This window comes from Cetorhinus maximus, chromosome 10 (genome assembly GCF_964194155.1).
Source record: "Cetorhinus maximus chromosome 10, sCetMax3.hap1.1, whole genome shotgun sequence".
NCBI lineage: Eukaryota > Metazoa > Chordata > Chondrichthyes > Lamniformes > Cetorhinidae > Cetorhinus > Cetorhinus maximus.
This window is the reverse complement of record NC_135888.1, coordinates 1989768-2133946: the sequence shown is the minus strand read 5'-3', so window position 1 is coordinate 2133946 and position 144179 is coordinate 1989768. Positions and strand designations below refer to the sequence as shown.

Here is a 144179-nt window from a genome sequence, read left to right as displayed (position 1 = left end):
TCTGCACTTCAGGTTTTAATTCCATTCCAACTCCACAGCTGCCATCGTGGGATGAGTTAAGAGATGCAGAGCTCTGGTGACTGGACACTATGGAGAATCAAGGGATATGGTTATAGGGTGGAAAGGTTGAATTGAGATAAAAGATTAGTCACAAACTTGTTGAATGGTGGAGTGGGTAAAAGAGGCCGTGTGGCCTACACTTATGTCTATCTTTTTTGTTCTTATGGGCCAGCATCTTCCGGTCGGCGAGTGGGGGGCGGGGCCTGTTGAGGCCATTAACAAACCAATTCAGCTCATTAAAGCACCTGCCTTAAGGCTGGCGGGCAGGCCGGGAGCCCCAGCGGGCTTGTGAAGAAACATGAAACCTCATTCACTGGCGGGATGAGGCTTCATGGGGGTTTTTAAATTTTAATGAAAGGTTGCAATAAAAGTTATGGACGAGTCCCAAATCACATGACAGTGTCACATGAGGGGACATGGCAGGGGCAATTTTTTAACGCCTTTATTAAAAGTTTCAAAATGGAGCCGATCTCCCTAAGGCCGCTCTTAGACTCAGGGAGATCTGTGTGATCTTTCGCGCACATGCACAAAAGAGCACACTCCCAGCTGAGGGAATCCCCCCACTCCCAGGGAGCGCATAACACTTCCTGGCAGACGTCATGCTGGGCGGGAATTAAATGGACCACCCACGTAAAATGGCGGCACGCCCCCAAGCGGGGGCGCCAATCGGAAGCCCGCCCGCTCGCGCCTGCTCCTGCACTTCCCCCCTAACGGGGGGGGAAAATGTTGCCCATGAATGCTGTGTCTTAACTCACCTATCACCCTGTGCCCGCTCACCCTCACTGGCTTCCAGCTGAGCAATGTCTTCATTTTAAAATTCTTCGCCTTGTATTCAAATCCCTTCATTCTCACTCCTCTCTATCTCTGTAAACTCCTCCAGCCTCACAACCCTCCAAGATATCTGTAACCCTCTAATTCTGGCCTCTTGAGCATCCAGGATTTTACTCACTCCGTCACTGGTGGCTGTGCCTTCAGTTGCCTTGGCCCTAAGCTTTGGAATTCCCTACCCACCCCACCCCGCCCCACCCCAAACAAGCTTTAGGTCACCTGACCTAATACCTCCTCATGTGGCTTGGTGTTATTTTTTATATAATGCTCCTGCGAAGCTCCTTGGGACGTTTTATTCCATTAAAGGTGCTATATAAATATAAGTTGTTGCTGTTGACGGCAGCAGTGCTTACCTCAGCTTCAACTCGCCCCTCCTGCTGTCTCCACTAAGACACTCCCAGCTCTCCCTCCTCCCACCTCAATCCTTCATTAGCCTCGACTACCTCAAACTGAGCTGCACTGGATCCCTCACAGACATCATTATCTAGCAGCTTCAGCAGCTCCCTCAAGTGGTAATCTCATAATTCACACATTGGCTTTCAAATCGCTCCACACACCCTTGTCTCATCTCCCCCCATGATCTCCTCCTACCTGAAGAGCTCACACGGACCCTCCACTCTTTAGACACTGGATTCCTTCTCGCCCCTCACTTCCCTTCAGTGCACCACTGGCAGTCGATCATTCAGTTATTATGCTACTTCTCTTCTGAAATTTCCTACCCATTTCCCTCTATCTTACCCCCTTGCCATCAATCCCTGATTTAAGAAACCCTTTGACTGTACCTGTGATTACCCCTCCATTTCTTTACTCTTTCCCTATGCTTATGTTCCTGTTGTAAAGCGCCCTCAGAGGTCTCCCTGAACCTGGGGAATACTAAAGATGCAAGTTACCATTGAGATTGTCAATAATTTCACCATTCTTAACACACACAAGGGATTCCATAAATCGACGTGATTTTCTTTACCAGAATTATACTGCAATAAGTTTGAATGTTTATTCTTCCCTGGATAGCAGAAATGTAACTGAACTATCATATTAATGAAAAATGAACCTTGAGCAAAAGAGCAAATGGTATCTTTCTCCCTCCCATGGCCGTTCACAACATTACAACCTGAAAACTCGGGGAACGAACTTAGATCTTTTATTTTCAGCTTTTTACCTTTCTGCTATCTCCCAAGATAACCACATCTTATTTTGTTTGCACACAAAACAGTTAGCTCCCACCCCCTATAGGAGGACTAATTTACTTGGGTCCCATGCTCACATTATAAAGATTGACTCTGATATTTGCTTTGTTTCCAGGTTTGGCTCCTACAGATTTTAGAGAGGTCCTGGCGGCAGCTGCAGTAGACCAGGTATCAGGGCGCAAGAGTTGTGCTGAATGCAATGCGCACAAAACTGTAAATGGACAAAGTTGTCACACTTAAAGGCCAGAGAAATTCCTCCCCTAAAGGAAGGAGGGGCAAACAGGAACTAGGTCAGGCTATTTTTATGTATTCGCAGGATGTAGGCAACATTACCAAGGCCACACTTACCGCCTCATCCCTGGTGACCCTGAGGGCGGTGGTGGTGGGTACTCTTCTTGAACTATGGCATTGCTTGTGGCTCTCCCACGATGATCCTAGGCTGGATATTCCAGGATTTTGATCCGATGACGATGAAGAGGTGGTACAATATATCCAAGTCAGGGTGGTAACTCAGAGGGAGCTTGGAGATGATGATGCCCCCATGATATTGATGCTCTTGCCCTTGTCTGTGGTAGAGATCGCAGGGCTGGGAGTTGCTGTTGAAGTTACCTTGCTTAGATGCTGCACTGCATCCTGTAGGTAATACATTCTGGAGCTATAGTCTGCTCATGCTGGAGGGAGTGCATATTGAGGGGTGCTGATCAAACTGGTTTAGATGGCCTTCCCAAGGGCAACAAATCCTGCCCTTGCCAGCAATGCTCACATCCTATAAATGAATGTTTAAAAAAGCACTGTTTAAAATGGTGGAAAGCTTTAGGGGCCCAGTAGGTGAGCCACTCATCACAGGACATCCAGCCTTCGACCTGCTCGTCTAGCCTCAATATTGATGTGGCTGGTCCAGTTAAGTTTCTTTGTCAATGGTGACCTTCATCCATGGTGGAGGATTGAATGCTGTTGGTGCATTTGGAGGTCAGGGGAGATAGATACATCTTTTGTTCTTGGAGGTAGCACAGAAAAGCTACCTGCTATTCTTCAGCAGAGACCTGAATATTGCCCAGGTCCAGATGTAGACTGGCACGGGCTGCTTCATTATCAAAGGAGTAGTGGATGCAGCTAAGCTCTGGAGAATCATCTTGCAGCAGAACTCAGTGTTGCGAATGTCTGAGCACTGGTGAGGAGCACTTCTGGTTGGATTTCATTGTGGATACTGGCAAAAAAGTTCTCATCAGGGACCCATCTGGTGAACAGTGAGAGCTCTCTTGTTGATACATTGAGGTCGGGGGTTAATGTTGTCTACATGAGATTCTGGGATTCTTACCAGGTGTTTAGGAATTGATTCCAGTAAGCTTATAGCAAAAGATGTAAACAAAAGACCTTGGCTATAATGCACCTTTCCGTAGGACCATGGGAAACATTGGCCAATAAGGGAGTCTATAATAACGAGATGACTCTGATGGAGTGAGCTCGGGATTGATTTCCAATGGCACGGCACATTTTAAGAACGCATTGTTAAAATAACGTACATTTTAAATTATAACTTCCTGAAAGAGTCTGGTGATAATCTGCGAAAAACTGCAAAGAATGTTTACACCGTTCTGCTTTCCGAACACCATATTCCACAGAGGGTGAAGTAATCCCTGCGTTAGCACAAACTGTAATAGCTCACAAATTCTTAAGGTCCCTAGACAGGATAACAGGGCTGTCTGTTCTGCTTGCTTCTGTTAACTATTGTGGCAATTACCTGCTCTGCAGGTCTTTACCGATAAAGTGCTTGATTGCTTGGTGTGATAAGGTCGCTTTCTTCACTTCTTTGTCCATAACCACTTCCCGTTGTTCATTGACCCATTATCTACAATGGGATACACAGCATTGAAAACAAGAGGAAACACAGCAGGTGTCAAAGATATGTATTTAATTCGGAAGTCACAAAAACCCTTATAGTTGATACTAGAGCATGGAAACCATTGTAGCTACAAAGAAGCCTAGTTGCGATAACAATCATACTTAACCCTTTAATTCTCCAGTTCTGTAGCAATTGTAAATATACAACTATGATAACTCAGCTATTGTGACTGTATCTGATCACAGAAAGTTCACAGGACAAATATTTGGATGAAAGGATTCAGTCCAACCCAGTTCATCCACAGAGCAACACCTACCAACCCTCCATCGCACCATCTATCTGTTTCTTAAACAAGTCATTGCCTTTTGTCTCTTTGACCTATTAAAGTACTACCTGGAAGACCATTCCACATGCCGATGAGGAACTTCCTGACAACAGTCCTAAATTTGTCTTTCACTTAGTCAAATTTGCTTCTCCTTGCCCTGCTCCCACAGTTTAATTTGAAGTGACATAAATTGAAACATAGGGACAAGAGAAAGAGGAGGCCATTCGGCCCTCTAGCCTGCTCCTCCATTCAATTAGATCATAGCTGATCTTCTACCTCAATGCCATCTCTCTGCACTATCCCCATATCCCTCAATAACTTTAATATCTAGAAATCTACCGATCTCCGTCTTGAATATACTCAGTGACTGAGCCTCCACAGCGCTCTGGAGTAGAATTCCAAAGATTCACCACCTTCTGAGTGAAGAACTTCCTCCTCATCTCAGTCCTAAATGGCCTAGCTCTTATTCTGAGACTGTGTCCCCTGGTTCTAGACACTCCAGTCAGAGGAAACATCCTTCCTGCACCTACCCTGTTGAACCCTGTAAGAATTTTGTAAGCTTCAATAAGATCACTTCTCATTCTTCTAAACTCTAGAGAATATAGATCCAGACTCCAATCTCTCCTCAAAGGACAATCCCGCCATCCCAAAGATCAGTCTGGAGAACCTTGTTGCACTCCCTCTATGGCCAGTATATCCTTCCTTAGATAAGGAGACCAAAATTGTACATAATACTCCAGGTGTGGTCTCTCCAAGGCTCTATACAATTGCAGCAAGACTTCTTTACTCCTGTACTCAAATCTTCTTGCAATAAAGGCCAACATACCATTTGCCTTTCTAATTGCATGTTGCACCTGCATGATAGCTTTCAGTGACTCATGAACAAGGACACCCAGGATCCTTCCTGCATTTCTGTTTTTCCCACCAAAGTGGATAACTTCACATTTGTCCACATTATATTCCATCTATCATGTTCTTCCCCAATACCTTAGTCTGTCTAAATCCCCTTGAAGCCTCTTTGCATCCTCCTCACAACTCACATTCCCACCTAGTTTTGTGTCATTAGTAAACTTGGAAATACTACATCTGGTCCCCACATCCAAATCATTGATACAGATTGTGAATAACTGGGGCCCAAGCACTGATCCTTGCAGTGCCCCACTAGTCACAGCCTGCCAACCTGAGAATGAGCCATTTATTCCTACTTTCTGTTTTCTGTCCGTTAACCAATTCTCAATCCATAGCAGTATATTGCCCCCCATTCCCATGTGCTCTAATTTTGTTTACCAGCAGCCTGTGTAGGACCTTATCAAAGGCCTTCTGAAAATCCAAATACACCACATTCACTGGTTCTCCTTTATCTATGCTACAAGTAACATCCTCAAAAAACTCCAACAGGTTTGTTAAACATGATTTCCCTTTCATAAATCCATATTGACTCTGCCCAATCCCACCATTATCTTCTGAGTGTCCACTTATCACATTTTTGACAATAAATTCTAGCATTTTCCCTACTACTGATGTCAGGCTAACAGGTCTGTGGTTCCTCATTTTCTCTCTCCCTCCTTTTTTAAATAGTGGGGTTACATTTATTATCTAATCTGCAGAAACTGTCCCAGAATCTATAGAACTTTGGAAGATGACCACCAATGCATCCACGATCTCTACAGCCACCTCTTTCAACTCTCTGGGATATGGACCATCAGGTCCAAGGGATTTATCAACTTTCAGTCCCATTAATTCCGACAGTACTACTTTTTGCTAATACTAATCTCTTTTGGTTCCTCATTCTCTGGTATTCTCTCGTACTCCTGGGAGTTTTTTTTCTATCTTCTTCCATGAAGACAGACACAAAGTATTTGTCTCGCTTCTATGCCATTTCCTTATTCCCCATTATAATTGAAATGGAAGGTTACCCTTGGTGGGGGTTAAATCCCAGGATGTTGAAATAAGCAAGGGAGGAAATTGCAGAGGCTCTGACCATCATGTTTCAATCCTCCCTGGCTACAGGGATGGTGCTGGAGGGTTGGGGGACTGCCAATTTTATACAGTCGTTATGAAAGGAAGGGAGGGATAATCCAAATAATTATAGGCCAGTTAACTTTAATTGTGGGCAAATTATTGGAATCAATTTGATGGGGCAGTATAAACCTTCATTTCAAAAGGTATAATTTAATTAAGGGGAGTTAGCATGGATTTGTTATGGGAAGGTCATGCATAACTTACTTGACTGAATTTTTTGAGAAGGTAATAAGAAGGGTTGATGAAGGCAGTGCAGTGGATATGATCTACATGGATTCTAGCAAGGTTTTTGACAAGGTTCCACATGGCAGGGTGGTCACTGAAGCAAAAGCCCTTGGGATCCAAGGGAAAGTGGCAAATTGGATCCAAAAAGAGGATTGAGAGTTCTTGGAGTGGACCTCTTCATTCTTGTTGGAACTGCTTATCTTGTCACTGTTGACTACTATTCAGACTACTGGAGTTGGACAAGCTGACATCAATGACCACCAGTGAGATTGTAGAATGTCTGAAAGCACATTTCAGTCATTATGGAATTCCTGACATTGTGATGAGTGACAATGGCCCTCAGTTCACGAGTGAAGAATTCAGGCGCTTTGTAAGCGATTGGGAAGTTCAGCTTTACACATCATCTCCACACTGTCCCCAGTCAAATGGAAAGGCTGAGGCAAACTGCCAAAGGGATAATCAAACAATTGAGTAGATCCATCACAAATACAAGGAAATCCTAGAGTGGAGAAACACATCTACTGAGGGGGTGGAAAGTAATGTCATGCTGCACCCAAACTACTCTTCCAATAGCTAAAACACTACTGAAGCCAGAAGCAGTAACAGGAGCGAGTGACAAAATCACAGTGAAATGACAGACAGCCAAATTTCCCTTTGATAAAGCTGCCTAATCATTGGCAGAATTAGAATGGGAGAGCTGAGTGCAAATATCCAACACACTCAACAGAAGTCAGTCCATTTGGTAACTTGGAACCTGTGTAGAGAAGTTGTCATCTCGATCGTGCACGGTGAAAAATGAATGAGCAGATACATCGTTATAACCGCAGACAAATAGGTACAGGTAGAGAAACTGCTCCTTCACAGCAGACAACTGATGAGGAAGATGTGAGTTCACTGACCACACAAAGAGCTGAATGACCATCAGCCCTCGAGGTCAACTGTCGTGGTGGTGGCACTCTTATAACCATTCACACCTTGGTCTGTCCCCTCCCTCCCCAAGCAGCTCCCTCTCCTTTTGAGAATCTCACCTTATTCCTCCTTATGTAGGGTCAGATGATGTAGAATCTGTGTGGGTAAAGTTGAGGAACCGCAAAGGTGAAAAAAACCATAATGGGAGTTATGTACAGGCCTCCGAACAGTAGTCAGGATGTGGGGCACAAGGTACACCAGGAGATAGAAAAGGCGTGTAAGAAAGGCAAGGTTACAGTGATCATGAGGGGTTTCAATATGCAGGTAGACTGGGAAAATCAGGTTGGTAGTGGATCCCAAGAAAAGGAATTTGTGGAATGTCTACAAGATGGCTTTTTGGAGCAGCTTGTGGTGGAGCCCACTAGGGAACAGGCAATTCTAGATTTAGTGATGTGTAATGAGGCAGATTTGATAAGGGAGTTTAAGGTGAAGGAACCCTTAGGAGGAAGTGACCATAATATGATAGAATTTACCCTGCATTTTGAGAGGAGAAAGCTGGAATCAGATGTAACGATATTACAATTGAATAAAGGCAACTACAGAGGCATGAGGGAGGAGCTGGCCAGAATTGACTGGGAGATGAGCCTAGCAGGAAAGACAGTGGAACAGCAATGGCAGGAGTTTCTGGGAGTAATTTGGGAAACACAGCAAAAATTCATCCCTAGGAAGAAGAAGCATACTAAAGGGAGGACGAGGCAACCATGGCTGACAAGGGAAGTCAGGGACAGCATAAAAGCTAAAGAGAAAGCATACAATGCGGCGAAGAGCAGTGGGAAACCAGGGGATTGGGAAGCCTACAAAGACCAACAGAGGACAACTAAAAAAGAAATAAGGAGGGAGAAGATTAAATATGAGGGTAAACTAGCCAGTAATATAAAAGAAGATTGCAAGAGTTTTTTTTAGATATATAAAGGGTAAGAGAGAGGCAAAAGTGGACATTGGGCTGCTGGAAAATGACGCTGGAGAAGTAGTAGTGGGGAACAAAGAAATGGCGGAGGAACTGAATAGGTACTTTGTGCCAGTCTTCACAGTGGAAGACATGAGTGACATCCCCAAAGTTCAAGAGAGTCGGGGGGCAGAGGTGAGTATGATGGCCATTACCAAGGAGAAGGTGCTAGGAAAACTGAAAGATCTGAAGGTGGGTAAATCACCTGGACCAGAGGGATAACACCCTAGAGTTCTGAAGGAGATAGCTGAAGAGATAGTGGAGGCATTATTGGTGATCTTTCAGGAATTACTGGAGTCATGGAGGGTCCCAGAGGACTGGAAAATCGCTAATGTAACCCCCCTGTTTAAGAAGGGAGTGAGGCAAAAGATGGGAAATTACAGGCCGATTAGCCTGACGTCGGTCGTTGGTAAGATTTTAGAGTCCATTATTAAGGATGAGATTTCAGAATACTTGGAAGTGCATGGTAAAATCGGGCAAAGTCAACATGGTTTCATCAAGGGGAGGTCATGCCTGACAAATCTGTTAGAATTCTTTGAGGAGGTAATGAGTAGGTTAGACAAAGTAGAGCCAATGGATGTTATCTACTTGGACTTCCAGAAGGCCTTTGACTAGGTGCCGCACAGGAGGCTGCTCAGTAAGATAAGAGCCCATGCTGTTAGAGGCAAGGTACTAGCATGGATAGAAGATTGGCTGTCCGGCAGGAGGCAGAGAGTGGGGATAAGGGGGTCCTTCTCAGGTTGGCGGCCGGTGACTAGTGGAGTTCCACAGGGGTCAGTGTTGGGACCACAACTTTTCACTTTATACATTAATGATCTAGATGAAGGAACTGAGGGCATCCTGGCTAAGTTTGCAGATGTTACAAAGATAGGTGGAGGGATAGGTAGTATTGAGGAGGCGGGGAGGCTGCAGAAGGATTTGGTTAGGAGAATGGGCAAAGAAGTGGCAGATGGAATACAATGTGGGGAAGTGTGAGGTCATGCACTTTGGTAGGAAGAATAGAGGCATAGACTATTTTCAAAATAGGGAGAGAGTTTAGAAATCTGGAGTGCAAAGGGAATTGGGAGTCCTAGTTCAGGATTCTCTTAAGGTTAACTTGCAGGTTGACGCGGTAGTTAGGAAGGCAAATGCAATGTTGGCATTTATTTCAAGGGGACTAGAATATAAAAGCAGGGATGTGCTGCTGAGGCTTTATAAGGCTCTGGTCAGACCACATTTAGAATATTGTGAGCAATTTTGGGCCCCGTATCTCAGGAAGGATGTGCTGGCCCTGGAGAGGGTCCAGAGGAGGTTCACGAGAATGATCCCAGGAATGAAAGGCTTAACATATGAGGAACGTTTGAGGACTCTGGGTCTATACTCGATGGAGTTTATAAGGATGAGGGGGGATCTGATTGAAACTTACAGAATACCGAAAGGCCTGGATAGAGTGGACGTGGGGAAGATGTTTCCATTAGTAGGAGAGACTAGGACCCGAGGACACAGCCTCAGAGTAAAGGGAATACCTTTTAGGACAGAGATGAGGAGAAACTTCTTTAGACAGAGAGTGGTGAATCTATGGAATTCATTGCCACAGAAGGCTGTGGAGGCCAGGTCATTGAGTGTATTTAAGACCGAGATAGATAGGTTCTTGATTGGTAAGGGGATTAAAGGTTACGGAGAGAAGGCGGGAGAATGGGATTGAGAAACTTATCAGCCATAATTGAATGGCAGAGCAGACTCGATGGACCGAATGGCCTAATTTCTGCTCCTATGTCTTATGGTCTTATGGTCTTCACCTCACTTTCAAACACATCCGCCACAGCATTTATACAGCTGGTCCAGTTCAGTTTCTGGTGAATAGTAAGTGCCAGGATGTTGAAGAGGGCAGTATTTTATGGCTCATTCTACTGGCAGGATTCTCCGGTCCCACTGAAGCCAATGGACTTTTGAATAACTCGCTGCATTTTACAGCCCCGACCCTCCCATGGAGAAGCCTTAAAATTCCACCCAGAGACTCCGCATTGGGTGAGTGCAATTACCAACGAACCGACAAGGGATCTCAATTATGTCGATTATAAAGACCTTCCTTAGGCTTGGGGTGGGATTGAGAGTGAAGATATTGAGATACACATGCTATCACGATGGTATGGAACAAGCTTACCCTGATGACAGATCAGCTACGATCGTATTGAATGGCAGAGCAGGCTTGATGGGCTGAATGGCCTATTCGTGTTTCTTATGTTTACCAACATCATTGTTGTTATCTTTGCATGACTCCAATTAAATTAATATGCTGTAATCTTGCACAATGCGTTCCTTATGTAGCACCATTAACATTAGTGAACACAGGGCTAAATGCTGTATACACATTTAACCAATAGTTTTTGGCAATCGAGTAATAGTTCATTATAACAAATGCACAAGTTGAAGGTGACAAAAATCTCTATAAAAATATAAATCCTGTGTTATTTTTGCAACAATAACATTTTCCAAGTGCTTTAAATGTATCATTTTCAAAATCCGAGTATTTTCATTGAGAAGATTATATCAGAATTGTATTTTCACTGTCTTTGCTGCACTTCTGACCTCACCATCTTACACATTTATTAACTAGATTAAAAGAACTGGATTTTTAAAAGACGTATCTTATTGTAAAGGGCTCAGCAGGTGCCAGTAAGGAATACATGTTTCACAGCAGCTAACTTTGGGGAAGTTTCAATGAATTTCTCCAGAAATAAACCCGTTTCACCAATCTGACAGACTGTGGGAACAGCCCAGCTCCTACAGATTGCCACAAAAGTCTCTCCCACTTGAAATGAGCAAGAAACAGCATAACAGAAGGAGGGTGAGAATGGGAAGTCTGACAGGAGCCAGAGATGGCAAGAGAAAGAAACAAGGAGCCAGTGAAGAGTGTGATTTAGGAGCAGATGCTGTGTAAGGGAACACATTAGCGAATGCTGCAAGAGCTCTCATTACTTTATATTATATTTCCAATGGCTGCGGGGATACAATCTCTAATGGTCTAGTGGAGGGCCATAACTTCTGAGCTCCCCAGTGTCGTATTGGGGGAATACCCCAAAGATGTGCCGGGGAATCCCTTTGGAAGTTCCCAGGTAAGGATCGCATGGCAATGGCTCAGAACTGCAAACTTTCCCTGAGCAATTGCCCTGCAATGGGAACTTTTATGTCTTGAGTCTATGAGTTCACTAGTCAAGTAAACTCGAATTGCACACCTTCATATAGACTAGTTAGTTGATGCTATCAATAATGGAAAGAGATTGACATAAGAACAAATTGTAATTGTTTATTGCAACAGAGGACAGGGCACTAAATCCTTGCATGCTCCCACAACCACCTCCAGCTCGAGACTTACAGTTAACCAGTCGCCTGCGCTGTAGAGTTATTGGCCAGTACACACGGTTAGTCCACTTGCATTCTCCTAAAGCTACATGGTGATCCACTTTAGCACAGAAATCATCCGAAAATGCAAGTTAAATTGTAGACTTCAGATGGCCCTGACTGGGTTATACCAGTAGATACCCAGGAAAAGTTAGAAGGATTAAAACCGCTTCTAACTTCTGGGGAACTATTGTACAGACCCAGACTGAGGTCGAGGAAATTCAGGGTAATAGAGTGCGTGTTTCCCTGGTGTCGTAGAGAAGCTCAGAGAGTCAAAGGCAGGATGACTGCCTGTGATCCCCGTTGATGTAAAGGTGAATATGTTTTTTTTTGTAAAAATATACTTTATTCATAAAAAATCTTCAGTCACATTCAAAACCATTTCAAAAACAACTTTACAAGGGTACAATCCAGGTTAAACTTTTACAAAATGTATCACCAGGTGCATCAGTACAAACAATATTACAATCATTTACAGCCTTTCATTTTGATCTGTACAGCCCGAGGGGCTCTAAACAGTTCCCAGTCTCTCGGCGCGCTGTGGTAGAAAGGTCTTAGACAGCGACCCTTCCCCATTGCGCCTTTGCGGCAGCTGCCCCAAGCTTTAGTGCGTCCCTCAGCACGTAGTCCTGGACTTTGGATTGTGCCAGTCCGCAACAATCGGTCGGGGACAACTCTTTGTGCTGGAAGACCAACAAGTTTCGGGCAGACCAAAGCGCGTCTTTCACCGAGTTGATGATCCTCCAGCTGCAGTCGATGTTTGTCTCGGTGTGTGTCCCTGGGAACAGCCCGTAGAGCACAGAGTCCTGTGTCACAGAACTGCTCGGGATGAACCTCGACAGCAACCACTGCATCTCTCTCCAGACTTTCTTTGCAAAGGCACAATCCACAAGGAGGTGAACAACGGTCTCTTCCCCACCACAGCCACCTCGAGGGCATCGTGCAGAGGGGGTGAGACTCCTGGCGTGTAGGAAGGATCTGACGGGGAGGGCCTTTCTCACCACCAGCCAAGCTACGTCTTGGTGCTTGTTGGAAAGTTCTGGCGATGAGGCATTCTGCCAAATGACTTTGACAGTCTGCTCGGGGAACCATCCCACAGGGTCCACCCTCTCCTTATCCCTCAGGGCCTCTAGGACGTTACGTGCTGACCACTGCCTGATGGACTTGTGGTCAAAGGTGTTTTTCTGCATAAATTTTTCCACCAGGGACAGGTGGTACGGCACGGTCCAACTACTTGGAGCGTTCCGTAGCAGCATGGCCAGACCCATCCTTCGCAACACCGGGGACAGGTAGAACCTCAGCACGTAGTGACACTTGGTGTTTGCGTACTGAGGGTCTACGCACCGCTTGATGCAGCCACACACAAAGGTGGCCATCAGTATGAGGGCGATGTTGGGCACGTTTTTTCCCCCTTTATCTAGAGGCTTGTACATCGCGTCCCTGCAGACACGATCCATTTTCGACCTCCAGATAAAGCGGAAGATGGCTCGAGTGATCGCCATTGCGCAGGAGTGTGGAATGGGCCAGACCTGCGCCACGTACAGCAACAGCGAGAGTACCTCACACCTGATGACCAGGTTCTTACCCGCAATGGAGAGGGAGCGTCGCTCCCACATGCCCAGTTTCCTTTTCACCATAGCCACTCGCTCCTTCCAGTTTCTAACGCATGCCCCGGTCCCTCCGAACCATATCCCCAGCACCTTCAGGCCGTCAGCCCTGACAGTGAAGGGGACAAAGGATCGGTCAGCCCAGTTCCCAAAGAACATGGCCTCGCTCTTCCCACGATTTACCTTGGCTCCCGAGGCCAGTTCGAACTGGTCGCAGACGTGCATCAGTCTGCGCACCGACAGCGGATCCGAGCAGAAGACGGCGACGTCGTCCATGTACAGGGAGGCTTTTACCTGAGTGCCTCCACTGCCTGGGATCGTCACTCCTCCTATGCCCGGATCCTTCCTGATGGACTCGGCAAAGGGTTCTATGCAGCACACGAAAAGGACAGGCGAGAGAGGACAGCCCTGCCTGACTCCAGATTTAATCGGAAAGCTATCTGTTTCCCACCCATTGATTGAGACTGCGCTACTGATGTTAGTGTAGAGCAGTTGGATCCAATTTCGAATTCCCTCCCCAAAGCTCATTTTGGAGAGCACATCCACCATGTAGGTGTGCGATATTCTGTCAAAGGCCTTCTCCTGATCCAAGCTGATGAGGCAGGTATCCACACCCCTGTCCTGTACATAGGCAATCGTATCCCTGAGCAGCGCCAGGCTGTCAGAGATCTTCCTGCCTGGCACAGAGCAGGTCTGGTCAGGGTGAATCACCAATTCCAGAGCGGATTTGACCCGGTTGGCGATGACCTTGGACAGAATCTTATAGTCCACATTCAACAGTGAAATGGGTCGCCAATTTCTAATTTCCTCCCTTTCCCCCTTGTGCTTGTAGATGAGGGTGATGATGCCTTTCCTCATGGATTCTGACATGCTGCCGGCCAGGAGCATACTCTCGTACACTTCTAGCAGGTCTGGGCCGATCAAGTCCCACAGAGCCGAATACAACTCCGCCGGCAGGCCGTCGCTTCCGGGGGTTTTACTCTTCTCGAAGGACTCGAGGGCCTTAGTCAGTTCGTCAGGAGTTAGCGGTTTGTCTAGGCTCTCCCGCGTACTGTGGTCTAAGACCTCCGTGATAGAGGACAGGAAGGACTGGGAGGCCGTGCTGTCCGTGGGCTTCACGTCATACAGACCGGCATAAAAGGATTTGCTGATCCTCAGAATGTCGGACCGTGATGACTTTACTGAGCCGTCTTCTTCCTTCAGGCTGCTGATCACAGAGCGCTCTCTGTGTACCTTTTGGAAGAAGAAACGTGAGCACGTCTCATCCTGCTCCACGGAGCGGACTCTGGAACGGAAGATGATCTTGGAGGCCTCCGAGGCAAAGTGCGAGGCTTGCTGGCCCTTCACCTCTTGGAGCTCCTCCTTGACATCGACCCCCATCGACTGCAGCCGGAGCAGATTCTGCATCTTTTCCTGGAGTCGGGACATTTCCCTCTGTTCCTTTCTAGCTTTCTGGGTGCCTTTGCGGATGAAAAACCTCTTGATGCTTCCCTTGATCACTTCCCACCAGTGTGTCAGGGACTCAAAGAGGGGTTTCACGGTTCTCCAACCTTTGTAATCCCTCTTGAGCTCCTCAATGTTCTCTGGGGTCAGCAGTTGCACATTTAGCTTCCATGCCCCCCTGCCCACCCTCAGGTCTTCCTCCAAGTGGCAGTCCGCCAGTAGGAGGCAGTGGTCAGAGAAGAACACCGGCTTGACGTCGGTGGATCTGACTGTGAATGCACGGGACACAAACAGGAAGTCTATCCTGGAATGAATGGACCCGTCTGGCCGCGACCAGGTGTATCTACGCTGCGCTCCATCTGCAGGGTTGCTGAAGACGTCGTGCAGCTTGGCATCCTTAACTGTTTCCATCAGGGATCTGGACGTAGCGTCCAATCTGCTTCCGGCCCTGCCGGATCGTCCAGCCGCATCGATGATGCAGTTGAAGTCCCCGCCCAGAATGACCGGCCTGGAGGTCGCCAGCAGCAGTGGGAGCTGCTGAAAAACCTCCAGCCGCTCAGCCCCTTGTGCCGGGCCGTACACGTTAATTAACCGGAGTGGAGCGTTCTTGTACATTACGTCTGCTACGAGGAGTCGCCCGCCCACCACCTCCTTGACCTCGGAGACGGTGAAGTTGCCTCCCCGCAGCAGAATACCCAGGCCGGAGGAACGAGAGTCGTTTCCGCCCGACCAGATCGATGGCCCGTGGGACCACCATTGTGACCATTGCCTGTAGGAGCTGAGGTGCGGTATCGCACACTCCTGCAGAAACAACAGGTCAGCTTTGACCTTGGCTAGGTAGTCCAAGGTCGCAACACATCGCGTAGTAGATTTAATGCTACGCACATTTATGGATACAATCTTTAAACCCATATTAAAGCATTTATTCTCCTACCAAACCCACTGTCTCTGAGAGTCCCAGACCTTTAGTCTGCTCCTTCATACCCGTAGTGAGCTCAAATTCCTTCACTTTGGATGGGCTGAGGTAGATCTCCTTGGCCGTGTTCTGCTCCAGTGGCATCCGGAGGTTCACGCAGTGAGCGGGTTTTGAGATGACCTTTGCTGGAGAAGCTTCTCCAAAACTCACCCCCTCTGGGGGGTTGCTGTTCCCGGCTTCCTGGAGCTGGGGTGCGATGATTGCCTCACTGCTCCCAGATTCCAGGGGCTGTGGTGCACTGGCCTCCTCAGGTTGCAGGCAAAGTTGGGGTGCGCTGGGCTCCTTGTTGTCTCCAATTTTCTGGAGCTCGGGTGTCTCGTCCTCCAACGCCCTGGAGCTTTGCCGCCTCTTCTGTCGGTGCCGCTCTGGCACTTCATCATCCGAAGAGCTGCTGCCCTTGTCATCCGTGTCGGATGGGAGACGCCTCTTGCCGCTTCTCTGGGAAACGCCTTTGCTTCTTCTTCGCTCCCTCTTACTTTTCTTGTTCTTCACCGTCCGCCACTCCCCCTGCTGCTTTTCCACTGCTGCCTCCTCCTCCATTGATTCGCTGTCCTGAGGACTGGAAGGTTCAGGGGGTAGTGCTGTTGATTGGCTCTCTGTTGCCTCAATCTCTTTCTCCACCTTGTCTCTCTCTGTGTCCTCCTTTGTCCCGTTGAGCTCCCTGGGGGCCTTGGTGGTTGGAGTGACACGGAACCTTTCTTCTGCTTCCCCCTGGTCGGCTTTGGCTGCCTGTGCGTAAGTACGGCAGCGTTTGGGGCAGGTCCTGTAGAGGTGACTTGCCTCGCCACACAGGTTGCAGCACTTGGCCTGTTTGCAGTCTTTTGTCTGGTGCCCTTCCTGTTTGCAGATCTTGCAGAGGGAGGCGCTGCAGTTGGCCGCCACATGGCCAGCCTTGCCGCATGAGCGACAATGCTTGGGTTGCCCAGCGTAGACCAGGTAGCCCCGGTTTCCCCCGATTGCGAAACTGGAAGGAGGGTGGAAAATGGCTCCCTTACCATCGGTCTTTAGCGTGACCTTAAACAGGCGTTTGCCTGTCCAGATCCCCAAGTCGTCTCGAATCTCGGTGCCGCTCCCCACCTTATCGAAGTACCTGGTGAGGAAGGTGACCACGTCGGCGACAGGGACGAAGGGGTTGTACACATGCACCATCACCTCACGTTCCCGTTGCAACGGCAGAGAAAAGTGTGGCTCCGCCGTCAGGATCTTCATCTCCGGCAGGTCTCTCTTCTCCTCGAACACCCTCAGGAGCCGGACGCAGTCTGCCACTCGCTTGAAAGTCACGTCGAAATAACCACCTTTGCGGGAGTCGTGCAGGGTGAAGATCTCCGTAGCTTGGAAGCCGCACGCCTTCAACAGGATCCTCCTGGTGAAGAAGCCCCGATCCATAGGTGATCCTCCTTCGCTGTGGTTCACCGTGACTCGGACGGTGATAGGTAACCCACGGTATAGATTTGGATTGCGATTGGTTATCGCCCTTCCATCCCGACCTTGCCATGGCAGGACCATGGTGTCGCCCCTGCAACACTTGATCTTAGCCAAAAGGCCGAGAAAGCGATATATGTTATTATCCTGTCACATTAACATCATGATCACATTACTGTTTGTGGGAGCTTGCTGTGCGCAAATTGACTGCCACGTTTCCCACTTTACAAAAGTGGCGACACTTCAGAATTGTCAGCAAAGCTCTTTGGGACATCCTGAGAGTATGAAGGTGACAGGATAAACGTCCTCCCTGGTTTATATGTACCTGCATTGTGGGAGGCAAAATTTATAATCCAAGGAAGTTCATTGACTGCCACTATAGGATTCGATTGTCAGTCCCGCATTTTGGAAGCTGGGAACCTGATTCCTCTGCCCTCCACATACACCGGATCAGTAGATTGAACACCCTCATCAGTAGGTTAAACATCACAGTGATGTGCCAACATTTTAAAGGTACAGTTTGAACCAAGGATGCAGAAACCCTGCCCACAATTCAACAAATAATATGTTTCTATGGTAAATATCACCTTTGGAAACTTTCAGACCTTACTCTATTTAAGGGGAAAAACTAGATTTGCGCTATCAAGCATTTTATATCAGATTTTGACATCTGTAGAAATATACAGGCCTTATTTAATACTTTGCTTACATGAGGACAATTACGATATTCAATTCTTTTATTGGAGCGACTTGAGATTTTTTGATGTGATTAGCAAATAAATGGAAATATTATTTATTTTAAACTTCATATAATAAAGATAAATAATCCAAAGATTTCAGTGGTAGCAACTTACTTGAGATAAAACATTCAGACTTTACACTAGTGATGAAAATACGAAAGCATCATCTCTTATATCTTACAGTTGGATGCTTGGAAAAAGTCTCAGACAGTTTCACAAGAAGCCCTGTGTCTATTTCAGTAATTGCTTTTCCCTCTAAAGCTCATTTTCGTCCCAAGTCTCTGTTCTGCCCAGAGATCTGCTCAGTTTGCATTGGCCTCAAATACTAACTGGCCTTAGATTATTTAGCCATAAACCACAGAAGTGCCATTTTTGTTTCTTTTTGTTTTCATTGACCAAATCCTCGGGTCCAGTCAGTCCCTGTGACACGGCCCAGAACAATCAGTGTTTGTGCACAGGAAAAACAAATTGTGAAGCTCATTCCTAGCAGTTTGCTCTATCTCCTCATGATGGCGCCAAAGTGTTAGTTAAAAGGCAAAAGCGAAATACTGCGGATGTTTCTCAATCTGAGAAAACTGGAAATACTGTCAGCTGGTCAGGCAGCATCTGTGAAGAGAGAAACAGGACCTGTGACAGGCCTGAAACGTTCACCCTTCACAGATGCAGCCTGACCCGCTGAGCTTTTCCAGCATTTTCCAATAAAGTAGTTAAAATAAGACCATAAGACCATAAGACATAGGAGCAGAAATTAGGCCATTCGGCCCATTGAGTCTGCTCCGCCATTCAATCATGGCTGATAAGTTTCTCAACCCCATTCTCCCGCCTTCTCCCCGTAACCTTTGATCCCCTTACCAATCAAGAACCTATCTATCTCCGTCTTAAATACACTCAATAACCTGGCCTCCACAGCCTTCTGTGGCAATGAATTCCATAGATTCACCACTCTCTGGCTAAAGAAGTTTCTCCTCATCTCTGATCTAAAAGGTCTTCCCTTTACTCTGAGGCTGTGCCCTCGGGTCCTAGTCTCTCCTACTAATGGAAACATCTTCCCCACGTCCACTCTATCCAGGCCTTTCAGTATTCTGTAAGTTTCAATCAGATCCCCCCTCATCCTTCTAAACTCCATCGAGTATAGACCCAGAGTCCTCAAACGTTCCTCATATGTTAAGCCTTTCATTCCTGGGATCATTCTCGTGAACCTCCTCTGGACCCTCTCCAGGGCCAGCACATCCTTCCTGAGATACGGGGCCCAAAATTGCTCACAATATTCTAAATGTGGTCTGACCAGAGCCTTATAAAGCCTCAGCAGCACATCCCTGCTTTTATATTCTAGTCCTCTCGAAATAAATGCCAACATTGCACTTGCCTTCCTAACTACCGCGTCAACCTGCAAGTTAACCTTAAGAGAATCCTGGACTAGGACTCCCAAGTCCCTTTGCACTCCAGATTTCTGAATTCTCTCCCCATTTAGAAAATAGTCTATGCCTCTATTCTTCCTCCCAAAGTGCATGACCTCACACTTCCATTGGCCCGCCCGCGTAAAATGGCGGTGTGTCCCCAATCGGGGGCGCCAATCAGGTTGACGCCTGTCCCCGCCCACCCCTGCACAACACCCCCCCAACCCGACCAGGGGATATTTCTGGCCTGTATGTTAAAATTGGTCACGGGAGAGAACTCAGATCATGCATTAATTGTATTTTGCTTGAGAAGGGAGTTTTCAAGGACCAATTGAAAAATTTCTTCATAAAATCCTACGCTTAGACTTCTAACAGAAGAAGCATTGTAAGTAGTTATTCAGAGTAGGCACTAACAGCAGATTAAACAGTGGAAAGACATGTAAACTGGCATTATGACCAGTTTTGGGGCAGGTGGGAAGTGTACAAGCCAGATGACTTGTACCTAAACAGGGCCGAGACTAAGGGCCTCATGGAGAGATTAATTATTGGTGCCAAGAGGGAAGGTTTAAATTAATTTGGCTGGGGAAGGGGCATCAGGCATCATGGAGGGCAGACAAGTTATTGAAAACTAGGAGGATCAGAGAGCAACAGAACAAACAAAAGTGTAGAACGAGCCGGAATTAGAGAGAGGAATAAAGCAAAGCTGATCAGCATGGCATTGGAATGCATGTGTTTTAATGGAAGGAAAGGTTGATGAACTACAGATGCAAGATACCACACTGGATTATGATATAGTGGTGAGGACAGAGAGCTGCCTTAAACATGGGGAGGGATAAGAACAAAACATTGCTGGCTACAATGTATTCCGAGATATAGAGAAGACAAAAAGACAGGAGTGGCGTTGGCAGCATTGATCAAAGATAACATTACAGTTTTACAGTGGGATTATACACCAGAGGTTAGAGTTAAGGAATAGAAAAGGAAGTGATAAATTTCTAGACGTTTATTATAGTTGCCAAATGGTGAAAAGATAGAGCGTGGGAGTTTTTGAATGGATTCCAATTCGAATCAACACAATTCCCTGGCAAATTGTTTAAATTCTCACGTTTAGAACGAGACTTTAAACCCACAATCCTTCACATAATGAATTCAAAGAGGATTTATTTAAAGAAGAATTTAAACTAATACAGAGTTGCAATTGTTATGACCATGTGAGGAGGGGTAAAAATAGGTTCCCTTAATTTAAGCACTGCAGGTCTGACCATAACAGGCTTGTTTGTGAAGTGAGGTGGATGAAGGATTTATTTTTCAATGTTCATGTTTAACCATTTAGGTACTGCCTGCAAAGGAAAGGGCTTGACAGGCTTTCTTGAGGCTTTCTAAACAAAAGTGGTTAGTTTTTACTGAGTTAAAAACTCACCCAGGTAAAGATAGCAAAATATTTAAAAGAGGCAAATCTGTGCTTCTTGAGCCTTCAAGACCCACATTCACACATGCACAGGCATGCGAAATATACAGGTTATACTGTAGGTAATTATTTACTTAGCCAAATCGAAAGTTCAATACTGAAAAGGTAAAAAGAAAGTTCGCAGTTTATGAGTCTTTTGCTGTAGTAGTGATTTTTCCTGGCTCTTTTAAATCCCAGGGGTTGAGTTGAAGTCCATGTAACTGCAATTGCCAGGGACAATTTCCTTTTTAATCCGTAATCCAAATTTTCCAGAAATGGATGAGTTTTACTCCTGAGGTTCCTCGTGATAGGAATTCACTACCTCTGTGTTGGCTTCTTAAACTGTAAACAATGGGGTTTTAATTTGAGGAGTAAGTGAAAAGAACTCCTTTACTGCTCCATTAGCTGTTTCTCCAGACTACTCTTGCTTTTGAATTTAGTAGCTGTATAAAGAAATTTCAAAAATGGTTACTGGTCACATGACCTTCTTTCCCCACAACGATTTCAGAAAGGGTTTGCTTATCTGATGTTTGAATATGGCTTTTGTTCTATGGCTTATAATGTCCCAGTCATTAGCTTCTGAAGATGTCATTATCCATTTTGATGACCCCTTACAGGTAACTATTTTCCTCGTAGACTTTTGGTATCTGCTGGAGAGGTAGCCTTATAAAGATGCAAATGTGACGTCCCATTTCTTTCAATAGTTCCTTTTTGAAGTGGACCTTCCATGAGCAATATATCAGGGTATGTCTGCAGTGTAATTCATATAGAAACTTTGCAGAAAAATGGTCAACTTATAGTACCAGACATCAGATGATTTGTGGCAGCCATCTCTGGTCACTGTCTTTTCTTGTCTTTTAAAAGTCCTTGTTAAACAGTTCAATCCAGTTTGGTCAGAAGATGAAATTACAGGTTGATATTGCTCATATAGCAATCCTGTCATTGTGACATGATATAGAATTATGGAATTATAATACAGAATTAGTTAAATCAAAATATATAAGAATCATACACCCATACAAATGAACCTTCTCATAAGTTCATTATCTGTTTTCTTTGTCCACTAAACTATTTCAAGTGCATGATCCAAAAGAATATAAGCATACTTATCATATGCAAAAGACCTCTACCACTTTCAACGGGTGATCAGTTCCACGAAAGCGTGTATCTTCTTCCTTCTTTTGAATATGTATCTTCAGTCAGAATACAGCTAGCTAACAGTGTCTCTAGAGGTGGGATTTTTAACCGCTAGTGAAGGTTCAAGACCCTCCCTCTCCACAGACTAATGGGGTCTTGTCACTCATTGATTGGTTGACAGATTCTTCATTCATGTGGGCGTCAATGCCTAGACCAGCATTTATTGCCCATCCTTGTTCAGAGGGCGTTTAAGAGTCAATCACATTGCTGTGAATCTGGAGGCCAGACCAGGTAAGGACGGCAGATTTCCTTCCCTATGGGACATTAGTGATTCAGATGGGTTTTTACAACAATCAGCAATGGTTTCATGGCTATCATTAATTTTTATTGAATCCAAATTTCACCATCTGCCATGGTGGGATTCAAACCTGGGTCATGAGAGCATTACCCTGGGTTTCTGGATTACTAGCCCAGTGACAATCCCACTATGCCACCACCTCCCCATAATTTTCCTTCATTGATGTTGTCCTTTGTGAATAATTATAGCAATGGAACAATGAACTGTTCAATGGGTTCTTTTAATCTTATTTCAAACACACAACTTTATATTTTGTAGAAACGATGCTTCTTCCAATCTGGTTTAAAAACATTCTTTTGTAGCCATTTTGTGTCTGCATTTTAACTTGAGGTTTGTAAGAAAGCTTTATATTAATTTTTAACATAAAATCCATTTTGGATTATACCTAGTATTAACCTGTGTAAGTTTAAAGACCAATCCTGTGATAAAATTACTATTTAATTACTAGTTATTTAATTATAACATGCTCAATCTTAATTTCTGAGATGGGGGTCCAACTATTCATGTGAGTTGACGGATCAAGGTCTCAGCTACCAGAGGGTCCTCGTCTGTTGCCTCCGTAGCCATGCACATTCTAATAATGCAGATTTGTCTTCTTCGTTTTAAGCTACATGAGTAATTCTAGAGAGTTAATCTTAACTTAAATGTAAAAACTTAAAGAAGTAACATGATACAGCCAAGGTTATATACTTATGTAAGGTTAACTAATAATGCCAGTTCTCTTAATGGTCAAAGGTTAGATCTTTGTCATTTTGATGTTACTGGCACACATTTCAATGCATAATTATATATTGTATCACTGTAAAGTACTTGCAGTAACTATGTTGAACTTCACAGAAGTTTTTCAAAATTGCAGTGTCATGTCAATGCACTTCTTTTCAAAGGGGTATTGATCTAATCAAGCCTTTTAAAATAACTATTGATACATTTAATGTCCTCAATTAAAATTAATTGAAGTTTCACTACCTTAAAATCATCTGTTGCCAGCTTGCCTAATTCATTGCCAGTGTAACAATATATAAAGTGATAACAGTCAAGGAATCATGTGTTACTTCTGAGATGGCTTCTTTTTAGTTTATTCAGCAAGTTTAGTTTTGATTGATTTTTATTAAAAATCACCATCTAAGCTTACTTACAAGAGCATATCTGTTGGCAAATTTCAGAGAAATGTAAACATAATAGAGCAGTAATAGCAGAGGACTTCAATTACTCTAATATAGACTAGGTGGGGAACAGGCAGTGAGAACAGAGTAAAGGGCAAGGAGGGTGAAGAATTCCTCAAGTGTGTACAGGAGAACTTCCTTGACGTTTCTGGGCCAAAGGGGAAATAGGCAGTGCTGGATCTACTTCTGGGCAATGAAACAGGATAATTTGAGTGTGAAAACATCCAGGCAATAGTGATCATAATGTAATTAAGTTTAAAGAGGTTGCAGAAAGGGAAAATGAAAAATCAAAGATAAAAATCCCCAACTGGAAGAGAGCCATTGTTAGCAATTGAAGAAAAAACCTAGCACGGAGTGGACTGAAAACAAAGATTGGCCAAGAAAACAGTAACTGAGCAGTGACAGGCTTTAAAGGTGAAGATAGTTTGGGTACAAAGCAAGCATATTCCCATCAGGAGAAAAGATGGGGCATTCAGAGCTAGAGTTCCCTGGAAACAGATGTTCAAATAAAACAGAAAAATGCTTATGTCAAGTGCCAGGTACAGAATACAATAAAACCCAGGCAGGATACAGAGAGTGCAGGGGGAAATTGAAAAAAAAAGATATAAGAAGGGCAGGGAGAGATTTTGAGAAAGGATTGATGAGTAACATAAAAGTGAACCAGAGAACCCAAAAATCTTTTATCAACATGTAAAAAGTAAAAAAGTAAATAAAAAGTGGGGTAGATTAGCACCAAAGCAGGAAATTGTTTCCTGTGGAGGCAGAATACATGGCTGAGGTATTTTGTACTCGTCTTCACAAAAGGAGAAGACAAAATTAATGTTGCAGTACAGGAGGGAGGAGTAGAGATATTGGGCAGCATAACAATATTTAGAAAGGAGGTGCTACATAGGTAGACATCACTCAAAGTTAATAAGTCACCCAGTGCGGATGGGATGCATTCAAGGATGCTAAGGGAAGTTAAAATAGAGAAGCTCTGACCTCAATCTTTCAATCCTCCTTGGATATAGGGATAGTGCCAGAGGACTGGAGGATTGCACGTGTAACAGTCCTGTTCAAAAAAGGAGAAGCAGATAAACCTGGTAACTACAGGTTAGTCTGTCAGTGGTGAGAAAACTGTCAGGAACATTTACCACGGATAAAATCAATTCTCTCTTGGAGAAGCATGAGTTACTAAGGGGCAGCCAACATGGATTTATTAAAGGCAAACCATGTCTGACTAACCTGATTGAGTTCTTTGATAAAGTAGCAGAGAGAGTTGATGAAGGTAGTGACATGTCATTTATAGGGAGTTTCAAAAAGCATTTGATAAAGTACCAAATAACAGACTTATTCAGAAATTAAAAGCCCGTGGTTTTAAAGAGATAGTGATTGACTATTAGAGAGAAGGCAGAGGGTAGTGGTAAATGGATGTTTCTCTGATTGAAGAAAATATGCAGTGAGGCCAACCAGGCATTGGTACTGGGACCATTGCTTTTCTTGTTATATATAAATGACCTGGACTTCAGGGCACAATTTTGAAGTTTGTGGATGATACAACCTTGACAACTTTGTAAAATGTGAACAGGAAAATAACATACTTCAGGAGAACTTAGACAGAACAGTAAAAATGGTTGACATGCGGCAGATGCAATTTAATGCAGGTAAGTGTGAAGTGATGTGCTTTGGAAGAAACTACTTGGAGAGGCAGAATGATTTATATAGTTTAGTTTTAAATATTTTGATGGGGCATACAAAAGCAGAAGGATCTGGGGCATGTATACCTGTAAATCTTTAAAGGTGTCCAAGGCAAGTTGATAAGGCCATTAAGACAGCATATGGGATACTTGGCTTTGTAAATAAGACTTAGAATTTTCCTTCACCGCTTGTAGAAAGAGTCAGAATCAAAAGGATCAACAAAAGTTACATATTTAACCAGAGTGACAACGGGATAATACTATTCATCTCTTTGTCCATCTACTGCCTAGGCACACTGGTTGAACACAATCAATAGATTATGATGCAAACCATTTTTGTGACAGATTCAAGTTCTATTACATCCAGAATGTAGAACTTGACAGGCTGTTGGAATTCGATTCCATTGGAACCTTCAAAAGGCATTTGGACATTTTTTGAAGAGAGCTAATTTACATTGTTGTGGAGGAAAACATGGGGTGTGGGTCTAAATTGGACTGCTCTTTCAAAGCTCTAGTACAGGCATGATTGGCCAAATGGCCTCCTTCTATGCTATAAAAGTTTCTATGGTTGTGGGGAGTGAGGTCTGATGGTGTGGGGGAGTTTAACAGGAGGGTTGGCGGGGGGTGGGGGGAGATGGTGGCAGCAGGAGGAAGCACCATTGCTCCTCCTGGCCACAAGGAGGGGCCCTAACCTTCTCCCCAAAGCTGCCCTGGAGACCTGCTGGCCACTGGGAAGCCTGTTAAAGTAGTGGCTGCCGGCCTTCTGTCCATTAAATTCTGAAGTGGGGTGGGATGGGGTTGGGTTTGAGATTTTTTTAAACATTTTAACCTCTGGCCCGACCCCTCGCACAACCATTTTTACCTGTTTAAATCCAGCTCTAAGGTTCTATGCTCCACAATCATCTGACTCAGAGGAGAGAAAGCTATCAGCAAGCCACAGCTGACACACAGCTTGCACCTTGATGGATGGGACAATGGCCTGTTGGAGTTGAGCTGCTCTCAATATTCCCCTCACATGGGCTTTCACACATGAGGATACCTGCAAATGAATTTCTGTCTGACAAGAGCTGCGACCATTAAACATTTTAAACATGCTGTCTCACCAAAGAGCCACCTTCTGAGCTGATTCCAGATCAAAAGAACTTGCCCAATTCTCGGAGCCTCATTGCCTTGTATTTTCAATCTAATGAAGGGGGCAGCTTCTATTTTAAGAGCTGGTTACTTCAATTACACAGAACCTGAAGACAAATGGCCAAAGTCATAATGACGAAAGGATGCAAAATTCCTTTAGGCTTGTCCCAAAGTAAAAAGATTTTCTCTGGTTATGATGTGTGAGTAACAGCACATCCATAAAGGCAAGATTCTGTCTGTTCATTCTTGTTTTTAAATTTACTGGAAGCAGTGGGCAGGATTTTACCGTCGGTGAGCAGGGTGTGGGGCCCGCTCGCCAATGCGTAAAATGACACGGGATGAGGTCGGGCGGAACTCCCGATGTCACCGCGCCCCATTTACATTTTCAGGAAAGCGGGGGCACAGCAAAATCAGCTGTACGTCCGCCAACCTGTCAACGGCCAATTGAGGCCATTGACAGATCAATTAAAGTAATTAGTGGACCTGCCCGTCCAACCTTAATTGGCCCCGCCTACGTAAAATGGCGCCGCGCCTCCAATCAGGGGCGCCAATCGGAAGCACGCCTGTACGCGCCCGCCCAACAACACCCCCTCCCAACGGGGGGAAAATTGTGCCCAGCGACTTGATGGTATGTTAATTATTTTGGTTTATTATTTTTGCTTTTGCACAACAATTTGGAGAGATCTTCACCAATAATGATGAACTACAGGTTGACAATTTGCCAAGGCTCCGGCTGCTCATTAGCAGGAACCCTGTTTGTTCATATGTTTCATAGGAATTGGGGATTGTAGGGATTGTGCAAATTTATAAATATAAATTATCTCAAAGCATTTTTATCTAACCAGGCCGCAACCAGTTAAACAAAGGTTTAAATCGAAATCCTGCTATTTTTGTTTCTGTTTTAAATTGGCTTCTTTTGCTGACACTGTCTGAGTTTTGCTGTGTCAGCTTCATTTACATAATGTGGGCAATAAAGCCCCACATTAGTTAAATTAAACTGTGGGCTCAGCATGGATAGCTCAGCACTCAGGGAAATCGCAGGCAAGCAGCTTATAAGGGATGTCTGCAGGAAGTGATGGGGAAAACGGAAGGGCTGCAGTATTTATAAATAATTGGCCTTATCTGGAAAAATTGTTGATATTCTTTGTAAAGGTTCCTAATATTTTTAATACACCAGCCAATAACGTGGCATGTGGGGAGTCAAAACCATGTCTAACCAAAGACCTTGGACCTAATCTGACAAAGAAGGGAGTGATAAACACCGGCTCTAACATTAAAGAAAGAAAGAATTTACATTTCTATAGCGCCTTTCACACCTGAGGGATTTCCCAAAGCATTTTAGAGCCAATGAAGCACTTTGGAAGTATAATGTAGGAAATACGGCAGCCAATTTGCACACAGCAAGCTCCCACAAACAGCAATGAAATGAATGAAGATCTTCAGGTGAAATGGAGTTAATGAGCAGGAGATACATGGACAGTCATATTGTATTTCAACGTAAAACATTTATTTTAAATTCTTTGATTTTACATGATTATTTCTAATTAAGTGTAAAAAGATTATGCAGGGGTTTAGGAGCAGGGTAGTAGATTTGGTTGGAGTAGAGGGAGTTCCTCCACACTACAGGCTGAGGAGCTAGGAGATGCTACTGGTGAGAAATTTAGACAGGCAGTTTCCATTATAAATGTGGACATAGGAATTTATACCAGAGGAACTGATGCAGGGATGGTGTGCAAGCATTCGGTTTTTAATATATTATAGATTCTTCTCTGCAAATGTTGCTTGGTCACGAAAAGTGGCTCAGAAAAGGCTGAGTTTGTCACAATAAACATAGAACTGAGAAACCAGGTCTGTGGCCAAAGGACAACAAGGCTCAAAACTCAAAGTGACGTTTCATGTCTGACAAAACATAGGAGCAAAGGAAGATAGGAGCAGGAGTAGGCCATTCAGAGCCTCGAGCCTGCCCTGCCATTCAACTAGATCATGGTTAGTCTTCTATCTCAACGCCATCTTCCCACACTATCCCTGTATTCTTGATGTCATTGGTATCTAGAAATCTATTGACCTCTGCTTTGATCATTCTCAGTGATTGAGCCTCCACAGCTCTATGGGGTAGAGAATTTCAAAGATTCACCAGCCTTTGGCTGAAGAAATACCTCCTCATCTCAGTCCTAAATGGCCTTCCTCTTATTCTTAGGCTGAGGTGATGGCGTAGTGGTATAGTTGCTGGCCTAGTAATCCAGAGACCATGGGGAACTGGGTTCATAATCCCACCATTGGCAGATGGTGGAATTTGAGTTCAATAAAAATCTGGAATTAAAATATCTAACGATGATCATGAAACCATTGTCAATGGTTGTAAAAACCCATCTGGTTCACTGATGTCCTTCAGGCCTACATGTGACTCCAGACCCACAGCAGTCGACTCTGAAATGGCCTAGCAGGCCACTCAGTTGATTCAAGCTGCTATAAAGCCTCAAAAAGGAATGAAACCGGACAGACCACCTGACATTGACCTAGGCACTGACAACGGCAAACTCAGCCCTGTCGACCCTGCAAAGTCCTCCTTACTAACATCTGGGGGCTTGTGCCAAAATTGGGAGAGCTGTCTCACAGGCTAGTCAAGCAACAGGCTGACATAGTCATCCTCACGGAATCATACCTTATATGATAATATCCCAGACGCCACCATCACCATCCCTGGGTATGTCCTGTCCCACCGGAGATCATGACACAGCAGTTGGTAAAGGCTGAGTTATTTAAAATCCCAGAGGGAAACTTTAAACAACTGTCATGACCTATATTTTCAACTGGTATGTTTGAGATGCAACTCTGAATTCAGGAATGAAACCAACAGGCCTCGGCATGTTTTTTACATAAATTAAATTAAACATTTATTAATTTAACAAGGTATTAAACATATACATGTCTATAAATTACTACCATAATAACTATTAAACAAATCCCCAAATTAATCACTCCCAGGTAATCTTCACCAATAACCCATAAACTTTAAACAGACAACAGGCAAAGCACATTTTATCTTACAAATTCAAAATGAGGTTCCTTTCAGTTTGTTTCCTTTGCAGACAGTGGTAGTCTTACAGGCGGCTTAGATATCACATGCCTCTGACCCACACACACAAAACTCTTCTGTATATACCTAACCTTCTCTTTGAATACAAATTCTCATTGTATCACCAGGCCCTTTGAACTCCACCTCTTCTAACAATAAAACCCCTTTCATAGTATCAATTTTATTAGTAATATAAACATATTGCTTGGTGTCTCCTAGCTAGGTGCAAGATCTCACCCCCAGTCTCTGAATGGTTTATTCAAAAAAATGCAAATGTGCTCCTTACCTCACTGTTTAACATCTCAAAACTGCTATACATCAAAGCACCCAGACTAGCTGGCTTTAATCCAATTAACACACACACTTGCACCCACAGACACAGACACCACTCCAAGTCCAATTTAGAATAATTTCCAACAGCATTATATACATTAATATCTTCATGACAGGTATACAGTCGGGAGGGAATTACCCAGTGAGCCCTCAACATCAACTCCGGACCCATGAAGTCTCATGGCATCAGGTCAAACATGGGCAAGGAAACCTCCTGCTGATTACCACGTACAACTCTCCCTCAGCTGATGAATCCGTGCTTCCTCCATGTTGAACATCACTTGAAGGAAGCACTGAGGGTGGCAAGGGCACAGAATGTAGTCTGGGTGGGGGACTTCAATGTCCATCACCAAGGGTGACTTGATAGCACCACTACTGACCGAGCTGGTCAAGTCCTAAAATATTTGCTGCGAGGCTAGTTCTGCGGCAGGTGGTGAAGAAACCAACAAGAGGGAAAACATAATTGACTTCATCCTCACCGACTTGCCTGCTGCAGATGCATCTGACCATGACAACACTGGTAGGAGTGACCACCGCCCAGTGGTTATGGAAATGAAATCCCACCTTCACATTAAGGATACCCTCCATCATGTTGTGTGGCACTACCACCATGCTAAATAGGATAGATTTCAAACAGATCTGGCAACTTAAGATTGGGCATCCATGAGGCGCTGTGGGCCACCAGCAGCAGCAGAATTGTACTCGAACACAATCTGTAACCTCATAGCCCAGCATATCCCCCACTCTACCATTACCATCAAGCTAGGGGAATCAACCCTGTTTCAATGAAGAGTGCAGGAGGGCATGTCAGGAGCAGCACCAGGTATACCTAAAAATGAGGTTTCAGCCTGGTGAAGCTACAACACAGGACTACTTGGGTGCCAAACAGCATAAGCAGCAAGTGATAGACAGAGCTAAGGAATCCCACAAGCAACAGATCAGATCTATGCTCTGCAGTCCTGCCACATCCAGTCATGAATGGTGATGGACAATTAAACAACTCACTGGAGGAGGAGGATCCACAAATATCCCCATCCTCAATGATGGGGGAGCCCAGCACATCAGTACAAAAGATAAGGCTGAAGTATTTGCTATAAGCTTCAGTTAGAAATGCCGAGTGGATGATCCATCTCGGCCTCTTCCAGAGGACTCCAGCAACACAGGTGCCAGTCTTCAGCCAATTCGATTCACTGCACATGATAACAACAAATGGCTGAAGGCACTGGATACTGCAAAGGCTATGAGCCCTGACAATATTCCAGCAATAATATTGAAGACATGTACTCCAGAACTTGCCGTGCCCCTAGCCGAGCTGTTCCAGTACAGCTACAACACTGGCATTTAGCCGGCTATGTGGAAAATTGCCCAGGTATGTCCTGTGCACAAAAAGCAGGACAAATCCAACCTGGCCAATTACCACCCCATCAGTCTAATCTCCATCATCAGTAAAGTAATGGAAGGGGTCATCAACAGCGCTATCAAGCAACACTTGCTTAGCAGTAACCTGTTTACTGACACACAGTTTGGGTTCCGCCAGGGCTACTCAGCTCCTGACCTCATTACACCCTGGTTCAAAGATGGACAAAAGAGCTGAACTCCCGAGGTGAGGTGAGGTGAGAGTGACTGCCCTTGGCATCGAGGCTGTATTTGACCGAATATGACATCAAGGAGCCCTAGCAAAACTGGAGTCAATGGGAATCTAGTGAAAGCTCTCCACTGAGTGGAGACATACCTAGCACAAAGGAAGGTGCTTGTGGTTGTTGGAGGTCAGTCCTCTCAGCTCCAGGACATCACTGCAGGAGTTCCCCAGGGTAGTGTCCTCGGCCCAACCATCTTCAGCTGCTTCATCAATGACCTTCCTTCCATCATAAGGTCAGAAGTGGGGATGTTCGCTGATGATTACACAACATTCGGCACCATTCACGACTCCTCAGATACTGAAGCAGTCCATGTCCAAATGCAAAAAGACCTGGACAATATCCAGGCTTGGGCTGACAAGTGGCAAGTAACATTCATGCCACACAATTGCCAGGTAATGACCATCTCCAACAAGAGAGAATCAATCATCACCCCTGGACATTCAATGGCATTACCATCACTGAATCCCTACTGGGAGTTACCATTGACCAGAAACTGAACTGGACTAGCCATATAAATACCGTGGCTACAAGAGCAGGTCAGAGGCTAGGAATCCTGTGACAAGTAACTCACTTCCTGACTCCCCAAAGCCTATCCACCATCTACAAGGCACAAGTCTGGAATGTGATGGAATACTCCCCACTTGACTGGAAGAGTGCAGCTCCCACAACACTCAAGAAGCTTGACACCATCCAGGACAAAGCTGCCCACTTGATTGACACCACATCTACAAACATTCACTCCCTCCACTACCGACGCACAGTAGCAGCAGTGTGTACCATCTACAAGATGCACTGCAGGAATTCACTAAGGCTCCTTAAACAGCAGCTTCCAAACCCACGACCACTACCATCTAGGAGGACAAGGGCAACAGACACATGGGAACACCACCACCTGGATGATCCCCTCCAAGTCACTCGCCATCCTAACTTGGAAATATATCACCGTTCCTTCGTTGTCGCTGGGTCAAAATCCTGGAACTCCCTCCCTAACAGCACTGTGGGTGTACCTACACCACGTGAACTGCAGAGGTTCAAGAAGGCAGCTCATCACCACCTTCTCAACTAGGGATGGGCAATAAATGCTGGCCCAGCCAGCGAAGCCCACATCCCATGAATGAATAAAAAAAAACCAGGGCAAACATCCTTCATGCATCTACTCTGTTGAATATGAAATTTGTACACTTCAATGAGGTCACCTTTCATTTCTAAACTCTAGAATGTAGGCACAATTTTCTCAATGTCTCCTCATAGGACAGTACTACCATCCCAGCGACTAATCTGGTGAACACTCATTGCACTCCCCCAATGGCAGGTATATCCTTCCTTAGGTAAGGAGACCAAAACTGCACACAATACTCTGGGTGTGGTCTCACAAAGGCTTTATACAATTGCAGCAAGACATCTTTACTCCTGTACTCAAATCCCCTTGCAATAAAGGCTAACATACCATTTGCCTTTCTAATTTCTTGTTACACCTGCACGTTAGTTTTCAGTGACTTATGAAGAAGAGCTCCCAGGTCCCTTAGGACATCAACACTTCCCAATCTCTCCCTCTTTAAGAAACACTCTGCAATTCTATTTTTCTGTTTTTCCCACCAAGTAGACATGTTGCTGTGTGGAGTGATGGTGAGGAGGGTGGTTCCATCTGCCAATTCATACACTCACCTCAAAGGCAAAAAAAGCTGAAGACACAGTTGACAGTAGCATCATTAGCACTACTATTTCTATGGTGCATGCTCTAAGTGTATTGGATTTTGAGTGTGCTTTGAGGGATTATGCATTGCAAGAGTTCAATGATCCTAAAAATCTTCTTTCTGAAAGGAATACACTGCCTTGGATTTTCTGGTGACTCAACATTCTGGGTGAATCAGAGGTGGCACTGGTACCCCAAAAACACACTTATTATTGCTAGAAAAGAACAAGGTGAACTCTGTGCTGCCTAAGTTTCATCTCTTAACCTTCCTATTTGTAGCCATGTAGTAGCACAAAGCTTGATTATTGCCGAAAAAGACACATGTTGTCGAAGTTTTCCGACTTGCACTCATCAGGACAATTTGCAAGAATACCAAATGTAAAGGGAACAACAATGTAATTGTTGTTAAATTAATTGTTGCCCCCTGTACATTTGGCATTCTTGCAAATTGTCCTGATGAGTGCAAGATGAAAAACTTTGACAGCATGCGTCTTTTTTCAGCAATTTCCTATTTGTGTTGAGAAATGCGATACTTGTTGAAATATAATGGAAGATACAATGATTGGATCAATTCTTCCAAAGTTCCAGTGCTTGGGATATATCCTAGCGGGTTTGGGGCATTTTCAATGTAGTAGGATCAGAAGGGTTATAAGGAAGGACATAAATCCAGACAGGTGTAAATGTGTGTGCAAGTTTAAGAAATAAGGAATGGGACACATCTCCTGCCCAAAGGGCATTACTGGGTAATATAATTCTCACCCGTATTTGCTGCTCAAATACTGAGTGTATTAAGTCTCACTTATGCTTCAATAAACTCAGACCAAGGTGGAGTCAGCTTTGAACCATTGAACAGGCAGTTCAAAGGGACTTCAAACTATTTCTTACAATGCTAACTGCGTATGTCCTTAAAACAAGATGGCACAGATATGTCACTGCCTCCCTGATGTTTCAGAACATCTGCAGGTTGCACTCTTCTGACCATTCCAGACATGTGCGTCTCTGTCAGTAAGTGCTGGTGTGAGGAGGTTACCACATGGCTGCAGAATGCTTCTGGGGCAATTTAATTTGGCTGTTCCTTCTGCAGCTCCACCTCTTTCTCAAAAAGGGGATTTCCATCGGGTAGCTCATTGCGCCAATATTGTTTCACCTTCAAAACAAAAAAGAGAGGTGGCAAGGCATTCAGTACAAATACTCCTGAGAAGTTAAATGCTGACAGGTGAAAAGCAACACTTAAAATGAAAAAAAGACTGTGGAATGAAAGAAACTGGAAAAAGAGTCTAAAATTATAACAATTTGTGTTCTTAAAGGTCTTTTCAAATGCACACACATGTGTGTAATGATCCCAGCTGAGGTTACCACTGGACAAGCCTAATCCCAGGGTGGAACCCAGCTTGGTAGATCCTAACTTTTGTTTGTTTGTTTAGAAACGTGGCGAGGGGCTACTGAACCGAGTCACCAGAGACAGCTAATGAATGTTTAACAAAAGCATAAAACATTTATTAAACAACAAAAGACGAAGTATACTACTATACTTCTTCACCCACAACTATATCTTTACAGATATATGCAAATTCATAAGGATAACACAAGTTACAAAAGCTATCTTATACTCTAATGTTCACCGTAAGTACACAGTTCATGTAAACCAATTAGCGACCTGTGGTCAGGCACACCACACTCTGAAACCAAGTGACAAATGCCACCCCAACCAGATGCTATGAATCTCTCCTCAAGTGCCCCCAGACGCTTGTCACACTGTGAGCCAATCAGTCTCACTGGACTCTGTCTTTCACACGAGGGTTTCCAATCTCCACTCTCTAAGAACTTGTTTTGGAATCTTCTTCCAAACCGATGCTTTCTCTCAGACGCCTTCCGCAAGGGTTCACCTCCAGGGTTTTGAACTTTCCTTCCAATGTTCCACTTCCCTGGGTTACCACATGCATTCAAGCTGTCTTCCATGCACTCTTTCTCACTGACTCAGCCGTCAACAGTACCACATGCCCGTAGCAAGGAGTTAAAGACCTTCAGTTCCCTCTTTGGACCTTCTGACTTCTCACAAGCCTTTATATTGCTTTGACTCAGCTTCCGGCAGCTTCCATCTCTTTCAGCTTTAAGCTTGGAGCCTTTCACTGCCCCTTACTCTAAACTTCACTTAACAGGACCTTTTCCAGGTTCCTGTCCTCCCTTTGACAAGAAGGTCTGCTTGGGACTTTCTCCTGTTCCACTCCCATGGATTCTTGGGGACTTACTCCTGTTCCACTCTCCTAGATATGGGGACTTTCTTGCTTAGCTTGGGACTGCTACCTGTCCCCTTTTACAGTTTCTCCTGGCAGCTACTTTCAACCAACTTTAGCTTGGAACTGGCTATCTGCCCTTTTTAGGTTGGATCCGTTTAACAGCTGTCTTCAAAACCAACTGAGCTCAAACAGCTTCCAAATCAAACTGCTGTTTCTAGTTTTTCCTGTGTGTGTGTGTCTATGGGAGGGGCCTCCCTCTCTGGACCCCTGTTTCTAGGCAACAGCCCAGTTTCTCTACCCTTGTGTTTGCTTTACTTAGCTTAGAGTTGTAAAACTCTCATTAGAAATGCAAGTACCTTTTAAAGGGAGGCTAAAACTCAACTTGACCTTTCCTTAACACACAGATACAGAAATACAAACCAAACTTAACATTAAAGCTAAAACTAATTCCTAACACCCACAAATACCAATGTAACTTTCTTAAACTATCTCTATTTCCTAACATGTGCAACACAGCCCTGAGCTACCTTGGATGCCCATTTTATACCAGCAGGTTTACAATTCAGGCACATTCTTTCTCAGACTCTAAACATATGTATGTGCCATCATCAAGGCATCAGCTAAACATTGTAACTGGGAATGTGGCAGACTGTTTCATGTTCAGAGACTGCAGTGCTTTCTCAGTGAGTGTCTTTGTTGAACTGATCTAAAATGGCAGCTTACAGAGAGGCTGCCTCATGGCAGAGGTCATATGACTACAGCACACCAGCTAGGACATGTAGTACTGTTGCATTTCAAAACCCAACCATCCCCCTTTTCATAATGAATAAAAGACACAAACATCCCCTTTTCCTATTGGGCAAAAGACGTATTTGTATGCACGGTCATGTATTTGTGCTACTTGTCAGTCTCTGCATCTGCATTGCATGCATAGTCTTTAGATCATGCAGGTCTCTTACTGGTACACATGCGCATTATCATTGGATGTTCGTCTGGATATTGTTCCATCTACCCGGATTGTTGTTCCGTGGCATTTGTTGCCGTGGTAACTGTTGCTGTTCCATTTACGTTGTTGGGGACACGTGGATCTCTGGGATTGATGGTAGTTCTATACTAAATACAGCTGGTGAGGTCCCTCCTCCCTGATTAGCTGATTGCTGTGAAGGAACAGCTTCAGCTGTTGTGTGTACATGCCTGTGGTTGCACCGGTATATTTGATCATTCACTTCCAACGCGTACGATTGAGGTAACAACTTCTCTAAGCATGTCCCAAATTTCCACATGGGCTGACTCGTGTTGAGAGTGTTGAAGGTTTGTACCCTGACTGGCTCCTCGGTGCTCAGCTCTGGCAATGGTTTGGCAGTCTGGTCAAAATGAAATTTGGCTCTCTGCCATTTCACCTGAATTTTTTCACTCACACCTGTTACTACTCCTGGTTCCAGCAGCTTTTTAACAATTGGAAGTGTAGTTTGGGTGTGGCGTGACATTAGTCTTTGGACTGGACTATTTCCCATGCCTTCAGTTGGCATGTTTCTCCACTCGAGGATTGTCCTGTATACATTTGTGCTAGATTTGCTCAATTTCTTGATGATTCCTTTGGTGATTTTCACTGCTGGATCAGCCTTTCCATTCGACTGGGGATTGTGTGGAGATGATGTGTGGTGTTGGATTTCCCAATCCTTTGTGAAACAGCTGAATTTGTCACTCGTGAACTGAGGGCCATTGTCACCAATCAGAATGTCTGGAATGCCATAATGACTAAAGTGTGCTTTCAGGCGTTCTACTATTTCTCCTGTTGTAGTTGAAGTCAGCTGGTCTAACTCCCAGTAGTCAGAATAGTAGTCTATAGTGACAACGTATTTAGTTCCTGCTATAGTGAAGAGGTCTACGCCCAGCTTCATCCATGGTCTGTCTAGGATGTTATGTATCATCAATGGCTCGCTAGCCTGTTTAGATTGGTACTTGTTACAAGCACTGCACTGACCAATGTGGTCTTTAATTTCATTGCTCATGTTTGGTCAGTAGAGCAATTCTCTTGCCTTTCCCAATTTTGCAATTCCTTGATGGCTTGCATGGGTATGCTTCAGCATCACTCCTCTCATCTCCTTAGGGATGATGAGGCTATTTCCTTTGTACAAGATGCCACCACTGGCTGTCAGTTCATCTCTCTATGCCCAACATGCTCCTGTGGCCACAGGTGTGTCCTTGATGCTCTCAGGCCATCCTTTCAAAACCCAAACACAGACGTTCCAGGTGCTAATGGAAACTTTAACCAGAAAATGAAGTACATTGCCAAATGAATAGAGATCTGGTAAAACCAATCTCCTTCCAACTGCAAATCCAACTAGTTATATCCATTCTGTGCCTGCTTATGAGGGGTAATCAATTGGAAAGTCTACCTGAGATTCTTCCAGAGGTTACGTCTCAATTTTAAAACTCTCATTCTTGTTTTCAAATCCCTCTATGGCCTTGCCACTCTCTTTCTCTCTTTGTGGCCTTCTCAAGTACTACAACATGTGTAGATCACTGTGCTTCTCCAGTTCTGGCTTCTTGCCATACCCCTATTTTAATCAGTCCACCATTGGCGGTTGTACTTCAGCTGCCTCGACTCTGAGTTCTGGAATTCCCTTGGTAAACCAGCCCCACTCTCTTACCCTTTATGCTCCTTAAAACCTGCTTTTTTTTGAACAAGCTCTTGGTCATCTGTCCTTATATTTCTTTTTGTGGCTTGGTGTCAAATTTGGTTTGAAAACGCTCCTGTAGAGTGACTTGGAATGGTTTAGTATGTTACAGGTGCTATATAAATGTAAATAAATTGTGTATAAATGCTATATAAATTGTTGTTGCTGTTGTTAAAAAGCAATGAATCACAATTGTAATTAATAGTGGCTCTTTTATCTGGTATGCTTCGATATGAAAGTTACACTCTGATATTGATGGACAGGAGCTGAGATACACTCACACTGCTAATTCCCGAGGAACTTTAAGTAACCTCTTTTAATTAAGCTACAGAATTCTTGCTGATGCTGCTGTTGCCTTGGTAAGTCCAACATCAAAGTAAACTGGGTCGGCTGTAAAAGGAAAAGTTGATCCAATTGTCTTAGGTGGGTTAGGTTAAAATTGCCAGGGTTTATTGATCACTTACAGCATCAGCTTAATTGGAATTCAGCTGCAATAAAATAACACTTTATTTTGAGAAGCTGCTTTTATATTTTTCACTTTGAAACAAAAGGGCTTTACAATCAGAATACCAACCATTTTGGAGAAAACCTTCCGAGCTTGCAATTGTTTTTTTATCAATAGTTTCTTTCATGTATTAAAACCTCAAAGAGTCATCAGCACCCGGCATGCAGGAGTGATTGATCTTCCGGACATCAACGGCACCGGGGTCACATCTCCCTGAGAACTCTACTTCTTACATTGGGGTGGAATGTATATTTGGCACAACTAAGTGTGCAGCATGTCAGAACTTGATGACGAATCTTGCCATTAGATCTCAGTAGATAGAACTGTTCACGTTGTGGGCTGTTCAGGCTTCTTATCATTGCATTTTATTTATACCTCAATGCAAATATAGTTGGCTTCCATTGGCCAACGCACGCTTCCAATAAACCAAAATGTGATCAAGTGCCAAATTATATCAGACAGTATGTGGCAGAACAAGCAATGAATACTTCTATGGCCTGGTCAACGAGTCTCTTGAAATCTGCAGAAAGCATTATCCCGACAGATTATATTGTTCAGGGCAAAAATTATCATTTAATTTATAACAGGATGTAAAATATACAGAGCTAAGAGTAACTCAGCAGATAACACAAGATATACAGTATCAAGCTTAAATTTAAATCCTGTGGTTAAAAAACGTTCCCCTGCAGTTGCTTCACAGACAGATATAGGGTTAGAATTACCATATGTTATAATGGTGTCTGAGAAACCATCAAAGAAACAAAGTTTACATAATTAATATTATGTGCATGCCATTTTGTTCCAATGTATGTGCACATAATTGACTTGGAATCGACTAAATAGAGTTCTGCCACTATCTGCGCAGATAGTTTCATTGGCCTACTTAAACATAAATGTTACTATCAAGAACATGCATTAAAACCTCAAATAGTCATTTGCACCCAGCATGCAGGAGTGATCGATCTTCTGGACATCAACGGCACCGGGGTCACATCTCCCTGAGAACTCTACTTCACTGACTCTTCTTACATTGGGGTGGAATGTATATTTGGCACAATTTTCCACCCATTTTCAGCCCTACAAAATATTCTTCAGTTTGGAGATATTCTTTCTAATTCTTGTTTAATCTGGAATTGTGTGTGCTGGGTCTGGAGATATGAAGATCCCCAGGACAATGGATTCTTACAAGCACAAGGTCTGCTTGTTACAAAATATGTCCATGGAGTTAAATTATGGAGAGAAGTTCTTGAACTGTTTGCTATCAAACCCTTTACTCTCATAATTCACCTATTTTTCCCATGAATGCTGGAAAAAGGGACTGGATTATTTTCTCACAGTAAGTTTATGGTACATCTTACTCTTTTTTTTTGTTTTTAAATTACGCTCTTAAGCATTACCTCAAAGTTGAACAGCACAATGTAGACTACATTTTTCATTAGCTGGGCATCTGACAAGTGCCATTGCCATACAGCGAGTCTCCAACATAAATTGCTGAGAAATGCACATAACTAAAGCTTTAGTTTTATTTATGTGGTACGTTATGAACCCCACTAACACAGAAAACATAGACACAGTTTGGGAAAGATCAATGCCACAGGAAGTTGACACAGGGATTTTTTAATATTCATCCTTAGAATGTGAGCATAACTGGCCTATTTCTAACTGCCCTTGCTGAGTGGTTTGCTAGGCTATTCTTCAGGGCAGTTAAGAGTCAACCACGTTGCTGTGGGTCACATGTAGGCCAGGCCAGATAAGGACAGCAGATTTCTAGTGAACAAGATGGGATCTTTTTAGGACAATCCTGTGGCTTCAAGATCATTACATTTTATTCCAGATTTATTGGTTAATGCAATTTTAATTCCCCCAGCTGCCAGAACATTAGTCCAGGCTCCTGGATCACTAATCCACTAATATTAACAATATGCTACCATCCTCCAGTACAACTCTCTAAAATTATATAACTTACCACTACATCAGGCAGGTAAACCTCCCACTGCTTATCCATTTAAGAACATGAATGAGGATATTCACTTACAGCTGAGTAGAAACAATTCTAGATCCCTGTACAGCTCCAACTTCTCCACCTGCCATCAATAATGTACACTGACTGCTTGGATATCTCCAGAAGCTCATAGGGCGTACAAGAGGTGTTGCACACGCCTGTGTCACAATAAGGCAACGTTGGCTAATTCCCGCATGTTAATGTTGCTCCCAGTACTTTGCTTATAGAGTGACAGGAGGATGTTGAGTTTGCTAGAATGGGGTTTCTAGTACCAGCAGCATGTAAAGGGCTGCTGGGATACTCAAGTGCAGCAGACCCTCTTTTTGGAGGGGTGGTGGGGGTGTGGAGGATGGCAGCAACAGCTTTCTAAGGCAGAACCGTACAGATCCAGGTAAGATCACCTGCTCTATTAGCAGGTCGGGATCACCCTGAAAAACATGCTGAAATCACTATGAGGCCCTCACATGCAGCGTTGGTTGACAATATGCTTTGTGGCTGCCGAACCTCTTGGCTGCTCCAACTGCATTATAGGCAGAAGACTTCATTTGAAATGGAAACAGAACCTAAATCAGCCTCGTGAACACTTGCTCCGCAGGCTCTGTGCATTGACAATGGAGCTGGGCTCAGGCCAACTCCAAAATGCTGAAAAGTGCACTCGATAAAGCTGTCAAAAATCAGGATATTCCAATGGGAAAGCAAGACATCGGAATACCTTCTTCCCAAATGCTCGCATATCCCTTCACAGACATCTAACAGTGCTGGAAACCAGCACTCTCTCTGCTTTCCCCTCCCTGCAGTATAATTGCTGGGATGTTGAGTGTACCTGCAGACTAACTTTATTATCTCACTGCACCTTCGAGGAAACCTGCACTTACTATAGATAAAAACAAAAAGCTAAAAGCTACTGCGGATGCTGGAAATCCAAAACAAAATAAAAACAGAATTACCTGGAAAAACTCAACAAGTCTGGCAGCATCGGCGGAGAAGAAATCAGTCAACGTTTCGAGCCCTCATGGCCCTTCAGCAGAACTGAAGCATAGTTTCAACAAGGGAGAAATATAAATTGGTTTAAGGTGGGTGGGGGGGAAGAGACACATTGAGGGTGTGGTGTGAGCAGATAATCAAAAGATGTCAGAGACAAAAGGGTCAAAGAGGTGTTGAAGGTGGTGGTCTTTGTCTGAGAAAAGTGCTAATTAAGAATGCAAGACAGGATATTCAAAGTACAGCTCTAGTGGGGGTGGGGTGGAAAGACTAAAGGTTTTAGTTTTAGATTTAAAAATAATGGAAATAGGTGGGGAAAGAAGAATCTATATAAATTATTGAAAAAAAAGGCGGGTGGGGGGGGGAAAAGAAACGGGGTGGGGATGGGGGGAGGGGAGTTTAAGATCTAAAGTTGTTGAATTCAATATTCAGCCCAGAAGGCTGTAAAGTGCCTAGTCGGAAGATGAGGTGCTGTTCCTCCAGTTTGCGTTGGGCTTCACTGGAACAATGCAGCAAGCCAAGGACAGACATGTGAGCAAGAGAACAGGGTGGAGTGTTAAAATGGCAAGCGACAGGGAGGTTTGGGTCTTTCTTGCGGACAGACCGCAGGTGTTCCGCAAAACGGTCGCCCAGTTTGCGTTTGGTCTCTCCAATGTAGAGGAGACCGCATTGGGAGCAACGAATGCAGTAGACTAAGTTAGGGGAAATGCAAGTGAAATGCTGCTTCACTTGAAAGGAGTGTTTGGGCCCTTGGACGGTGAGGAGAGAGGAAGTGAAGGGGCAGGTGTTGCATCTTCTGCGTGGGCATGGGGAGGTGCCATAAGTGGGGGTTGAGGAGTAGGGGGTGATGGAGGAGTGGACCAGGGTGTCCCGGAGGGAACGATCCCTACGGAATGCCGTCAAGGGGGGTGAAGGGAAGATGTGTTTGGTGGTGGCATCATGCTGGAGTTGGCGGAAATGGCGGAGGATGATCCTTTGAATGCGGAGGCTGGTGGGGTGATAAGTGAGGACAAGGGGGACCCTATCATGTTTCTGGGAAGGAGGAGAAGGCGTGAGGGAGGATGCGCGGGATATGGGCCGGACACGGTTGAGGGCCCTGTCAACGACCGTGGATGGAAAACCTCGGTTAAGGAAGAAGGAGGACATGTCCGAGGAGCTGTTTTTGAAGGTAGCGTCATCAGAACAGATGCGACGGAGGCGAAGGAACTGAGAGAATGGGATGGAGTCTTTACAGGAAGCGGGGTGTGAGGAGCTGTAGTCGAGGTAGCTGTGGGAGTCGGTAGGCTTGTAATGGATATTGGTGGACAGTCTATCATCAGAAATTGAGACAGAGAGGTCAAGGAAGGGAAGAGAAGTGTCAGAGATGGACCATGTGAAGATGATGGAGGGGTGGAGATTGGAAGCAAAATTAATAAATTTTTCCAGGTCCCGACGAGAGCATGAAGCAGCACCGAAGTAATCATCGATGTACCGGAGAAAGAGTTGTGGGAGGGGGCCGGAGTAGGACTGGAACAAGGAATGTTCCACATACCCCATAAAGAGACAGGCATAGCTGGGGCCCATGCGGGTACCCATAGCCACACCTTTTATTTGGAGGAAGTGAGAGGAGTTAAAGGAGAAATTGTTCAGTGTGAGAACAAGTTCAGCCAGACGGAGGAGAGTAGTGGTGGATGGGGATTGTTGGGGCCTCTGTTCAAGAAAGAAGCTAAGGGCCCTCAGACCATCCTGGTGGGGGATGGAGGTGTAGAGGGATTGGACATCCATGGTGAAGAGGAAGCGGTTGGGGCCAGGGAACTGGAAATTGTTGATGTGACGTAAGGTGTCAGAGGAATCACAGTGAAGCCCAACGCAAACTGGAGGAACAGCACCTCATCTTCCGACTAGGCACTTTACAGCCTTCTGGGCTGAATATTGAATTCAACAACTTTAGATCTTAAACTCCCCTCCCCCCATCCCCACCCCGTTTCTTTTCCCCCCCCACCCGCCTTTTTTTCAATAATTTATATAGATTCTTCTTTCCCCACCTATTTCCATTATTTTTAAATCTAAAACTAAAACCTTTCGTCTTTCCACCCCACCCCCACTAGAGCTGTACTTTGAATATCCTGTTTTCCATTCTTAATTAGCACTTTTCTCAGACAAAGACCACCACCTTCAACACCTCTTTGACCCTTTTGTCTCTGACATCTTTTGATTATCTGCTCATCTCCACAATCATCACACCACACCCTCAATGTGTCTCTTCCCCCCCACCCACCTTAAACCAATTTATATTTCTCCCTTGTTGAAACTATGCTTCAGTTCTGCTGAAGGGCCATGAGGGCTCGAAACGTTGACTGATTTCTTCTCTACCGATGCTGCCAGACTTGCTGAGTTTTTCCAGGTAATTCTGTTTTTAACCTGCACTTACTGTCAGCCAGGATCGCTTGGGCGCAACGTGTTCGCAAGTAAGTGAAACTCAGGTTCTGCACTAGTCTCCGCCCAGCCAGGGTTGCGATGGTACTTTCTGAAGCCCGGCTTTAACTGTTATTAAGAGCCCTGGGCAGCCCCGGCTGGAGCAGCACCACCAGTGCCTCCGGCTGCACTTGCATTTCTGCAGAGTTTCGACATCATTCCTGGAAGTGACCGCAGCAACGTTTTAATTCCCCTCAAAAGAGTTATCAATCGACGACCTGCAAGTTGATTCCTTTCCCAGTTCCTGCCTGAGTTTTGTAAGAGAACCTGCCTCGTGCAATGGAAGGTAGGGTGGACACAAGCTTATTTGCCTCTCCCTCTCCCTCTCCCTCTCTCTCTGTTTTGTGCATTCTATTTTGACTCTAAACAGTTTATTTAGCATTATCTGTGCTCTCGCCCCGCAGCTGCCAAGATGATTTTACTTCTGGCCCCGCTCTGTTTCCTGAAGGTGGCAGATACCACAGCCTGTAAGTTTTTTTTGTGTGTATCAGTCTGTGTTGTCTTTCTCCAAACAAACGGGTGTCTGGTAAGCTTGAGTTAGCTGCAGTTTTGCGGCACCCCTGTGTGTGTTTGTGTTTGTGGGAACTTTTGTTTGAAGGTCTTAGAAACTTAGTAAAATCGGTCTGAGCAGTGGATCTGAGCGGTGGAGCTACCCAGTGACTACATCGCGCGGGGAAGTGAGCAGAGGTTTGGGGAAACTTTGCAAAAACTTGGGAAAGTTCTCGGACAACTGCTTTTATTTTCCTCTATTTACTAAACATTGTGGGATTGTTGCAATCAATTGAGATTTACGTTTAATTCATAAAATACTTAAAAGAATTAATCATTTTCCTATATACTTGCCCATGCGGTGTTGCTAACTGTTAGGGCATGTTATGTCCCCTTGATCCTCCATATTCATAGAATACCCTCAGCAAGGAATGCTCCCCCTCCACCCCGCACCCCCACAAAAGGTTATGCTGACATTAGACACTCTTCCAGTTTAATACATTGTGGTCACCCGTCCAGCCATTGCCACTGACCTACATTGGTTCCTGGTTAAGCAGTGCCTCGATTTTAAAATTCTCATCCTCACCTCTCCCTGTCTCCTGCAGCCCCCATAACCCTCCAAGGTATCTGTAATCCTGGACTGCTGAGCAAGCCTGATTTTAATCACTTCATCAGCCTCGGCTTTGTCACAGAGAAAAGTTTGCTGGAAGAGCCATACATTCATCCTTGGAGACTCATGCTCTGCAAACAAATTGAATATGTTCAAGCCTTGTGTCTTTTTTGAATTACCCAGGAGTTTGGGGAGCCTGTTGTCCCCCCATTGCTTTCTCCATAGCGATGCCTCCACTGATCAGAATCAATTTGCTAACCATTCAGTCTCCTTTTCTCCTGCAGTATAAATTGTTGTGAACATCTGAAATTTGGCATTCTTGTGTTTGTCCTGATGAGTGCATGGCAAAAAGCTTTGGCAGCATGTCTCTCTTTTCAGCAAAAACCTAGTCACTGTAATTATCCCCTTCAGCCAGCTCTATCTCACAGGCGCAAGGAATATGAACATTAACTTCTCCAAAACAAAAACAACAATTGCTGGAAAAACTCAGCAGTTCTGACAGTATCTGTGGAGAGAAAGACAGAGTTAACGTTTCGAGTCCAAATGGCTCTTCTTCAGAGCCAAGAGAAGTAAAAATGTGGTGAAATTTATACTGTTTAAGGGGGTTGGAGCAGGTGAGGCTGGATAGAAGGTCAGCGATAGGTGGAGGCAAAGGAGAGATTGCCAAAGGTGTCATAAATAAAAGGTCAAAGGGGTGTTGATGGTGGTGGTACTGGTTAAAGGAGGTGCTAATGGTGACATTAAGGATAAAAAGCAGAATGTGATAATAGCCACTTTGTTGGGAAAAGTAGTGCAGCCCCAGAGTTTACACCAGTGATTCTGTTGTAAAGAGCGACATCAAGACGTACGGTTTTGTAGAATAGAAGTTGATGTTGACACAAGGGCTGAACAATTGGGCTCCATAACGCTGTTACTGCAGCCAGTGCTATAGAAGCCTGAAGCCCTGAAACGGTGGACGTAGCACTTAGGGCACAGCCTGCATGGTGCCCTGTGCAGAATGTGCATCAAATCAGCTTGAGGGGCTGGCTGTGCGATGTCACGATTTGCTCACGGCATCATTTTCTGGCACATGCACTTACACCCACACTAACAACAGCGTTATGGTATTAGTGTGGGTGTAAGTGCATGTGCCAGAAAATGATGCAGTGGGCAAATCGTGACATCGCACAGCCAGCCCCTCAAGCTGATTTGATGCACATTCTGAAAACTGGGACCAGGCTGGTCAAGTTACCGCTCCCTTCTATAGCTGAATATGTATCCAGCTGCACAAGGGATCCCTTGTATCACCCGCTATCTAGTGAGATGCTTTTAACTCACTTTTGTTCTTGCAAAGTTTGTGGAAGTACTGGGGTGTGTTCTTGGTGGAGATTTGGTAACTTGCTAGATTTGGGAGGCAGTGTTACTGCATCCTGACAGAGAGGTGAGAGGAGTTTTGTGACCTGTTCGGAGATAGGTTGCCTCAGTTAGGGGTGGTGCCTCAGGATCTGCAACATAACAGGAAAATGGAGTAGAGGCTGCAGAGAGGGAGGGAGAGAAGGACTCACATCACAAGGCCCTATACCCACTGTGGCATTTCGGGGAGCATGTCTCTCCCTCCACCTGAGCCAGGAGCAATGCTTAAGGTACCTGGGAGTCATCAACCAGGTGGTTACTGACCTGTGCCACCTGCTTCAACAGGAGCTACCCAGCAGGGCAAAGATGGAACTGCCCGTGGTCATCAAGGTCATTGTTACTCTAAACTTGGATGCAGCCGGGTCCTTCCAAGCAGAGCAGGCAAAATCGCCAACATTTTCCAGTTCGCCATCTATCACTCCATCTGAGAGGAGACAGAGGGCCCTGTCCATCAGGACAGGCAACTTTGTCATCTTTTCTCTAACCAGAGAGAAGCAGGGTGAGCAGGAATGTGACTTTCCCAAGGTAGCAGGATTTCCAATGAGGCAGGGAACCATCAGCTGCATGGGTGTGGCTCTGCAGGCCCCACATGTGATTGATGAGATGTGTAGGAGTCACAAGGGATTCTGCCTCATTAACATGCAGTTTGTGTGTGACCGGGCCCAGATTATTAAGCTGGAGAATGTCTGCTAACCTGGCAGCAGCCACCATACTTTCATCCTGAGACAGCCTGCTGTTTCTGACATCTTCAGGCCACCACAAGAACCAGAGGTTGGCTGCTTGGACACAAAGGATATCCCCTCTATGTGTGGAAAGCAAGAGGTCAATGGTCACACTGCAGCTTTCATGCCAGACAGCAAGATGAGGGTGATGGAGGGGATTTGAGAAGAGTCATAAAGCAGGACCAAGCTAACAGGAATATAATGCTCAGCACAGTGTCCTCCAGCAGGCTTAGGCAATGCAGGTGTGCCTTCCCGTCCTCTGGTTCTGCTCTACTCCTTATGGTTATGTCCTGCAAGAGAGAGAGAGAGGAATGCAGTGAGTGTGTTGCAATGGATTTTGGTGATATGTCTGCCACAGCCGAATAGGGGGAAGCCCTGAGAGTTGATGTGAAGCTGGCAACATTGGTGGGTGGTGTGAGGCTGAAGGGGAGCCTCTGAAGGTTAGGCAGGGGTCCTGATGAATAGGGACTGCAGCCGAAAGAGGGTGTCATGCAGGGAGCAGCATGAGCGGTTGGTAGTGTCGTGTGATGTCCTGTGACTGTGCATTCGCTGATCTCGATCACTTGTGTGAGGTCACTAAACTTATTCCAGCCTTACTGCCAGGTCCTCAGGGCAAATTTCCAGGAATGGGTCTCTCTGGCCACCGGCTCCCATTGTATTCTCAGAATGTTGAGAGTCTCCACGATAACATGGCATCCCTCCTCCTGTAGACTTCCTGGATTAAGGCCTCCACTGCATCTGAGGACATGGGGGCCCACTCTCTTGCCTGTTGCTGCATTTGGTGTCCTCCTTAACTCCTGCTTGCACTGCAGGTAGTTGGCAGGAGCTTGTGTGTAATTTGTGCAATTCCCCTTGAAGAGGGGACACTGCCTTTTAAGGGGTGCAGGCTAGCTGGAAAATGTGCTAGTCACACACGCCGTCGGGTCCCCTGTTGAGTGTTCAACCAGCCAGTCAGTGGTGTGGGTAATATGCAGCCGAATTGTGCAATCATTTCAAATCAGGAGGGAGCGTGATGTTACATTCTGCTCAGCTCAGTGAGACCACGTGTGGGCTAATCACAAATTCTGGCCCCCATACCTGAAAACAGGAGCATTGAAGATGTTTAATAAGATATAGTCAGAGAGATAAATTATAATTCCAAATATCCTGAAAATCTAGTAGGTTTATCTTTAGTTGAAGATATATTCAGTTGCTGTTCTGTTACCTTGCTTTTTTAAAAATGAATCAGCATTGATTCTTGAGGAAGGGGATTTCAGTATAAAGAATGAATGGTCATGGGAATGTACACCTAAGTGATGACACTAGCCAAACCGTAGTCTCAATATTTATTCAGCGAAAGCTGGAAATTAAATTCCTGTTGCTGCTGCTATTCTTTCTAGAGATACTGATAAGGGGCGGAATCGTCCCCTCCTGTGGGTGACAGGCGTCATGGCGGGTGGAGCCGGGGTGGGGGAGGTGGGGCCGGGGTGGGGGAGGTGGGGCCGGGGTGGGGGGAGGTGGGGCCGGGGTGGGGGAGGTGGGGCCGGGGTGGGGGAGGTGGGGCCGGGTTGGGGGGAGGTGGGGCCGGGGTGGGGGAGGTGGGTCCGGGGTGGAGGAGGTGGGGCCGGGGTGGGGGAGGTGGGGCCGGGGTGGGGGAGGTGGGGCCGGGTTGAGGGGAGGTGGGGCCGGGGTGGGGGAGGTGGGGCCGGGGTGGGGGAGGTGGGGCCGGGGTGGGGGAGGTGGGGCCGGGGTGGGGGTGGTGGGCCGGGGTGGGGGAGGTGGGGTGCAGTTCGGTTTGATGCTGGAGTGAGAGCACATCAGGATCATCCAATGGCGTTGGCCATGGTGGAACAATGATGTGAACCCGGTTTGTATCCCGGTAATGGGATGCAGAGTAAGACCCGACCGGAATCGTCTCCCACGCCCGATTTACGTTATGCCAACAGGAAAACAGGCCGGCCCGGAACACGGAGATAAAAACAAAATACTGCAGATGCTGGAAATCTGAAATTAAAAACAAAAAAATGCTGGAAAACCCCAGTAGGCCTGGCAGCATCTGTGGAGAGGAAGAGAGTTAACGTTTCAAGTCCTTATGACAAGAGTCATACAAAACGCAAACATTAACTCTGTTTCTCTGTCCACATACGCCGCCAGACTTGCTGAGCTTTTCCAGGCATTTTTAGTTTTTATTCTGGCCCAGAACATGTCTGGACGTGTGATGTGCAGAAGACAAGGGTTGCTGCTGGGGCCATGCTCAAATCGCTGACATCCGAGGAGACAAAGATACTGGAGCCTGGCAGCTACCAGAGCCTGGAGGAACACGTGCATCACTGCTGGGTGGATTCTTATGGACACGTCTCCACCGCGAAGCAGCTCACGGAAGGTGGAAGGTCCCCATTGATGCTTCAAGTCTGCTTCAGAACATCACTCTCTTGGCCATGGTCCCCTATGGATGATTGGCGAGGCAGGGGGAGAGGAAGGTTCAGCTGGGTGTGGGAGAGGAAGGTATACCGGGGTGGGGTGGCAGGTGGTAGGAGAGGAAGGTCTAGGTGTGACTGGGAGAGGAAGGTGTACTGTTGGAGGGTTTGGGGCATGAGGTTGGTGGGGGGTGGAGTGAAGGTGTTTGGTGGGGGGGTGAGGTTTGGAGGAGGGAGTACGGGGGAGGAGGCTGCAATGGAGGAGAATGCAGCAAGTGGGGAGGTAGGTATAAGGTGGGGAGGAAGGTGTAAAGGAGGGAGCTCAGACCGGGAAAGGTGTCCAAGTGGAGGAGGGACTAAGGGTGGAGGGAGTAAGGATGGTGGAGGGAGTAAGGGTGGAAGAGGGAATAAGGGTGGAGGAGGGAGTGAGGGTGGAGGAGAGAGTAAGGGTGTAGGAGGGTGTAAGGGTGGAAGAGGAAGTAAGGGGGGGTGCAGTGAAGTCCAGGTAAATGTGCAAGGGAGTTGTCTATGGAGTCTAGTGACTGTCTCCTGGGGACTAAACTGAAGGTGGACGTGGTAGGAGGGAATGGTGAGTGTCAGAGGGGCCTGGTAGGGTGGGAGAATGAGGGTGTGTCAGTAAATGTAGAAGGGGTGGTGAGGGTGGTTGGTGGGGCCTTGGAGGCAGACATGGACTCTGGGGGTGGGAATGAGGAGGTCAGGGAGATCAGTGTGGATGGGGTAGGATTCTCAGGAAGGTGGCGAATGTACATGTTCACCTGGACATCCTGGAACAACAAGGGTTCAGGTTGGTAGGTGACGATGGGGAGGTGGAAGGTGATGGCAGTGGGGTCGATAGTGATGGGGAAAGGACATGGGTGACTGGGGAAGGGGAAAGGACAGGGGGATATTTGACCATGACCATCATTGTCGAATGAGCGGAGCCCCATGTTGGACGGGCACAGGTGCTGTCTGGGAGTGTGATCAGTGGGTGGGCGGAGACACAGGTCGGCTCAGATGGTGAACTGAAAGAGAATCCCAGCCGACAGCACTGAAAACTCCCGGGACAGTGAGATGAGGGGGACGGATGAAGGCTCCGCGTGCGTGGGAGGAGAGCTAGTACCAGGCTCCAAAAGGCCCTGCCACAGACACGTCTCCCTCCAGAATCACTCCTTGTCCTGCTGCGTGCAGCTGAATTCCCATGGGGGCGATGTAGGGGGAGGACTTGAGAAGCCTCTCACTGAAGCTGAAAGACAACATTACTCTTTATTCAGTGAAAGTAAATATATTTTCACATTATAAATTGACAAAATGTGTTCAGCCGTACAACCACTTGTGATCAGAAATTCTTAACTTTTCTAGGCTTACCACTTGTTCTAGGCGCTGCCCTGACATCCGCAGCAGGGGTGGAGACAGTCTGTGCACTGTTTGACCCTGTTACCTCTAATGACTTCGGTGCTCATCCTCTGGAGAGCCGAGGTCTTAAGAGCCCCAGTTTGCTTTGGCTGTCCTCCTGAGGGACAGCTGCTCCCACTGCGGTGACAGAAGACGAGGTTGAGGGGGTCACAGACAAAAGGGATTTGGAGAGAAAGGACAGCCTCTGAGCTTCCTGAATGGATGACCCAGGTGTGTCCAGCTGCCGCTCCTGCACCCTTCAGGTGTGCAAGGGCTCCAGTCTGACTCCTTGAGGGGAAGGAGCACCTGGAGGGACGTTGAGGTGCCCCGTTTCCCTCTCACATTGCCACTCAGGAACTCACCCATGGCACCCACGATGGAGCCCAGGTCTGCAGACATCTCCACGTTCTGCTGGACCAGGGTCTCCATGGCGACCGTCATCCTTCCCATGGAGACCTGCATACGGGCACATGTGGGCACCACTTCAGCGAGCAGGCGGACACACTCCCCCAACTCATGTGCCACTCTGTTGAGGGGGCTTCCAACAGCTCTGCGTGATGTTCTCCCGCCTTCTGCTGACTCTCCAGGATGAGTTGGGAGGCCAAATCTGAAGGTCGTCGACTCGGACCTCACAGGTGCCTCTTCCCCAGCAGCCCTCCGAGTGCCGGGGAGCTCAGTAAACCTGCCTCCTGCAGACACGTGTCTGTGTGGTGACCACCAGATTGTGAACCCAAGCCTGCTCTAGATCTAGGTCCCACTGCAGTGTGTGTCTCTGCGCTGGTGGAGGGTGTGGGTTAGCGCTGTGATGGGTCTTCCAGGCTGCTTATTCCCAGCTCTTCAATGGAGGCGGTGTTCTCTTGGCTGGAGATGAGGATGTGGATGGAGCTGAGGGACTGGCTGGTTGAGGGTGATGGTCGCTTGGCAGAGCTCCCGGTGAACCAAATTATAGATAATTAGTACATGGCTGCAGAATAAAAAGTAGTAGAGAGAGCGCTCACAGTTGTGTTGAGAGAGGGATGATGTGGTGCACGATTGTCGGGTGGGTGTTTGGCGCCAACCTCACCGTCACCACAGGCACAGTCCACATCCTCACCAGTCAGCGCGATGGCACATTCCTCAAAGTGAGTGAGGGGCCTAATGTGGTCCACTCCACCCCCGGTCTGGGACCTCTCCCTGCTGATGTGAGCCAGCTTCTCCTGCATGAAAACAGATGGAGAGAGTGTGAGCAGGACACATGGCGCTGTGTGGGATGTTTGTGTGATGAGCGGAGCCATGGACGGGATGAGGATGTGAGCTCGAGAGGATATGAGCCTGATGGAGATGTGAGGGTGTGTGTGAGAGTTAGTGGTGTTGTCCCTTGAGGTGTGAGATGCCTGTGGATGTGTGATGGGTTTGTGAGTGTGTGACTTGAGAGTGATGAGGTGGTTGACTTACCCCAGCAGAATGGATGAGAACATTCATCCTCTTCCTGTGCTGGATGACTGACCTCCTCTGTGCTCCAGTGGTGCTGACCACCACTGCCATCTCCTCCCAGGCCGGATTGGTGACTCTGGTGGACCTCCTGCGGCCAAAGTGGGGGAGAGGACATTGCGGCGGCTTCCACTGTGTCCAGCAGGTGCCCCAGAGAGGTGTCACTAAACTTAGGGGCTGCCGTCTTCCCTGCTTTCGGGGCCGTCTGTGATCTGGAGCAGTCCTGGTCTGGAGACATGAAGTAGGCCGCACTCTGGTGCACTTTAAATATGGCGCCCGGAGTGAGGAAGCGCTGAGGTCACGTGGCGCGGTGGACAGATCCGAGCCTGCCCGCCAGCGATCCGGCGGAGTTCCCGTGAATGCGTTATTAACGATGCGGGACGCACTGCGAAGGGGATGATACAGCACGAAAGCCCCACCATTGCGTCCGATGGGTAAAGTGTCGCTTTTCACACCCGCTGTCACACTTAGTGCAAATCTGGGACAATTCCGCCAAAGTTTTCAGCACATGTCATGGATCGGATTATGTGTTCAACATTGAAGAAGCAACACTGAGTGACAGTGAGCAATAATCAATAAGCGAAGCAAACATTAATATAGGGAATTTAGGATTGTTGATTTTTAAGATGTTAGCTCCTGTCCCAATACGTCATTCGTGGATTTGCTATCTCGGCCCAAGTTGTGTGTTATATGTTTCCAATGAAAACAATTTGCATATTCTGTGCAAGCAGGCCCAAATTCCTGGTTCTCTCACGGGCAAGCTGTGCAAGCAGGCAACCACCAGCTGCCAATGAAACTACCTGAAGCAAGGCAAAAGATATGATTTCATATTGACGTGCACCGCAACCTCAGTCTTAACGATGGAGGGACAAATGATCTACCTTTTCTCCCTAGGTAGACACTTGAAAGGTGTTAATAAAAATGCTGAATGTCTTCTGAGTTCCAGAGTTCTTGTCTGGACGTGTTCCGTGTGGTGTTACGAACCGGCCGATACAAATTTTGAATTCTGCCGGCTGATTTGTCCTTTGTATTTACCTTGTTAAAACTCGCTACAAAATGGCTGATCTGGTGAACAGCTACTAAAACTGCTTTGAGCCCTTGCCAGTCATACAGGGAGTTTAAAAGCTTGATTGCTAAATAAACGGTCTGCTGAGACTTACCTATTTTGGTGTGGATTTTTTTATTTGCCATTTTTGGTATGTTCCCTGAATGACAAGTGATTAAATTCACCCACTGGGTAGCGAAAGATTATTTCTGCCCTGTGCAAGGAAGGGACTGGTATCGCTTTAGTGAATGAGGGACACTTATCTCCCTTAGAACGTGCCATTTTTTGGTGAGTTTGGATAGGATCTTCCTGTTGCCTGGTTTACTGGTGGGAGCTCTCCACTTTCATGAATGACCCCTGTCTGCAGCGACAGCTATAGTTACTGACATGCCACGGTGTGCCTTTGCATCCTGTGAAAATAATATGCATTCATCTGGTTTACACAACTGGTGGGTGGGTGGCCGAATTAAGTACTGAAATAGCTGGGGGGTGGGGGGGTGGCGGGGTGCGGAAATGGAAGGGTACTTGGGTGACAGTTCCAAAATTTTGTAATAGGATGTGGGCCCTCCAGTTTAAGATTTTGTACCAAACTAATATCACACTTATCCACCTTCAGAGCTGTCATTCTGAAACATCTGCCAAAGGCAATCTACAAGAGTTGATGGGGTAGAGTTTCCACTTAGGTGCTGAAGGCAATTCCGAAGCAAATTGTATCCAAATTTATGCCGTTTTGAAAATTCCACCCCCTCCCCTTCCAAGTTTATGCTCAAACCTATTTGCGTAACATCGAACACAGAATCTGCCATCAACCAAAGCAATTGGGCAATTCTTAAACATCAATTTTTCTAAGGCTGATAACTTGATGAAATCACCTTGATCTCTTCCCTTGGTCGCCCTGTCGACGGCCCTTTGTTTGCAAAGTATTGCTGCACCCCAAGCCTTTGGCTCTGACTAGAATTGGCTTGTAACTCTGCTTGGCTTGAGCAACTGTGAAAAAATTGCCCACTCAGAGCTGGCCATGTTTCTTTCCCAGCTCAATTAGCTGTGCTCCATCTGGAAACATTGGTGTGATTGTCAGACGTCCAATTGGAAAGTGTTCAGTTAATCATGTCCATCAGCTTCTTGTTCAACTTGGCGGCCTGAACTTTTGGGATGGCAGGGGGCTTGGCCTCCACTATCTGGAGAGTCAGTGGGGAACGCACCCCTCTTGACTCCGGCTGTCTCGCGGCCATTTTAGGCTCAAATGAGTGTTGATTGGTACCAGGTGGGACTTCCGCCCCTCACCCTGGAGGAAGACCCGCCTTGGAGAGCTGCCGGCCACTCTGATTGGCTGGCAGCACTCCAGTCCCTGCAGCAACAGCGCTGCAGTGGTCGGAAGAGGAACTGCACGGGGCTGCCTGAAACTAAACTGGGATGTTGTATGTCCCCCATCCCCCCCCTGGCGTTGGGCGTGTTCAGTGGCGTGAGCGGACAATATGACAAGAAGGCCAAAAATCGCTTTCACGATATCAGCAGGAAAACACGCTGATGTGTTTCACAACAGCACATAGAAGGTGTGCACCTGGCGAGCTGCACTTCGAGGTTTGTTTGCCTACCTTGCTCCGGGCAACACTCACAGTCATCAACACCAGGCTTCACAGGCAGCACCTCATCACTGTTAGGGTAGGGGGGCCTCATGGGCAGGTCTCTATTAGACCAGCTGTAAGGTGGGGGTGGCTGCAGGGCCAGGGCTTGCTTGGGGAAGAGGGAGATGTAGCCTCAGGTAAGGGAAGAGGCTGCAGGGCGAGGGCTGTACTGGGGAAGGGGGGTATCCCAGGGTGTGTGTGGGGCACATGTTGATCTGTGCAAGTGGCCTCAAGTGGGCAAGGGCTGAGGAGGCAGCCTCCAGAGGAGATGAAGCCAGGTGGTGATGTGAGGGGGTGTGTGTGAGAGAGTGAGTGGTGATGTCCCTTGAGCTGGCAGTGAGTGAGATGCCAGTGAATGTGTGATGGGCTTGTGAGTGTGGGTTTAGAGTGAGGAGATGGTTGCCTTACCCTGGTGACATGGGTGAGATCATTCATCCTCTTTCTGCATTGGATGGCCAACCTCTTCTGTGCAGCATTGGCACTGATCACCACTGCCATCACCTACCAAGCCAGAGTGGGAATGTTGCTGCCCCTGCTGCGGTCAGAGTGGGCATAGAGGACATCACAGTGGCCTCCACGGCATCCAAAAGGTGCTTGAGGGCTGCAGTCTTTTTGCCTTTTGGGGCCATGTCTTCTTTGCTGCCGTCCTGGGCTGGAAGCACTGAGCGCGGCTGTACTTTAAATGTGGTGCCTGGTGCGATGACGCGGTGAGGTGCTGGTGTGGCGGGCGAATGAGAGCCCGTTGCCATGGAAACGGCGTGTTTGGGTTTGGGGAGATACGGCATGAAAAGCCGCCATTGCGGCCGGCGGGTAAAACATCATTTACCCGCCCAATAATACGATTCCCCCTGAGCCCTGGGAACTGGAGGCCTAGGTGAGTATGAGAATGTGAGGGGTCCTAAAGCGCGGGGGAGGTGGGGTTATGGAAGGCCTGGGGGGTTGTGAGGGGTGTGATCAGGGTCTCGAGGGATAGGTCGCTTGGGGAGAGGGAGGCCTGGAGGTCACCGGGCCTTAAGGGGAGGGCACCCCCAGTGAGAAGAGGATTCTGATGGAGGCACGCCTCCTCCCCACCCCACCCCATCTTTCCACCCGAGATCTAACTGTTCGAGTCTCCTCCCACGGAGATTCAATCCGCCCACCAGCCTAAAAATTGAGACTGGGTGGGAAATGGCCCTTAAGCGGCCTCAACTGGGGCAAGGGTGGGCTTCCCTCCGGGGCCTTGACTACCCCAGCATAATAATTGCTGCCAGGTTTGGGCAGGTGGGAGCCAAGAGAGAATCCTGCCCCTGCAATTTCATGCTCCCCCTCCCTGCCTAAAAACCCACCGGCAAGGGCGGGGTTGGGTGGAGCGTAAAGTTCTGGCCTGTGGGTGGCTTGTGGGCTCTGCCTCTTATCCTTTCAGATCGAGCCCGCATGCCCTTTCCTTCCAGCTGTTTGCTTTTTGCTTATTCTTATCTTTGCCTCTGCCTTTTTATCAGTGAGATTTTGCCCCCTCTTCATTCTGCCTGAAACAATCACCTCTTTCTTTTTTCTTTCAGTTCTCTTGAAGATTTCATATCTTTTTGGACAAATATTGGAAGATGCCCACTTATTTGGTACATTAGTCACTCCGCTGCTGATTCGAGATTTTTGAATATCTTGACAGCGTACTGGTTGTTGTCTGTGACCCCTTCCTGGGCTTAATGTTTATAATGCTAACTTTTATTTCGGTGTTTGGCACTGATACACATTCTATGTAATTTTAATGTTCTCAGTCTCTGTTTTGTAAACCTTGTCTCCTGTATTTTTTATTGGAATTTTAACTTTTCAGATCAAAATTATATATTCATATATTGTTTAAAACAGACTATGGAATTTCAATACAACTTTATTACAAATCATTTTATTAAGTTTGTAAAGAAAGCAGTGATCAGTGAAATGATGCATCTGTATTAAAGTGCAGATTATTGTTGCCATTTAAAAATCTCTTACCTATTAAATCTGTAAAAATGCAGTAGATTGATTGATCAGAAGAGCAGGGGAGTTATCCCTGGTGTCCTGGCCAATATTTATCCCTGAATTAACATCACAAAAACAGATTATTGGTCATTGTTGTTATCACAGTGGGAGTTTGCTGTGTGCAAATTGGCTGCTTCATCCTGGCCTTCAAGACCTCCGTACAAATCCAGCCTGGATAGAAGTCTTCTCCGTAGCTGTAAATGCTCTTTATAGAGATAAGTTTGGATTGTCTCAATCTGATTTTTGGTGGTCATAGGTCAGATCTGTTCTCATATGGACATGGAGTGCTGAACCAAAGCTTTTGGTGAACGCCTCATCTGTTTGTTTCAAGCATTGAGGTACCTGAAAATTACCTCCTGCAGATGTATTTCACAACATTGCCCCTTCAAGAACTGCAGGAGATAATCATACACAGTGAAAATGCAGTAAAAGTTTTCGCCAATGAAATGTTTCTGAACTTTAACTCTAAATTTGGTTGTTTCTTATTGCAGTAAACCCCTGCTGTTACTACCCATGCCAGAATAAAGGAGTGTGTGTCAACGTTGGGAAGGATGGTTACGAATGTGACTGCACACGCACTGGTTACTATGGTGTTAACTGCAGTACACGTAAGTTGTTTCAATACTCATTGTTTTTAGTCAGATTTTATCTGAGTTATGGTTATAGCTGGCTAGGCAACCCATTAAAACTTCAATTTAAATGCATCATAATCACTGGCACCCAGTTGTTTTCAAGCAAATGAAGCATTTCATTCATCCCTAAATTGCTGAACCCAAGCACACTGCTTTGGCAAGTTGACTAAATTCAAGTTGTGATACTGAACGTGTATTTCATTCTGAGTAAGCTTTATTCTATTAATGAATGTTCTGTAGTTTTTTGAATGTGCTTACTGTGGAATGGTGTATTCCAAAGGAACTTTAATTACTCAAGATGTGCCATAATTCAAAATGTTATCTGCTCCCTGATTCAGTCCAACTCATCAAGAACTCAGTGTTGTTGGACAATTAACATACCCTTCATTTGCCCTTGAGATGTGGGCAGCACTAGCAGTATCTATTGCCCATCCCTAGTTGACATTAAGAATCAACCAGGTGATTTGGAACTGGAGTATGTAGGCCAAACTAGGTAGAGTGTTGGGTTACCTTCCCTGAAGGCCATCAGTGAACTAGTTGGGTTTCTAATAGTGAAAAACCAACTGTAAGGTCATTTCCTGGTGCTAGCTCAGAAATTACAAAATGAATTGAGTTTGGACTTGAGCACAAAAATCAAGGCCGTCACTCCAGTGCGGTACTGGGGGAGTACAGCACTGTCAGAGGTATCGTCTTTCCGATGGGACCTCGATCTAAATGCTCGGGCGGATGAGAAAGATCCCATGACACTATTTCAAAGAAGAGCAGGGGAGTTAGCCCTGGTGTCCTGGCCAATATTTATCCCTGAATTAACATCACAAAAACAGATTATTGGCCATTGTTGTTATCACAGTGGGAGTTTGCTGTGTGCAAATTGGCTGCTTCATTTCTACGTTACAACAGTGAATGCTCTTCAAAAGTACTTCATTGGCTGTGAAGTGCTTTGAGACATCTAGTGACCATGGAAAGCGCTATGCAAATACAAGCCTTTTTTAACACCTTAGCCATGGTAAGATTGGAAAGCACAATAACTGCTGGACTACCACGTCCATCAGAAGCATAATGTTTCTATCATGGCTGTTTTGCAAACATATTAATAATTTGAATCATTGTTTACAATAAACTGCAATGATGCAAATACGCAAAGCTTATCATTTTTAAGCATCTTTTGTAACTCATGTGAATTATTTTAAGCATTAATTTTTCCAAAAGCCTGTGAGCAGTGTGACAGTTTTCCATTATCTACAGAAAAAAACATATTTTCCTAAATGTAAAAAGAAGTCGGCTGCCTTGGGACAGTCAGAAAAATAACAAAGAAAACTTTGTGAAGGATGAAAGTTAGCATTTTATTAACAATGCTTGCAATGGTTAATTTAACCTAAATGATATAATTTTTAATTACAGCTTCTTTTTGGTCAAGTATTCATAAATTTCTGAAGCCAAGCCCCAGTTTTGTGCATCACATCCTGACACATTATCAATGGTTTTGGGATATTCTGGCTGGCATTTCATTCATCAACGATTCACTCATGCGATATGTTTTAACAGGTATGTTGCCCTTATTAAATCTCGCACCTAAACATTGGCAGTTATAAGACAACCATGCCTTTTGATTCATTTTACCTATGCATCAAAACTATACATATGAGCTACAGGACAAGGGGTAAGTGGATCAAGTTACATAGATACAATTCAGTCCCCATTTTAAAGTTATACACTCGCTCCTGATTTAATTTAGATTTTATAGTATTAACTATAGGTAAATGGCAAAACTTTCAGCAATTTGAGAAATGAAAGTTGATCAAAGCTTTAGAGTTGTTTTGCATTACAGGCTGAAAAACTGCAAGACGCAAAATTGAAGTGTGTCAGTGCCGCCACTGGTGGGAGGGTGTAATTACAGTGTGACTAATTTAGATTAGTCTGTTTCCATTGATAATGTATCCGTAGTGGGTTACAGAAATTTACATAGAACCTACAGCTTGGAAACCGGCCATTTAGCATAATTGAATCACGATAGCGTTTACACTCCACACGAGTCTTCTCTCACTCTAATTAACCCTTTTCACCCTGACCCTATATTCCTCTATTTGCTTCTCACGCATACGTACATCAAGCCTCCCCTTAAATATACGCATGCTAGCTGCTGCAATCATTCCATCTAGCAGCAATTTCCACATACCCACCAGGGCCTATGTAAAAGAATTCATCCTTAATCCTTAGTTTATTTCGATTATACAGTAGTGAATACCCTTTATTCATGTTCCTTGTTCTGGGCTCACCCACAAGTAGAAAAAGTTACTTAACATACAACTTAGTGTGCTTTTTTCTTGTACAGCCAATAGTTGCTTTGTGTGTGTTGATATTTTTTAAAAGGTGCAGCAAGCAGAGAACCTGTTCTTGGAGACTAAGTCCATGATAAAATTGTTGCCCAGTATATTTGTGCTTTCAGAGGACAGGGTCAATGAGCTACTAAAGGAAACCACTGCAAGTACAGTCAAGGTGAAAGACAAATAGAAAATTCTGCCGATGCACAACGGGTCCAAAAGCTACATTTCAAAATGGACTCCCCAGCAGAAGGACTCTAATCAAAGTGTGAAACTATCTTCTGCTGATCAGCCCACTATCCAATTCCAATCTGTTTTGAAATGTGCACAATTGTGCTACAGAGGAAGGCCCATCCATAAATTAGATTCATACTTCAAGCTTAGCGTTAGTATGAAGCAGTTTCTGTTCTGCACTGCTCCAGGCCCTGCAGTGCAAACCCAGAGTCAGGCCCAGACCTGTCTCTGCTGAAAAATGGGGAACTCCTTGGAGGAGAGATTCCTAAGAGGGTTACGAACCCTCCAGGATTGTGCTGGATCAACAGGACACGGCTGCGAGCAACCCTGGAGAAAACTGATGGTGGGAGGTTGGGGGGGTTGGGGGGGGGGAGGGGAGTTAGTGGGGGGCAGGGTGGGTGGGCATTAAAATTTTAAAAAGGTGCGTTTTTTTGTTTCATTTTCTTTGAACACTTAGTCGTAAAAATATTGGAGTTGGGAGAGATAAGTTGTTTGACTGAGGGTCAAGATGCATCCAACCAGGTAACAAAGAGCCTGTATGACAGGGCTTCCCAAAATGTGGGTCATGGAGTGTGGACAGGTTTCTGACGGTTGTAGGGTCCCGTTAAATGCTTGCATTTTCCTTGTTGGAGAGTGTAGCCTAATTGATTGCTCTCTGAGGCCCAATTGCTGCTGCAAAAAATACCTGTAAATAGATTGGTGTTCGGTTTTTTTTTGGCACTGTGTCTCCTGTCAATGCGAGATGGCCATGCAAGTTCGCTTATTCATGCATGCGCAGAAGCCAGTGATGTAATTTGCAGGAGACACAGGGCTGGTTGGATCTCATTCCGATCCTGAAGCTGTTCACCTGGTTACTGAGCCCAGCAGCAGCCGGGCAATCAAGGCAGGGTCTCCGGGGATGGGGATGGGGATGGGGAGGGCGGGGATGCTTCCGGTCCACCCGGATGAAGGCCACAATTCTGTTCGCAGTTCCGCACTTGTTCCCGGTGACAGGGCCTGGATTAAGGGGGAAGAGGCTTCGGAGCGAGAGATTCAAGAACTGCCGGGAGGCCGCAATTGCATACATTATAAAGGGACGGCTTCTCCTCAGTAAAGGCTGTTAACTTGATGTTGCCGGTGCTGTAATATTTGCGATTCCTGGTTGTGATGGGTGTGCATGCGCCTGCTGCAAATTGCCTGCTATAAAGACGGCTTCACTTACAACTGCGAATGCACGGACACGGCAGCAAATGCAGCCATGTTTGGAGAAATCTTGCCTTTTCATCAGTTGCCCCCACGCTCAACTCCTGATCCCCGCCCGCTCAACAACTAAAGCCTCCCCTGCCTCTGCTCAACAACCCACGTACCTCCTAGACCTTCACTCTGGGGGTCACACAAAGCCTGAGGCATTAAAATAGGGTCACAGCAGAAAAAGATTTGGGAAGCACTGCAGTATGATTCCCAGTTGCTGGGAAGGCAGTGCACCACGAGGATGGACACGTTGATGACCAGTGGCGAGTGGAAGTCGGGTTTTTGAGATGGGAAGTCATGTGGTAGAACCTCCTGGAATACATCCAAACAGAATTGGCAGCCCTGATTCCCACAGAACTTAAAAATATTTAACTCTCAGTGGATTGTAAACCCAAATCAGTGAGTGCTGGAAATACTCAGCTGGCATCAGTGGAGAAAGAAGCAAAGTTACTATTTCAGGTCAATGAGCTATCGTCAAAATTGGTGTAAAGTCTAAAGTTAAACCTAGTGCTCCAGGCTTAACTTGAGACATTTGCCAAACATTTAAGATTTTAATTTATCACCTGGATAGCACAATTGGATTCCCGGGTAAGTATTGTAAACAGGATGCTCCCTGGCAGGCACTACAATTTAGCAACTGGCTTGATGTCAATATTTGCTTATGGCATGATCTGAGGTAACAAGTGAAATGTGTACAGGGCTGCAGAATTCGCTGGGAGTACAACTGGATTGAAGTTATTTCCCAGATGTCACTCTGACTGTTTTTGTGGTGCAGGGTGTTTGTTACTCAATCTCCCAAGTACTGAATCAGGAGGCAGGAAGTGTCACAGAGGGTGGCTGTGTCACACTTAACTTTTCTAAGCAGCAAGATTTTTGAGTGCGTATCTCTAAATGAACAAGAAGTACATGAAACAAATGCAACTCACGAAGATATAGCAAACTATTGCAAACGGCAATGATACTGCAAACAAAGTCCTTCCAGTTACGTGAGTGTTCTGCTTTTAGATGTTCAGCAAACTGAACAGATTGGAATTTAAGTTGAGGTATCAGATTGCAACTGATTCTGCAAAACATTGTTTAGAATAAAATAAGCAAGCGAACTCTCATGCGTCAATGCTATTTGAGTCGAAATACTTTTGTTTAAATGTACACAGACTAGGAGGATTAATAAAGTCTACTTCATTTTCAAGCACCATAAAACGAATAAAATCCACGGCATTTTTAAACAGAGTTGGCCAAAACAGAAGTGTTTTCCACTATTGTCGAATGCTCTTTCCATATGTCTGGTACTTATTTAGAGCTGCTTGGATTCCATCAGATTATTGACTTGACTGAAAAGGAATTCAAAGAGGCTGGTGAATTTGTAAGCCTACAGAGTAGCATAGACATTTTCCTGCCCAGATGTGCACACGAACCCAGACTTGGCTTATTTCATTGATTTGTCGATGGGTTTCAAGATAAGTAGCTCACTTCAGTGCATAGGAAAAATGTGTGAATTTTCTTAAGAGCGGTCCTATATTTACACGTTTGCTTCTAGGTTGTGCAGATATTATACACCAGTCTGAGTTTAGCCATCACTTCCTGCTAACCATGTTGCAATGCCCCATTTAGCACCTCACCATTCATCAAAGGCTGTTTAGGATCATTGCCCACAGACTGTATTTCCTACCTTAAAATTTCCATGTCAGCCGCCTGGAGATGGGGCGGGAAAGTGTAACTGAAGTTCCGCCACGATCTTATTGAATGGCAGAGTAGGCTCAATGTGCCATATGGCCCACTCTTGCCTTGTGTCCTTATGTTCTCCTATGCAGAATCATCACACAACCAACCTGGATGCGATAGAATGACCTTTAAATTAAACCAAGCTCAGGAAAGCAAAAATCTTATATAGACGTCCATAATGCTCCAGGTACAGCACACCGGTGGAGTGGGCGGGTATGGTGTTGTGTCTGAAGCCAAAACATTCTTTTTTTTCAAACACACAGCAGCCAAATTCTGGAGTGCTTTGGAGCATAGCCCAACATCCAATCCTGTCGGGTAAATTGAAATTACTGTAGCGTTCATTCAGATCTCTTAGCTTTGTCTAGACAACTCAAATTAAATTACTTAACAAGAATTCCAAGAACTGGTGAATTATTAACCCTGCAATGTATGAAGAGACATTGTATGGCGATGGAGGGCAGGCTTGCCCAGACTTGGCCAGTTTTGTTCCCTCCTGTTGGGTTTCAGGACATGTGGCATATTTCTCTGCTCTGTAAGAAAGTTTAACCTGAATTGACCCTTTCCTTAGAGCTGTCTGTCGAAAAAATCTGCCTCTCCCCTGATGGTCCAGATCTTTGTTACATGTAGCATTATGGCCCCAGATTTGATCGCTGGCTGAGGCTGATGTCAAAGAGGAGAGTGTTTGGGTTACTGCAGTTGGGCTCAGTGCCTCCGGGTTAGGAAAGGGGATGTCAGCCAGGATCCCTGCTCTCGCTTTCCTGTTGTGGCCCTATGCAGGTCATGCGCATGTCATTAATATGAGGGCCTGATCAGGCTGAACTGTGACACCGTTGGTGTTTGGATAGTTTGGCAGCATTTCTTGTCCTGGTGAAGTACCCGGGTGAAGAACAGGAGAGCACGTGGCACCTGTCGATCCCCATCGCAGCAGAAAGTCAACGCGTTTATAGGCACAAGGAGAGGCAAAGTAGGCAGGTTACAGAAACAAATCTGTGTCAACCCCTTTGGGCGCATTAGCTTGTAGAGTTCAGTGTTGAATTTTGGTGCAGTTTGTCTCAAATTGATCCCACCCCCTCAAACATCAACACTTCCCCAAACTACTAACACCCCTGTAAAAATCCACAGTCTTAAATGGCAATCCTTGTCCACCTGGGTGCATAGATTAGATAAACAAAATCTAAACAGCTTTGGAAAATCACAGAACAGTGTTTAGCAATGGTGTGCAGCTAATTAAATATGCAGTGAAGAATGTTAACCCATGCCAAATTCCTGTTCTAGCAGCCAGATGCAGAGGCAGGGTCAGGTCACTTGGGCAGCACTGCCAGTTAGTTCACAGCTCTGAGTCACATTGACATCAAATGTATTTGTCGTCATTACTTGTATCTTTGTGTCAGATTGAAGGGGTTCGACTGCATCACTCCTGCCAAGGACTCTGCTCACCTCAGTTGAAATTAACATAGCGATGGTTTCTCTGAGGTACTTCCAGCGTATTTTGCACTTGCTTTCATCAATTTGAAAGTGACCTGTGATCCAAAAAGTGATGAATTCAGCATTTGTTTGTTAAAGTTAATAGAAGCATTTGCAATTGCCAAGCAATTGACCTTGTAACTTCTCTTCCTGTCCTCGTTGATGGAGGCATTTGACTGACTACTGGATTTATATGTTAAAATGAAAAAAAGTAGTTTTTAAATTTGTATAAACACACAATAGTGCAATGATTGTAGTAGTTTGGAGATCAATTCTCTTCCACCCTGTCACATCCTGCTCTCGTACATATATTTCCATCTCTGTTTGGTTCCCCAGTATCAATGCAATCTTTATTAGACACACAAGAGAGCAGGGTTGTGGGACAGAGGGTTGCAGTGCTGATATCTTTCTCTGATGAAAACGTGTACCAGTTCTTAAACTTTGGGGATTATTGCTCAGTTTTAAATTTGTACATACTTAGTAGAACTTGGTAATAGAACGGCAAAGCTGTAGATTGTGTTGTTCAGAGGGTAAATGTGTATACAATCTATATTAGAATGGTGGGACAAAGAATTCAAAGAGGAACAAAGATAGAGAGTAGAAAAAAAATCATCATCTCTCTCAGCAGGTGGACCACAGAGGTCAGCAAGGGCCCTGCATGAAATGATGTTCGTTTTGTGCTCACTTAGCTCATCTCAACCAGGTTTGCTGTTGTCACCAGCTCATTGTGGATTAGGAAAGCAAATGTTTCCAACTGCTGCCGCTCCTGACTGCTATCTACTGAGAATCACTGAACTGCACTGACTACAGGATAAGGACTGCATTGAGCTTGGTTGACCAAGCAGAGTTGGAAATATAGGCCTGAGAGGAGAATGAGAGTGACTGGAAGGAAAGCCAACCTCACAGTGGAACCATTCTTTTTTCCAAGTGTTTCAGTTTTTCATCTTCCTCTAGTCAGAAGGTTCTGTGTTCATTTAATAAGGCCATTTGTATTGCCTTAACAATTATTTAATGGAATGGTGTTGCAGAACTTCCCTTGCACAGTCTAGCTGAGTTTGAATGACAGGAAATGAAGTGGAAGGGGAGGGTATATTGCTTTTATCCGGGTCCATGACCTGTACCATTGTCAACCATGATATATGCTGGAGTTTTACACTGTGAGGTTTAAATTGTGCATCAGTATTGGTGTAATTTTTCATCCACTGTCAAGTGCAGTAAGTTTGCCAACTGTTTAAATGAACAATGGCAGGGTCATCAAGGCAGCGATACACTGGGTACGAACTAAATATTTTCCCAAAAGGAAGAGAGATAGGATATCCAAAGCTAGCGCTCCCTGGATGACAAAGGAATTGAGCCTAACATAAAATGAAGGAAGGAAGGAAGGTTATGGCAAATGTCAGGTACAGAATGCAGCCAACACTCAGGCAGAATTCAGAGTTCAGAGAGGGAAATTGAAAAAGGATAAAAGAGAAAAGATATGAGAAAAATATATGTGAAAAGATAAGCGGGTGACGTAAAAAGAACTAAAAAAAAATCATTGATCAACATATAAAGATTGAAAGAATAGTTAAAGTATTGGTGAGGCTGATTAAGGCCAAAAAAGGAAATGTTCACATTGAGGCAGAGAGCATTGCTGAGGTACTGAGTGAGTATTTTCCATCTTTCTTCACAAAAAAAAGGATGTAGTTGATGTCACAGAGGAGGAGGTGGGAGTAGAGATGTTCGATAGGATAACAATAGATAAAAAGCAGGTTCTAACTAGGTTTGTATCACTCAAAGTTAACAAGTCACCTGTTTAAATGGGATATGTCCAAGGCTGCCCAGGAAAACTAGGGTGAAGGTAGCAGGAGCTCAGACCACAATCTTCTCAATCCTCCTTAGACATGGGAATGAGAGGGTTGGGAGGTTTGCAAACGTTGTATCCTTGTTCCAAAAGGGGGAGAAGGGTAAATTTTGGGTGAATTTTATGTTGCCCCAGTAGTGGGTTTAAAGGCAGGGGGCGGGGGGCATGTTAAATCCAGCGAGTGGCCTGCCCAAATTCTATCTGCCCACCACTGCCCCACACCAGCCTATTCATTGAGTCACATCGAGCATTCAGCACAGAAACAAGCCATTCTGACCAACTGGCCTATTCTGGTGATAATGCTCCACATGACCCTCCTCCCATCCTGCTTCATCTAACTCTATCAGTATATCCTTCTTGTTCCTTTTTCCCTCACGTGCTTATCTAGATTACTTTAAATGCATCAATGCTATTTGCCTCAGCTACTTCTTCTGTAGCGCAATCCACATTCAGACCACTCTTTGGGTAAAAGAGTTGCTCTTGAATTCCCTGTTGGATTTATTAGTGACTATTTTATATTTATGGCCTCTAGCTTTGGTTTGCTGCTCAAGGGGAAACCCTGTCAAGCCCTTTCATTATCTTAATGACCTTTTAACAGATCATCCCTCAGCTTTCTCGCCATTAGTGAAAAAAGCCCCAGCCTGATGGATATAACCCCTCAGTTCTGGTATCACTCTTGTGAATCTTTTCTGCATCATCTCCAGAGCCACTATCGCAGTGGTTTCTCAGTACTGGCGCTCCAGAGGAGCAGGGCAAAAGCTAACACCAGACGATGCAGCAGCTGAAAATCTGAGGCACCCAAGGCACAGGCCACAGTCCAGACTTGTAAGGTCATACAGTTAAACTTCCTGCAGGCACCTCGAACTCAAAGTGCATAATAGGATGGGTAGGTTTGGCGATTATTTTTCAGAATTGTGTCATATTTTGTATTTACTATTATTTTGAACTGTAAACAGTGACTTCAATGAAATAGAAAAATGGAAACAGTGCAAAATAACTATTTAGTGATTTTATCAGACTCCTTAGTAGAAATTATTGGCTCAGGAGCAAAAGCTCAGAATATAAAAATTGAGGAATTTCATTGTTTGATTTTCTATTAGTTGTAGAATCGAAGAATGGTTATAGCACAGAAAGGAGACCATTCAGCTCATCAAATCCATTCAGGTTCTCAATAAGAGCAACTCACCTAGTCCCACCCTCCCTGCTTTCCCCCCGTAGCCCTGCAAATTTTTCCCTTCATGTCACCATTTGCTTCTTTTGATAATCACATTAAATCCGTGTCCTCTGGTTTTAGACCCTTCTGGCAGCAGCAACAGCTTCTTCCTATCCACTCAGTACAGACTCCTCATCTGTCAAATCTCCTCTTAAGCTTCTCTTCTCCAAGGAGAACGGCCGCATCTTTTCCAATCTATCCAAGTAGCTGACGTTCCTCACCCTGGAACCATTCTTGTGATTGTTTTTTCTTCACCCTCTCTGATACCTTCATATCCTTCCTAAAGTGTGGTGTCCAGAACTGGATACAATGCTCCAGTTGAGGCCGAGCCAGGGTTTTATACAGGTTCATCATAGCTTTACTTGCCTCTATTTTTAAAGCCCAGGGCCCCATGTGCTTTGTTAACTGCTTATTCAACCTAACTTGCCACTTTCAGTGACTTGTGCACATGTACCCCCCAGGCCCCCCTGCTCCTGCTCCCCTTTAGAATTGTGTCCTTTATTGTATATTGCCTTTCCTCTTTCTTCCTACAAAAATGAGTCGCTTCACACTTCACTGCATTAAATTTCAGCTGACACTTGTCTGCCCATTCACCCAACCTGTCTACGTCCTCTTGATGTTTCTCACTATCCTCCTCACAGTTCACACTGCTTCCAAATTTTGTGACATCCTAAAATTTTAAAATTGTGCCCTGAACACCAAGTCATTAATATAGATCAAGTAAAGCAATGGGCCTAACACCGACCCCTGGGGAAACCCACGCTATATATTCCTCCAGCAAATGTTCACCAATACTCTCTGTTTCATGTCATCCAGCCAACTTTGTATCCATGCTGCCACTGTCCCTTTCATTCCATGGGCTTTAACTTTGCTGGCAAGCCTGTTATGTGGCACTATATCAAATGCCTTTTGAAAGTCCATATAAACCACATCAATTCCACGACCCTCATCAAAAAACTCAAGCAAGTTAATTAAACACGATTTTCCCTTAACAAATCCCTGCTGGCTTTCCTTCATTAATCCACATTTGCCCTGGTGACTGTTAATTTTGTCCCAAAGTAGTGCCTTGTTACTTAGTTACTTGTTCTGCTTTGGTATTGTCGATATTCTTGATTTGGTCTGAATAGTTTAACAGTTTTTTATGCTGTATGCATCTGGAAAATTTGAGCCTGGTCCCTCAATAGTTACAGGTTTCAGAGGACACACTTTCAGAAGCTCAGACTATTCAGAAGATTCCATGATACAGACATGCACAATGTTTAATTATATAGGATTGAAAACACGGGTCCCCTCAGTGCTCCTTACTCCGCTACTAGAGCTGCCTCTCTTTCTGTGTACCATTCCCAAACAATACTTAGAACAAGCAAGTTAGTGCTTTAACTATTTAGATTACTTTCATATTCTTTCTTTAAGAGCTCAGCCAACCTAGCAGGGATTATCACATGTCAAAAACCTGAAGAAAAAAGCACATTATACAAATCCTTGAAGTGAAACATTAAATACTAAATAAAGGCAATATTAAACACTGACATAGTAGTACTAATGTTTTCCTTTATTTCCTCTATATACTATTTTTAGTGAAGAAAGCATTGAGTATAAAGCTTTAAATTCACATCTACTCTTTCACTAGAGGAAAAGAAATGGCTGAGGGACATGGCTGTGAGAGGTCTCTATAAAAGAGACTTGAATAAAAGTTGGGTGAAAATTCAATCTATACTCAGCTTACATCTCTAACGCCCAGGCCTTCAACTTCCTTCCTGCACGGAGTCAGGAGTTCATGCATCTGCACAAAGCTTCTTTCTGGCAGTGAAGAGCTGCCTTCCTAAGCTGTTAGTTTTTCACACGCATATGGGATCCTAGTAGCAAACATCTGCAAAATAATTGATCATAAAATAGACAAAAACTGAGTTGGCAGCTGTCACGGTAACAACCGTGGTTCCATGAGAGTATAGCTGGTCATTTTGATATGGTTCTAAGGGTGTTTCTTTGAAAAAAAAATATATTTTTTGCCCGCTGTTTAGCTGTCATCGTTTAGCTGAATATTGGTGCAATGAATATTGGATATTGAATACTGAATATTGATGTAATGTATCTGAAATTACCAAATACCCTTGTGCCTTTTCTAGTACATGTTACATGGTGATGTGTATAAATACACAAATGTACATGAAGCCCTCTGTAAATTGCTAATGTTCAAACAAATTAACATTCCAGGATGTTTAGCTGTAAAGTTTCACAAGCTGTCTCCCTCCAAACGTACATTAACTGTTTTGTGAGGTTCCTCAATTGTCTTATTTCCCAATCCTGTTGAGGGTTTATAAAAATGAGGATTGCGTTTGAAACTACATTTGAATGTCTACATTCACCTTCCTTGGTTCACAGTCTGTAAGAGCTACATTCAATTCCATTATAATTATAAGGCCAGTTAGCACAAGCTAAAGGACGTACAGTACTGCCAAACCTTGAACCAAAACCAATGGCTGGAATTTCCTGGTCTTGCCTGCAGAGGACACAGCGAGCCAGCCAAAAGTCCATGGATGGGGCTTGTGCGTCTTGTCAATTCATTGACTTAAGTGATCTAAATTTTAGACTTAAATCACGTGACTATTTTCCCCAGCTAAGTGAGGACTACTGGAAGAACCATATGCTTTGTGAGAGGTTTCAAACCCTGTTATGGGTTTGACATAAGGTCAATGCTCCTTGAGTATGCAGCTATTTCTCAATTAAAAATCCAGTTGTCAGCACTGTGGTAAACTGGGCATGTAACCTGGGAGTTTGTCTTCTTAGTCAAAGTTATATGGTATGGGATGGATCAAAGAGGAGGAGTCTTAAAGTGAACTATATATTATTAAAAATCTTATGTAGGGCATGCACTTCTTATTCATAAACCTTACTTCCTATTATTCATGCAACTTCTGGCATGTGGGATGAGTTTCTGAAGTCCCCTTTTTTGGGTTATAGGCCGGAATTTTCTGGCCCTGTTGGCTTCAGGTATCATGGTGGGTGGTGGGGGGTGGAGACCAATATGGATACATGCCATCGTGAAACTAGTTTGCGATCGTCCACTCAACCCATCAATGGTGGGCCATGATTCCCACCGCTACATTTTGGGAACTTAGGGCAGGATTTTCCCCTCGGCGATTTGGGGGCGGAGCCCGCTCGCCGAGGGGAAAATGACGCGGGATGATGTTGGGAGGAACCCCCGATGTCATCCCGGTCCCTTTAAATTTTTAGGAAGGTGGGCGGACAGTAAAATCAGCTGTGCACTCGCCGACCTGTGAATGGCCAATTGAGGCCATCGACAGGCTAATTAAAGTAATTAAAGACCCTGCCCGTCCAAGCTTAAGGCTGGTGGGCAGGCCAGGAGCCCCAGCGGGCTGCAGATTATTGATGAAACTTCATCCACTGGCGGGGTGAAGTTTCATGTCCGTTTTTTAAACATTTAATAAATTTTATGTGTTTCTTATTAACATGTCCCATCTTGTGTGACATTGTTACATGAGGGGGACATCTTAATAATTTCAATATTTATCTATTTTTAGACTTTATTTACCTGTCACTAATCTCCCTGAGACAGAACTTTGTCTCAGGGAGCAATGCGCTCTTTCACTTTGACAGCTGGGGAATCCTTCCCCCCGCACAGGAAGTGCACAGCGCTTCCCGTCGGACAGGCCGCTGGGTGGGCCTTAATTGGCCCACCCACTCAAAATGGTGGCGGGCCCTGTTTCGGTGGCGGGGATAGGCTGTCCACCCACCGCCGAGCTGGTGGGGCCCACACGCCAACCAACGGCAAAATTCTGCCCTTAATTTCAATACTTTAGCATCTCATTATAAGCCCTGCTCACCGGAATCATCCCCCCCACGCTGGATCATCTGGGCACACCGACGTGTTTCACAACTGTACATAAGCAACGTGCACCTGGTGAGCTGCACTTCACTCGGGACTTCGAGGTTTGTTTGCCTACCTTGCTCCGGGCAGCACTCACAGTCTCAGCGCCAGGCTTCACAGGCAGCACCACATCAGCGCCAGGCTTCACAGGCAGCACCACATCAGCGCCAGGCTTCACAGGCAGCACCACATCAGCGCCAGGCTTCACAGGCAGCACCACATCAGCGCCAGGCTTCACAGGCAGCACCACATCAGTGCCAGGCTTCACAGGCAGCACCACATCAGCGCCAGGCTTCACATGCAGCACCACATCAGCGCCAGGCTTCACAGGCAGCACCACATCAGCGCCAGGCTTCACAGGCAGCACCACATCAGCGCCAGGCTTCACAGGCAGCACCACATCAGCGCCAGGCTTCACAGGCAGCACCACATCAGCGCCAGGCTTCACAGGCAGCACCACATCAGCGCCAGGCTTCACAGGCAGCACCACATCAGCGCCAGGCTTCACAGGCAGCACCACATCAGTGCCAGGCCTCACAGACAGCACCACATCAGCGCCAGGCTTCACAGGCAGCACCACATCAGTGCCAGGCCTCACAGACAGCACCACATCAGTGCCAGGCTTCACAGACAGCACCACATCAGCGCCAGGCTTCACAGGCAGCACCACATCAGCGCCAGGCTTCACAGGCAGCACCACATCAGCGCCAGGCTTCACAGACAGCACCACATCACTTTCAGGGGGGTTCACAGGCAGGTCTCCACCTACCAGACCAGCCACAAGGCAGGGGTGGCTTTTCAATGTCTGCAGGGCTGGGGCTTGCTTGGGGAAGGGGGAGAAGTGGCCTCAGGCAAGGGAAGAGGCTGCAGGATGAGGGCTGTACTGGGGAAGGAGGGTATCCCAGCGTGTTTGGGGGGCACAAGTTGATCTGTGCAAGTGGCCTCAAGATGGTGAGGGCTGAGGAGGCATCCTCCAGAGGAGATGAGGCCAGATGGACATGTGAGGGTGTGTGTGAGAGAGTGAGTGGTGATGTCCCTTGAGCTGGCAGTGAGTGAGATGCCTGTGAATGTGTGATGGGCTTGTGAGTGTGTGAGTTTAGAGTGATGAGATGGTTGCCTTACCCTGGTGGTGTGGATTCAATCATTCATCTGTTTGCTTCACTGGATGGCCGACCTCTTGTGTGCAGCATTGCCATTGACCTCCTCTGCCAACGCCTCCCAAGCCGGAGTGGTAAGACTGATGGGCCTCCTGCGGCCAGATTTGGGGGTAGAGAACATCACAGTGGGCCTCCACGGTGTCCAGAAGGTGTCCCAGGGATGTGTCACTGAATCAGGGGACTGCACTTTTCTTGGCTTTTGGGGCCATGTCTTCACTGGAGCAGTCCTGGGCTGCGAGTATTGAGAAGTGTGTGCGTGGGGCTGTTGTTAAATATGGTGCCCTGCGTGAGGAAGCAGCGAGATAGCAGCATGGCAGCAAATCAGAGGCCACCCGCCATCGGGACAGTGCGTTTCCTGTAGCAGCATAATTAATGAGGTGGGAATGGCACAAGACGGCGCTACAACTCGCCAATATGGCCGGCAGGTAAAACAACTTATTTCCCACCTGCTCCTGCACTTTCTGCAAATCTGGGACAATTCCACACATAGCCTGATGAAGCACGTTTCCTAAACATTACTGAAACCCTAAATGCACCCAGTGCCCTCTATAGCTCCTAATCTCACCAATGCATGGGAAGGAGGTTCATCCCCGGTGATAATATGATCATTTTAAAAATGGTTGGACAGACTTTTCTACCTTTCAAGTGAAATGTTTAATAAAACTTGTTTTTTTTGTTATAATAGCAAAACCTTCTAGGTAAAAGCAGTGTTTGTTAACCCTATTTTCTCACACGGCATTGCTTAAGGGAATAGTTTGGTCTCTGGTATTCTTAACACATAAATGTAAATGTTTTTACCAATTACAAGCAATGCATGAAGATATGAATGTTTCTAACAATCACACGCATTATAACCTTAAATACTCATCTGTGCCGAGGCACAAAGGAGATCAGCGTTCCTCCTATCTGTGGCATTTTGCAAAGTACCCCTGAGAGCTTTGCCTAACTGGGGCTGCTTGGCTTTTCTTACAATGTGCAAGAGATGAAGGAAACCCAACTCCTCATTCCTTTCAGCTCCATACAACAATATTCTTCAGTATGGAGATAATCATTCCAATTCTTGTTTTTTTCTGGGATTCGAGTACTGGACTGGAGGAAGGAAGATCTCACACATCAGAGCAAATGCATCCTTACAAACACAAGATCTGTTTGCTACAAGATTTAATCATTACAGTAGAGAAAGCAGACCCCAATCTGACAACACAAATCTTTATTTTCTCCTGGGAAAGTTGATGATGGTGGTTTTGAATTGCTGCATTAGTGGTTTTGGTTGTAAGCTTTTTTTTTATTCATTCATGGGATGTGGGCTTCGCTGGCTGGGCTGGCATTTATTGCCCATCCTTAGTTGCCCTTGAGAAGATGGTGGTGAGCTGCCTTCTTGAACCCCTGCAGTCCACACCCACAGTGCAGTTCAAGAGAGAGTTCCAGGATTTTGACCCAACGACAGTGAAGGAACGGCAATATATTTCCAAGTCAGGATGGTGAGTGACCTGGAAGGGAACTTCCCGGTGTCGGTGTTCCCATTTATCTGCTGTCCTTGTACTTCTGGACGATAGTGGTCGTGGGTTTGGAAGGTGCTGTCTAAGGAGCCTTGGTGAGTTCCTGCAGTGCATCTTGTAGATGGTACACATTACTACTACTGTGCGTTGGTGGTGGAGGGAGTGAATGTTTGTTGATATGGTGCCAATCAAGTGAGCTGCTTTGTCCTGGACAGTGTCATGCTTCTTGAGTGTTGTGGGAGCTGCACTCATCCAGGCAAGTGGGGAGTATTCTATCACATTCCTGACTTGTGCCTTGTAGATGGTGGACAGGCTTTGGGCAGTCAGGAGGTGAGTTACTCGTTGCAGGATTCCTAGCCTCTGACCTGCTCTTGTAGCCACAGTATTTATATGGCTAGTCCAGTTCAGTTTCTGGTTAATGGCAATCCCAGAATGTTGATAGTGGGGGATTTGGTGATGGTAATGCCATTGAACATCAAGGGGCGATGGTTGGATTCTCTCTTGTTGGAGATTGTCATTGCCTGGCGCGGTGCATCGCGAATGTTACTTGCCACTTGTCAGCCCAAGCCTGGATATTGTCCAGGCCTTGCTGCATTTGCATCTCTCCTCTCACCTCCTTCTCCTCCCCCAATGCCACATTCTCATGAGTTTTTGCTGTTCAATGTGGTCCACTTTCCCAAAGCATGCTGAATAAAGACACTGGATTCCTGCCTCACAATGTACAATTATTAAGTCTTTTCAGTTGTAGCTTTGTTATTTTCTCAGTTTAATTGATGATGCCACAGTTGACAGATGCAAGTCATTTCATTTCAGTAGTGCTGTTGAAAGCAAAATAATACGCCGAGCTATTGGTTCCAGCTAACCACTGATTTGTGGACATGTTTAAGTCCAATTCTTGTGCCTCCCAGTTTACCTGCTGCATTTTTCAGAACTTATGCATCATACAGAAAGTTCAGGTTACAAGATAGAATTGTTCTGATTCTTGACAGGCAGAGAACAGAACCAACTGCAGCTCCATGTGTGCAAGAAGGTTTACTACATCTGTATATAAGCACTATATATATATATATATATTGTTTGTCAAGCTGAGGGTAGTCAGTTTTGGCTGTGTTCTCTAGTCTCTCTGCTTAACTGAAATCCTTCATTCTTAATACCATTCCAGTAAAATCTCCTCTGCACCTCTGCGAAGACTTCTAAAGTGTGGTACCCAGAACTGGACACAATTATTGACATCAAATTCAAATATACACAAAATAATGGGTATTTAAATTTAGACCTTTTAATGTGGTCTCTGACTCTCTATGGTTCACACCCAAATGGCCTAGCAAGACAAAATGTTTAACCTCCTCTGAATAATTACTGTATCTTAAGAATTCGTACACAAATTTGTTGCTCCACTAAGTGGTAAATTTTGCAACTATCTTTCTACCGTGGCTCAGTTTCAAAATATTCTGAGAAACTGCAAAACATTCTAAAAGTTGCTCAATTTCTTAGGCTTTGGTGGGATGGTATTTTACTTTCAAAGGCTTTAATTGCAATGACATTCAACATAGCTGCCCATTCGACCAATCGGCCTGGGTCCTCCTGGAGTCTCTTACCATCTGCCACACAGTTGACTACATTTCTAAATGTCGCCTCACCTGAAAAATTTGCAATGATGCCGTACAAAGTGGAGTTGAAGCTGAAGATCAGCTGTGATAGTATTGAAGGTGGAGCAAGCTCGACAGGCTGTGTGGATCCACTGCTGCTCTTATTTCTTAACTTCTCATGAGTATAATTTGGTCATTTTTGCTTTGCATCCCCCTTGGCTTTATCCCTGCAAAGCTCCGTAATTGTAATTAATTGTTCGATATGCTGTTCCTTCCTTTCAACTCTTCCATTGTAATTGGAACATTCGCCTAATTAGGCATGTGTGCTGAGGAAAGCTCACAGGTCTCCCTCCCAGCTTGGCAAAATCAGGTGATCTGTTAATTCTGTAGAAAATCTTACTCTTATCCCGAGTGCTTTTCAACAGAGTACGAGTGGAGAATAAAAAGAAACATTGGCATTGGTCACCACAGCAAATTCTGGACCATTGCCGCTGGCTCTCCCTGGTGACTATCTCAGTCAGACTTTTTGCAACATCATTATCGTATTCAATGCTGAGGTGAGATTCTGCCCATTTCTCCATCTCAAAGATCACCATTGCAATCTCTTCACATCAAATCCCCATCTTCAGCTGAAACGCTTATTCACACCTTTGTCAACTCAGACTGGACAATTCCAGTGTTCCTCTGTCCTGCCTCGCATTATCCACCCTTTTTTTATTCGTTCATGGGATGTGAGTGTCACTGGCTACGCCAGCATTTATTGCCCATCCTTAATTTCCCTTTAATGGGAAGCTGGTGGTGAGCCACCTTCATGAACCACTGCAGTCCATGTGGTGTAGGTACACCCACAGTGCTGTTAGGGAGTTGCAGGATTTTGACCCAGCGATGGTGAAGGAACCTCCAGACCTCTACTGCCTGTGTCCTATTCCTCTTAACTGGCCTTCTGCTCTATCGCTCCAGTCCTCATTGAATTATATTGGATTCCAGCCCCTTAAAGCCTTGTGGTTAAAATTTCTAAATCCTTCCAGTGCCAAACTATTACAGCTGCATTTATTCTGTGGCAAGGCAAAAATGCTACTTTACTGCATTTACACTTGACCAAACTAACACTAATATTTAACCTCAAGTGTTGCTGTTAGCTGCAGAAGGAGAGTGTGTGACGGAGAAGCTCGTAAAATTCTAAGAGCAGCACTGTAGACCACAAAGAATCATATAAACAAAATGATATAGCACACAAGGAGCCTTCAGCCCATTGGCCTAAACTAGCTCTTTTGGTCTTTTCACTCCTTTGGCCTTTCCCCCTGTAAGTTTTTCTTCCTGCAAAGATTCACCCAATTCCCTTTTGAAAGTTAAATGGAATAAGCTGTTCATATAAATTTTACAAAGACTGTAAACTTTTTATGGAGCAATATCAGTAAACCTAGCATTACAGCTACTAATATATGTGTATTTTAACATAAGACCATAAAAATAGGAGCCAGATTAAGCCCTTTCCTCCCTTGAGCCATCTCCATTATTCAACAAGATGTTGGGGTAGAATTCTCTGGTCAGCGGGCGGGGGTCTGAGACGCCGACGGGTAAAATGACGTGTGGTATTTCATTTGGCGGGTGTGTGCCAGAGTCGGTCATGCGCCCGCCGAAATGTAAACGGCCTATTAAGGCCATTAAGAAATCAGTTGAGCCACTTGAGAACGCTGCCCGTCCAACCTTAAGGTTGGCAGTGGGGGGCAGGCAGAAAGTCCAAGAGGCCTACGCGTTTCTCAGGAAACCTCATCCACGAGCGGGATGAGTTTTCCTGACGTTTTTATCAAATAAATTAATTAATTTCCACAAATACAAAAAAGTCCCCATTCATGTGAAACGACCACATGAGGGAACATGTTTAAATAAATTTTTAAGTCGTTTCTTTCATTATTTTAACATTCATTAAATCTCCCTGAGGCAGGCGAGAAAGAGCGCTGGCCCTGACTCTCCCTCCTCCCCCTGTCCGCACTGGTAGCGCTGGGCGCTACCGGCCACGTATTACACTGGTTGGGCCTTAATTGGCCCGCCCACGTAAAATGGCGGCACAGAGCCGATTGCGGGTGGCGATCGGCTCTGTGCCCTGCGCCCGCTCCCGCTCCCACCCAGTCCGCCCACCGTAGGAAAATTCCTGGCCTTAGCCAATCATCTAGCTGATCTCCACCTTTCCACACTATCCCCAAATTCCTTGATTGCTTTAGGATCCAAAAATCCATTGCTCCCCGTCTTGAATATGGCAACGCATCTGTTGCTCTGAGAGAAAGAGTTCCAAAACCCCCTGAATGAAGATACATCTCCTCATCCCTATGCACATATTTTATTTTAAGTGTCATCACGGCTAATCCTCTTTTCGAATCATCGGCAGTGAACACTAATGATATATAATTTTCCTTACATTTAAGTTGAGACTCAAACATTGCTTGAGATTTAGTGCCATTTATAGCTCATAAATTACTGAGCTGAAGGTCAGCATTTGCAGCTTATTAAGAAAGATTCTTTAAAAAAAATAATAGTTGACTTCAGCTATTTTTACACTCTCTCAGGTTATCTTGCAAAGGACTTGCAGATATTCATTAACCCTTCAGTGTACTTCTCACTCTTTTGGTACCAACCTTAATGTTTGCTAAATAGTAAGGTTTGATAGTAGATGCTATGGGATTAATTTCAACTTCACCCCCTCCACCCAGGATGGGTCGAGTTGGGGGAATGGGTGTTGCGGTTAAAATTTCAACATCTGCAACTTTGGCTTTTAATGGAGACAGATTGGGAGGAGTCGACTAACCTGCCCTCTCAAATTGCTGAGGGCCTTTAGATTTAATACCTGTGGGTTGAGTTTCCCAGGGCTCGGGAAATCCTATAGCTGAGTTGCATTGAGAATGATAGGATCCAGTAGCTAAGTATCTTTCCGGCGCTGCTTGTGGGCCAGGAGGAACATGACTGCTTCCCCCCCCCACCACCGTCCCATAACCTAATGTTCATTCCAGCCCCCGGCCCACCCTCGAGTGACCATCACCGTTCTTGCAGTGGGAGCCTGCGATCTCTCCAGCCCTGGGTCCACCTTTCTGGCGCCCAACTACTCTCTCCGGGCCTCCATCCCTGACCTGTCCCCTACCTTCCTGTCCCCCTTGCCTTTCCCCAGTTGCAGTTTGGTGCCTCAGGATTTTCTACCTGAAAAGCCTGTCAATCTGAATTGAAACAAGTGCTGCTGTTAAACCTGGCCGAGCCTCTGTGGGACCCACACTTCCAGTGTTTCTGGTCACTACACCCGCATTGCCACCCCAAACCCCCAGCAACTTCCACAGCTCCTTCACTATCTCCCGTTCATAGCAGTTCAAATTTCAATCCAATTCAAACCCCCTTTTTTGCCTCCTTTAATAACTCACTATTTTTCTCACAAAGACTCCCTTCCTAATTTCCAAATGTATTATTCTGACACGTTGATTTCTTGCACTAAATTTCCCATCCTCCAGCAAAGTTGCTGCAAGGAATTCCCCAGGCTCCCAAGCATTGTGCTCTCTGGGTGAGTCTGCATTACAGGGACCAGCAAACCGAAGACTGACTTTCCTCAGAATTAACTGTATTACCACAATATTGGGATATATATTTCCTGTCAGGCTAAGGTCCACAGAGTCTGTTGGGGAGACCACCCTGAATAATTGTAACTGATGCCAAGTACCTTGTGGCCTTACAGAGCAGAACTCATTGTGACTGACTCCCAAATGATTCAGTGAAACTGGACGACAGAGGCCACTTTCTCTAGAAGCCAGATGTCAGACATGGTTCAGTTGGTAGCTATCTCACCTCCGACTTACAAGGTTCCAACCTTCCGGGATTTTCCGGGACTGCCCTGTAATTCAACTTTTCATCCCACATCCTGGTCCAGGCCTTCCTTCCTGGTATGTGTTTTATCCCAAATTTCTTTCATTTCTGCAGGTTTTGTGCCTGGACTGCAGTTTGGTTGTTTGCATTTGGTGCTGTCCAGAGGATGTTGCACCCAATGCCACTCCCATGGTCTTGACACCCTGCCCCCCCCACCCCACCCCACAATCTTTCCCCGCTCCAGCACCCGCTCTCACTGCCTCGCCTACATATTCTTGGACTTGTGTTAATGCAGAATATTTACAGTCAGCTGAGGTATGAAAACCTTATCACAGCATCTCTGTAGGTGATTACATCTTAACCAAGGGAGAACCTGATCATGAGATTTTGTATCACTTCTTGTGATGATATATAATATGTCCTATTAGCATATCACTGTTAGAATGAACCCCTTATACTACATCTCCGCCAAGCCTCTGATTCTCCTCATTATACTACATCTCCCCCCTCCCCCACAAGTCTGACTTCAATTTCATTTTTATAGGCACAACTGCTGTGGTCGTTTTACTAGTCTACCCAAATGAGTCCTCTGCTACTTTGGAGGAGATTGGAGATTTGAGTCCTGTGTGTGATCTTTCAGACTCTGCTGGGCAGAAGGGGAATTGGCCGATGACTCAGGTTCACCAATCTCATTGTCATCATGATTGGTAGATTAATGCAGCAGTTCTGACTGCTTCAACTACGTAGGAGGTTGCTTCTGTGTGGCAACTGGTACATGTCTGTTCCGTCTGACTGTACCAGGATCTCTTTGGGGGAGGTGTAGGACCATGGATGTTGTGTCTGTTCAACCGCTTGCCCGTAGCAAGCTTAGTCTTGGATCCAAACTGGCTCTCCTGGTTGGAGGTCTGGCAGGCTGTGTGCTCTGTGACATTTGTTATGGTTCCACATCTGGAACTATACTCATCCTCTTTCCTGGGTGTTAATAGACACACTGGCTTCATTTCAGGACAGAGAGTGGTGTGGCACACTATCTTCAGCTTCCCTAGTCCTGTGGACGGCTGTAGAAATTCAGCTCTGAGGTTTTAAGACCAATCTTCTTGGCTTTCCAATTCCTCTGCTCTGCAAATCAGGTGTAAGTCAGTGCAGGCTTTTCTGCATATGAGTGAACAACTCAGTTTCAGTATCATATATAAGGTTTTAGTGATTTTCTCTCTCTGTATTGAAGGGTTACATTCAGTTGTCCTATGACTTTGAGTTCGATACCTCCTGGCCTGTGTAGTTTTTTGCATGAAGAGAACTTTTCTCCAACCACAGTTCAGCATCAGAAAGAACCAAAACTGCTGCATCTGTGTTTAACTGAAAGCATGTCTTGTTTCTCTCTCATCAGATATCAGCACTTTAATCATTTCTGCTTGGTTCCTGGATCTCTCTAAGGCAAGGCATCTCAATACCATTGATATCTTCCATTTCATGCATCTTGCCATCTTTCGAAGGCTTTTCCTTTTGTTTATTCTTTGCAAGCTTTTCGCTGTGACACAGCCTAAAAGTGACCTCTCTTTCTGCCAAAATGGTATTCGGCCTCTTTGACGGGACAGTTTTTGCACCTGTTTTTTTCTCCCACCACACCGATTACAGTTAGCTGGGCCGGTTGATGGATGCCCAGCCTGCCTCCCCTGCTTTTGTACAGCCACCTCTCTGCTTTTAAATTTAACATACTCCACTGAGTCAGTTGTTTCTGGGATACAGTTCTACCTGTCGCCCCAAATCACCAATCGATTTTGCTTCCTAACCTCAGCTTGTCTGCTCAGCTGAATTGCATTTGTTAAGGTTAAATCATCCCTCGACTGCAAGTGGTCAGACAATGCTTCATCCAATGCTCCAAGAACAATTTTGTCCTTGATTAGTTCACCTTTCAAGCTGCCACAGGACATCATCTGCATAGCCACCCATTGCGTATAATAGCGTACTCACCTGTTTGCCACTCAGCTTCACCCTGAGGTCTGATGAGGTGCGATATCTGGCAAATCTTCAGCGCCGATTCAGCCACACTTCTCCTCTCTTGAGACCTGCAACCTGCTCAAAGTTTTCCAGTAATGGCGGAGACTTTTCCATACCTGTTCTTTCACTCGCTGCCCCCTTATAATATTCTTGGTCTCGTTGCACTAACACAGAATGTTTACAGACTCTGCTGAGGTGAGGAAAACATTAACTTTATTGAAACCTCTCTAATGGTGACTACATCTTATCCACGATGTTGTTCAAGAGAGAGCCAGATCATGAGATGTTGCATCACTTGCTATGATGCAGTATACTGTGTCTCATTAGCATATCACACAGAATTAGCTCCTTATACTACATCACTAACAACCCCCCATGGAAAAGTGTCTCTGGACCTGAATAAAGGGAGCACAAGGGCCAGGATTTTCCCCTCGGCGACCGGGCGGGATGATGTTGGGAGGAATCCCCGATGTCATCCCGGTCCATTTAAATTTTCAGGAAGGCGGGCGGACAGTGAATCAGCTGTCCGCCCACCGACCTGTCAATGGCCAATTGAGGCCATTGACAGGCTATTTAAAGCAATTAAAGACCTGCCCGTCCAAGCTTAAGGCTGGTGGGCAGGCCAGGAGCCCCAGCAGGCTCCAGATTATTGATGAAACTTCATCCACTGGCGGGATAAGGTTTCATGTCCGTATTGTAAAAAATTAATAAAGTTTATGTGTTCTTTATTAACGTCCCATCTCGTGTGACATTGTCCCATGAGGCGGACATGTTAATAATTTTTTAATGTTTCTATTTTTAATGTTTTTGACACTGTCAGTATTCCCCCTGAGACAGCACTTTGCCTCAGGGAGACGTGCGCTCTTTCGTGCGTATGCGTGAAAGAGCGCACTCTGACAATTGGGGATTCCCTCCCCCCCACCCCACACAGGGAGCGCATAGCGTTTCCAGTCAGGGATGCCGCTGGGCGGGCCTTAATTGGCCCGCCCACTTAAAATGGCGGCGGGCCCCGTTTCAGTGGCGGGGGTCAGCTGTCCGCCCACTGCCGAGCCGGTGGGGCCCACACGCCGTCTGAGGGCAAAATTCTGCCCAATGTTGCAGTTTGCAGATGATACAAAACTTGGCAATGCAGGAAATAGTGAGTGGAATAATAGCAGATTTCTGGAGCCACACAAACAAAATGGTAAAATGGGCAGATCTGGAATGCATTGATTGAAAGGATGATGGAATCCAGTTTCAAGGAACTTTCAAAAGGTAAGATGATGGCCAGATCCCAGTTAACAAAAGGAGAGGCTTTGAGATTCCATTATTGGGGTAGGCTTGCTCTGCACACTAAGCACAATGAAAGCATAATCCCATTTGCAAAGAATGTTTACAAAATGAATGAATAGAAAATCGCCCATGATTTCACATCTCAACATGCCAGAGTCCCCAGCAGGCCTACCGCTAGAATACAGCACCAAAACCTTCCTCCTTGAATGGGGAATATGGTATGGGTAGATGGAGATGTGAGTAATAGCAACAGTTTAGGGACCCCACACCCTGTAACTTTCACCTACACAAATACTCAGTGTCAGATTCTAAGTTAAGAGTCAGCCTCACACCCCATGTCTCACCTCACACTGAAACCATGATGTTGCTTTTTTTAAACTTTACCTTCAATGAAAACAAAATAATCCAAAAGGCAAGAAGAGTATTCAGCCTTTGCAAAACACAATTTGAACATTCATTACCCGGTCACTATTTGATACAGTGTTTGCTACTCTCAGCCTTACAGGGCTATTTATATAAGATTATGTTGAAATAATCAGTTCTCTGCTAAGTTGCATAGGCAGAAGATTCTTGGAACTACTCTGTCAATTTCCTGTTGCTGCAGGAAATTTTTGTTGGAAGCGATATTGGGTGTGTAATATCTCTGTCCAAATAGCATGGAACATATTCTAATTACATGCAAAATGTTTGTAATTTGTCACATAATGCTTTTCCTGTCATTATCAATTCTAGGAATGCCTCTTCTGGCATCCAGCATTGCTGTGGTTGATGGAAGGGGGCATTTAAGTTTTAAATGGCTCCAAGTCTTTGCAAAGGATCACAGAGTGTCTGGGCTCTGGTGCTTTTCTTAAGCTGCATGTGTTCTTTGGGGGTGGGGATTGGTCATACACAGAGGCCCTTTGCCACACCTAACATGACAGGCCTCTCAGAACCATTCTATGTTCTTCTGTTCCCCCAGTCAGTGGATTACTCACCAGGGAACATAGAGACTACCTAAGAAATTAAATTCACGCCAGACAATCATTTGGGATCATGGATACATCCTTATGGTGGACTGAAGATGCACTCAATTCTGAGTCTCTGAAAATCCCATCTCCCTGTTTTAGTCAACAGGAGCCTTTGGCTGTCAACCTTTGGTGATGACTACTTTTTGTCGAGAGATTTGGTCAGGACCTTCAGCCATTTTGTGTTCAGTTGTTAATTAGTTGCAGCGCCCAAACTACTGCACCTGCTGGAAAACTGAAATATTACAGAAAATGCTGGAAACGCTCAGCAGGAACCACTAGTAGGTGTTGGTAATGCTTCTGCTAGACCCGTCCTTTGTTGCTTTACTTGTCCCATTTCCACCTCCTTTAATCCTGCACATCGTTCCTTTGAGGTTTTAATCATTCCTGCCTTCACCCTGTCAGAGGCTTTACCTTTCATTCTTTTCCCATTCCGCCCCACTTCTTTTTCCTGCCTCTGTATTTGTTCAAATATTTATAAATTGTTAACTTCTCCCAGTTTGATGAAAGGCCATCAAGCTGAGTCACTGATCTCCTGCAGACAGTGATGTAAAGTGGTGCTCGATTCAGCAGGCCTCAATCGTTCTTCAATACTTCAGCCAAAGAGCCATCCTCCATGCAAACCTTGCTACTGCCTGATCAGCAGTTCATTTAACAGACAAGAGCAGTCAGTCCAGCCAATCCTGACCTCACCTGCCATGTACTTTCCAAGGAGGGTCCACTTGGTCGTGATCAGGCAGATTTTCCCCCATCCACAGTTCAGCGATGCTAAGGACAATTGTCATATCCCGACTGCCAACTCATGGCTTTTTTAATCTGGTTCAATTTTGCTATCTTATAAGTGACCTATATAACTATGTTTACTTCCTACTTTGCTGTGACTCACCTTGCTTTCTTCACTTCACCATAAAACTGATGCTGAGATCAGTTCTGAGATTATGTGCAAGTGGTGCACTTGTCCTAATTAATGTCCTGCAACTTTTGACATATTCCACGGTTTTCTGCAGCAATGCGAGTAGTTTGGTTGAATGCACCTTTGGCCAGAGGAACCAGATGGGTGATTATGCTGAGACAAAGTACCATCTTGGCACTCATTGAAACCATGATGCCGCTGAGCAATATGCCTCAGCCCTCCCCCACTGCCTTGGCCACTGGTTGACATGGTAGCAGACCTAATGGCGACAGTAAGATCAGTTTAAAAAAAAAACATGCTTCGTGGTCCTCCCTAATCTATCCCCAAGCCTTTCAAAGCCAAAAGAGAAGCCTGATCCACATTGGAACTTCAGGCCTCTATGGTATTAGTTTGAGTTTCTGTGCAATAGGCTCAGGCTGCTCTTAGTACCTCTGGTATGGGAGATTGAAAAATTACCATGTGAGGTTACGCACATATTGCTGGTGAATTCCTGCCCTTGGATTGCCATCTACAGTACACTGTTTGGCACTCTTCTCAATGCTTGAACCAACAGTCAGTACTCAGAAAGCACACGTCTGCTCCTCGTCTACTACCACCACCAGTTCCTGTTCATGTACAATGGATCTCACCCAGTGCACTCCCCTATATCCTGCTCAGTAAATCCCTAAGTGGAAGTATCTGAATTGGTGTGTTTGAGGGACAGAGGGAGTGATAGTGTGTGCTGCAGCATGCTGAAGTGTCCTTCCTGTAGATCACTTAGAGAAGCAGAAGAGGAACAGGGGTCACAATGGTACTAATGAGTAACTTTTACATACGGGGATGCTCATTTTCATTTTGGGTTTAAGTAAAACCCTGAAGACAAAGAAAATAAAAATCTTTCCCATCAGAGAAGTGCGCTATTCTCTATTTTCCTATATTCCTTACATGTTTTTGGCCAAATTTCCTTTCATATATTACGAAATGCAAAATTGCCATCCCTATCCCTTTAGGCTGCTGGACGTTTAAATATAGCTGCAGCACAGACGTCCCACTATCCAACAGTGAGCTCCCAGTCACAAGCATCGTCTGTACAGGAGCCCAACTACAGTAATGGGGCTGACCCTGGAAATGTACATTAGGTCAGCCTGCTAGCATAGGTTGGATGCCTTTTCGGCACTGCCCAACCTCTCAGCCAAGCTTGCACCCGACAGTATCATTTTGGTTAATGAATTGGAATAAGCCATAGTTTCAGCAGCAGTATAGAATTCACTTGCTCATTTGCTGTGTGGAAATTAAATAAGCCGCATTTGGCGTTGGTGGATAGAACGAAACCACGGGGCCCATGAGAAAGATTCTGCAGATGAAACATGCTGCTGGTTGAAGTTGTGGTAAAATTGTGCAATGGTATGCATTATTTGAATGAGTAAAACTTAGAGATAAATGGTAGTGGATCAGTTGAGATAAACCCCCCTGAGTGATGGTGTAGTGTGTGACACTCAGGAAGTTTGCTTTGCTATGGCAACATGTGCTTTTACATGCATGTTGTACTCTGGAGCTATGGATGGTGATGGTAGAGGCTTTTTCCATCACATGGGTGACCAGGAATCTCTTCCCCCGCCCCTCTCTTACCGCCCGCCATTGGCGTGTGTTGGAAGGGGTTTGTGGGCTGACACTCAGGCAGTTTGCACTGAGTGATACTGATCAGAAAACACTGATAAGAAACAAAAATAGATTGGGCGGAATTTTATGGCCCCTCCTGCCTGTGGGATTTTCTGGTCCCGCCAAAGTCAAAAGACTTTTGAACGACTCTCCACATTTTACAGCCCCAGCCCCCGCTGTCATGGGGCTGTAAAACTCTGCCCATTGAATCAGATTAAATCTGATGATCCGTGAGCCGCTGCTGAAGGTACAAATGATGAAGAGCCACTGAGACACAATGCTCAGTCATTAGAAAAGATATGTGAGGAATTGGCTAGTACTTTAAACAATCAGGATTTCATTTAAGGAAGGAAGACTCGCATCTATATAGCACTTTTCACGACCACCAGATATCTCAAAGTGCTTTCCAGCCAATGTCGTAGTTTTGTTTGAATCACTGTTAGAATGCAGGAAATGCAGCAGTCGATTGGCACATAGCAAATTCTCACAAACAGCAATGTGATGATGACCAGATAATCCGTTTTATTGATGTTGATTGAGGGATAAATATTGGCCAGGGCACCAGGGAAAACTCCCCTGCTCTCCTTCAAAATTGCCATGGGATGTTTTACATCTACCGCAGGCAGACCTGGCTTTGGTTTAACATTTCATCTTAAAGATGGCAGCTCCAACACCTTCGGCACTACACTGGAGTGTCAGCCTTGATTTTTGTGCTCAAGTGTTGAAGTGGGACTTGAACCAATAACCTTGTTGTAAGGCCTGGGGTACTCTTTAACTTAATTGTATGACTTAAGTCGATTACCGTTGTTAGACCGAGTTGGCAGAGCTGATCTAAAAGGAACTTTCAGTTCTGACTAACTACAGACCATGCTGGGTACAGATATGCTGTCTCGATCTTCACAGAATTTATTCAGTTACTCACAATAAGTACAAAAATGCCATACTTAATGGAGGTAGTGGAAGCAGTCAGTTTACTTTGGAACATCGGCTCATGACTTGCAGCTGACTATGGCACTGTCTCTCGAGGTGTTCTGTTGATCTAAGTCTGTCTATCTTCTTGCTGCATGCCTGGTTGTTAAGAGTTGCTGCTTATCAATCCTTGCTATCCACTGGTGTTCCTGAACTCTGTCTGGGCAATATGTGATCAGTCCCTGATTGGTTAAGTTTTGTGTGATTAGTGTCTGATTGGTTTCGTAAGGATGATGGTCATTTTGCTGATGCTATTCCCCTACGATGTCAGTCCCTCTCATTATAGCCTTCTCTATTATTTCATTAAATTTGATGGCTTTCTACTAAAATAATGGGGCAACTGAAGATAGTTTCTGCATCTGCTTCTTTGAGTTAAGAGAGAAAGTGACGTCATGTAACTTTTGGGCTCTTTGTCCCAGTTGCCTAATTGATGTACAGTTTTCGATATTGTATGTCCTGTAGAACTCTGATTAAGGCAGGCGCTTATCAGTGTTTTGCCTGAAGGAACTGACTGCTTGCTGGTGCACACTTTTATAATGGTTGCTAGTAATTGGAACAAAGTTAATTTAAAAAGTACAAAGTGGCTCACAGCCTTAAACGAATGCAGAAATTACAGAGTTACTTCAACATAAAGCCCATTCAAAGTGTGTATAAAAATCAGTACATAAAGCTGAGGTAGCAAGATATGCAGCAAGAAGACAGGCAGACTTAGATCAACAGAACACCTCAAGGGACAGTGCTGTAGTCAGCCAAAGGTCATGAGCCGATGTTCCAAAGTAAACTGACTGCTTCCGCTACCTTCATTAAGTATGGCATTTTTGTACTTATTGTGATTAACTGAATAAATTATGTGAAGATCAAGACAGCATATCTGTACCCAGCATGGTCTGTAGTTAGTCAGAAGTGAAAGTTCCTTTTAGCTCAGCTCTGCCAACTCAGTCTAACAACAGTAATACAAAGTTGTAAAATGCAGCATAATTCACTTTCGATTGAATGTTCGTAAGTAATAAGAGTCAAAAGAGTTGCATAGATCTTACAGAACCAAAGCTGGTTATATATTGTGAAGGAAAGCGACTGCTTCTTTTAAGACATTACAACTTAAAAGGCTAAATTAATTTAGGACATAACGCTGAATGTTTGAAGCCTCACTACTGTTTTACTTCATACAATAGGGCCTTCGAACTCAAGTATAACTGTTAAGTGTTAATTGTTAGGGAGTATAACAGTTGTACACCTGGATTTGCTCAACCTCGACTGACTTCACAGCACTTGCTCTGTAATTAAACCATAAAAGTATAGATTTGCACCCAGCCTAGGGTCATGTGGTGTATTTCACTTGTCACGTAAGGATGCAGCTATAGACAAAGAGCCTGTCCCATGATATTCATGCCCTACATTAATTACAATTAAGCAGAATTTCTCATTAGATTAATTGATTAATATACTTGGAGTGCTTGATCATGACAATAACTAAACTACAACCAATTATTAAACATGACCTTTCCTACACCTCCTCACCTTGAGGATGAAAATGCTTGAACATTTGATTCCTCACATAAGAATTCTTTCATCTACCTCACAGCTGGGATCCCAATTCTAAATTCCCAAAGCTTTGCCTCTTGTTCGCCTGAGCTAAGTTGGTTTGAAACAGTATCTCGATTCCCTCATGGGTCACCTGTCCTGGCCATGCTCAGGTGGCTTGGCCTGGGATTTTCCGGCCCCGTCTGAGGTGGGACCCGCTGTGGGCGAGGCGGCGTCTCAGCCAGGAGTCCATTGACTCGCAGCGGGACCGGATTTGTACCTCTGCCTTGGCAAGTTCATTTTGTAGAGGGGTGATTCTGAATCCAAGCCAGCTGGCTTGGGTTCCTCACTATACCATCTATATGCGTTGGGGCTAACCCACAAACACTACTGTTTAATTAAGATTGAAGGAGGCGATGCAAAAGAATTGCTTATCCGTCCAATATTCAATGTTCCTATTCTCAGAGGCATGAGTGTGACCAGCTGGGACACAGATGACACCCAGTTCAAAAACTTGGGGAATCAGCTGCGAACTCAGCCCAAACTTACAGATGTTGCACCTTTGTTACTCCATCGCCAACTCTCTTTTATAACTAATGAATTCTGCTGCTGCAGCATTTGGGCAGAGAGGTTGGAGAAATCATGGACTGCGCATGACATGTATTCCAGTGCTGCAGATGGAAATGGCATAGCGGATGTAGTAAGACTTCAAGGAATTCAAAAAATGCAACCAACAGACATTGTCTAAGAATTCAGGCGTGGAGCCTTTTGAAACGTACTCTCAGTACTAAAAATAACACAATGTTTGACTTTCATCTCCCTCACCCTGATGAGTAAACTAATTCATTGAAATGTAAGGAAAAAACCGAGCTGCTGCAGCAGTTCATCTCAAACTAAATATACAAAGTTACTTATTAGAAATAATAATTTTGTATCAACCCCCAGTTACTAAGTGGGTCTGGTTATGACTTGGAGGTTACTATTGCTATATTATGCTAACCACTAAGAAATCGGTGGAAACTGTTGCATGAAAAATGATGATAAGAAGTGATTCTTTGTAAGATTGTTAATGAGATTAGTGTCATCTGCCATTCTACTGCGGCCTGCTGTGACATAGAAAAATATCCGATTCCCACCAAGCATTCAGAATTGGATTAGTAGATGTAGGTACCTCTGTGTTGGAAAACAGACTGTGTTCTTCACCCCCTCAGGATGTTCCAAAGCATTTTACATCCAATGAATTACTGGTGAATTGCAGTCATGGTTATTGGGCAGAATATCGCGCCTGTTGGACGGGTATGTGCCCGACCCGAACGAGTGTAAAATGACGCGCGATGACGTCAAGCGAGAGTCCCGATGTCATCGGGCACTTGTGCGATATTTCGGTCGGAGAGAGCGTGCGCGAGTCTGCAGCGCGCCCGCCGACAATTAACAGGCCTATTAAAGTACCAATTGATTTAAATTTTTCACAGCCCGTCCAACCTTACGGTGGGCGGGGCAAGCGAAAAGGCCAAGCGGCCTTTGGATTGTTTAGGAAACGTCATGCACGGGCGGGATGAGGTTTCCAGCAGCAATTAAAAATTAAATAAAAATTTTAACATTTCATTCATAACATGTCCCTGCTCATGTAAGAGAGTCACATGAGGGGACTTTTTAACGCTTTAAAGTTCTTTATCTTTGATTTTTTTAAAAATCTTCAGCTCCCTGAGGCAGCTCTGTGCTTCAGGGAGCTTTCATTGCACGCACTCGTCTGCATGTGTGAACTTGCACGCTTGCCCTCCTCCTGCCCCAACCCAGGCAGCGCTGCAGCGCGCGTCTCACACTTAATTGTCCCGCAAGCGTGAAATTGCAGTCGGGGCCCGATCGCGGGCAGCGGTCGCTTTTGCCCCTGTCAAACCCGCCCGACGAGGGCAGACTCCTGGCCGTTAAGTTAGGCTAATGAAGAATTCCTAACTCATCTGTTTTTGGGCAATGTTCGTTATAAGGTAAAGATTAGCCTGAGACCTCCCCTCTCCAGCTTTTCTTCACTAGTGCAAAGAGATCCACCCAAAACAGACACGCAGAACCTCGATTAAAAGTCTTATTTGGAAAACAGACGGGCGGAGTTTTGAAATGCTGCCTGGGTCGGGACCCAGTGCCGGTGTGATTTAAAAATCGCGAAGCCGGAGGTTGTCCCTGAATCCCAATGCCTCCGGGACAGTGCGCAATTTTCAAAGTGCTGACAGGGGGAGGTACGGGTCAGAAGGAAAATAGTACGGTGTATCCCCTGATTTAGTCTTAGTGTCACTGTCTGCTTTCAGTGAGCAAACCCCAGCTCAGACGCATTTCCAAGCTCTGCAACAATGTCAGACTGCTATCATCTTATCTGGTGCTTAGTAATTGAGCCTGTGAATAATGTGAAACCTTAACCTCAAAATTAGTCATAAGGAATAACTAACCCTTTATGTGTGGTTGGCGCCTTGATGTTTATAGAGCAAATAAGGACTTATTTTATAAGAGCATGTCAGGGTGGCAGCGTTGGATTTTTTAAGGGCTCCACATGGTAGCAGCATCGAGAATTTTTCAAGAACACCCTCGACATGGGAGCAGCGATCAGAGTCTCTTTTTAAACCACAATGAAGTTGTGGCATCAAAGAGTTCTTAAAATGCAACTTGGTGCCTGCAGTGAAAAGCTTTGAAAACATAACATTGTGCCAGTGCTGAGACAACAAGCTGGTAAGCAGACGACGTTGATGTTTATAGCAGTGCTTAGTCAATGCTGGATGTGTGATCTCTAGCAGGGGATTGCCATGTACAGTCTGTCAGTCCCACGAGTGAGAGAGCAGGTCAATAGGACCAGCACCGGGCTATCCTCAGTCAGGAAAGCTGAGTGGCCGGAGCAGATCGATCACGGGCAAGGGAGAGCCAAGAACCATCGTGCGAATCGCGGTGAGTAAAATTGGGATAACGGTGAGTGAAATCAGGAGTTCACAGAATTAGAATCAGAATCACAGAGCCACACAGTGCAGAAGAGGCCCTTCGGCCCATCGAGTCTGCACCGACACGTGAGAAACACCTGACCTACCTACCTAATGATGAGGAGAAAGAAGCAACAACGCCATTATTTACTTTGCAGAGCATCGTGGTGCGTTTTTGCCACAATTCATCTTCATGAGCGGAGTTTGAGAAAAGCATGCAAAAGCGGCAACAATAATACTCATTGCTGGCATTACAGCAGTAGCGGAATGTGCCCTGGTGAGTAGAGGAACCACAAGAAGCTGACTGGCAACAATTTATCTGGAGCATTCCCAGGCCTCAGCAATAGCAATATTTGATTAAACAGCACAGCAGAAGGAAGGTCCAGGGAACACTGTAAAAATGTCTACAAAATTCCCAGGCTTAACTTGGAATACAGGTGACCTACTGATCTGAGTTCAACATATTTAAACAGCGTACAGAGCTATGGTTTCTTGGCTCAAGCGCATCTGAACCAGGCAAGCCAGCCATAAAGTTTGGTCTAACAGTTGGAAATGAAGGTCTGCATAGGTTAAACACATCCGGGCAAACGGAAAAGGAACAAAAAGATCTCAAACAGATTTGGACAACTTTGCAAGACTGGTTCAGAGTCAGGTTACCTGGAATTCATGTCATACCACCAACAGCTTAAACCACAGATCATCCCATCAGTCGATACAAAGATAAGGGGGCTTTCTGTGATTACTCAGAAGTAGAGTAGGCAGAGATTTGCTGAGTTGGTGATTGCATTCACTCAAATGGAAGCATTTCAGAAAGATGTGCTGGACAAGCCTTAAAGCTACAGCATTGATGAGCTACTCAAGGATAGACGAAAGTATGAAGCGATCATCACAGACTGACAAAGCTTACAGGTCTTATGTACAATCCTAACCATTGACACAATCACTAGAATACCAAACCTAGGGAGATGTGTGGAAGGTGTGGACTTCTGCATGCGCCAAAGAAATGCTCAGCATTTCATCCTTACTGCAGGGCATGTGGGAGAAAGGGCCACTGGCAGCAGCAATACAACAGAGCAAAGGCTGAAGGAGCTACAAAGAATCATGCAAAGACCCAAACACACTGGAGACGGGTGGAACCTGCGAGCTACAACAATGGCCACACCTTATCCTGTAAGAAACACACATACATGAGGTGGTTGACGAACCAGGCAACGACTGTGCTGTGCAAGACATATGATGGTGAGCACACATTTCACACCGTCAGTCTCACAAAACGCATAGATGTTAACACACCCTCAGAAGCACTTCCAAGATTCAGATAATCTGTCTTCAGAAAGTCTGTATTGGCAAATTCTACAAGACGTGCACCCACAGAAGTGGAGGGCCATGGTGAAACCGACCACTGTGAAACTTTCAGCATGTAAAGACTCAGTTATTCCATGTGCAGGATCCATTGTGCTAGAGTGCAAGAGCAACCAATCATGCTGGGTATCTCAGATATTTTACATCATGGAAACCAAAGGCCCTGCGATTGCAGGTCACGACCTCACATTGGTTATCATCCATGGAATCAGCCAAACACCACAAGGGAAATCAACATCAGAAGTTACACCTATCACTTCGGCTGACGATCTGATATCGCAATATCCAGGATGTTTTGACAGGATTGTTGGTTTTCAGGGACCCTCAACACCACACTTGCAGCAAGATGCAATTCCATCAATGAACCCACCAAGCAAGTTGCAGCCAAGTTGATGGTCGAACTGGACAAAATGGAAATGGATGGAATTATCAGAAAGGTACAAGAGCATGCGGATTGGTGCAGTTCGGTCACATGTCATAAAGAAGGACAGGACACTGCGAGTACGCCTTGATCTGAGACGTTTGAATAGAGGTTTGAAGTATTGTCCACGCAGGTCAGTACATCTAGCGGAGAAGTCTCAGGAACTGGCTATGTTTCGTACCCCATTTGGGCCATATTGCTTCCAACGACTTCCTTTTGGGCTATCTGTTAGCCAGGATCACTTTCAAGTGCATATCGATCACATTACATGCACTATACCAGGATGCGTATGTATCACAGATGATACACACTTGAGAAGAACAAAGCAAAGACCAAGACCATAACTTACATCTACTGATGCAAGCAGCGTGTAATGAAGGGCTTGTGTTCAACAGACTTAAATATGACATCAACCTCAGGCAAATCAATTTCTTTGGCTCTATTTATTCAAATGCTTGTATATGTTGTGATCCAAGTAAACTAGAGGATATTCATGCCAGGCAAACACCCTAAGATAAGGAAGATATTTGAAGATGCTTAGATCACTTTTTAATTTCTTGTCTCCTTAGATTTCCAATTCCACACAAAACTCATCTTAAAGGGAACTGTTGAGAAAGGAGAAGCCTTTTCTGCCCCACGAAGACAACCAACGTTTCATTGAAGCACTGAAACAGTCATTATCAGAAGCATTGGTATTGCAATTTTACGATCATTGGGAGATAACCACCCCAGAGGTAGACAGATCACAATAAGGTTTAGGGGCATGCATATCACAAAAAGATAAACCCATTACATTTGCTTCAAAATCCCTATCTGTGGCACAGTCCAATTAATCTAACATCAAGCAGTAAAGATTAGCCTTGGTGTTTGGAATTATGCGTTTTCACACCTACTTATTCAGCAAAAAGCTTTGTGGCAGAAACTGACCACTTGCTGCTGGGATGATTTGGAGGAAACTGTGACCAGTGCACTGCCAAGGTTGCAACATCTCTTGATAAAGATCTGATGTAATGACTGCGAGATTAGGTACAAACCTGGTAACTTGATGGTCACATCAGATACACTTGGTAGATTGTCCAATCTGGCGAAGACTTGAGGTATATTCTTAGACGTAGTGACTTGATGGACATTGAACCTGAAGATGTTCTACAAATTGACCTGATGCATTTTGCACAACTCAAATGTTGGCAACTACAAGAGGAAACTGCAAAAGGTTCTATGCAACAGGAACTCTGGAAAACCATAACCAAAGAATGGCCTGCCTCCATTCAGCATGTCGACAGAAACGTGAGACCCTTTTGGCCTGATCGGGATGAGCTAGACAACTCCTGGAGGATCAATGGAAGCAGGTCATCATACCGGACATTTTTGCGATGTGACATGCTGTAACAACTTCAACACTCACACATGGGCATAGATCAGGTGAGAAGACTTGCAAGGGAGACAGTCTATTAGCCAGTTAAGAACAATGAGATTGAAGTCATTGTTAAGAAGTGCAAGGCATGTCAAGAGAATATGCCAAGTCAGCACAAGGAACCACTTTCTACCTCATGAGGTTCCTACTCATCCTTGATCCAAGCTTGCTTCCAACCTTTTCCAGGTCCATAACACTGACTTTTTCGTAATCATGGACTATTTTACTAAATACCCTATCATCCATCAATTGCACCATACATCCAGTACAACTGTAGCACATACTTCAAGTGCTATCTTCAGTTTACTTGGCGCATCCAGAGAGATCACCTTGGATAATGGTCCTCAGTTTATTGGCAAGTCATTCCAGGATATTTGTGAGGGCTGAAATATTGATCACACTTCTTCTTCTCACTACCCTAGGTTTAACGGCCTGGCTGAAAGAATTATTCATATAGTAAAATCTCTAATTCTCAGATGTAGACAGACCAAACAGATCAAACACATTGCAGTGAGAGCAACACCTGCAAGTGCAACCATTCCAAAATTGGTGGAGTTCATTTGGCCGCCAGTGTGAACCAATCCACCTAGTCTTACCCACTCTGCTCTCTCAGAAGCTAGAGAGAGCAGCTTTTAAAAGAAACAGGGGAGGATGACCAACGTGTGTGACAGGAATGCAGGTGCAGACTGGCCTGTGCTTACAGCTGGGACAATAATTTCAAGGGGAGCAGGGCCAACAGGAAGTCCATGATGGAAGGGGCCGCAGAAGATGCCACTATCCTGCTGCCAGGGTTTACAGGCGGTGAAGCAGCTATCTCAATATGTCTGAGGTGCAGTGCCAAAGGAGGCTCCATCTCTCAAGGGAGACCTCTATCTGTCAGACGATTGGGCCTGAGATCTCCCCTAACTGTGTGGGTGGACACCCCATGCCAGTGGCTCTGAAGGTCACAGCTGCCCTCAACTTCTATACCTCTGGCTCCTTCCAGGGCTCGGTGGGTGATCTTTGCGGTGTCTCCCAATCAGCTGTCCACACTTGTGTCAAGCAGGTCACAGACGCTCTGTTCAGATGGGCATTGACCTTCATCCACTTCCGCTGTGACCAGGCAAGTCAGACACAGCGAGCCAGAGGCTTTGCGGCCATTGCTGGCTTTCCCCGTGTCCAGGGTGCTATAGACTGTACACATGTGGCCATCAAGGTGCCAGCAGGTGAGCCCGGTGCCTTCGTCAACAGGAAGGGCTTCCACTCCATGAACATGCAGATAGTGTGTGACCACAGGATGCTGATTCTACAAGTCTGTGCAAGGTACCCAGGCAGCTCCCACGCCTACATCCTCAGACACTCCCAGGTGCCGGGGCTCTTCAGTGCTCCAGTCCGGCTGGATGGATGGCTGCTGGGCGACAAGGGCTATCCCCTCAGAAGGTGGCTCATGACACCTCTCCGCCATCCAAGAACAGAAGCTGAGCAGCGGTACAATAGGAGCCACGGCACCACAAGAGCTGTGGTGGAGAGAGCCATCGGTCTTCTCAAGATGCGCTTCCAATGTCTGGACCACTCAGGGGGCGCACTCCAGTACCCCCCAGATCGTGTGTCGGTGATAGTGGTTGCATGCTGCACTCTCCACAATCTTGCGCTGGAAAGGGGAGACGCAGTGGATGAAGAAGATGTAGACGCAGTGTCTGCGGCTGCACACGATGAGTCCAGCAGTGAGTCTGAGGATGAGCACCCACAGGGAAATGCTGAGGGGGTAGACGCTGACCCGGGCATACTCCAGGGAGGCAGGGATACCCGGGAGGCTTTAATCCAACAAACCTTCAGCTAGAACAACACAGATGGACCTCCAGGACAAGCCTGGATTGTAGGCTCCATACTCGACACCTGAGTGCTAAATCTGCCTGGATGGAAACATTAACTAAGGGCCTTGTCAATAAAGCTCAATGTGATACAAATCACTCATAACATCATGGGTAACCATCCACCTGCAGAGGAAAAGAGGCTCCCTCAACCATGGTCACATGTCTGAATTTAATGATATAACAAAATGAACTTAAGGAAACAAAATGACAAAGGTGTTAAACACCACACCAACTAATCATGACCTCATTGCAGGGGCAACACAAAAACACCAATGATAAACCCGGGTGTGCCTAAGATGCCTTATGTTTACGTTTGCGGGTGCTATGTCTTGGTGCTGCCCCCTCGCTGGGAGTGGTATCTGAGCCAGCCTGCTGACTCTGCTGTCCTGTTGGCCTCGATGACCTTGGCGGCCGTCCTCTGGCTCGTGGAGCCAGTGCTGGCCCCACCTGGGAGGGAGCTGCCAGTTCCACAGCTGGCACCTCCCCAGTTGTCGCAGCCTCACCGGATGTAATGGTCACTGGCAGAGGGGCGGAGGAGCTGCCGCCCACATCCGGAGCGCCCTGAGAGGAGCCCGCAGAGACGCCAGGCAGCTGCTGCGCCAACGTGAGATCGCTTCGGACCTCCCTGCTCACTGTGGATGGTTAGGCACTGAGCTGGGATACTTGGTGCCCAGACCATCTCCCACACTGGCACTGACCAGCTGAGGTCAATGCCGATGTGAGGGCTGCAGGTCTGAGCGCATCCCCAGGAATCCCTGATGGGTCTCCTGGAGGAGCCTCTCCATGAGAGTCGCCACTCTCTCCATGGAGGACGCATGGCGCTCGGACATGAGGCTCATTGCTTCGGCGATCGCCCGCGTAGACTCCTCCACCACGGAGACCAAGCCAAGCACAGCCTCATGTATCTCCCCCAGATGCTCCCACACACCCGGCCGCATTTCCTGCAGCTGCTGCATCGCGGACGACTCCAGAGACACATCATCAGGCACCGACTGAGCAAGTGCCTGGTCCCCTGCAGTCCTCCGACTGCTGGCACCATGGGCACTCTCTGTCTCTGCCAGCTCCTCCAGCGACTGTGAAGTGCCCTCACCACTGTGCCCCGGGACACTAGCCGATGTTCTAATTCCCACCGAGGTGCTAGTATCTGCACTGGTGCCTGCCTGGCAGAGATGGTGTGACGCTGGTGAGACTTCAGGACCCTCAGGTGTGAGAGGGGGCCTCTGCTTCTCCTCCTCCCGGTCCTGCTCCGCTGATGCTGAAAGGAAGAACAAGGACATTGGATCAGTTAACGTGGAGACAATGTCAATGTGCATCCCTGTCCCCCGGATCATTATGTGCTCATCCTTCCATAAGCAATGGTCAAGCCATGTTGTAAACTTCAATCACTGAACATTCAGCACTGCCATGGCTGTTGGGAGAACAATGGTGACCTCACTGCTGGGCAAACATACCTGCCCGTGGCACCCCAGCCTCACCGACACCAGTGGACCTGGGCGCATGGCCCCTCTCCAAATCTAGGGCCTCCTGCTCGAAACGGCTGAGAATCGCTAACTGTGCTGGCCCTCCGCCAATCCTCACCCGCTCAGGGGCATTATGTGCATTCTTCTCCTGAAAAGGAGAAGAGCATTGATTAGTGCTACTTGTACCTGGACTGTCTTCACGCACGGCCCACCCCAACCAGAGTGGGACATTGTAGGGCTCCAGTGTCTCCTCACCCCGCTGCTGCCGAGCACTCACACAAAGATTCTAGGCCTGTTCCCACCCCCACCCCCACCTCCACCCCTTGACCAAATGCAGCCTACATCACATTAGGCACCACACGGTCTAACCTTCCATTACAAGGAGGCGCAAGCACGTGGAGCACAGAGGGTAGCAGATCGATCGGTGCCAACACCACCTTGAAGCCCCCCTCCCAGCGTCTCATCACCCTGACTTTGACATGTCCTGGAGTTCCAGCCCTGTGCCCAGGTGCAGCTCCTCCAGGTTACCCCCAAAACAGTCATGTGGGTCTCAGTGTACCACATGCTGCCGGGGCAGAACCCATCTCATCACCACCCTCTCAGGGTGACCTCGGCATGGGCAATATCTGCTGGCCACCAGAGAAGGACACAGGCCGTCAATGATTCAATGCAGTCACTACACTCAGACTTGGGGCAGTGGTGGGGGGAAAGCTGACCTGCTGGGCTAAGTGACCAAGGCCAACATTGTCCTCTCACTTCCTGAGAGCAACAAGTCATTGAAGCGCTTGCGACACTGGATCCAGGTGCCTCGCACCACATCGCGGGAGTTCACCACCTCCTCCACCTCCTCCCAGGCACGTTTGGTCATGTGGGGGGGGTCTCCACCTCCCGTCCTGGGGCATGAGGACCTCCCACCATGCGGCCACCTACTCGAGGAGGGCAGCAAGGCAATTGTCTGAGAAACGAGGGGCACAGTGCCCCCCTGTCCTACCCTCCTGCCCGGCCTGCTCACCAGCTGCGCCCTGGGGAGACCTCCCACTGGCCGGGATTCACAGCCTTGGAAAGGCCGCAGCAGCTTTTTAAAACAGGCCGCCCGGGTCACCACTGGACCCGGTGGTCATTGCAGACCCACCGCCGCCCGCCCACTCCCGCTGTCCCCGGGAGCCGCGATTCACGCTGGGAGGGCCTTAATTGGCCCACCCGCGTAAAATGGCGGCAAGGACCCAATCGCGGGTGGCGAAAGGGTCAGCTCTCGCACAGCCCGCCCGACAGGCCGAAGATTCTGCCCCTGCTCTCTTGCAGCTGCCCTCATCGTGGCGTGGCATGGTGCTGCAGTGAAATTCCTGCTACCCATTAAGGCAGGCACCCCAGGAACATCACAAATGCCACAGCTACCCACCCCACCTCCCCGCCATATGCAAATGTCCCTGGCCCTAGGGCTTAGAATGGGGACAGTGTTATATCTTTACAATGATATAATGATTAAAAGGTACCAATCACTCAAAAGGGATTAGGTAAACATGTTGTGGGTTCATTTATTTAAACTAGAAACAGGAACACACATATACATGGAGAGAAAGCTTGAAGTCATCAGCAGCAAGGCCACGTCTGCTGTGTTCTGCTCCAGATCAAAGTGAAACTGAGACTGGATCACATGACACACTTCCCTTCTAATGATGACACGCTGCAATCCCTTAAAGGCACATTACAACAGCCAGAGACTTGCTCAGAAGCCTCACTCTGCAGCATTTCTGGTGGATGAGCAAGTCGGGAGGAGCTTTTGGCCCAATCCAAGTATATTTGGGTTTTGCAGAGTTGCTTCCCCCAAAATGAAAACGCACAGTTATTAATGCTTTATAAGAGGTGAGTGATGGACATGGGACTGACAGAGAGAAGTTGCAGAGAAAGGTCTAACACTAGCTGGAAGGATGCAGTGGTGAGAGGTGTAAACACAGCGGGATTGAAAGAAGAGTAGGTGACTGCTGCGAGGAGGTGGGGAAGGGTGTTCGACCAGCACTGTGGTGACAACCCCAAGTAAAATGGGAAAAGCTGAAAGAAGAAGGTTACTATTTTTTTTAAGAAACAACATGTTGATGTTAAGGAAATTATGGAGAGAAGAATAAAATTCGTGCATTTGGACAACAGGAAAGCCTAGTGTTTTTTCCGTGTGAACTGAATACAAAATGATTGATTTGCTAATACCTAAGCTAACACGATCGATAAAATAAAACTCAATATATTAACTATCTCTTACCAAAATAACTAATAGTCGTGTATCTTCTTTCAACAGCACGGTCAAATTTGATCCCTAGTCCTCCAACCTACAACTCTGACTATAATTACCTTTCTTGGGAGGGATATGCCAACGTAAGTTACTTTACTCGATTACTTCCACCTGTACCAAAGGACTGTCCAACCCCCACTGGAGCACAAGGTAAGAACAATGATGTAAGTTGAACTGTTACTTTGCTCATTTAATCTTCACTCTGCTGAATAAAGACAGGCAGACAGCCTGAATAAGTGGCTTGCGTGCTTAAATTTAACACAATTAATTTGTCATGTCACAGGAAGGCACAAGGGAGTCCTATCATTTCTTCTGAGAGATAAAGGGAGAGATAAAATAAGAGAGATCCTTTTGATCCTGCCGCACATTTTTCCAAATCAGTTATGGAAAGGCATTGAAGGTGCCAGGCATTGGGTCCTTGGCCAGGGATGGCACCAGTTGGAATGAAATCAGGAGAGTAGGAGGACAGAACATCATAAATAGCTTTTAGAGTTCAGTTTGAGGGAGGGTTCCACGTTTCCACTCCCTTTGTTTGAAAATTGCATCCTGATGTCACTCTTAAAGTGTCTCGACACTATTTGAAAGATTGTGCCTCACAGAATCACAGAAATGTTACAGCACAGAAGGAGGCCATTTGGCCCATTGTGTCTGCACCAGCTCTCTGAATGAGCAATTCCCTCAGTGCCATTCTCCTGCCTTCTCCTTGCAAACATGCACATTCTTCCTTTTCAGATAACAGTCTAATTCCCTTTTGATTTCTTCGAATGAACCGGCCTCCACCAGACTCTCCCGCAGTGCATTCCAGACCTTAACCACTCGCTGCGTGAAAAAGTTTTTTTCTCATATCGCTATTGTTTCTTTTGCCAATTACTTTAAATCTGTGCCCTCTCGTTCTTGATCCTTTCAGGAGTGGGAACAGTTTCTCCCCTATCTGCTCTGCCCAGACCCTTCATGATTTTGAATACCTCTATCAAATCCCCTGTCAGCTTTCTAGTCTCCAAGGAAAACAGTCCAACTTCTCCAGTCTATCTTTGTAACTGAAGTTCCTCATCCCTGGAATCATTCCCATGAATCTTTTCTGCACTCGCTCCAATGTGTTCAATCTTTCCTAAAGTGCAGTGCCCAGAACTGGAGCGGAGCCAAACTAGTGTCCTATACAAGTTCAACATAACCTCCTTGCTCTTATACTCTATGCTCATATCAATAAAGCCTAAGATACAGAATGCTTTATTAACTGCGCTGTCAACCTGCCCTGCCACCTTCAATGACTTACGCACATCTACACCCAGGTCCTTGTTCTTCATTCGCCCACCACAAGACATTGTTTCTTTGTATCCACATTATCAGACAGTTGAACAAGAGGACATCAATTAAAATTAGTAAAAATTTGAATTTGGAACAGACCTTCGGGAAAAGACCATGATTAAAAGGGCCTCGGGATGCGATTGGTTAAACTGACATATTAGAGTGATGCTCTTAGTTTCCTGGGACTTGCCACTTTGGTGGAGGCAGATGACAAGTGATACAGGATTGGCTGCCTGGTCTGCACCCCACCCTGTTTTCCTTAAAGGAGAGCCAGTCTGATCCCTGTTGAGGTCTGTAGCCTGGGCAGAAAAGGGTTCTGCTGGCAGCAAAGAATTGTTTGGCCTAGGAGGAGCAAGGGACACTTCAGACTGTGTGTGGCACTGGCAACCTTTCTGACAGGTGAACAGGGGCCAGCATCAGTGAAGGACCCCTGCAGACTTGCTGAATGAAGCATGTCATAGTTTGGGTGGTGAAGAGAGATCATTAAAAAGACAGCAGAGAGACAGATCAGAAAGAGGCAAAAGAGAACAGCTGTGCAAAGGAGCCATGAAGTGGTAAGAATAGAATCTGCAATCGCCCTGCAGCAAAGCATTAGAATTACCGTAGATCATGGTGTATAAGTCAGCCCCGGTGTATAAGATGATCCCATTTTGACCTGCGTTGCACCTCCTTGGCGTGGCGTGAGTTGCACTCAGTTTATGAATTCTGCAATGCAGTTGTGACTCGCTGAAAATAATGCATTTCCAACATGAAGCAAAAAGGTCAAATAAATCATCTGGATAGCTCTATGTAGAAAGTATTGGACTCGTGCAGGGCCACAGATTGGTGAAAGGGATTTGAAACAAGGTACAGAGCACTGGTACTTTAGAACCAATTTCTGAATCAAAACCATAACATTGTCTTGTTACTTTCTCTAAGTTATATCCTGCTTTGTAATAATCCCTGTTCTCCATGCACTGTTCATGTGTTGCTGGTGATTACCAGCATGTCTCTGACTTGTGTTGTCATTGAAATATTTAATGATTTTGATGTTAATACTGAAAGCTTATCCAGAAGAGAAGGGAAGACGGTAGTAATGTCACTAGACGGTAGTAATGCAGTAGTAATGTCACTGGACTAGTAATCCAGGGGCCCAGGTTAATGCTCTGGGGACATGGGTTCAGATCCCACCCCGGCAGCTGGTGGAATTTAAATTCAAAGAGTGAAATCTGGAATTGAAAGCTCATCTCAGTAATGGTGACCATGTACCTACCATCGATTGTTGTAAAAACCTATCTAGTTCACTAAAGCCCTTGAGGGAAAGAAATCTGCCGCCCTTACCTGGCCTGGCTTACACATGACTCTAGATTCACAGTGATGTGGTTGACTCTTAACTGCTCTCAGAAATGAGCTAGCAAGCCACTCAGTTCAAGGGCAGTTAGGGATGGGCAACAAATGCTGGCCTTGCCAGCGATGCCCACATCCCATGAAAGAATTAAAAAAACATGCAGTTGTCTACAGGGAGATTCTATACCAGTGCATATTGTAGGATAGTAATGGACAGTTTGTTAAGGCTATATGAATAACTAACTTTACTGTGCTACTTTACAGGGTACACGGAATTACCTGACGTAAAACAGTTAGCTGAGAAGTTTCTATTGAGGAGAAAGTTCATTCCAGATCCTCAGGGGTCAAATCTGATGTTTGCTTTCTTTGCTCAGCATTTTACTCACCAGTTCTTCAGGACAGATTTCGATAGAGGTCCAGGGTTTACAAAAGCTCTTGGCCATGGGGTAAGTGGAGATATTTAAAGGGATTAATACACATAATGCTCTGACCATAGGGAATATCTGTTTGTAGAACTGAGGTTTTGAAATGTTCGTTTCTCTGATAGCTCCCTCACATTGTTATGTGGAAGGTTTTTCTATCATGACATTACTTGGAGGATTTCTGATTTTTCCAAAGTACAATTCGTGTACTTCCAAGAAAGTTGGTGGAACTTTCAGGGTTTTTTTATATGACAAGTGCCCATATGTATTCTTGTTTGCCTTTCTTCAATCTGCAACATATTACAAGAGAGTTTTGTTCAAGACAGCCAGTTAACATGAACCATCCTGCTATTACTTAGGGTGTCTATGCAAAGTAGGTAATGTGAGAAAGATTCAGGATTGAGCTAAAGATAGTACAAGAAATCTTTATTATGTACTTCACACAAAAGGAACTACGGCAAACTGTCAATCAACTAAGACCACACAATGGAGCATATCAATGTATAGAATGACTAACTAACAGGTAATTGCACCTTATCTGTTTACCCAAGACCACATACTAATAAAACAGAATAATTGGCACCTAAAGGGCCAGGATTTTCCAGGCCTGCCATATTCGTGGGCGGGACAGGAAAATCTGGAGAGTGGCCAATTTTGGCCGCCCTCCAAATTTTCCTGTTCTGCCCAAAGCCTCAATGTCCTGACTAATTTATAAATCAAATAACCTGACCTGTGTGTCATGGACACCTGGACTCCAGTAGCAGTCTTGATATTTAGTTAGCAAAGTTTTTTATTTTGGAAATAGCTCAGGCCCCACCCTGATTAAACAGATGAATGGTGCCACCCCAACACCCCACCTCTCACAAGATGGAAGCAGCCAGGTGAAAATTTACCCCAGTATTTTCCGACTTTTACTAGGTTTCACCAGAATCCTAACATTATGTCAATTATTCTTTCACCTTTTTGTCTTTCTTAGGCTTTGAATCTAGGTGAGCATAGTGACCATTAATGGATACCTCTAACCCTTTCTTAGGCATCATGTTTTATTACAAACAATCCCAATATAACCAAGGGTTGAAGTAATGATTCAAAGTTGAGTGAACGAGGCATGAGAGAAATATGCAGTTCTCTCCAGGGCTATTCACAGTCATGCACTGAGGATATTTTTCCATGATAAAAATAGAATCCCTATGGACTGTCCTGTCAATTAGAAAGCTCATTGAACAGGTTTTTTGCTTTTAATCACACGCAGTATTTCAGTAAATGGTAGTAAAAGCATAAACAGTAACCAGCAGCACTTAAAATCCACCCATGGCTATCAGCACCATAAACTGAAAGAAAACAACTGACATTCCTTGCCTTTAGTGCACAACGTTCCACATTTGTATTAGTCTGTTTTGTTCAATCACAGCGAGATTCACTGAATCTGATAGATTCCCAGAGAATGTGTCTTGTTATGCAACCATTCTGTTCTGAGACTATTTGGTTACTCATTAGATAGATTTAACATTTGTTTTTGTTATGCTTTAAAGTACAAGCAAGTTCCTTTTTGCATTGCACATACCAAGTTAAAGAATTTAACAGTTCAGCAGCATTTATGTAACGTATATCGTATCATTTCACTCCCAAGGGGCACCGATGTGTTAAAGTCAGATCATCTGATTGCTGTGTCTTCACAAGGTCTTTTGAAAGCTATTGGCTCTCAGGTTCATCTGAGATCAGATGTCAAAAAGGAAATGTCTGGCTTGCTTTATTTTAATATTTAAAACAAGAAGTGTGGCACTGAAATTAGAATGTACATCACAGTATGACATCTGATTAGATTATGGATTATATTATATCAAATTTAAAGCTGTAGAGTGTAATGATTAATAATGAATTCAAAACTTGGATATAACTTCTGCCATATTTACAATTTTCCAATCATTATTCACTAATTTGATTATCCAAAAGGATATAATGAGGGTTTTAGGTGGCTGGGAATCATTGTAAGCCCTGAGGCTATGGTTACAATAACAACTTATTTATATTCCAGTTCTGTTTTCAGTAGTTTGTGCTGTGGGGTGGTTTGGGAGACTGATGACAACATCAGAACAATTACACTTGTACAAATCCATTGTGACACAGTGGCTCATATGTTCAAACCATGGGTGTATGACAAACAAGTCTAATTCTGCCCTGGGTTCTTAGTAAGAGTTATAAAGTGCTTGATTTTCCAATCCCTCATGTCTAGGTATGCCAAGGTTCATTTTAGTACTTTCTAAGAATGGCTCATTTAGCACAAACTGGACTTCTGATCTTAAAAGTTCCTGATCTTTTTGGCTCAGTGCTGCAATAGACAAGTCATTCACCCCCTGAACAGTCCTTCCAGTGATCATAATCTAACAGCAATATTGATCTCCATGCTATTCTAGGGGCAGGATTTCCCGGTCGGCGTGCAGGGGGCGGGGCCCGCTCGCCGACGCGTAAAATGACACGGGCGGAGCTCCCAATGTCACCCCGCATCATTTCCATTTTCAGGTTGGTGGGGGCGCAGCCGAATCAGTCATACGCCCGCCGACCTGTCAACGGCCAATTGAGGCCATTTAAAAAGTAATTGCAGTACTTGAAGGACCTGCCCGTCCAACCTTAAGGTTGGCGGGCAGGCCGGGAGCCCTGGCGGGCTTCAGAGAAAGCATCAAACCTCATCCACGGGCGGGATGAGGTTTCATGTAGGTTTTTAAAAATGTAATAAAAGCTTAACTAAAAGTGATGGACATGTCCCAACTCTTGTACAGTGTCACATGAGGGGACATGTCAGGGAAATTTTATTTTTGTGCATTGACCATTTTTGAATTTGGCGCCGATCTCCCTGAGGCAGCACTTAGCCTCAGGGAGATCTGTGTGACATTTCATGCACATGCGCGACAGAGCGCACTGCCAGCTGAGGGAATCCCCCCGCCCGCACAGGGAGCGCATAGCACTTCCTGGCGGATGTCACGCTGGGCAGGTCTTAATTGGCCCACCCACGTAAAATGGCAGTGCGCCCCCGATCAGGGGTGCCGATCGGAGGTGCGCCTGCCCGCGTCCACTCCTGAACTCCCCCCCCAATAGGGGGGTGAAATTCTGCCCTAAGTTTTTTATAAAACTATTGCTTATGCATGCAACCTCATCTCCTGTCAGAACAGTCCTGAGAGAATTAAATGACATGAATAATCCACCCCTTTATCATAATTACCTAATTATAAATTGCTTTGGTAGTTAACATTGGGGAAGTATAACCATTAACTGCAGTTGAAAACAATAATTTGTGTTCAAATTGCCGTGTACGTTCGGGAGCAAATCAAGTTTAATATGAAAACGTTGTTCAAGAAACTTAGTTTATTAAGTGAGTTTGAGTGATTCTGGTTGAAAAACACTTGCCTAAAGTTAAAGTGCTTTCATGTTACCCAGGTGGATTTGAGCCATATTTATGGAGGCTCTCTGGAACGACAACATCACCTGAGGCTTTTCAAGGATGGGAAACTCAAATATCAGGTAACTTGCTAAAACCTTTTTTAAAGAATTTATCAAAATCCTGATGTTTGGGACTTCTTGTTGCAGATTCACCAGATAAAATTTTTAAATGAGGTGCAATTTGATGGCCTAAAGTATTGGAGCACCAATTTGGTGACACCATCTAAGAGCAGCTTCAATCTCCTGTGCCACTATTTTGCCGATTTTGGAAGCACTTGAGGAAAATTGAAAGACTATTTTTCCCTGAGGCACTCCTGCATGCAGATGATGGTTGGGATTTGATAATTTACAAACAAAATGCATGTGAATTGATTCATTACAGATTAAGATGTAGGGCGGGATTTTCCAGTCCCACCGAAGTCAATGGACGTTTGAATGGCCCTACCACGTTTCTGGGTCCCGCTCCCACCACAACGGGCTGTAAAATTCCGCCTAGGCTTCTTTTGCTAAAAGTGGCACTACATAAACTGGTGTCCTACATCTTTCTGAGTTTGAAACATTTTCACATCACTTTTATTAAAGAATAAAGACTTGTATTGGTATAGCGCCTATCGCACACAACATTGGTAGCAATTTTCAAACTTGGATGTACAGTGAACAGAACAATGTTTCAGCCGCCTGGTGTAGTTGATCGGTGGCCCATTCGATATTGGTTGGGTTTCATTGACGTTGAGTCGGGGAGCTGCCAACACTAATCACAGTCTTTATAGGCAGTTTGTCGTTTGGCTGGGCCAGAAGTCTGGCAGGGTGGCAGCTCCCAATAGGCCTTCAGTACCATCTTAAAAGAGAAGGGCTGAAGTGCCAGGATTGGGAGAGCATAACAACAACTTATGTAGTGCCTTTTGCATTATAAAATGTCCCAAGGTGCTTCTCAGGAGCATTCTTAAACAAAATATGAACTGAGCCACACAAAGTGATGTGAAGTCAGATGGCGAAAAGCTTGGCCAAAACAATAGGTTTTAAGGAATGTTTTAAAGGAGGAAAGCGAGGTAGAGAAGTGGGGGGGTGGGGTGTAGGTAGGTACCTCCAGAGCTCCAGGCAACTGAAGACATGCCCACCAATGGTGTAGCAATTAAAATGAGAGATGTTCAAGATGGCAGCATTACAGGAGTGCAAACATCTTGGAGGATTTTGGGAATGGAGGAGATTTGAGAGATAGGGCGGAGTGAGACCATGAAGAGATTTGAAACCAAGATAAGAGTTTTTGACGAGCAGCTGATGTTGAGCAGCAAGGACAGGGCAAATGGGAGTCAGGACACAGGGAGTGGGATGAGCTCAAGTTTACAGAGAGCGGGATGTGGGAGATCAGCCAGGATTGCGTTGGAATAGTCAACTCTAGAGGTAATAAAGGCATGGATGAAGGTTGCAGCAGCAAATGAGCTGAGGGTGGGGCGAAGTCGGATGATGTTGAGTTGGAAATAGGAAGTCTTAGTGATGGCGTGGATATTGAATATGCAAACATCAAAGTTAGGAGCAGGAGTAGGCCATTCAGCCCCTCAAGTCTGTTCCTCTATTCAATAAGATCTGATCTGATTGTGGCCTCATCTCCACATTCCGCCTACTCCTGATATCCTTTGACTCTCTTGTTAGTCAAGAATCTATCTACCTCTGCCTTAAAACTTTTCATTGACCCTGCCCCCACTGCTGTCTGGGAAAGAGAGTTCCAAAGATTCACAACCCAGAAGGAGAAAACAGAAAAACTGGGAAATAAGAATACTGGTCCCAACTGTTTTTTGCTTCTGGGAACCCCCAAAAGAAAAAGATTCTCCTCATCTCTGTAGTAAATGGGAGACCCCTTATCTCTAAAACTATGTCCCTTAGGTCTAGTCTCTCCCACAAGGGGAAACATCCTTTCATCATCCACCTTGTCAAGTCCCCTCAGGATCTTATATGTTTCAATAAGATCACTTCTCATTCCTCTAAACTCCAGTATGTGGTGAGAAGCTCATTTCGAGCTGAAATATGGCACCAAGGTTGTGAGCTGACTGGTTAAATCTCAGAACGGTGGTTTATAGGGGCATGGAAAACTGATTCTGCACCTACAGAAGCAAAGAGATCAAATATTGGAAGCCTTTGAGGCTTAAAATGCACAAGTGTCTCTTAATACAGCTGAGGGTGCCTTTAAAGAATTCTGGAAGTACTGCCTCCTGACTTTAAGAAGCCATGGTCTGTGAACAGGTTAAGGAACTGACAGTAACAACTGACATTTGAGCTACGTACGGAGGCAAAGGTCATGGTTGAGATTCTAAATGAGCACTTTGCACCTGCCTTTACCAAGGAAGAAGATGCTGCCAAGGTCATAGTGAAAGAGGAAGTCTTTGAGAAACTGGATGGGCTGAAAACTGTTAAAGAGAAGGTGCTAAAAGGCTGGCTGTATTTAAAGTTGGCTAGTGACTAGGATTGGATGGGATGCATCTGAGGAAATTGTGGAAGGACCGGCCATAATCTTCCAACCCTCCTTTGATATGAGGTTGGTGCCAGTGGATTGGAGGATCGCAGTTGTTACACCCTTGTTCAAAAATGGGTGTAAAGATAAACTCAGCAACTACCGGCCCGTCAGTTTCACTTCACTGGTGGGAAAGCTTTTAGAAACAATAATCGGTAATAAAATTAACGCTCACTTAGACAAGTAAGGATTAATTACAGAAAGCCAGCATAGATTTGTTAAAGGCAAATTGTGTTTAACTAATTCGATTGAGTGCACCAACGAAGTAGCAGAGGGCTGACGATGGGAATGTGGTTGATGTGGTGTGAATGGACTTTCGAGATCATTTGATCGTTTGCCAGACTAATGGAATAAAAGGAACAGTGGCACACAGATACAAAGTGGGCTGAGTGGCAGGGAACAGAGTATTGGTGAATGGTTGTTATTCAGATTGGAGGAAGGTATACAGTGGGGTTCCCAGGGGTCAGTACTAGGAAAATTGCTTTACACAATATATATTATTGACTCAGAACTGGGTGTACAGGGGACAATTTCAAAATTTGCGTATGACGCAAAACTTGGAAATGCAGCGAACACTGAGGAGGATAGTGATAGACTTCAGGAGGGTATAAACAAACTGGTGGGATGGGCAGACATGTGGCAGGTGAATTAAACACAGAGAAGTGCAAAGTGATACATATTGGTTTGAAGATCGAGGAGAGGGAATGTAAACTAAAGGTTACAATTCTAAAGAGGATGCGGAAACAGGGATCTGCAGGTATATGTGCACAAATGATTGTAGATGGCAGGCAGGATGGGAAAATGGATAGAGAGACACAGGGGAACCCAGGATTTTATAAGCAGAGGCATAGAGTACAAAAGCAAGAGATTTGTGGTGAGCCTTTATAAAACACTGTTCAGCTTCATCTTGAGGATAATGTACAACTCTGGGCACTGCACTTTAGGAAGGATACGAAAGCTTTAGAGTGGGTATGGAAAAAAATAATGAGAATGCTTTCCAGGGTGAGGGACTTCAATTACGTGGATAGATTGGAGAAGCTGGGGTTGTTCTCCTTAGAGGAGAGAAGGTTGAGAGGAGATTTGATAGAGGTGTTCAAGATCCTGAGGGGTCTGGGCAGAGAAGAAAGAAAGAAATTTCCCATTGGCAGAAGGGTCAAGAACCAAAGGACACAGATTTAAAATGATTGAGAAAAGAATCAAAGACTACGGAAAGGTGAGCAAAATATTTTTACGCAGCAAATGGTTAGGATCTGGAATGCGCTGCCTGAGAGCATGGTGGAGGCAGGCTCAGTTGCGGCTTTTAAAAGGGAATCGGATGAGCACCTAAGGGGAGAAACTTGTGAAAAGGTCAGGGGAGCGGGACTAACTAAATTGCTCTTACAGGAAACCAACACAGGCTCAATGAATCAAATGGACTCCTTCTGCACTGTGACCATTCTGTGATTCCATGGGAAGACAAAAGTGGTGTCAAGAGTTTTAATGAAGTCATTTTAGCCTGATTTGCAGATATTAGTGAGGCCCCCAACTGTTTCCCATGTCAGCTCTGGCCTCCTTAGTTAAAGACAGCCTGAAAATCAGATCAGGCAGCCCAGCATCATTAAAATGTCAACCCTCCACATGCTGTTCCTGTCCATTTTGAGTCAAAACATTCCCCCCATTGATGTCAAAGCTTATGTTTAAGTTTATGAGATCAACATGACAGAGATGTGCATGAGATTGGGATGGAGAGTTGAGGTGGTGAGCTATAGGTAACAGCTGCACTTGTGGCTGAGTCACCTAGTCTGCATTTGTTTGCCCCAACTCCATTCCTTAGGGAATGCTTCAGGTCTGAGAGGAAACAGCAGCATTCAGCATGTGCAGCTTCTATAAACAAGCCAGTGTAATTGAGACAGGTTAACAAAAGAGCTAGGATTTGTCCCGCAAGGTAACTATGGCAACCCTATCACTGTGCACACCTTATGCCAAAAAATGATTTCCTTTCCCGATATTAATGTTAACTGCATTATAAGCGTATGCGCAAACATGCCAGATACTTTCAAAATTTAGGAACATGTTTGGGATCAACTTTCCTCTTTGTCTTTCTCTTGAATTAACTGTTAGTGAGGTCACAGGAATGTTTATCCTTGCAGCATGGGATTTCTGAGAATGCGGTTTTATGAGCAGCAACAGGAAATTAAATACCTGATCCACTGCCACTACATAAAATAATAAAATACATTCACTCTCGCAGTCTGCCATTCTTTCATTGTGCAGAAAAAAAAAGGCTTTCTCCAAAATCCAAACACAGTAGTTTCGGAGATGTTGACTGTGGTGACAGGAAGGCCGGAGCATACCCCTTCCGACCTTTGTGATCCAGTTGCAGGCTTCAGTCGCTGCTTCCTCGTTAGGCCTGACCTTCTGGACTTTTTTGAGGGTGTAACTGGCAGAATAGATAAGAAGGAACCAGTGGATGTGGTGCATAGATTTTCAGAAAGCTTTTGACAACAGCCCACACAATAGGTCAGGAAACAAAATTAGAGCACGTGGGATTGGTGGGGGGGAATGTACTGGAATGGATTGAGAACTGGTCAGACGGACAGAAAACAGAGAGTAGGAATAAATGGGTCATTTTCAGGTTGGCAGGCTGTGACCAGCGGGGTACTGAGATAAAGAGGAGTTTCTTCATTCAGAGGGTGGTGAATCTTTGGCATTCTCTGCCCCTGAGGGCTGTGGAGGTTCAGTCATTGAGTATGTTCAAGAAGGAGATCGATAGATTTCTACATATTAAAAACATTGAGGCACTCGGGGATAGTTCAGGAAAATGGTATTAAAGTAGAAAATCAGCCATGATCTGATTGAATGGCAGAGCAGGCTCAAAGACCTGAATCACCTATTCCTGTTCCCATTTCTTATGTTCTTATGACGATCATCATGCACAGCTACTCCAGCATGCTCAGGCTGATGTTGTCACAGGGCCCTACTGAGGTGTGAGCTGTGTGACGTGTGGCTCTTTATGCTCCGTGGTCACCCTCTCCTCCTCCCCCTTCACCGTAACATGCGACCAGTAGCTGCTACTACAATAAGGCTGTTTGACAGAGAAACTTGTCTGTATTCTACTCCTTTCACAGTGGTGGTGATATTTAAAAATCTTTCCCTTCATCAAGCTTGTCAATTCCTGGAGCAAAATTAGTGCATGTGGCTAAAGATATATTGTCAATGACCGCGCCTGTGGCTAGTCAGTGATTTCTATTGAACAACGCGGATGTACATGATGTAAAAGAGTGGGTAAACTTTACTGAATTCAGGTACTTATCTAACTGATCAAAGCAGCATTAGAAACAGAAATAGTCCCGGGTTTGATTTGATTGGGTCTATTTCTCATGCATGTTAGGGCCTGGATTTTCATCCTCGAATCGGGGAGTGGGAGTTGGGAAAATTGGCAGCTCAGCCCAACCAGCTCAGGGGAAGGTGCCCACAAACACGGGACCTTCGCTGCCGTGGGTTGGGTGTGGGCTGGAGTTGGGCCACACCCAACCCAGGAAGGAGTTTGGAGGCAGCCACAGGGGGTTTGCTGGGTGTGTGGGGGGGTGGGCTGTTTAACAGGCCCTCCTCAGGCCTGTGGGACTTTGTCCCAGATCAAATCAAAATACTCAGGGCAGAATTTTACATCCTGTGGGCAGCCGGTCCGATCGGGTGGAAAGTTTCGGGCGATGACGTTGGGTGAGCATCCCCGGGTCATCGCGCACTCGTTGCGATATTTCGATCGGTGGGTGCGGGAGCCGCACCCGCCATTGATGAACAGGCCGCTTAAGGCCATTAACAGTCCAATTGACGGTGGCTTTTCATACCCGTCACATGGGCAAAACCTGGCAGGCGGCCAGCCGACATTTTCAATACCCTCATCCTCGGGCGGGATAAAAAAGTTCAGCAGCATTGCCAGTGTGAGCAGTGAGAATTTTGGAGATAGTTTGCTGCTTATTGGCACTTGGCAGCCTCATCTCTCCTCAGGGCTTCAGTCTTAGCATTTCTAGGCTTCATTTCAGGACTCCTTGCTGCCTGCAAGGCCCCTGGAGGATTCAGACCATGTGGACCCTTCCAGGTATCAGGCAGCCTTCCCTTACCCTGGTAACGGGGATTGTGGTCTCCGCTGGAGGCACCTCCTCTGAGGAAGAAGAGAGGGGCAGAAGGGAGAGGAGGCCGGGTGTCCCAATGCAGCTCCCAGGGGAGGGACCTGTGGGAGGAGAGGCGCAGGCACAAGGGGCACAGGGCCAAGGTGGAAGGGGCCGCAGAAGACGCCACTCTCCTGCTGCCAGGGTTTACAGGCACCGATGCAGCTACCTCAATATGTCTGAGGTGCAATGCCAAAGGAGGCTCCACCTCTCCAGGGAGACAGTGACCTCCATTTGTCAGATGATTGGGCCTGAGATCAGCTCCAACTGTGTGGGTGGACACCCCATACCAGTGGCTCTGAAGGTCACAGTGAAGCTCAACTTCTATGTCTCCGGCTCTTTCCAGGGGTCAGTGGGGGATCCGTGTGGAGTCTCCCAATCAGCTGTCCACAGATGCATCAAACTGGTGACTGAAAGTCATTCAAGCGGGTCCTGACCTTTATTCTTTACCATATGGACGAGGCCAGCCAGACACAGTGAGCCAGAGGCTTCGTGGCCATTGCTGGCTTCCCCCGTGTCCAGGGTGCTATAGACTGTACACATCTGGCCATCAAGGCGCCAGCAGGTGAGCCCGGTTCCTTCGTCAACAGGAAGGGCTTCCACTCCATGAACGTGCAGATAGTGTGTGATCACAGGATGCTGATTCTACAAGTCTGTGCAAGGTACCCAGGCAGCTCCCACGACACCTACATCCTCAGACACTCCCAGGTGCCGGGGCTCTTCAGTGCTCCAGCCCGGCTGGATGGATGGCTGCTGGGTGACCATCGGCAGGTCTGGGATGGGCCAGGGAACGAACCGCCAACTGCGATCGGTCCCTGACTACGATTTCACGCTAGCCGGCCAATTAACGACCAGCCAGTGTGAAGTGTGCGCTGAAACGCTCAGCGTTGCCGGGATGGGGGGTGCAAGAGGAGAGCAGGCGCTGATGTAAGCTTGGGGTGTGGGTGAGCGCTGAAGGAAAGCTGCCTGAAGACAGAGAGCCGCCTCAGGGAGCTGAAGACTTGAAAACAGTTAAATAAAGTTTGTAAAATCAGGAAATAAAATGCCCAAGTTTCATAATCAGTCACCTGAACATATACACGGGGCAGAATTTTTAGGTCAGTGTGTGGACACGCACCTGACCTGATCGGATGCGAAATCGCGCAAGATGGCGTCAGGCGAGCGTCCCGATGTCATCCCGCGATGATGCAATATTTCGCTCGGCCGGCACGCGCAAAAGTCGGAAGTGCAGCCGCCAACGATTAACATCATTAAAGTCGTAACTGTCTCTGATTTTTTGTGATCTGTCCAACCTCACAGTTGGCGGACGGACGAATTGGCCAGGCGGACATTGCAGTTTTCATCAAACCTCATCCAAGGGTGGGTGAGGTTTCCGTTATTAAATTAAAAAAAATAAATATCTGTGGACAGCATTTTTATCAAGGGTAGAATCTTCAGCTCGGCGAGCAGGGGTGGGGTCCGCTTGCTGAGGCGTAAAATGACGCACGGTGATGTCGGGCGTGCGTCCTGATGTCACCGCACGTCATTTAGATTTTCAGTTCGGCGGGTGCGCAGACAACTCATCTGTGTGCCCGCCTGTGTCAAAGGCCTGTTCAGGCCATTTAAAAAGCCAATTCAGCCATGATTGAATGGCGGAGCAGACTCGATGGGCCGAATGGCTTAATTTCTGCTCCGATGTCTTATGGTCTTATGAAGCAATTAGCTGAGCTGCCCGTCCGGCCTTCAGTTTGGCGGGGGGCAGGCGAAGAGCCCAGGCGGCCTTCGCATTTTTCATGGAACCTCATCTGGTTTCATAAACATTTTTAAAGTGTTTGAAAATTTTTAAATAAAATTAATGGACATGTGACAGTTTGACACGAGGGGGCATGTCCTTGAAATTTTTTTTTTACCTTTATGCAATGTTTTATAAGTGAAAGTAATCTCCCTGAGGCTTGCACGAAAGAGCACAGGCCCCGATCGGGGACACTGATCAGGTTCGCTCTCGCTCCCGCCCACCCCCACACAACCCCCCCACCTCCGACGGGTGGAAAATTCAGCCCCATTTGTGCCCTGTGGATTCGCTCAAAAATGTTACAATATATCAAATATTCCCGATAAAGACATGAAAATTTGACTGAAAACGCTTATGTTCCTGTCAAAATATCAAATATTTCCTCAAGGTTGAATTCACGCTCCAGAATGTGCATCAGACAATGTGATTGTATCCATACAGCCTTCACAACCCCATCTATTATGTATTTTAGCCATGTATTATGTACTTTTTATTTTCTTCTCAATCAACAGTGGGTATATCTGTGTCAGTGCCTCAAATACCTTATTTTCTTGCTTTTAGCTTTTTGTTGAAAAGTTAGAAGATCATTTAAGTGAAGGAATAAGAGGAGAAATGTGTAATTATTATTGATTTGCGTTAAGGTGGTGAATGGAGAAGTCTTTCTTCCCTCCGTGAAGGATGTACCCATCAAAATGAAATACCCGAGCACTTTACCAGAGGAAAAACGCTTTGCCATTGGTCATGATTTATTTGGCTTAGTACCTGGACTGATGATGTATGCTACCCTCTGGCTTCGAGAACATAACCGAGTCTGTGATATCTTGAAAGAAGAGCATCCAACCTGGAGTGACGAACAACTTTTCCAGACTGCCAGGCTCATACTCATAGGTAGTGACCTTCATTTCCTTTTTAAAGGTTTTCTTTTCTGTCCTTTGACAAGTGTTTCCTTGCCCATTTTCACTCACTAGTTGTATCTGATCTCTTTACCAATATTAGGCTTCAAAAAATGAAATGGCACTGTGAAATAGCACATTGTACTTTCACAACTGTAACCTTCTCCCAAGGGGAATACTCAAAGATTCAATTCAATCCTGGATCATGGTCCCGTTCCCATTTGAAGGAGAAAAGTAAAACATGCCCAGTGAAGGAACGAATGATTAGTGTTTGGAGACAATTTAATGAGTAGGGTAACAGAGACAACAACATTATTACAACAATAATAACAATTTGCATTTACATAGTGCCTTTACATAGGAAAACATCCTAAAGCATTTCACAGAGGCGTAATCAAAAAATAGACACCAAACCAAACAAGGAAACAGTAGGCGGGGTGGCAAAAAACTTGGTCAAAGAAAAGGTCTCAAAGGATGAGGGGGTTTTGGGGGTGGAGTTTAGGGTAGAGGTATAGGGAGAGAACGCCAGACTATGAAGATGAGATAGTGAAGGCACAAGTGAGGTGAAGGGAGAATGGGGGAACTCACAACAGGCCAGGGTCATAGGATCAGATAATATATGGAAGATTACAGGACTGGAGGAAGCTATAGAGATAGAGAAAGTCATGCCTATGGTGGACCTAAATAAGAGGATGAGAATTTTAAATCAGAGACACGGGTTATAATGTCCTGGATACTAGAACTAGAGAACTAGGACATAAGAGAGCTGAGTTCCAATGAGTTATATCTATTGACTGCAAAAGTAAAATCCAAAAACATTTACAGTAGTGTTTTTTTTATTCATTTAAGGGATGTGGGCATTGCTGACTAGGCCAGCATGTATTGCCCATCCCTAATTGCCCTTGAGAAGGTGGTGGTGAGCTGCCTTCTTGAACCGTTGCTATCCTTCTGGTGTAGGTACACCCACAGTGCTGTTAGGGAGGGAGTTCCAGGATTTTGACCCAGCGACAGTGAAGGAACAGTGATATATTTCCAAGTCAGGATGGTGAGTGGCTCGGAGGGGAATTTCCATGTGGTGGTGTTCCCATCTATCTTCTGCCCTGTCCTTCGAGGTCATAGTGATCGTGGGTTGATGGTGCTGCCTAAGAAGCCTGGGTGAATTCCTGCAGTGCATCTTGTAGATGGTGCTCACTGCTGCTACTGTGCATCGCTGGTGGACAGAGTGAATGTTTGTGGAAAGGGTACCCCTCAGGCAGGCTGCTTTGTCCTGGATGGTGTCAAGCTTCTTAAGTGTCGTTGGAGCTGCACTCATCCAGGCAAGTGGGGAGTATTCCATCACAATCGTGCCTTGTAGATGGTGGACAGGCTTTGGGGAGTCAGGTGGTGAGTTACTTGCCGCTGGATTCCAAGCCTCTGACCTGCTCTTGTAGCCACAGTATTTATATGGGTAGTTCATTTCAGTTTCCGGTCAAGGGTAACCCCCACCAGGATGTTGATAGTGGGGTATTCAGCAATGGTAATGTCATCGCAGGATTCCCAGCCTCTGACCTGCTCTTGTAGCCACAGTATTTATATGGCAAGTCCAGTTCAGTTTCTGGTTAATGGTAACCCCCCAGGATGTTGATAGTGGGGGATTCAGCGATGGTAATGCCATTGAATGTCAAGGGGCGATGGTTAGATTCTCTCTTGTTGGAGATGGTCATTGCCTGGCATTTGTGTGGCACGAATGTTAGTTGCCACTTGTCAGCCCAAGCCTGGATATTGTCCAGGTCTTGCTGCATTTGGACATTGACTACTTCAGTATCTGAGGAGTGAATGGTGCTGAACATTTTCAATCATCAGCGAACATCCACACTTCTGACCTTATGATGAAAGGAAGGTCATTGATGAAGCAGCTAAAGATGGTTGGGCCGAGGACACTACCCTGAGGAACTCCTGCAGTGATGTCCTGGAGCTGAGCTGATTGGCCTCCAACAACCACAACCATCTTCCTTTGTGCTCGGTATGACTCCAACCAGCGAAGAGTTTTCCCCCTGATTCCCATTGACTCTAGTTTTGCTAGGGCTCCTTGATGCCACACTCAGTCAAATACTGTCTTGATGTCAAGGGCACTCACTCTCACCTCACCTCTGGAGTTCAGCTCTTTTGTCCATGTTTGAATCTAGGCTGTAATGAGGTCAGGATCTGGCGAAACTGAATGTCAGTGAGCAGGTTATTGCTAAGCAAGTGCTGCTTGATAGCACTGTTGATGACCCCTTCCATTATTTTACTGATGATCGGGAGTAGACTGATGGGATGGTAATTGACTGAGTTGGATTTGTCCTGCTTTTTGTCAGAACATACCTAGGCAATTTTCCACATAGCCAGGTAGATACCAGTGTTGTAGTTGTACTGGAACAGCTTGGCAAGAGGCACGGCAAGTTCTGGAGCACAAGTCTTCAGTGTTATTGCCAGAATATTGTCAAGGCTCATAGCCTTCACAGTATCCAGTGCTGTCAGCTGGTTCTTGATATCATGTGGAATGAATCGAATTGACTGAAGACTGGCATCTGTGATGCTGAGGACCTCCGGAGGAGGCCAAGATGAATCATCCACTCGGCATTTCTGGCTGAAGGTGGTTGCGAATGCCAATTGAGATAACAATTGAGCTCAATGCTATTAAATGGAATTTAATCCTGAAAAGTGTGAGGTGATACACTTTGGAAGGAGTAATTTGACAAGGAAGTATTCAATGAACGGCATGACACTAGGAAGTTCTGAGGAACAAAGGGACCTTGGCGTGTGTGTCCATAGATCTCTGAAGGCGGAGGGGCATGTTAGTGGGGTGGTGAAAAAGGCATATGGGACACTTGCCTTTATCAATCAAGGCATAGATTACAAAAGTAGGGAGGTCATGTTGGAGTTGTATAGAACCTTGTTGAGGCCACAGCTGGAGTACTGTGTGCAGTTCTGGTCGCCACATTATAGGAAGGATGTGATTGTACTGGAGGGGGTGCAGAGGAGATTCACCAGGATGTTGCCTGGGATGAAACATTTAAGTTATGAAGAGAGGTTGGATAGACTTGGGTTGTTTTCGTTAGAGCAGAGAAGACTGAGGGGCGACCTGATCGAGGTGTACAAGATTATGAGGGGCATGGACAGGGTGGATAGGGAGCAGCTGTTCCCCTTAGTTGAAGGGTCAGTCACGAGGGGACATAAGTTCAAGGTGAGGGGCAGGAGGTTTAGGGGGGGATGTGAGGAAAAACTTTTTTACCCAGAGGGTGGTGACGGTCTGGAATGCGCTGCCTGGGAGGGTGGTGGAGGCGGGTTGCCTCACATCCTTTAAAAAGTACCTGGATGAACACTTGGCACGTCATAACATTCAAGGCTATGGGCCAAGTGTTGGTGAATGGGATTAGGTAGGTAGGTCAGGTGTTTCTCATGTGTCAGTGCAGACTCGATGGGCTGAAGGGCCTCTTCTGCACTGTGTGATTCTGTGAAATTGTAAATAGTGATTAACTTAATAGTGAAATGCCACGGTATGAAGTACTTGGAACCTGACAAAGTAACATTATGATTTTAATTTCGTACATTTGTCTATTTCTCTGTTTCACAGGGGAAACAATCAAAATAGTTATCGAGGACTATGTGCAGCACCTGAGCGGCTATAATTTCAAGATGACTTTTAACCCTGAACTTTTGTTCCGTGAGCACTTTCAATACAGAAACCGGATTGCAGTGGAGTTCGACCACCTCTACCACTGGCATCCGCTAATGCCCAACAGCTTCATTATAAAAGGCCAAGAGCTTCCTTATGAAGAGTTTCTTTTCAACACAGAAATCCTCTTGAATGTTGGACTGGAAGCTTTAGTAGAATCATTTTCAAAGCAGAGAGCAGGACGGGTAAAAATGTCTTTTTATCAATAACGATTGAACCTGAAGACATTTGATATGTAGTTATTCTGAACTGGAATATATACTTTGATTCATCATGAAGATTAGTCAAAGTATTTAACAGGAAGGCTGAAACATTAGTAATTATATTGTCCATGATTCTCCATTTAATGCTTTAAAAATGGAATGGAATGGAAGGAGATGAGACTCAGCATATATCACTTGTATGTTGGGCTGTCATTGTATATGGTACTGGAAACTAAATAAAACTTAAACGTTAAAATTGTCACCTTGAGAGGGTTAGAAACATGGAGATAAAAAAACAATATAACAGCTCAGCAATTTCACAATTGCACAATTTCATCACAAAGCCACAACATTCTAAACACATCTCTGTCAGGATACCCTGAATGTTTCTATCCAGAGTGAGCATACAAAGGACACAAGGTTATTAACAATTGCATTCAGTGCCAAAATTAAGTCAGGTTGTATGCAAATGGATAACTGTCTTTAATTTATTGCTTCTGATGTTGACAGAACAATCATGTTACTCGTTGACCTGTCAGTACTTGCAATGTGCTTGTTTGCAGTTGAGTAACAGACTCACCTAGTCCGAGCACACTCAGTGTGACCAGATTCAAGCACACATCCATCTTCTTCAATTAGTTCATCTCATCCGCATTGTGGTTGCAGTTGAAACATGTCAGTCCCTTTGTTTAACCCGTGCACATTTTAATTTGTAAACTTGGAAGACTTATGTGTACAAATGGCTTCATCAAGTTTTTTTCTCTTTCTGGTCGGGACAAGGCGTCTGCACTTGTTTAAATGAGTGAAAATTATAGGAAATGGATGATGAAATAATAAATAGTTATTTACCAAATTAGAGACTGTATCTGCCCGATAATAAGATCCAAATACTAATGAAATCTCTACAGCACCTCTATAACACATTGACAAAGTACATCATAACAGAAATACAAAAAATGAATATATTTGTGGAATGTCTGTGCACCATGTTCTTCCTCCTCCAGGAGGGACCAGCTCAAGGTACAATTGTTCATTGACAATTTAGTAATGTACAAGAGTTTTGTTTTACAAAATAAGGAATATAAATAAGGCCAAAAGCAAGCATGGATCTGTTTACAAATGGCTAATATTGTTATTACAGATCGGTGGAGGGAAAAATATCAACAAAAATACACTGCCTGTGGCTATTGGTGTCATTGAACATGGGAGACAGTTAAGGCTTCAGCCATTTAATCAGTACCGGAAATGGTTTGGTCTGAACCCGTATAAATCCTTCCAGGAGTTAACAGGTAAGGATCCGTAGAATGAGTAGCTGGGTTTATAAGAGCTGAATTTTCCCAGCCCATGGTGGTGGGGTTGGGGTTGTGGGAGCTTCCAGGGGACTTTCCTGGGGCAAACTGGGAAGCTCGTCAGCTGCCCGCTCAGTGGAGGTGGGCAGCCAATTAGTCCAATGAAGGCTCCACTCAGGGGTCTTTTTGAGGGTATCAGAGTGGCCCCTCCCACAGCTCAGCCAAGGCAGCCTCCCAGCAGCAAGTCGGGTGACAGTTGGAGTTGCCATGCCCCAGTAATGGGCCACAGAGATGAAAGGCTGCAGTTGCATCCATCAATAGTCCTGTGGAGGGTTTTCCCTCCACCTTGATGGCCCTACCAGTTTTGGACCACTTTATTTGTTGGCTTGTACACATGCAACTGAGGGTGCCTCCATGTTGAGGCGCCCTCGCGCTCCTCCGCCTACATTGGCAGCGCCCACCTCTCCCAGTGGGGCTCCTAGGCTGACATCGCTGCAGGCCTTCTGATTAGGCCTATAGCCTTGGGAGCCAGATGGCAAGCATGGAGGCCGCCAATTAGGAGACTGCCACCAGGAAAGTTGGGCCTTGGGACCCCCATATAGGCCTGACGTCGGAAAACCTAGCCGATTATTTCCAGGTGTGTTAAGGAAATGTAGCTGATAAACATAGTGGGGTGTGGGGTGGGGGGGCAGAATTTTACCCCCCTAGCGTGGATCAAGTTTAGATCAAGTGAGAAGTAAAGTATTTCAAACCCGCTGTCAACTCGCCCACTTCCGGTTTCAATAGAGGTGAGTCAGAATTGGGGATTGTGGTGGGGTTGGATGACAGGCGAATAATCCACTCACAGGCAGTGGAGTCATTGAAACATTTTAAGGAGACAGCGTGTCTCCATTTTAACAGGTATTCAATTTTTTATCTGACATCAGCCAGATTTCCCAGGGCTCAGGGATAAAAGGAGGCAAGGAGGGACAGAAACATGACCTGCTTGTGGGCCAGGAGATGCAGGAATGTTTCCTCCAGGCCCAACAAACTAACCCCTGTACCCACCCTGATTTCCCATTGCCCACCCTCTAACTTCAGCAGCTCCCCTGTCATCTGCTGCTCTCCTGCAATCTCCCCATCTCCCACTCTCTTCCCCCCCCACCCCCACCGCCCCCAATCTCTGGCCTCCATGACTTCCACACAGTCACCCCTGCAATCTCCAACACCATCCCAACTACCAACAACTCCCGCTAATCCAGCATTTGCTTCTTGGCTGCTTTCCAACCCAGCAGGCAGCCTGGTTCTCAAGCTGGAAAGCTATTGAAAAGATTGTAACAGACAGCTAAATCCTGCATAGCCTCTGGTAAACCCTGACTTATGGGTTTGCCATAACACTTTCACCCCTTAGTAAATGTGAGGGCCAGCCTTGTTTCTAACCCTTTAACAGCATGGTCTCATTATACTGCAATGTTCCTTGTTTCATGGTGTTTATATTATTTCATGTAAGTGGAGGCGGTGCCATAGTGGTATTGTCACTGGACTAGTATTCTGGAAACCCAGGCTAATGCTCTGGGGACCCACGTTCAAACCCCACCAGGTGGTGAAATTTGAATTCAATAATACTATGGAATTAAAAGTCTTGATGATGACCATGAAACCATTGCCGATTGTTGTAAAAACCCATCTGGTTCACTAATGTCCTTTAGGGAAAGAAATCTACTGGCCTACATGCGACTCTAGACCCCAGAGATTGACTCTTAAATCCCTTAAATTAGGCATGGGTAATAAATGCTGGCCTAGTCAGTGACACCCACATCCCATAAGCACATTTTTAAAAATTATACTGCAGTCTTTAGAATGAGGAGCTGTTGCAGTTTACTCTATTCTTCGTTGTACCCCAGTTTTCTAGCCATTCTTGGAAGAAAACCTTGATAACAATCTTTGGAGAATTACTGATAACCCAGCAGTAAACCACAAAGAAAATGTGAGATGATCAAAGTATTTGGACAGACCTTAGCACAGCCTTGGGGAGAATCAATAACAGTGTCCAATATTTTCATATCCATTCTCTGAATAAATTGTGTTTTGTTGAGAGACATCAGACGTTCAATTGCAAAATGAATTCCTTGCATTATCAACTACCTTTTGAAAAACATTTCTACAAATATGATACATAAACTTTAATATTGCTGCTGGTCTAATTTTGGTGACCATTTCAGTGGAAGTTAACATAATTAATAGCAATGTTTGACAGATCTAGGCAATTTGCAGTAGTAATTAAGTAGAAACTTAATATAGAGAAATACTGACTTCCCCATTATGGCCCTTCCTTTCCTTTCTGTAACAGATTCACGGTGTTATCAAAGGTTGGATATCATTCTGAACCCTCAAAAATGGAGGCTCGTCATTTTAATTCTCCACCTTACTCCCACCCTGACCTTTCTGTTCTTGGCCTGCTACAATGTTCTATCAAAGCTTAATGCAAACTCAGGGACAGCACCTCATCTTTCAAGTCTGCAGCCTCTGGACTCAACACTGAGTTCAAATATTTTAGATCATAACCTCTGCCTCCATTTTGTTTTGTGTTTTCTTTTCTGGTTCAGTTTGTTCTCAATTCTTTATTCCCTCACTTTGCCATCCAGACATTCATCCCTTATCGAGACATATCTTTTGTTCTTTTACTTTACCTTTTATCACTCCCTTTGGCCTCTGCACCATGAAACCTCCTTTACATTCTCTTGACCTCTACCCTATCTCAGACCTTCCCTTTTGTTGCTCCTTCTCCCTCTCTCTCTTTTACATGCTCAAGGCCCTATTGCATTTACTCGTTTCCTCTGCACAGATGCTGCCTGATCTGCTGAGTATTTCAGATTTCCAGCCACTGCAGTTTTTTGGTTTTGTTAACTCAGAAATGGATCGACATTTAGATGATTATCTTTGCTGACTGGGTGCTTCAGTGCTTCTTATTTCATTCTTTGTCACTTACATTTTTGTTGTGCTTCTCTGGCTTTTGATATATTTCTGGTCCAACAACATTGACTAAGTGGATAGGTAGACAATATTGTCCTAGGTTAATATGAGTCATAGAAATAAGAATTTGGGCTGACACTTCTGAAAGTTCACCAACCTGAAACAGTTTCTCTCTCCGAAGGTGTTGTCAGACCTGCTGAGTATTTCCAGCATTTTCTGTTTTTATTTTAGGTTTCCAGCAGTCGTAGTATTTTGTTCTCCTGATTTATTCTTTGCCTCACCTACAACGTGTTACAAAGCTATAATCATTTGCATCATATTATTATGGGTTGTTGTAAAGTAGGTTTATGGAGGTGAGTAGAAATGGTTTGTGTGTGCGATTTAATTGAATTGGAGTTGGCTGGACTGCGCAAGCTTGAAATTACAAAAAGGGGGTAGGTTTAAGGGCTTGAAATGCTAATGAGTAAACATGGATGAAGTCGTAGAATATAAGGTGTGAAGAAAATTTGCATTTTTAGATAAGTGAAGGAGTTGTTTGGATTTCAAAGGGATGGTAGGGCGTTTACAGCTGGCAAGATAAGCAAGGCCAAGCAGTGTGTTTATTTTTCCCAAAAGGAAAGAGGTCATATTGGCAACATGAAAAATTTTTATATTATGGGAAAAGTAAATTTGCAAAGACATATGGAACAATGGAATTTACAGTATAAAGAGAGAGAAACATTTATAAAGGGGAATGAAGGACCAAGTTGGGGACCATGTAAGATGTAACAGGAGTGCATGAAACAGTCTTGAAGAAGCCTCCAGCCATTTTTGCAAAAGCCTGCTGTGCCCAGTATCTAAAGTTGGAGAAACGCCTTTGGAATTCCACTGTTGAGTGGGTACTGTGGTAACTTACTGGCTTGCTTTTTAAATTTAAAATCTATTTTGGACTGTTGCCTTAAAGGGGGTGTGTAGTTGGGAGTCAGTTTAATTAGGAATTTTGGGATTTGTTATAGTATTAATATATTACGGGCAGCATTTTCCCCCGTCGAGGGGGGGTTGTGCAGGAGTGGGCACAAGCGGGTGTGTTCCCGATCAACGCCCCCAGTCGGGGGCACACTGCAATCTTACGTGGGCGGGCCAATTAAGGCCAGCCCAGCGTGACATCCACCCGGAAACACTGTGCACTCCCTGTGCGGGGGGATTCCCTCAGCCGGGAGTGTGCCCTTTTGTGCACGCGCGCGAAAGATCACACAGATCTCCCTGAGGCAAAGTGCTGCCTCAGGGAGATCAGTGTTACTTTTAAAAAGATAATAAAGGATGAGAAAAATGTTATTGACATGTCCCCTCATGTGACACTGTCGCATGAGCTGGGACATGTCAATTACTTTTATTAAAACTGTAACACAAATTTTAAATCCTTCATGAAACCTCATCCCACCCATGGATGAGGTTTCATGTTTTTTCTGAAGGCCGCCTGGGCTCTTCGCCTGCCCCGCCAACCTTAAGGGTGGACGGGCTGGTCCGTTAACCATTTTAATTACTTTTTTAATGGTCTTAAAAGGCCGTTGACAGGTCGGCGGGCGCGCAGCTGAGTTGGCTGCGCGCCCGCCGAACTGAAAATCTAAACGACACAGGGTGACACCGGGGCGTACGCCCGACATCACCTCGTGTCATTTTACACGTCAGCGAGCAGGCCCCGCCCCCGCTCGCCAACCGGAAGATACTGCCCTATATATTATAATATATTAATATATAGTACCTTATGTATGTGCTTGCAATCTTTGCTTCTGTTAATAAATGTTTTAATTTAATTTTTAAAATCTCTAAGGGTGTTAGTGGACTCATTACTTCTGAATTCAGTGCACAAATCTTCTCGTAATAAATACAAATTGCAAAACCATTCTGATAGCGTGACTAAGTTTCCCTTGTGGATTTGGTCCACCTGGTACACATCACCTGCCACATCATAACCAAACTGGGGGCTCTTGGTGGGATTTTTGAAATTTCCAGATTGGTTTGGAGTTGGTGAATCTTAAGGCTATGAGTAAGAGAAGAACATTGAACTCAGGAGTTGGTGTTGAGGGATTTTAAAGTGGTGAGGCTGCAAAAATGGCTTGATCCATAGCTAAGACTTCTCTGAGAGTGGGAGACATAACTCTGATTGGTTCACAAAGAGTATCGAAGGGTAAGTTAGTAGAATTGGTGGATAAGTTGCAGTTGAGGTTAACTGTAGGGTAAAGAAAGCAGACATAGTTGAAGATATAGCACAGCATTTGAAGTTGGGAGGGATACCTGACACTCGTAAGTCTCAGCTGGAGGTAGTGAGACTTCAGTTACAAATAAAGAAGCTTGAACTTGAACAAGCAAAGGAAATGAAAAACTGGAATTGGAGGCAGAGGAAAAGGAAACGGAAAGAGAAAGGGCATTTCAAAGGGAGAAAGCAGAAAGACAGGAGAGAGAAAGAAAACAGGGAAGGGAAGATTGCTACTGAAGAAATTAGCAAGGGAAGAACGAGAGAAGGAGAGGGAGAGAGAATATCAGCTTAAAAAGCTGGAAGTTAAAAAAGGGATCTAAGAGACTGAGGGAGGTTCTGAAATGAAATGACGGCTTCCAATCTAAAGCACAGTGGGGAGATGTTTAAATTTGTACAAGCTGTTCTGAAGTTTGAGGAAAGGGAGGTGGAGGCGATCTTTATCTCATTTGAGATGATTGCTAAGCAGATGAAATGGCCACAAGAAATCTGGACATTGCTTTTACAATCTAGATTGGTCAATAGAGTTCATGAGGTTTATGCTTCACTGTCAGGAGAAGTATCGGTGGATTATGATGCAGTAAAAAGGCTATTTTGAGTGCAAATGAGTTGGTTCCTGAGCTGTACAGACAGAAATTTCGGAATATAAGGACACAGCCTGGTCAAACTTATATTGAGTTTGAGAGAGTAAAACAAAATCATTTTGACCGGCGGATACTGGCATTAAAGGTAGAGACAGCATATGCAGCTCTTAGAGAAGTAATTCTTTTGGAAGAATTTAAAGATTCAATTCCTTCGGTAGTGAGAACTCATGTGGAAGAACAGAGGATTAAAACGACTAGGCAAGCAGCAGAGATAGCTGCTTAGTTCATAGTTCAGAGTTAGTTCATGGATCAAAACCTTTTTTCCTTCACTCTTTTAAATCCGAGAAGGATAGAAAGAGGGAAGGTGAAAGGAAGGTAGGTAGTCAGGGAAGAGAAGGAGTAATTGGAAATTCTCAGGAAGTTTTTCTTCAGACTAAAAAAGAAGGTGCTGAGGGTAGAAGTGACACTCGAAAACTGCGGTATTTTCATTGTAATTGGGCGCACAAAGTCAATGGGCTGCATCTTCCGGTTGGCGAGCGAGGGGCGGGGCCTGCTCGCCGACACGTAAAATGACGCGGGGTTGACATTGGGTTTGCGTCCCCACGTCACCCCACGTCATTTAGATTTTCAGTTCAGCGGGCGTGCAGCTGAATCGGCTGTGCGCCCACCGAACTGCCAAAGACCTATTAAGGCCATTAAAAAAGTAATTAAAGTGATTGATGGACCTACCTGTCCAACCTTAAGGTTGGCGGGCAGGCCGGGAGCCCTGGTGGGCTTCAGAAAAAACATGAAACCTCATCCACCGGCGGGATGAGGTTTCATAAGGTTGTTAAAATTTGTTTGAAATCTCTAAATAAAAGAAATTGACATATCCCACCTCATGTGACACTGGCACATAAAGGGACATGTCAGTACTTTTTTTTCCTCATCTTTATTTAATGTTACAAACCTGAGCCAATCTCCCTGAGGCAGCACTTTGCCTCAGGGAGATCTGTGTGCTCTTTCACATGCATGCGCAAAGGAGTGCACTCCCAGCTCAGGGAATCCACCCCGCCTGCACAGGGAGCACATAGTCCTTAATTGATGGTTAGGGGGTGAATGTCTTCAATCGTAAAATGGCGGTGCTCCCCCGATCGGGGGCGCCGGTGGGGAACCCGCCCACCCACCTGCTCAGGCACCCCCCTCCCCCGGACAGGGGGAAGATGTTGCCTAATGTGTTGGAGGTTACAGGGTAAATCTGTTGCAGTGGTTGGAATGCAGAAAAGTTCTGGAATACTGTGGGCTCTGAGATCCAGGCACAGGACGAAAAAAACGATTTGTGTGCAGGTGAAGCAAGAAGAATCAGTTATAGGTAAAGAAGTGGGAATGTGTTCACAGTTTACCCAAGGGAGTTCTGAAGGGCAGGTTACAGAAATGTTTAAAGATTTTGTATGTGTACAGGGTGGAGCAGACAAAGATATTAAAAATTTTAAGAGGCACAGGGGCTAGTCAATCCTTAATGATATTAGATAGTGATATTTGTTGTGCAGAGGGAGTATTGCAGGAAAAGTGATAAAAAGTGGGGTTCATGCAGATGCTAAACCTATTCCATTGTGGAAGGTAAATTTAAAGAGTAAGTGGAAAACAGGTGAAGTGATTGTTGGAGAAGTGGAAAATTTCCCTTTGCAGGCATTCAGTTTATATTAGGTAATGATATAGCTGGGTCACAGATGTTGGTGATGCCTACTGTAGCCAGGTAGTCTGTGGAGGTACATTCAAAAGAGGTGTTGCAGAAAGAGCATGCTGGATGGTTTCCAGATTGTGTGGTAACGAGATCACAAGCTCACAGGCTAAAACAGGAAGAAGAGGAATTTAAAAGGCAGGGGGAAGATGCTGATATTCAATTAGCTGATACTATCTTTGATAAGATTGTTGAAGGAGAGAGAATGGAGGAGAATGAAGCTAAACTGTTTAGTTCAGTTAAATTAGTAGAGCTACAACAAAAAGATCCATGAATAAAACAGTTATATCAGACAGCATACTCCGAAACAGGGGCAGAATATATTCCAGAATGTTATTACTTTAAAGGTAATATGTTAATGAGGAAGTAGAGGCCATTGCCTGTTTTAGCAGATGAAAAATGGATGGTAGTGCATCAGATAATTATGTCATTTGGATAAGGAAATGAGATATTGAGAGTAGCTCATGAAATTCCAATAGGGGGACATTTAGGAATTAGGAAGGCTCAGATAAAAATACAAAAACATTTCTATTGGCCTTTATTGCATAAAGATGAAGTCAAATTCTATAGAATATGTCACACATATCAGGTGACAGGAAAGCCTCAAGCAGTGATTAAACTGACACCTTTAATTCTGATTCAAGCATTTGAGGAACCTTTCACTAGAATCTGGATTGATTGTGTAGGGCACCTCCCTAACACTAACAGTGGAAATCATTACTTGCTGGCAATAGTGGATGTGTCCAAAAGGTTCCCAGAAGTGATACCTTTGTGAAATGTTACAGCAAAGAGACTTGTGGAAGAGTTGACTAAATTTTTTACCAGATATGATTTGCCAAAAGAAATACAACCGGATCAGGGTTCAAATTTCATGTCACAGCTGGTTAAGGAAGTAATGAACAGTTTGGGGATAAAACAGTTTAAGTCAACAGCTTATCATCCGGAGTCACAAGGGGCTTTGGAAAGATGGCATCAAACTTTAAAAACTATGATGAGGGCGTAGAGTCAAGACTATTCACAGAATTGGGACAGGGTAATTCCATTCTTGCTATTTGCTATTGGGGATGCTCCTATTATATCGACAATATTTAGTCCTTTTGAATTAGTCTATGGTCCTGAGGTAAGGGGACCACTGAAGCTGATTCAGGAGAAATTGGCGGGTCAAAATTCGGAAACTGCTCTCCTGGATTATGTGACAAGGGAAGTGAGTTAGCGAAAGAACGTTTAAAGGCATCACAGCAGGTGATGAAGGTGAAGGCGGGTGGGAGAGCCACAGCTCATAGTTTTGTTGCTGTCGAAAAGGTGTTAGGTTTATTACCTGTAACGAGTGAACCACTAAAGGCAAGGTTTAGCGGGCCTTACCGGATTGAAAAGAAATTGAGTTAAGTAAATTATCCTGCCCATAATGTCAGTGTTGTCGGCAGTTGTCTCTAATATAGTTATTAGTCGCTCTCGGCGTAGGATTCTTGGCTTTTATTAAAATATATACACACTTAACATGAGGTGGATGTTGAAATCAGTACTTTTGTGTCAAAGCTCTGAAACAACTTGTAACATCATGCATGACCTGAACTTGGAAAGTTGACAATGTTTCACTGGAAGGAGATCTGGCTGCAATATTCAAATCTACTTTTGCTTTACCGCAGGCTATGGAAAATATGACAAATAACTTACCCCTATTATTTGCATGGCATCGCAATGTGTCCGCTCTTGTCCAGCTGAATATATTTTCCATCACCTGTGGCAGGAAATCCCAGAAGTGAACAGGAGGAGAGCCGGTGAAACAGCTCCAAGAAATCTTCTGTCAAATTCCACCCAAGTTCCAGATAAGAGCCAGTGTAGGTCGACTGGAAAAATCTAGGCCTATGTTCACAGCCATTTTCAGAGCCAATTTCATTTAATGTTTGGCTTGGCGTTTTTGCCCGTATTTTTATTCCAGTGACTAGACAAGCGCCTGATATTTAATGAGCTGATTAGTTGTTGCTTCAGTAAATGGTGAAGTAGCAATGAAATTCACGCTGGCTCAGCAAGTCTCTGTCTTCTCCAATTATTCTTTGGACAAGCGTTTGCAAACCTTCCAATCCTGGGCTATGCTTCTTGAAGCCAATGATAATTTAAGTTGGGGTTAAATTTGTTGCCATAGTTACAATACAAATTCCCCTCCTCAGAACTTACAATGGAAATGATACCAAATGGTGTTTTTGTTCAGAATATGGCAGATGGTCACATTCTGTAAGCCGGTTTTGAGCCTAGATGATCAAAATCAATTTAAATAGAAGCCTGAACAAGGGGAAGGAGATTATTGGAAGAAGTGTACTATAATTGGGGTGGCACAGTAGTTAGCGCTCCTGCCTCACAGCTCCAGGCAACGGGTTCGATCCTTACCTTGCACATCTGTCTGTGTTGAGTTTGCACATTCTCCCCGTGTCTGTGTGGGTTTCCTCTGGGTGCTTTGATTTCCTCCCACCATCCAAAGGCACGCTGGTTAAGTGGATTGGCTGCAGTAAGTTGTCCCCCAGTGCGTGTGAGTGTGTGCCCTGTGATGGACTGGCGTCTCGTCCTGGGTGTGCCCCGCCAGTGCCCATTACCTGTGGGGACAGGCTCTGACTCCCCGCAGCCCTGAATTGGATGAAGTGGTTCTGGAAAAGTGAGTGTGCTATACTTGTAGTGTTGCTCAACTTAAACAGTTGCTTACTCTGTCCCTGTTGTGCGCTGTATAACCTTTTATTGAAATGGCTTCCTCCCTGTGAATGGAAACCTGAAGACTATGAAGTAGCAGAAATTTAAACCTGACAGGGAAATAGGAATGCAGATAGATCTGCAGTTGCATTTCAATCGACATTAAATAATAAGGTTGATACAGAACCAAACAGCTCTGGGTATAGGACAGTGTTTTTTTTTGTTTGTTCTATAGCATCATGGGGCAGAATATTACGCTCGGCGCATGGGCGCATGCCTGACATGCCCAAGTGCAAAATGACGCGCGATGATGTCAGGCGTGGTCCTGACGCCATTGCACAGTCTCACAATTTTTTGTCCAGTGGGTGCCCGCCAATAATTAAAAGGCCCATTAAGGCCATTAACAATCTAATTAAATTCAAACTTACACTGTCCGTCCAACCTTACGGTCGGCGGGCAGACGAAAAGGCCAAGCGGCCTTTACATTCTTTAGGAAACCTCATCCACGAGCGGGATGAGGTTCCATAAAGCAAATAAACATTAAATAAAAACGTTGTTTTTGAATTAAAAACATGTGACAGAGTCACGAGAGGGGACATGTTTAATTAAAGTTTTATTTATTCTCTTCATGTTTTTGTTTAACATAGCGCTCCGTGCCTCAGGGAGATTGAAGCGCTCTTTCTCGCGAATGCACGAAATGCGCACTAGGCCCGGCTCTCCCTCCTCCCCCCCCACCCGCATAGGCAGCGCCCAGCCCTGCCACTCGCCATCCACGCAGGACGGGCCATAATTAGCCCACCCGCCTGAAATAATGGCGTGGAGCCACCCGAGCACCTCCGCTGAGGGCAAAATCCTACCCATGACGTTTGGCTGGTTTGGGCTTGTTGTGGTACCATATCCATGTTATTGAGATAACCAGTATGGACATGTAACAGCTTCAGAGAGACACATTTATCAGAATTTACTCAGAACCACAAATAATTTGTCATCAATCTTTAGTTCATTGGTTAGACAGTTGGCACATCTGAATTGAGTTTCATGCAACGCATTAGATGCCAGTAGGTATTAGTATGCAAACAAAGCTGAACCACACTGTGGACAGCTTGGAAGCTGGCTGTAGCCAACGAGGACCATTTTAAATGTATTTTAATGAATTCACCATTCTTTATTAGAATATTTATTTGCACCTGCAAAAGATCACTGAAAAAACAGAAACTACATTTTATTCCGCTCTCTGGAACTCCTTTGCTAAATTTCTCCACCTCTTTGACCAAGCATTTTCTCACTCTACCCAATCTCCTCTTTGGCTTGGTGTCTATTTTTTGTTCCTTACACTTCTATGTGAGGCACCTTGGGACGTTTTTTCCTATGTTAGAGCATTTGTATGAATAACGCTGTATAAATAATGTTCTTGCTTAATTTGACAATAAAAACATACAAAGTTTTTTTTTTGTCATTTAAAGAACAATTAGGGCTTCTTGCTAAATAAACCCAATCTGATTGTTTTCTTTCATTGCAGGTGAAACAGAAGTAGCAGCTCAACTGGAGAAATTGTACGGACACATTGATGCAATGGAATTTTTCCCTGCACTATTGCTGGAAGCGCCATATGAAAATGCCATTTTTGGGCAAAGTATGGTGGAAATGGGTGCTCCCTTTTCCCTCAAAGGACTCATGGGAAACCCAATCTGTTCTCCAGATTATTGGAAGCCAAGCACATTTGGAGGGAAAACGGGCTTTGATATAGTCAAAACAGCAACGCTTGAAAAGCTGGTTTGCCTCAATGTTAAAAAGTGTCCATATGTGGCTTTCCATGTCCCATATGATGTAGACAATGAGAGTGAGAGGGAGAAGAGGGAACCATCTACTGAGCTGTAATCTGCCAGGAAAATGATTAGGCCACAGCAGTGGAGGTATTGGGTACATTAAAGAGTGCTGTCTGGAGTTATGCTGCGAATAATTCTGAACTATTACATTGAGTTAGCTTTAAGGGGCATATTGACCAAGTGACAATAGTGAATAATCCTTTGCACTGAATTCTGCATTAGGTCTTAACAAGAAAACAATACCCCACAGTAGGAAGCATAATATACAAGGTTTGATACAGATACGCCTAAAACATTTCACCCGGATAAGAATGCTTTTTTATCCTCCAGAGAGTTTATTTCGTAGAAAACCGTGCCTCATTTTTTGATGCATTAATTGGAGTAGAAATTCATATGTGTTACAGCGGCTGATCTCTGTTAACTCTGCACAAGTTGGTTCCACTGCCAGATTTATGAGTGCAATTTTTTTAGGCACGCGGGGTGAGCACCTAAAACAGACATTAGGCCCCTTAAGTGAATGAGTGACATAATGGCTGTAATGGACCCCTTTGAGAAAATCATGCCCATTGAGTGGGTCAGGCATTGGGCCTGTTCCATCTCAGGATTCTCCAGAGAACCCCGCAATCACCATTCAAAAATTGACATTTTAAGTTTTGTTCTTTTTTTTTAATAAAAACACCTCCCTGCGGGCCAGGAAGCAGCAGTGATGTATCCCCAATTCTGCAGGAATCATGTCCACCACCCTTCCCTCCCCCACACCCCCTCATCCGCCACCCTTCCCTCCCCCACACCCCCTCGTCCGCCACCCTTCCCTCCCCCACACCCCCTCGTCCGCCACCCTTCCCTCCCCCACACCCCCTCGTCCGCCACCCTTCCCTCCCCCACACCCCCTCGTCCGCCACCCTTCCCTCCCCACACCCCTTCCCTTCGTCCGCCACCCTTCCCTCCCCCACACCCCCTCGTCCGCCACCCTTCCCTCCCCCACACCCCCTCGTCCGCCACCCTTCCCTCCCCCACACCCCCTCATCCGCCACCCTTCCCTCCCCCACACCCCCTCATCCGCCACCCTTCCCTCCCCCACACCCCCTCGTCCGCCACCCTTCCCTCCCCCACACCCCCTCGTCCGCCACCCTTCCCTCCCCCACACCCCCTCGTCCGCCACCCTTCCCTCCCCTCCCCCACATCACCTCCCCCCACGCTTTTTCAAGATCCTCATTTTAAATCAAACTGTTATCCTATCAGTTAGCGCTCCAATAAATGATATTTTGTTTAACATTAATGTTTTAAGTGTAAGGAGATCCTGTTGATGAAAAATGCAAAGGATATTACCTAAATGTTTCTTCAGTGAGAATAAAAAGCCTGAGGCCATAAATGAATCACATTACTCTTTCAATAAAGCAGACGTTTTCCACATAGGAAAATGTGCAGAGTTGGAGTTTGTGACCAAGGCAGATATTATATTAGTCTTTAAGAATACCTATTGCTGCCAATTAGCTGGACTAAAATTTCAAACAGCATTTTAACAACTTTGGCAGTTAGCATGTCACTGTTCATTCATGTCTAAGATGAAATCAGGATTTAAAAGACAACCTCTGAATGTTCTGAGATTCAGAGGAGCAGATTTCTCTCAGTCTGTCACTACCACACTGCAGTGGGTTTTGTTAGGTTTTAAATTTTATTCTAATACACAGACCAGGTTCTTTGCTAATCTAAAGAATACCCTGGATTAGTCCTACATTTCTCCTGGCAGTTTCTATATTTGACCATGCATTTCTGAGCTCCTCCCACACTGCCCCTGTTATACCTGGTCAATATGCATTTGTACTACCTTTGGCTTGCTCAGTGCCCGGCTGCTGTTCACAGCTTTGATTCCAAAATGTGTCTTCTTTTGGGAAGGGCTCTTGAATTTTTCCTTTGTATTGGGTGCACAAGATACAGCCTGTGATTCTCAGGATCGACACTCCAGCTAATCCTCTGCCTTTCAAAGTCCTCAATGAGCTAAACTTTCTGGTTGCATTTTGGGAATGATTTCAATTTGTCTGAGGAATGGAGGTAACTAATTACACAAATGTAAAAAAGACTTGTGAGTTTTTTGGTGCCAGGGTAGAACGTTTTTGTCTTGTGAAGGGTGCTCATCATTGAGAACATAACCAAAACTGAGTAGTGTCCTGATGATGCAATGCTTGACCTGGGAAGATTTAGCAAGGAGAGGCTACAATTTGTAGAGGTTTTGTTGTGTTATAAATTTTAAAAGACAGGTGTTAATTTTAATCAAAACTGCTGTTTTACACTCTACCCAGTTTTACTTGTCACTGAAAGCAACCGGTATTAAAATGAGGCAGAGTGTGAAACAGGTGGATTAAGTTAAACTCACGACCAATGATTTTTTTTCTTTTAGCTCATTGCTGTTAAGTAAAGGGAAAATGGAGAAGCTTACAACCATCTTGTTCCTTTGCTTGATGGAGCTAAAGCTCAAGAAGACTCGCTCCTGACTGCTCTCTCGCAGTTTTTGAAAGTTTCTTCTGCTGGGAAGACTGGTTTAGAGACCAGTTTAATGCAGAGAAGGACACGCTGTTTAACTTCAACTGAGATAGACATTTATGCCATAGGAACAGAAAATGCTGGCAGTACACAGCATGTCAGTCAGCATCTGAAACATTAACCTGCCCCTTGTCTTTACAGACTGACCTCGGTATTTGCAGGGATTTTTCTTTTTCATTCAGACTGTCACATAACATCTTTCCAACAAAAAAAGTTACCAATATCTTCACACCTCTTTGCATGAACCACAACAGTCATTGAAGTTAATGTCCCTTTCACAAGCACTTTCTAACAGTAAATGAAGTTTGGGTAAGCTGTTTGTATAGCACTCCAACGATTCAACATATTGTGTGAAACACCCTAAACCATTGATGGGATTGAGCACAGTTTATAAAAATACTTTTCTGTTGGGCCCCACTTCCCTAATCTGGGATTTCTGAAATTACAGAAAAGGCATTTTTCCAAATCTAATTTTTGAAATAAATTCAGTACCGTTTTTGCTGACTTAATTAATGGCCTTATTTCTTTTAAAAAAAATTATGACTTGAAACGATTATTTGCTCTCATTCATTCGGCAATAGCAATTTCAGCACAGCAGGAGGCATTTAGCCCCCTTGTCCCTGAATCAGTGCTCCCTCAACAGTGAAATGTCTACTCCTAATTCCACTTGCTTGGTTTTTGTCCTGTACCCTTACTGTTTCCTTCTTGAGCTGTATATTATTTTGCTCTTAAATGTTGTGTTTGACACGGCTTCAACAGTCACTTGTGATAATATATTCCCCATAAGGTAATTGTCACTTGCATAGGGAAAAAACAATCACCCAACCCCCTCGGACTGACCCGAGAGTTTTTCTGCTGGTTACCTGCTTCACTGGCAAGTGGAAATAATCTTCCATCATTTACCATTACAAACCCTTTCTAAATTATGACCACTTCTATTAGATCCTTCATTAATCTTGCCTGCCCCAGTTGATATCATGGATGGCAAACAGTTCTTGTGTCTGAGACCTAAAAAGAGCAGCAATAGTGTGGCTGTGAAGTTTTTGCTTTCCTCGTTCCAGAACACGTTACTATTAAAACTCAGATAGCCAGGCAGTGAAGGATGAAACACAGGAGCTTGTATTTACAGAAACACTGATTGCACATTGTCCACCTCCAACTAAGAAGCACACTTTCAGCCTGCTCCTATACTCTTTTGAGTATGTAGATTATACAAATTATCTAATTAACTAACTAACAGCCCCTTTAAAGAGGCTTTCCTGATCCTATATGAGCACAAGTGGGTTCCCAATTAATGCCCAGCACATTAACTCCCAGTTGATATACAATTAACAGTTAGGAATGGCTTCCCCATGTTTAATTTGTGTATTTCATTTATTATAAAAACAGAAAATGCTGGGAATATTCAGCAGGTCAGGCAGTCTCTGTGAAGAGAGAGAAATAATATTCCAGGTTTATGACCTTTCACCATGGAAGATCATTGACCTGAAACATTAAATTTATTTCTCTCTCCACAGATGTTGTCAGACCTGCTGAGTATTTCAACAACAACTTGCATTTAAATAGCACCTTTAACTTGGCAAAATGTCCCAAGTCACCTGACAAGAATGATATCAGTAAAAATATTTTTGGCGCTGAACCACAGAAGATGACGATTCAGATGCCTAATTGCTTGGCCAAAGAGGTAGGTTTTATAGAGCACCTTAAAGCATGAGGGAGAGCTAGAATGGCAGAGGGGTTCAGGGAGAGAATTCCAGAATTTTCAGCATTTACTGAACTTATTTCAGATTTCCAGCATCTCAGGATCACAGATTGATTACAGCACAGAAGGAGGCCATTCGGGTCGTTGTGTCTGTGCTGGATCTCTGAAGGAGCTATTCACCTAGTGCCAGTCCCCTGCCTTCTCCCCATAGCCCTGCACATTCTTCATTTTCAGATAATAATCCAATTCAGTCTTGAACGCCTCAACAGAACCTACCTCCACAAGTGGGAGTTTGTGGAATGGCTCTTTCTAGTACAAAATTTTAACATCTGATCAGTGAGGCTCCTGAAGTTATGAGTGGCTTGTCACTGAGGCAATGTATCAGCAGGAAACACCCATAGTACTCGTCAGTTTGGCAGTGACAGGATTGGAAAGGAATCAGACTCTTGCTTACTCTTCATTCCAGCATAAAACTGGCTTCTGGAATGTTTGGTGCTGCATCCTGGATCTGTTCAGGATCAGAATTCAAAACACCAAATTGTAGATCGCTCCATGCACTGACAATGTAAACTGGATGTAAGATTATTAATGATAGGTTAACTTAAACACAACTAGTAGTAATGTTTTCAGACATTACTTTCAACCTCCCTCTTCCCTGGCCTTCCGATCAATTAAATAGTGAAATGTGGTAAATGAATTAATTTCTTGCTAGTTTAATGTTTTGACGTCCTTGATGTGTAAAAGGCAAAGCAATACAAACATATGAATTGTTTAAATGAATGATGCTCTTTGTCAAAATTTAAATATACACTTAGCAAAGTAACTATTATTGATATAATTGCTTTAATATTATGACCAGAGAGTCTGGATATAATTAGTGTAGCTTTATTAGAATTAATTGGCAAATTCAAGTGTATCGAAATACATCCCTTTAGGGAATAATGTTTAGTTGTGTTGGGTCAAGGACACAAGATGGACACTTTGTAATGGCCCAGTTAAATTCCTAGTTAAAATACTACAGTGGTGCTGACAAAGACATTTACTAATGCACTACCAGAAGCACTGGAGCCAAGTGCTGGTATTTGGGATTAGGTAGGTAGGTCCAGTGTTTCTCATGTGTCAGAGCAGACTTGAAGACTCTTCTGCACTGTGATTCTGTGTAAGTTATACTGTTTTATTCATTGTTAATTTTAACAGGCTTTTTTATTGTGTCTTTTAAGTAAATTGCACTGAAACAAAATGCTCCAGTCAACTTACTGGCCTGGAATTGTTTTCAGGCACAAGGAGCTGAATGGATTTATGCAACTTGACCCAGAGAGATCCAGCAACAAGGGCATGGAGCCGGGCGTGTTTGCACTGCGAACACTAGCGCAGTGTCCTGTGCTAGTTAGTCCATGACATGACATGGCCCACCAATGACTCTGAGACTATCATTACAAAAATTGAACACATAGCTATAATGATTTTGTGGTGAGGGTATCTCTAGAAAACCCCGTGTTCACAGAATTATGGTTCATTGCAAGGACACACAATTGTATTTTGTGCAAATCTTTAATAAAAGAATAATTACTTAACTGTGTCGGTGACAGGTTTCCCGTTCATCCAGGGTGATGCTATGATCATTGTGATTGTGCATCATTCCAGGAGTCAATGTTTCAACATTTATGAAACAAGTGTAATTCAGAATAGAATTAAACATGAGTAATTATTGACACAGAGGGGAATAAATGCAGCACCTTTGCACCCGTTTTTGAGTGTGAACTCAACATTAGAAGGTCCAATTTCAGGTGGTGATCTCCCACACCCAAATACCCTTTGAAGTGTGCCAACTGCCACACTGAAACATGTGACATTTAAGTGTGGAGCGCCCACCTGAATTTGGCATTTGGGACCCCATGTGTGGAAATCAGGTTTCTAACATAAGAAATAGGGGCAGGAATAAGCCATATAACCCCTTGAGCCTGTTCCACTGTACAATAATGGTCATAGCTGAATTCTACATATTAACTCATTCTAGCCTATTCCTATGTCCCTGGATTACTTTAGTGCCCAAAAGACTTATCAATCTCACTCTTGAATATACTTATCGAGTGAAAATGAGAATTCCAAAGATTCACAACCTCTGAGGGAAGAAATTTCTTCTCAATCCTAAAAACGCACCCACTTATCCTGAGTCTGTGGCTCCAGGTTTTAGACTGTGCAGCTAGGGGAAACACCCTGTTAAGTCCTCTAAGAATTTTATATGTCTGTGTTATAGGATTCCCAATTGAAATGGAGCTGGAAATATTGCAGCTTTTGAGATTACCACAAAGGCAGCTCAGTAACAGATGAGAAATCTTTTTCACAGTGACAGTTGTATGGAGCCAGGACATGGAGGAGGTTTTCCCCAGCTGCACAGAAAGATTGTGGGTCACAGCCAGCCTGGATCCACTTCCTCCACTTGTTATCCTCCCACTCACACAATACGACCAGCATTGGAGCCGGCTGGGATTGCTCAAGTCTCGACCAGAAAGTTGCCATGGGGCGTCCAGTTGGTGACCACAATCTTTCGGGTTAATGCAAATGGAACCTGAAGTGCAAATTCAATCGTCTCCTGGCCTATGTTGTGGTTGAGTTGAATTTCTCTTGCAAAGAGGTAGTTTAACCCATCATGAGAAACTTCATGACCCTAACTTTAGTACTAGCTTGAACATTAGATGTGATAGGTTGGTAAATGGTTTAGACTAATAGGGGATTTCAGGAGAAACCTCTTCCCCCAGAGAGTGGTTGGATTATGGAACTCCGCCATATGGAGTAGCTGAGATGAATAGCATAGATGTATTGAAGCTATATAAGTTTGAGGGCAGAAGGGATAGAAGGATACGTTGATAGGGGTATGGGGAAGCTTGTATGAAGCATAAACATCAGCATAGACAAGCTCGGTTGAATGTCCACTTTCTATACTGTAAATTCTATGCAATTTCAACATTATTACTAATATCAAAAAACTTTTAAAATTAAAAATTGCCTGCATGCTAACATGAAAGTCAAGGGCTGACAAGGTAGTGCCTGTTGCTTGTGGTTTGATATTCCAGCCAAATGAATGCTTGTACCTTTACTCTTTCAGCGAAAGATGAACATTTAATTATTGTTGGACATTTCCCAATGAAGCTTATATCTTAATTGGTGTGTTTAACCAGGGATCTTATGTGTTTCTTCTTTCTATTTTATTCACCTGCTGCTTTAAGAAAAATAAATCATGCTTTCTCAACAAACCGGTGGTCTCTGGAAATCAAATTTATTCATTTCTCAAACAGTCTGATAAAGGAAGAGTTAATAAGAATCAGCAACAGTGAATCAAAATAAAATCAGAATTGTGTTACAGACAAAAGTGCATCTTTCCACAACACAAAAACAGTTTACAAAATAACAGTCTTATATTAAAATCAATGGCAGCTTAAGGGAGCAAGGTCAGTTTCCTGCAGAGGTTGTGAATAATTGCCAACAATTTATAACACAAGCAATTTCCAGAATTTAAACTGCTCTCATTCCTGTAAACCAGTGACATTATTATCTGTACCAATGGAACTAGGGTGCATTAATCATACTAAACTTCGAGTTGATTCACAACAGATTCAATTTTAGATTTAATATGATTCTATTTCTCCTGAACTATGATTGCATGTATCTGCTTGATTAATGACTACATATATTTTAAAGGCCAGATCCATTTTCACTAATTTTAGTCCAATGAAGGTTATTTTTCTTGAACCTGTCTTTTCAGCAGCTCTGTGTACACAGTTGTTACTTTTTCACAGATTGGTACCTGTAATTTAATGTGGGTTAACATGGATAGTGACAGTTTCACTCCAGCCAATCCTGCTAACTGATTCAAATTAAAGCAATAGTTGTGAGTAAATGCTGCTATAGTACGCAGGTGCTCAATATCAGCTTCAGAGTAATTGGAAACTCGAAATAATTAAAGTGAGCAGATTAGTGACCTCCCTCCCTCTGGTTATAGAATCAACACAAACAAGTGAATCACCTACTCATCATTAATGGCACCACAACAGCAATGCATCAGAGCCACTTTACCTCTCAAGAAAGATCATATGGACTTGAAACAAACTCTGTTTCTCTCTTCAAAGATGCTATCAGACTCAAAAGAGTTACAACCAGTCCACAGGATGTCTCAACCATTCCCTGACAGGAAGATAGGAGATTGTCTTTCACCGAAGGCTTCATCTGTATAGCTTTATCGCAGACAGTCACGGTGGCGATTGGTACATGCTATTCACATTTAGTATATAACCCAAAAAAAAATCCATTACTCCAGATGGAAGTGATATTGAATAGCTGCATGGGCTTTGGTACTTTGCCACCTCTGCTTAATAACTAGCATGTATTTGTGTCACTACTGCTGCAGTTTCTGGATGTAAAACACTCTGTGTGGCACGTTTCTCTAAATAGATACTGTATCACCATTCCTACCACCTCCAAGCCAGGTGACAAATGGATAATAAGGCAATTTTTTTCCAGCATAGAAATACATCATTACCATCATGAAAATAGTTGACTTATTTTTGAGTTTACATATAATTTATATAAAATCTATAGAAAGTCTGTTAGCATACAAATAAAGACTTTTAGAATTACATCTTTCATCACTTAAATGTCGACCATTTAGTCAATTGAATGTTAGTAGATTGTTGTGTATGATTGAGGTTGATTCAGTTATTATACCTCATGTAGAATGGATAAATTGGTCTTCACTTTGAATGGTATGGGATAGCACTATGACTCAAAACAGTGTGGTCTCTTCATGTATTGCAGCACATTCCTAAAATCCCCCTTCAGGGATGCTGTTAGGGGAGCTACAGAGAACACAAAGTTATTGTAATGATCCTAATATATGTTTGTTGAGATGAAAGTCAAGGGTGACATTCTTTACCGTGTTTATGCTGAATGATTCTATCAGCATTGTTCATTATCAAGGTGTTAATCGTCCTCGAATGGCACAAAGGGCAATCAATGTATTAGCACTTGGTCAATGTTGATCTGAAAAATGTGAATCTGAATAGACTGGCATTTTTCTAATGTCGGGAAGGTACATTACCACCAGATTTGGGAAGGGATGAGGAGATATTACGATGTCGAGATGCTACACTGCTAGTGCAGGACTTCCTTCTGTGTAACTGTCAAGGACTTCTCTTCTGGGGGCAGAGAACTACAGTTGAGGATACTGCTCCTGTCCTTTTTTTCTTTTTCATTCTTCATTGCTTCTTGATTTGGTGAACTTATGATCAAGGAAACATGGGGGTGTAATTTGGGTTCATTGAAATATTTGTATCATGTTTTTTGATGTTGATGTTTAATATATTGGGATGGATGTCATGTGGTTATGGTTGAAAGCTTTCTTACTGTGGATGGGGTGTATTTTTAAATGAATAAAAATGTTCTTCTTGTTAAAAAAAGATGACATTTTTGACCAATGACCTTAAATCAGGCACTGGTTCTTCACCTGGTCACCAGTGAGCTGCCTGAAGTGGATCAAGTTTCTCGATGACTCCACATGTCCTCTGATTTGAGGTTAGTGAGGATTATCCGATCCCCTAAACATCCGTCTACAATGTTAGTCGTGTTAAGACAAGCCAGTGTTCCATGTGGTTTGCTTCAGGATTTTTCAACTCTCAACCATTCACAAGCAAAAAAGAACACGCACACAATCCCAGGAATTTCAGGAAAACCAAAAACACTGATCTTGCTTCTGGCCATCGGAAAGAAAACAGGAAGCTGGAGGCCAAACCCAAGCATAAAAAAGGCCAGCTGCATTCAAAATCAAAGTAACAAAAGGGATAAGAACTACACAAACTAATAACTCCCCCTTAAATAAGGCAATACAGAATGATCGAAAAGTAACGTCTCGAAATATAAAACAGGATCATGCCAAAGAGGAAATGCAGTCTGAGTTTAGGTCCTTGTATATGTAAGATAACAAGCAGGACTTACAGGTATTTCAGGAATCAGAGGAGTAGTGTCTTAAAAGCAGAAACAAGCAGAATCTTCACCAGGATTCCACAATAATACAACTAAAATATTGTGTGGAAGTGAAGTTAAGGATGAGCACCTGAGGAACAATATATCACTTTGTTAATTTGATTAGGACAAATATTCCTCAGAGAGTGGTCCATAGTAAATGATAGTCATCATATCTGTGTTGAGTTCGGCACGTTTCTGAGAGCCAG

General features: G+C 44.9%; 1 protein-coding gene across 1 annotated transcript; it reads left to right on the top strand.

Moving 5' to 3' along the window:
• Positions 1-43899: 43899 nt before the first annotated feature.
• Positions 43900-134376, top strand: LOC144685393 (prostaglandin G/H synthase 1-like). Its single transcript, XM_078549811.1, has 11 exons — positions 43900-44171; positions 44290-44352; positions 57516-57632; positions 59058-59201; positions 100730-100873; positions 103619-103800; positions 107209-107292; positions 116278-116524; positions 120125-120411; positions 121571-121718; positions 133406-134376. Exons 1-11 carry the CDS (start codon positions 44165-44167, stop codon positions 133762-133764), a joined length of 1782 nt encoding a protein of 593 aa, XP_078405937.1. The 5' UTR covers positions 43900-44164; the 3' UTR covers positions 133765-134376.
• The last annotated feature ends 9803 nt before the right edge of the window (positions 134377-144179 follow it).

Bases quoted from the DNA above. Each gene is read 5' to 3' on its own strand.
- LOC144685393 (XM_078549811.1), top strand. The intron at 57,633-59,057 runs GTAAGTTGTTTC...TTTTAATTACAG, and splicing joins TGGTGTTAACTGCAGTACAC to CTTCTTTTTGGTCAAGTATT. The intron at 100,874-103,618 runs GTAAGAACAATG...GCTACTTTACAG, and splicing joins AACCCCCACTGGAGCACAAG to GGTACACGGAATTACCTGAC.